Source organism: Bacillus rossius (assembly GCF_032445375.1).
Source record: "Bacillus rossius redtenbacheri isolate Brsri chromosome 9 unlocalized genomic scaffold, Brsri_v3 Brsri_v3_scf9_1, whole genome shotgun sequence".
NCBI classification, from domain to species: domain Eukaryota; kingdom Metazoa; phylum Arthropoda; class Insecta; order Phasmatodea; family Bacillidae; genus Bacillus; species Bacillus rossius.
In genome coordinates this window covers 15,908,399-16,052,577 of record NW_026962012.1, presented here as the reverse complement: position 1 = coordinate 16,052,577, position 144,179 = coordinate 15,908,399, and the positions used below count along the sequence as shown (strand labels likewise).

Sequence of the window (144,179 nt, the reverse complement as noted above, 5' to 3'; positions counted from 1 at the left end):
AGTTGGAGCTGTTGGAGCTGTTGGAGCTGTTGGAGCTGTTGGAGCTGTTGGAGCTGTTGGAGCTGTTGGAGCTGTTGGAGCTGTTGGAGCTGTTGGAGCTGTTGGAGCTGTTGGAGCTGTTGGAGCTTTTGGAGCTGTTGGAGCTGTTGGAGCTTTTGGAGCTGTTGGAGCTGTTGGAGCTGTTGGAGCTGTTGGAGCTGTTGGAGCTGTTGGAGCTGTTGGAGCTGTTGGAGCTGTTGGAGCTGTTGGAGCTGTTGGAGCTGTTGGAGCTGTTGGAGCTGTTGGAGCTGTTGGAGCTGTTGGAGCTGTTGGAGCTGTTGGAGCTGTTGGAGCTGTTGGAGCTGTTGGAGCTGTTGGAGCTGTTGGAGCTGTTGGAGCTGTTGGAGCTGTTGGAGCTGTTGGAGCTGTTGGAGCTGTTGGAGCTGTTGGAGCTGTTGGAGCTGTTGGAGCTGTTGGAGCTGTTGGAGCTGTTGGAGCTGTTGGAGCTGTTGGAGCTGTTGGAGCTGTTGGAGCTGTTGGAGCTGTTGGAGCTGTTGGAGCTGTTGGAGCTGTTGGAGCTGTTGGAGCTGTTGGAGCTGTTGGAGCTGTTGGAGCTGTTGGAGCTGTTGGAGCTGTTGGAGCTGTTGGAGCTGTTGGAGCTGTTGGAGCTGTTGGAGCTGTTGGAGCTGTTGGAGCTGTTGGAGCTGTTGGAGCTGTTGGAGCTGTTGGAGCTGTTGGAGCTGTTGGAGCTGTTGGAGCTGTTGGAGCTGTTGGAGCTGTTGGAGCTGTTGGAGCTGTTGGAGCTGTTGGAGCTGTTGGAGCTGTTGGAGCTGTTGGAGCTGTTGGAGCTGTTGGAGCTGTTGGAGCTGTTGGAGCTTTTGGAGCTGTTGGAGCTGTTGGAGCTGTTGGAGCTGTTGGAGCTGTTGGAGCTGTTGGAGCTATTGGAGCTGTTGGAGCTTTGGAGAATTTGGAGCATTTGGAACAATTTGGAGCTGTTGGAGCTGTTGGAGCTTTGGAGCTGTTGGAGCTGTTGGAGCATTTGGAGCTGTTGGAGTATTTGGAGCTGTTGGAGCTTTGGAACAATTTGGAGCTGTTGGAGCTTTGGAGCTGTTGGAGCATAGGAGCCAAATGTAGATGGATCTGATGGCGCGAATTGTAGCTCTTGAAGTCAAATGTAGACGGATATGATGGCACGAATTGAAGCTCTTGGAGTCTAGCGTATATTGGTGAGATCGAATTCATGAGACGAGAACGTACCATTCCTCATCGAATTTCTACGATCATATAATCCTCTTTTTTAAATGTCGTTTTGACTCGTGCATTACAGTAAGTGGTTCTTGATTTGACTAGCGTATTATTCCATCGGGTACATGCATATAAGCGAGTCCTAGACAGCAGGTCGCTCAGTTTGTTACTGTCGTCGACGGTGTAAGGATCAGCTTGTTTGTTTCATCTGGCGCATAAGTCGCTTAATTACTTGTTCTTGCGAACTCGATGGCATCTTTACCGACTTTAACGACGAACTTGATGGACGCTGTACCATCGACTACGGGAACCATGACGTCAGCGACGACGGTGGTGGAGCAGATCCCGTTAGCAACATCGACGTCAACACTGGAGGAGACTTCAACAGTCACGAAGAGACTTTAATGCCGGTAGTGTTGGCTGTACCGGAAACCTCGACGAACGCTGTTTTGCCCTCGATGGAGACTTCAATGGATGGAGAATCGTCAACAACTAACGAACATCGATGTCGTTACTGCGACAAGATTTTCTCAAACATTAGTAATGCATGTCGACATGAGAAGAGAGAATGTGCGTAGAATCCTCCTCACAACATGTTTGGTTGTGAGAAATGTCAAAAGCAGTTTTCCAGAAAAAATAATATGAAAACGCACATGAAGACATACAAAGGTTCTGCTGCGCGGCAGAAAGTAAAGGTTTCAATACAACAACGATGCATTGATGTTCATAAGAGTATGCCTGGAAATGGTACAACTATGGCAACGTCAGTATCTGGCTCAGGTCTGAAAGGCTCGTCTTCATCACTACGGTATCCTTGCAGCTACTGTGATATGTCGTTCGCATTTCCCCATGATGCACGAAGACATGAGCAGAGCAAATGCAAGAAGAATCCTTCTCGCATGAAGTTTCGATGTGACGAGTGTCATAAATGGTTTACTCGAATTGACAGTTTGCGAAATCATGCGAACAAATGTAAAGGTGAAGTCTGTGCGCCTACTGCTGGACTACCTGCAGAAATTTCGACTCCTCACTTTAGATTGGAGACTCGTAAGCGTACAAGCAAGAAAACCGATGTGCAGCAACCGATTGCTATGACGTCTGAACATGAAAATAAACCTAAGACTGTGTTCGGTGCATTACAAGTTAACGATAATGGCTTCTACTTGGCGCAGTCTGCATTTCGTGGAACATTGAAAGACTAATATTATCTAAATACGTTTAGTGAGCCGAAAGACATTTGTAATTTTCTTGACGATATCAGACAGAACATAATCAATCAGCTTACTGATGATGTAGCAACAAACGGACCTTTGAAATATAACTTGTAGTTGGACTGTATATATGGAAAGCTATATCCGTTCGATGACAAATTGAAGAAGTGTGCATTCAAGACATCGGCTGCAGTAATTTACAGTTCTGACGATGTGAAGCAAACTGTTAAAAACGGTATCCAGAAACTCTGTCAAGAAGAGGAGGACTATGTCTGTAAAGGTTCTGGTTGGTCTCTGTCTAGTATAAACCGATTGGAGCTAAAAATTTGCCATTTCACGCCTATGCAGGGCTAAATGTTTATAAGATTGCTGGCTTTCGCAAGTGTTCGTGTAGTAAAATATATATTATGTAATAAATATTATGTTTGTGAAAGAACGTGTGGTGTTTTATTTTCGAACATGTCATTTTTGAGGTATTTTTACAGAAAATTATATTTTTTGTATCTCCCAGGGATCAAACCAAGTTTCGAATCAATCATTTCCTTAATGAGTGAATTTTTTGATGAATTTTGGGCTTTTTCCCGAATTACTAGCATTTAAATTACAGATTTTCAATATGGCGGCCGTAACGAAAAGTGCAACGGTGTTTTTAATGAGTTTTATTATTTAATTCGGTTGATTAATTTTTTAATGATTTTTAAAAATTTTCCCGATTTCCTAACATAAAAATTACGGATTTTCAAGATGGCGGACATGACGTCATACTACCTGAATATATATATGCTATGAAACAAGTGGTGGGGGTCAGTCTGCCAGCAGCCACAGTGAAGGAAGGATCGGTCGCCATTTATATTTTTATTTTTTTTTTGCCCTCGTCGGGTTCGAACCAAGGACTCCGAGCTCCATGCCGTAAATGTATGTTTTTAAATAGTTTTTATTAAAATTTTTCTGATTAATTTTTTTTATAAATTTTAAAATTTCTCATTAAAATCTGATAATAAATAAAGATTTTCAATATGGCGGCCGTAACGGAAATTGCAACGGTGATGTCATCATCCAAGATGGCGGTCATGATATCCTTATTCCTAAAAATGGCTTATCGGAGGCTGTAGACATGGATGCTTAAGCCGTTTTTAGGATTTTGAGTTCTTTCTAAGGCAAAACGACTTTTGAGGATTTTCGTAATCCTAATTTTTGAATTGAGGAATTTTTTGAGAATTTTTGGCGGAATTTTTTTTCCAAAAAAAATATGCAAATTTTGGTGAATTTTGAGGAATTTTGGGTAAATTTTGGAAAATTTTGGCAAGTTTTGAAGGTCAAAGGTCACGGTCAAGGTCAAAGGTCACGGTCACACTCATCCAAAATGGTCGCCGTGAGGTCACAATCCAAGATGGTGGTCGGCTCCACTGGTTACACACCCAGGAACCAGTGCCAGGAGGAACTATTATATACTACTGACTAGCTGCCCGACCCGGCTTCGCACGGCTATACTAATGGGAAAAAAATAAGCCACATCTCCCATTTACAGTAATGGTAAATAAAAAAAAAATTTAGTGAAAATTTATTACAATGCTGTATAATGTACCGGAGAGAAAATGAATAGCACCGATGGTTTCCCGACTCGTGCACGCAACGTACAACTGATGTACCCGTACTTCGCTACGGCAGTCTACAGGCAGATCACTCTTGCGCCGCTCATTATACATGCCCCTCGTTGTGGGTACGCCACTGCCGCGCGATGCCCGTTGCCATGGAGACGCAGAAGGCATGAACAATGCAAAATCCTGTTCTCATGCAGACAAAGTACCCACTGTTGCCTGGTTTTAACCACCCATGAGATCTAATTTTCGGAAAATGTCATCCTGCGTAACATAAGGAACATTAGGGGCAGGCATATTTCGCGAAAAAATCTGCTCGGCGTCGGCGGTCCCTCTCCCACCCTCCCCCTACCCCTGCCCACTACCGCCACACCTCCCCCTCCCACTCCCGCCACACCTCCCCCTCCACCCCCCACTACCACCACACCTCCCCCTCCCACTCCCGCCACACCTCCCCTTCCCACTACCACCACACCTCCCCCTCCACCCCCCACCCTCACCACACCTCCCCCTCCCACTACCACCACACCTCCCCCTCCCACTACCACTTGCAAAATTTCAACGGTGATGAGGACTGCACTAACAATGAAATAGCCGTTGCCATAGAGACGAATGAAGCATCAACAAAGCAACAGCCGTTGCCATGGTGATTTCCTACCAAAAACTGGAAATAAAAAAAAAATTTAGGGGTGGACTACCCCTAACATTTAGGGGGATGAAAAATAGATGTTGGCCGATTCTCATAGATACCGGATAAGCACAAAAAATTTCATCAAAATCGGTCAAGCCGTTTCGGAGGAGTATGGCAACGAAAACTGTGACACGAGAATTTTATATATAAGATGTGTGTGGGCAGCACTAACGAAAATTACATTTCCGAGGAAGTAAATATTGTGTAGATTTTTCTAAAACTTGTTTTGGCCTGGCATCAATACTAATATTATAAATGCGAAAGTAACTCTGTCTGTCTGTCTGTCTGTCTGTCTGTCTGTCTGTCTGTATGTCTGTTTGTTTGTTACCTTTTCCCGGCTGAACGGTTGAACAGATCTTAATGAAATTTGGCAAGGATATAGATTATATCCTGGGTAAGGACATAGGCTATATTTGTCTAAACAAATAATATTTTAACAGGTTAAAAAAATATAACTTAATTTTATGTAATGTGTGTCATAGATATACAAACTGTTAGTGTCATTCCTCTATGTCTGCCGAGCAATAGCATTCAAGCCATTACGTTACGTTTTGCTATTGTAAGGAATTGAGTAGAGGGTAAGAAAAATTAAAGCTCTGCAACGCAATAACTCAATACACCATTAGATGTCACTGTTAGTTTTTTTATTAATCGTTTTATAGTTTGCACATCCTAACTAATATTATAAAATCGTGTGTTTGTTTGCTACGCCAAGAAATTTTGCATAGAGATAATTTATGGGCTGGAGAGTGACATAGGCTCATTTTTATGTACGGTTCCAATGGAATTTTGTAAATACCTCTAAAAATACGTAATTTTCTATTACATTTTGTTTGGTTGATCGCAAGGAAAATTTATTTATATATGTTTTTTTATTTAATTTCTTCTATGTATATTTTCTCCCTACCTAGGGCACCCATAATTATTTTAAATTTCACGTGTATGTTTTCAATGTCATTCGAGTAGTACAATTTTTTTTTCGTCAAATTGGTCATTATTTATACTTTCTGTTTCATTTTGTAAACATACGTTTTTTAGGTATTATGACAAATAAAATAAAAATTAGTTTCACTAACATTCTTAGGTTTTTATTGTGTGGATAGTTTCAAGTTTAATATTATGTAGTGTGCCGGAAATTAGGAATTTCGACACGATTTGTTTTAAATTTTTATTATAATTTTAAATTATTATGGAAATTTTATTTGCTCTATAATTTGGTTACTAAAGGGCGATTTACACTTTGTTAGGCTGGTGTACTCCCCTAAGTTAAACTTTGTGCCAGTAGTCTGAAGCACCTTTCCCAGAGATGTATCTGATATTTTGCAGATCTAATACTTTGTTGGCAGCTCGCTTAAAATTTCCCTCGCTTCCAGGCACGTCCCAGGCCTGTAACGTTACTTCACTTCATGACTAAAACCGCCTACAGCAGCTCTGGACGAGCTGTTACCATTTCTCAGAGACGAGCCTTTACTGTCACGAATACGTATTAGGTTCACTCCCCTGGAAGCACGTTATGGACGCTTGTTCCCAGCGTCGTTGCGTTTTCCCCCCCTCTTGAGTTCTAAGAATTCGCCTAAGACCAATGACCGGTCATACACCCCAGCAGACAGCGACCGTCTCCAAGGACGCCTTGCATAAAAAATGTGTGTGCCAAGATGGACCGCACACGATACCTAGCGGCAAACTCGCTAACCGCCCAGCCAACTTACCCTATAGGCCGCCAGAGTGTAGCACTAGACTGCGCCCTTTATTCCCTTGGTTTAAGCAGACGCCTTGGGCGAGTCGATTCTTTCTTATCTCAGACACCTCTCAACAGGTGGCGCTAAAGTCGGCCAGTGCTACCAACTTCGAGACATCAGTCAGAGTTTTTTTATGAAGACCACTCGGGGAACTTCGGGACCTTTCGGTCCGGACTCCCAGCCCCCTCCCCACCACTTTTGATTCAAGATTTACTTTTAATTACGAGTCGCGGTTCTCCGCGGGACACTTCGCGTCGCGACTGCAGACGGACCGTTTGATTATCGGCGAGTCGACGAGACACTGCAAGACTTCCGTCCGGCCACAACCGACTATGTAGTCGCCTAAATAAGGATGCTATCCCTATAATCTTTTTCAAGTAGTTTAGTCCGTCTGCGTAGTACAAAGTGTAATAGTTATTTTTCTTTTAAATTATTTCTTTTGAAATAATGAAAACGACCGCGCCAGCCGCGTATTCGCGGGATCCAGTTCCTGGCGGGCGACGCATCGGTAAATAGAAGCCAACTCCCCTGTCTGGTGAGTGACGACCCGGGACTTTCCCCAACCTCCCCTTAACTTTTCTGGGCATTTTCTGCCCCGTATACTGTCTGTGTTCTAGTTCTGATCAGTTTTGATTCAGACTGTTCCAGACAGGGTCCGAGAGCCGGACGCCGAATTGGCATTTTCATCTCCCTTCCACAACAGGACACAGGCGTCCTGGCATCATGTACCCGCGTGATCTCCGGGAAACGAAGCCCCGACCTCCGGTGCTTCTGTATCTTTTGACCCTTTTCTGAACTTTCTTTAAATTACGTCGTCAGATGCAGTTAATTAGATAAACATAATTTCTGGACTTTAAGTATATATCCTGGGATCGTTTAAACATATTTGTACTTTATTTGGTTTATGTATCTTTAGTAAATGAAACTTTTGATAATTCCATGTACGGCCGGCCAATAATTTTTTTTGAATATACCTGATAGCTGTTTAAGAATGTAATTAATATTGTACGTTAATGTTTTCTTGTATCTGTTATAAGTTTCCTCAGTATGGAGAAATTATATTTCAGACGGAATCACACCTTGTTTTTGTTCGTTTCTAATAAACTGGTGAAACCTAAAGATCCACCCAGCAAGGAAAAAATAGTAATCAGACCGTGGTTGGCTGCTACAAAAATAATAGCAGTTAGCTTGGTTTGAACCTTGCTACAGTAGGTACATAAATTCTTAAACTTATAAATTTATTCGAAATTTATTCATAGGTTGGTAGGGCCTACTAACTTTTCTATTTGTCAATATTTTAATTTTTTACAGTACCTACTTATTTGCAAGGTGTTTATTTGCAAGGGTTTGGAGTTTCGAAAATTTCAGGAATTTCAAATATCTATTCTTTCGAGATGGAGTGTTCCGAAACATTCGAGGTCCTGAACTACCTCCCCCCCCCCCCCCCCCCCCTCTTTTTTCCCAACAAAAGTGAAAGCCCCAAAAATTTCGAAAATTTCGAAAATTGTATTAAAATTAAGTCATTGTGAACTAAAGTGTCCGGGTCATGGTGGAACTATTCCCCAAAGTAGACTTCCCCATCAAATTTGAGGGGGGGGGGGGGGGGGGGGGGAGGTGATGCAAAACCACAAAATTTCAAAAAATTTCAAATATTTCTTAAATATAAGTATACTTTTTTACTATTTGAATTGTTTCCGAGCCATTCGGGGTTTTCAAACTACCCTCCCCCCACAAGGGGTCAAAGACCCAATAATTCAAAAATTTCCCAAAATTTCGAAAATCTATTCTCTTTCGATTTGGAGTGTTTACGAGCCATTCGGGGTCCTCAACATCACCCCCCTTAGGGGTCAAAGCCCAAAAATTTAGAATTTTTCAAAAATCATTCTCTTTGGATTTTTACTGTTTCCCAGCCATTCGGGGTCCTCAAAATCACCCCTCCCCCTCTCGGGATAAAGCCCAAAAATTTCGAAAATTTCAGGAATTTAAAATATTTATTCTTTCGAGATGGAGTGTTCCGTACCATTCGGGGTCCTGAACCTCCACCCCTCCCCCATCCTTCCTCAAAAGTGAAAGCCCCAAAATTTCGAAACATTGGAGGAAATTGTATTAAAATTAAGTCATTATAAACTAAAGTGTCCGGGGCATGGTGGAAAATTTACCCAAAGACGTCTTCTCCATCAAAATTTGGGAAAAGGGGGGGGGGGGGGGAGGAAAATGCAAAAACCCAAAATGTCGAAAAAATTCAATTTTTTTTTAAATACATACTTTTCTTCGATTTGGAGTGTTTCCTAGCCATTTGGGGTTCTCAAACTAACCTCCCCCCACAAGGAGTCAAAGCCTCAAAATTTTAAAGTTTCAAAAATTTCTAAAATCTATTCTCTTTAGATTTTGAGCCATTCAGGGTACTCAACATACCCCCTCATCTAGGGACAAAGCCCCAAAATTTCTAAAATTTCAGAAATTTCGAATATCTGTTCTCTTTCGAGAGATAAATAGAGATAGAGAAATGGATAGATGATTTGTATGTGTGTAACTATGTACTTCAAACATACTATTGCAAAACAAAACTTAATGAGGCATTGCAACGCATGCCGAGCATTAGCTAGATAATGGAATCTTTTCAATATTAGTAATCTCTTATTTTCCAGCTTTTTTCTGTTGTGCTTTATATAGTCTAGATTACATACAGACCACCAATTTTTATATATATACTGGTAAATAACTATACACTGGCAGATCAACGTCTGTCGGGATCTGAAAGTGATTTAAATTATTTTGCATACTTGACATTCAAATTAAGAAGACAATTACTAACTACATCTGATTTCGAAAAAGGCCCCCCTCACCCTGTGTTCAGCCCGGGAAACGCCGGGTACTGCAGCTAGTTTTAAATAATCTTTTGGAATTTCTGTTAGTATTTTCATAATTTTTCAGTTACCGACGGTATTTAAAAACGAGTGAAGCATGTGCAGTTTGAAGGTTCAAGTCACGTTTTCCCAGAATCTAACATGATAGCATGTTCATTAATCTCATGGCTGTTCACGTAATTGTAGAGATTTATATGTTTGTGTACTGCACACAATTCATTATGTTAATTTTGGAATTGTTACAATTTGGCTTTAATGCTCTCTGGGATCAAAACGTTAAATGTTCATTGGTTGGTTTCACTGCAATTTGTTTGACGGTGTATCATAGTTCTTTATTGGCATTTGACGTTTATATCGTGCGAATGTGTTCATGTGTACTGGGCCGGTAGGCTTGTACCCAGCAAATTTCGTTTCCTTTTGCAATAGTCTAAGAACTGTAAATGTAATCATTGTTTGCGATTATACGTGTCATTATTTTCCAGTAACATGATTGGTTAAGAGAATTATCTATGGTCATTTAAGGAAAAGCTTGTTAGTTGAGGAAGATTGTATTCGAAGTCAGAACGTAGCAAAAATGTGCGGCTGTACGCAGATCAGACAGGACGCGGAGTTTCGTACGTAGACGTGGGACTCCACACAGCACAGTTTCATGAAACAAATATTTAATTACATACGAATGTTAACATTCTGCAATGGTAATGTACACGTCAAGACTGCGCTATGCTATGTTTAATGTTAAAAGACATACTTTTGTGTGTACACATAATTGAGTAGATACACTGATTATATAATTAAAGTGTGTTTAAAACACTGACGTGTTGTTAAGGGTTAAAAGCATTTTTGTAATTTCATTTTTATTGCTGCATATGGAACATTTATAAACTTATTTAATAATAATTATTTTGAATTAGGTTTTATTACATTTGATTGCTTCTACATAAATTAATGTAAGGCTGCTTGCCAATACGACATGGCATGAACTCGTCACGTGCTTACATTCCTCAGGTGTCAGTATTTTCTCCCTGTCCCCGCCCACCTACCTACAATCAGCTACAACAGCACTTACCCTGTATTTTCTTTTCAACTTAGGAGATACTTCTACATCATTACACAGACAAGTATATCTCCTTTCTGACCCCCTCTCTGGTCACGAAACAGCCATGCTACTGCTAGTAGAAACCCATATGCCATCCTGTGGCACGTTTTCGAACTACTGTTCTCCCCATCCATGTGGCTACCATGTCCTCAATTTAGCCATGTTGTTCTTCCATTCTCTAGGAACAATCGGATTCGAAGCTCCCACGTGATTAAAACACGAGGAATAGTTGCTATTTCATAAAATATCGTGAGTTCTAGCACCGGCTCAACTCTCCTGGTTTTCAAGAAGTCAGCTTTCCGGACTTGCAACCTTAAAAGGGTCCAGTTATTTCCGGATGCCAACTTCTGGCTTCACTTGGCATTAGCCAGCCAACCACTCTGTGGATGGTTTCCAATATGATTGTCTTCACACTCATTCCTTAAGTGTTGTAATAATACATATATTTTTAAACAATGTTGTATCCAAGACGAGAGTTACAAATTAAGGTATTCTAAAACAAATTTTTTTATTACATAATTACAAGTTTTATTGCTATGTAACATTAAAAAAATTATAAAATAATGTAAAGGAATATTTTATTCATTCATCTAATAAGGTTTTATTTTAATGTAAAAGTGTAAGAACCTTTAGGACAAAAATAAAATATTAATGTTTTCAGATTTCTTTGAAAATATATTTAACATATCTGCTTGAACCCTTGATAACCAGTATAAAAGCATAATAATTTTTTTATTAAATAAAAAGCCTATTGTATAGCATCCTGTTCCTGAGAGAGGTTCTGGAGATCCTATATGAGAAGGAATCGCAAATAAATAATTATATTTAATGACAGTTTGGAAGACAGTAGTGCTCTGTCATCCTCTGTTTTCATAATATAATATAAATATTTCATCCCCGCACACACCAATACACAGTAGGTCATTATTATATAAAATTACAAACATAAACAAATAATAAATAGATAATCAGAGGGCATGGTCACGATAAAGCATAATGAACCTCGAATCACAGGATAAGAAGTGGAGAAATTTCATAGGAACCAAAGAAATAAGTTTGATCGCTTAGGATTTAATGGATTATTTTGGGAAGTTGAACTGAAGATTGAAGCCTGCAGAAGGTTCAGGCGCAGAACCCCCATTGGGCTGTTGTTCGTACTGTGGCTGCTGGTTGTACTGCGACTGAGAGTTGTACTGTTGCTGCGGGTTGTATTGCGACTGAGGATTGTACTGCTGCTGCGGGTTGTACTGCGACTGAGGGTTGTACTGCTGCTGAGGGTTGTACTGCTGCTGCGGGTTGTACTGCGTCTGTGGGTTGTACTGTTGCTGCGGGTTGTACTGCGACTGCGGGTTGTACTGCGACGGAGGATTGTTCTGAGGCTGCGGTGCACGAGGCAGATGGTCGCCCTCCACTTGGAAGCCGTCCTTCCCCGCGCTGTACTTGACGGTGATGGTCTTGCCACTGGGGTCCACGTAGCTGTACTGACCCTGCACATTGCCCTGCCCGTCCACACTCTCCGACCTCTGCTGACCGTCGTCCGTCTTGTAGTTGGTGGCTGTGAGTGGCTGATCGAGGGCCTGTGGCACGGAGCCCTGGTACTGTCCCTGGTGCTGGCCCTGGTACTGTCCCTGGTGCTGGCCCTGGTACTGTCCCTGGTGCTGGCCCTGGTACTGACCCGCCACGCAGGACAGCACAGCACACGCGCAGCTCAGCTGAAACACGACACACGCATGGCCGCTCACACCACCTCCTATCGCGCATTGCTTCCATCATACACATCGTTCTGAGTAACAACTAACCCAAAAAAGTGATTTGCAAAAATCAAACCTTCTAAAACTTTCTCAGCAAAGTCACAAAATACTTATGGATCATGAAAGAGAATTTATTTTATAAATATTTTGGTACTTAATATGTTACATCTTAGCAAACAAGAATAGTTTTGTCAGAAAGAGTTTGCATACCCAAAATATGTATTGGTATGTATCAGCTTGACTGCGTGGAGTATTATTTCTGACATTTTAACTGTACCATGCATTTCACTTCAGCTCTTAATTGGTTTTCTGTTTGTGGATTTCCTTGATTCTTCTTGTATTCGAGACAGCTGTTGTTTCCTATCTTACCAGTTGAACGTCAAATTGAATTTGTGTTGGATCATCATATTTGATATTGTTTTGAAGAGGCCCAGAGAACCTCTTCGTTTAAACGTCGCACCTCGCGCCTACCCTCCCCCCCCCCACCCCTCCCCACCTTCTTTTCCACTCCTGGGTCTGTGACGCAGCGCTTCTATTCCCCTTCTCCCCGCGCTGCGATGGTGGCGCCTCCAGTGGCATGTTGATGTGTGACCGAGGCTCTTCGCCTCTGGGCCTTTTTCACCTCTAGCGCTGGTTGGGGTCGGTTGTGCGTTCGGTGGTGGTTGCCCACTCTTTCGTCAGGTCGGTAATGTGTTTGGATGCTTTGAATGTCCGCGAGATGACCGTGGAACTAGCGTAAGGTAAATCGTGTGTTTCCATAATCTAACTGTAACGTTCTCTTGGCAGTCACCTACTGCAATTGTCATTCGCTCCTTTCATGGAAACACACGTCGCTGGCCGACCCCGGTGCAGCAGGATGGTTTTGCATTGCCATACTTTCTGCCTTTTTTGGGTCCGGAAATTGTTTCGCCCGAGTTTTCCCTTCGCTTGTTGGCACGACGTTCTTTGTTTCTTTTGGTAAATTCTAGGTTGTTACCCGTGCCCTTTTTTTTTTGTGTGGTTTTCATAAGCCTCCCGGCTGGCCACCCCTTCCCCTATTTGATTGTCCCACATGGGGTTTCGATAGCAGTCTCTAATGGTTCTGTCGCACGTGTATGAGACGTCTGTGTGCCCGTCTTAAAGCCCGGGTTTTCTTGTTTTCGTACAGCGTGCTTAATTACTGGGTACATTTCCTTCTCTCGACGGTCTCATATACGTTTGGGCCATGCCATGCCGGTTCCAACACTCCAGAGGAGGAATTGGCCCGTGCATAGGTGCTTACTTTAACTTTGTTTATTTATGCTTGCGTTTAACTCACTTAGTAGTAGCACTTGTGGCGTACGATGTACCTTCTTAATCAGTAACTTGTTTATTGTATTTGTGCACTTTCACTTGTATCCACTTTTCCAAAGAATATGTATATATATGCATATAAGGATATTTAAGAATATACTATTCTCATGTTCCTTGTGATCCCGTCTAATTTTATACTCTTTGATGTACACCTCTAAACTAGCTGCAACAGGTTCTACTAGAAGAACCTTCCTTTTTCTATATTGTTATTCTTGCTCCCCAATTGCCGGGTGCAGTGCTTAGCAGGTTGGCACGCCCTGCAGTTTATTAACATATTTGTCATGTCATCAGTGAAGGTACAGTCTTTTTGTAAGGTTGGACAAGATGGTACATGGTAAATAAATAATTTAGCAAGTTTTAGTATTGTTAAGAACGCGAAAGACCAGACCACGATGGCTGGTGGCCCTGCACGGCCACTAGCGTCACGCCCCGTGTCACGTGCCATCCACTGATGTAAGGCATGCCACGTGCGCCTGGCAGGATTACAAGGGTCATCGCTACCCCCTCCCCCTCCGCTCATCAAGCATCTTCCTTTCTCGGCGCTGTTATCTATCGCTGAGTGGCCTTAGGAATTCCGCGGGCGTCGGGGTGGCTCGGGATGACGCGACTCGCCACATCCGCTCTCGTCGGTTTTAGAAGGGCGCCTCGGGTACTTAAGCAGCGACGCCGGCCTCCGCGCATGTTATACATGACTGTCGCTGTTTGCTGAGTATAATTTTAGGACGTTATGAGTAACGTCTTTATTTGGACGCTTATTTGCCGAACTGAATAAATATTTTTTATGGCAATCTCGAAACCGGACATTTGCGACTATGCTGCATCTAAGATGTGTTTGGCAGTTTCTTTAGATAAACTGTGCTAGCTTATCTCATCCTTAAGAAATACTGTATTTTTGAGATTTTTGCCAAAGACTTGGATCCTCTAGTTAGGGGTGAATATTCTTATATTCTTAAAACGTAATATTTGGAGGGACTTAATAGTTAGGCAGTTAAAATTAATATCTTTTTTGCTTGTTTACAATTTTAGGAACAGAATTCAGTCAGGAAAAAAAGTTAACCCCCAAACACAAACTTTAGTTCCACAGGTGGTAAGATCAATATGCCCTACTATAGGTGCAATAGAAAGGGAAATTTGCAGTACCTGTGATGAGTTGAGACAAGGAAAGACTTTGTATTCTATTAATGAGGAAAACAGGGACTCTTTAGTGAAACTGTTGATTAATAAGAAGGTAAAGGAACTGCGTTTACGAAAGAAAAATAGTTTAGTAGTCATGAAAGATTCTCAAAATGTATGGGTTAAGGCACTGGTTGGAGAAATGATAATCATTGCCTTGGTGGTCACTGGTAAAAGTAGTTGTTTCATTCGACAATAATTATTGAGCAATCTTATTAAGGATCGATCAGCGTAAGAAACATGCAAGGAAGATGAACGTAGCAGAAGAGATTGATTATACCTCATGGGAAGATCCTAACATTGGTTGACAGGCTAAGACTTCTTCATGATTCGCTTTGTGCAGGAAACTATTCTAGCATCAAATAAATATCTTTCATACTCAAAGAACTGAGGGAAGCTGGCTACATATAATAATGGCTTAAATTAAATGCATGTGAATAAACTTGAAGAAAAATTAATATTTTTTTTTTCAAAATGGATTCTATCATTTCTCAAAATATGATTTCTAAATAAAACTTATAATTTAAAGGGGTAAAAAACCTCACCACTGACAGCCAAAATATATACTAATAAAGTCATGCAAGTAATCATGTCAAGTTAGATAAAAAAAAGTGATTGAAATCAGTTGGAGACAAATGAAGATGGTGCAGATGAAGCACTTGGAACAATTGGAACTTTGGAGCTCTTTGAGCTTTAGAGCTGTTGGAGCTTTGGACGCATTTGGAGCTGTTGGAGCTGTTGGAGATGTTGGAGCTTTGGAGCTGTTTGAGCTTTGAAGCTGTTGGATCTGTTGGAGCTTTGGAGCTGTTTGAGCTTTGAAGCTGTTGGATCTGTTGGAGCTTTGGAGCTGTTTGAGCTTTGAAGCTGTTGGATCTGTTGGAGCTTTGGAGCTGTTTGAGCTTTGAAGCTGTTGGATCTGTTGGAGCTTTGGAGCTGTTGGAGCATTTGGAGCTGATTCAGCATTTGGAGACGATTAAGCATTTTGAGCTGATTCAGCATTTGGAGCCGATTGAGCAGTTGGAGCCAAAGACATTTTTTTTCTTGAGGATATCAGGCAGAACATAATCAATCAGCTTACTGATGACGTAGCAACAAACAGACCTTTGAAATTATAACTTGTGGTTGGACTGTATATATGGAAAGCCATATCCGTTCGATGACAAAGTGAAGAAGTGTGCATTCAAGACATCGGCTGCAGTAATTTACAGTTCTGACGATGTGAAGCAAACTGTTAAACACAGTATCCAGAAACTCTGTCAAGAAGAGGACTATGTCAGTAAAGGTTCTGGTTGGTCTCTGTCTAGTATAAACCGATTGGAGCTAAGAATTAGCCATTTCACGCCTATGCAGGGCTAAATATTTATAAGATTGTTAACTTTCGCAATTGTTCCTGTAGTAGAATAGAAATTATGTCATAAATTTAATGTTTGTAAAAGAACTTTCGGTGTTTTATTCCTCGAACCTGACACTTTTCTGGTATTTTAGTTAAATTTATTTTGAGCTTCGTTCAGAGATCGAACCAAGTATCGATTTAATATGTACATTAATATTTTTTGATAAATTTTGGAATTTTTCCCGAATTTCTATTTAAATAATTACACAATTCCAAGATGACGTCCAAATTTCAAGATGGTGGGTTCTACGGTAATAATAAATGATAACTGCACTCTAGCGGGTAAACATTACATTAACATGGCGTCAGCGCACTCTAGAAGCTGAAAACAAGATGGTAGCCTCCAGCAGACGAAGACAAGATGGCGGACATGATATCATACCAGCTAATGATATATATACCTTGGTATTGGTGGGTCAGTCGGCAGGTGGCTTTCATGGAAGAAGGATCCATCGACATTTTTTTTAAATTTTTGCTCTTAGCTGGTTCGAACCGAGGACACCAAGGCGTGTGTTTTTAAATATTTTATTAAAATGTGATTAATAAAATTTTATTATATGTTTGAACTTTTTTCCAAATTTTTAGCATGAAAATTACGGATTTCCAAGATGGTGGCCGTAACGAAAAGTGCAGCGGTGGTTTTAAAGATTTTTATTAAAATTTGATTAATAATTGTTTATTAATTTTTAAATTTTTCCCCGATTTTCTAACATAAAAATCATGGATTTTCAAGATGGCGGACATGACATCATACTAGATGACGATATATATACTTTGAAATAAGTGGTGGGGGGTCAGTCGGCCAGCAGCTTCAGTGGAGGAAGGACCTTATGTAATTTTTTTAGTTTTGACCTCGTTGGCTTCGAACCGAGGACTCCGAGCTCCATGTCGTATATGTATATTTTTAAATTATATTTTATTAAAATTAATTTAATTTTTTATAAATTTTAAATTTTTTTCATTAAAATAGGATAACAAATAAAGATTTTCAAGGTGGCGGCCATAACGGAATTTGCAATGCTGACATCATAATTCAAAATGGCTGCCATGGCATTCTAATTTTCAAGGTCATGACCTCGGCGGCTTAGAGCTGCTAGCTCTTAGGACTTTTAAGCCGCTTTTAGGATTTTGAGTTCTTTCTAAGGCAAAAAGACTTTTGAGGTTTTTCGAAATCCTAACTTTGAGTTATCAAATTTTTTCCAAAAAATGGAAATTTAGGCGATTTTTAGTTAATTTTGAGATTATTGGCTAAATTTTGGCTGAATTTGGCAGATTTGAAGGTCAAAGGTCAAGGTCAATGTCAAAGTTCAAGGTCATCCAAGATGGCCGCCGTGACGTCAGAGTAATCGGTCATTGATCCGGCACAGGCACCAAGTGCCTGCGCCTGGCGCCGGAGCCCCTTTTATAGACTACTGATAGCCATCGACATCGCTGGACCATTTCCCAAGACTAAAGATGGTAACCATTATATTCTGGTAGCATCGGATTATTTCAGTAGAGGTCAGAGGCTTATACACTTCCTAACCAAGAAGCCACTACCATCGTGGAAGCAATATTGAACAACTTTATTCGCATATTTGGGGTACCGTACCTATGTATCTCCACTCTACCAATGCCGCAATTTCGAGTCAACAATATTTCAATATTGCTGGGAATAAATAAAACCAGGACTGTAGCCCTACATCCTCAGTCCGATGGCGTGATGGAGAGGTACAACAGAACTCTTGAGGAACACCTTGCCAAGGTTTTGGCCGTGCATTAACAGGATTGAGATCAACACATCCAGTTGTTCCTGATGGCATATAGGTCTGCCAACCATGACTCCACTGGGAAGACCAATGCGAGTTTTGTGTTTGGACAGGAGTTGAGGCTGCCCTGTGGCATCAAGTCCTGCTGTCTTCACAAATAGCCGACTAGCACCACTATGTCACTCGTCTGGAAGAGCGTATGGCACTCATACATGATGAAGCTCGTAAGAACCTCCGAATAGGAACAAACCGAATGAAAACGAGGTATGACCTGATGGCTTACTAGACCAGATAACAGGAATGTGATTTTGTGTGGCTGTACCACCCGCAGCGAAGGAAGAGCAGGTGCCCTAAGCTTCAAGAGGCATGGGAAGGTCCATATTAAATGTCGTCTACTGCATCCGAAAGGGAAAGAGGGGACGAATGAAAGTGGTGCATTTGAACCGACTGAGAGAATATGCCGGAAAAGATGTGTTATATGTTTGGACGAACAGGTTTAAAGAGGGGGAAGCAAGACTGCAATGCGCGCCAGGTACGTGGGTGGGCTGGCGGTCTTGCACGGCCACTATCACATGCGCATAACGTCAGTGAATATGCGGCGCACTCCCTCCTTCCTTGGCGCTGCCATCCATCCCTCAATGGCCTGGGAATTCTGCGAGCTTCCCGAGACCGCTGGGGGAGTGGTGTGAACTGGATGCTTCAAGCGTTGGGTCGGGCCGGGCCGACACGGCAAGTCACAACCACTCCCGTCTGTTAGAGAAAGACTGGCCACGGTGTATAATCATCGACACTGGCCTCCGCGGGAGTTCTGAGAGTTCCGAGAGTGCGAATTGAGTGAAGTGCGAGTTCGACGAGGAGGACGAGAGACCTACCTTTGCGAGTGGCGCGACGTGGAGCGAGTGCGACTGAGTGGCACGAGACTGTGAGTGTGGACAGGCGCGAGGTGAGGGGCGAACCACTGTCGAGCCGAGCTCTAGTGAGGACTGGACATATACCTAGTGATTAATGAAAAGACATTAAGTGTGTTGATTTAATTAGTAATGTAAATATTAGTAGTAAATAAAACTGTATATGATAAATTTGGCTATCCTTACGAACCAATTTTCCCTATATATAGCTGTTACAATGTTAGAATATAAACTTTAGAACAGCCAAGTCAGTAAGTTTCTTAGCAGGCCCATTTCATTTTTTTTTACACGCTTTATATTAGCTTCACCTGTATGTTTGTTTGTTTGTTTGTATGTTTGTAACCGACTCCTTTGTGTGCGATTTTGACCCACTTTAAAAGGCCAGATTTCATTCAAACTTTGTAGATTTATCGAGGACCGATGACAATACACTAATTTGATAAGATTATTCCATTATTCAATTTGCAAAATAAGATTTTTGTCAATTTATATAATTTCACAAATAAATAGTACTATATATTGTGACATTTAACTAAATGAAAAGTGAGAGTGGGTTATGATTATTGTGAAAAATATACTTTCTTGAAGAGAATATTCTATATTTGTAAAAATATTAAGAAAAAAAACCGGAACTAAGGGCTTTAAATGTTGTCTCTTTCGTTAAATAGAGAAACACAATTACGTCTTTGCTTCATTTTACCAACTAACCAAGAGTGAAACATTATTATAAAACAACATTTTCTGCAAATATTTCACGAAACATGGAAAAATTGAGGTTTGATTTTGCTGTGTCAATAGTTATAAATAATTTATTGACATATATGAGTAGAAGGATTATCATTTCGATATCTTAAAGAGCACCCTACGCTTTTTATTTGTTTTTCTTATATACGCTATTATTAATTTATATTTATTTTTTTTTTTACTCTATTCTTAATTAAAATTTATTAACATTTATTTTATATTTTTTAGTTTGGTTTTCTATATAAAGCGTTTTTTTTAGTTTTTTTTAACTATTATTTATTTTCTACTTTTTAGTTTGGTTTTTAAGTTTCTAGTGCCAGTTACTGAACTACTAAAGAGCAAGAGTAATGAGTTCCAAGCAAGAAATGTGAATTTGAATAATTCATAGTTTTTCATGATATGAAGAAAAATCAAATCTTCAATCATGAATGAGGATGGAAAACAGTGACAAGTCATATGTGTTTATTTGATGGCTAATGACATCGTGTGATAATCTTTTTTTTTTTGTATTTTTCTTGCTCCCACCCTCCTCTTGTCTAGCATTTTTTTACCTTTTCGCATGAATTGTATAGTTTTTTTGTTTGTTAGTTAAGCTAAGAAATGTATTAATTTTGAATGTTCGTAAGTGCCAGGTTAGCTACCGTACTTTGTTATTTAATATTGTCTTGGATTTTTTTATTAAGTTCACGTGTTCTAGTATGTTTGTAATATGGTCTTCGTTTCAGAAGTTGAACTTCATTATATTTGACTTTCCACTTCAGGCACAACACTGTGTAACTAGTGAAGCCTTCTTTTCACAGATGAGAGAGCCAAAACCCGAAGTTCCCCGAAGTTCATGTTTTTTTTTTTTTCCGTATCTTTGATGTAGCTATCCTAACCAAATCAACCGTCCACAATGTTTTAAAGTATTTAAAATGTAGTTAAAATAACCTAATTGACCATTAGTGTCCTTTTATCAACACCGCCATATTTATTTACAATGAACAAAACAAAAACGAAGATGCACGATTGGGCGTTTGGCTCTCTCGTCTGTGAAAAGAAGGATTCCCGTGTAACTAAGAGCTACTGTACTGAGTGCAGTAGAAGAGTTGTCACGTGGCTATTCATGTGTTCACCGACGAGCGGTGTCACACTGTGTCGGTAGTTGGCGACCTGCGAGGTGGTGTTTCAGAGACAGTGCTCGGCTTGTGCTTCTAGCAAACAAGATGGACGTTCATCAAAGAAGAGCCTCGCCTTCGGCTGGGGTTGAGCCTGTCGCTCTTTTAGCCGATGTTCATCGTCTGATGCTATTGCAATTCGATCGACTGGAAGTTACAAGTAGCATTACCGAAGGTACTTTTTTTCTGTTAACTCAGCGATCCGCGAATCAGCTATCATTTCAATTTTCAAGTAAAAAAATTTCAATAGGTTCTAGAAATTTGTTTAATATAGTTTGTGCACTGCTTACCTGCATGTGCAGTTACAGCTGTTTGACTTATAGGATTACGAGCCTATTTCTTAAACACCTGCCCTTCACTAACCTTTTTCATAGAATTTTATACATGACTGTCGCTGTTTGATCGGTAGTAATGTTTCGGCCGTTTGACTTGTATTTTCTTCTAAATGGGTATTTGCGGAACGTAAAAAACCTTGGAATGTGTGACATTTCAGTGTTAATACGCAATACGCAATAAACTGCACTAGCTAAACTCACCCTTCTGAAATATTGGATTTTTAATAGTGGAAATAGTTACATTTATGGTTAGTGTGCAAAAGTTGAGTTTTTCGAAAGACTTTCTTTTTAAGGTGCTCTATGAAGTGAGCATCACAGTTTTCCATCATTAATATGTCTTGTAAGATTCACTATACGCGATAAATGAAACAATTCTGGGTTTTACCTAGTACGTTTGGTCATTCCAAAGAGGATATATGAGTAGGAGGCACCATTCGTGGTTAAAGTTGTCACGGATACTTTTTATATATACTGCCAGTTTTGGAATCAAGGTTTAGTCTACTTCGTGCTAATGCATACCCTCTTTCGATAGTAGTATGCTTATGCCGATCTGGGGACAGTTGCTGGTGGCATCGGATTTCGGATACGTGACCTATAACGTCAACCCTTGCCCGAAAATTTCCCTATTTTCCCCTAATTTCCTAGAAATTTTCCGTTTTCCCTCAAATTTTTACATTTTCTCCTCAAATTTCCCGTTTTCATACATTTCCCTCATTTTATATGTAACCTCTGGCCTCCCCAAAGAGGTTTTTTATTTCCCCTACCAACCCCTCAACAAACCTCTAAGGGTAGTTAGTATGCTTTATGATTGAATAGAAAAAAATTATAGGGACATTTTTGGGAAAACGGAAAATTTTGTGGGGAAATTGGAAATTTTGAAGGAAAGCGGGAGATTTATAGGAAATTAGGGGGAAATAGGAAAAATTCCGGGAAAGCGGTGACGTCATATGTCAAATGCCACGAATCTGAAACCCGATGCCACCAGCAACTGTCTCCAGATCGGCATAAGCTATAAATTTATTATTTTCCTTAGTTCAATTTTTTTAACATTTGGATGTGATGTGATGTTTGCTAGTTTTAAAGCAAAAATCATTTCTGACTCATTATGTTTTTATTTACCGTATTTATTTTTGGCATTAGCAATAATTATAGTTTTTCCTTGGCATAAATAACTATAATAATTTAACTGCAATTTAAATTTTGTGGTTCGCCATTACTTTGTGTATAGATGTTCATCTTTTTGAATAAGCGAATGAGTGATTATTTGTTTATGATTTTTAATATATTTGGCTATAAATTTGTTTGCTCTCTATGCTTTGGCCGGCCTGTTTAATAATCCATACTCCTTTATTTCGTGATGTAAGCGACCCTTTAGACACGCAGACAGTGCTGGTGAGAGTGTTATATGGAGCAATAGTGTTATGTTAAAGTTTCTCGCAGGTGGGGATGTGTAAGGGTTACTATCGACCAGTCGGGGAGGACCACAGTAAATACAGAGCCCACAGGGAGTGGCTGCTGTAACAGTAAGCCCTGCTGCCTATGTCCAGGCTGCGCTATGCGTCTGTACATGAGCTGTAAACAAGATTACATACACAAACGTTTGGTTCAATTATCTCAAAATAATAATTCCATTTTGTAAATATACACAAATATTTCAAAAAATAAATATTGTACTGAAGGCCTCCTTATATTACAGCACTGTACATGTTTAATTGCAGTTTTTACTGAATATGAGAACAATATAACTATAATAAGTGTTAAAATGTTGTCCGTTTTATGATTTCGCCGTGTTTTCTTAGCACATCATTACAGAAGTGCACAATTTCCGTCAAAGTTGATTTACTGGGACCAACTATGTGCAAAAATACATATGCATTTAACAAAATCTCATAAAGATTTCAAATGGTTCATGTTTGCATATAATTAGCTGAACATGACGTTATGCAAGTACTAATCCGTGTAGATCGTTAACTATCAGTGAGAAGATAGCAAACAGCCATAGATAAGTAGTATGCGCGCTGTTTTCCAATTGCGAGGGTTCTGACTTAGAGTCGCGCTGAAGACACGTCTACCTCTTTGTGAAACTCTGTCACAAAGTCACTAATTTGTCCAATGGAAAAAGGTTTGACAATTTATCAATAATTGGTCATCAAAAAAAGAAGAGGGGTGCTGGGCTTGTTTATGACAAAAATTCACAGAGCCAAACATTAAATGAAAATTTAAATATAAAAAGAGTCGTTAATATGTCAGACTGGCAATCGAAACATTGTGAGTTATAAATCATCAAGGTTACTCAGGTGGAAAAAAAAAATTTTTGGTTCATCCAGTGAATAGAGATATGATTTTGAAAAAATATATTTCTAAAGTACACATACTTAAATAAAATATATACATATTTTTATTTAACAACAATTAAGACATTAATAGATTGCTATTTAATAAAAATTTAAGCTAATTACCTGGCATCAATGAAAAATTAAAACTTGCATTGCATAGATAGTTTAAAAACCGCAGACCAAACTACACCAACAGCTACCTATTGAAAATTTACCAAAATCATGGAAATTGTAGACAGCTTACACAACTGTAATAGTTTCAACTTAAACAAGAGTGGGAATACACGGAATTGTAGGTGAGAAATTTAATAAAGTTGGTGGAAACACTGCTGCCGCACAAGTTAGATATAAATAAACGCATTAATTGCTGTGGCAGTGTTGCAACACCGCAGCTAGCAATGACCAGGCAGGTTCCTCGCGGCTGTACAGCTGCGAGGGAATGTCGATCAAGGTAATGCATGTTTCGGAAACAGTCGCTAAGCGCCAAGCCGAGGCGGACTCACCGCAACCAAGACGAACATGGCGCAGATGTCGTGGCGGTGGCAGCCTCACAACACTGGACCACGTCCCGACATGTCCCGCCCTCTATATACCGCACGGGACTGAGCCCACGGCAGTTTTGGGAAGGGGAGGGGGCACCTCAGGCGAATTGAAGAGCCAGACAATACTCTCTTTTATTCCCTCCCCCCCTTCGACCAAACAAGTGTATGGTTTCGAACCCGGCAATATAAATGAAACGGCGAAAGGCTAGCCAGGGGAAGTGAAGGAGACAGAAGAAAGATATGAAACGTGCGGCGACATGTAGCCGGCACTTTCAATGTTTCGCTGCAAGAAGTGACCCCGAGCCCGTGGCGCGCAGTTCCCCGTAGCGCCGCTAGGAGCGCGCGGGCGGCGCCAGCGGAACTGTCTCCATGGCAACAGCAACCCACCTTTCCTTCCTGGATCTTATCATGTTTTCATACTGAGTGTTCGAAGGAAAGGTTCGTTAAAATATCCCCCCGGACGCTAATTTAAGTAGATAAACTCTAACAAACCTATCACACGTTAAACACAACAAGAAAGAAATTTCCACTTTATTATTTTACAGTAAACTCCAAACAAGTGAAATGTGTCCGGAAAGCATGGCGGCCAATGAAGAAGGCGGCATCAATAACTATTTCCACATGTGAAAGGGCACAATATTTTTCTTTATTTGCGCTGCGTTCTGTTGGTTCTTGCTTATGTAGTTTATGAGCGACAAGCAAAATCAGGTATGTATGTGTTCAGAGAAATGTACAAGACAGAATCTTGGAGCAATTGTTCGGTATTCAGAGTAGACCCACAGTATCCAACAACTGATGTTTGAAGTGTTTTACGTTAACATTAAAAGGCTACTAACGTATTCGCCTTACGCCAGAGAGCCAAGAAGACGGTTGCGTGAATACTTGCTAACATAAAGAACGTGTGCTAAGGCGAGACTCGAACCCATGATCCATGTTATAGCCGTCAGGAACACTGAAGCTGAGTCATCCGAGGTTGCTTGCGGTGTACACAAACCACTGCAGTGACAGCATGTAAGCCATTACAAGCATTGCGTTAACAGATAACTTTATGTTTTGGTTTGGTACAGCTCAGATAAAATAATACATAAATGTATTCTACTTTAAGTGAAAGAGAAGTGCTGTGCGCGCAATGGAACTAAACAGCATCGGAACTCGAAGGGAAGACTTCAGGGACCTTCGGCTTGGGCTACTGTAGGCTGGCAGTAGTAGCCTCGAGCGGCGCGACCTTCAACCGTCTCGGGGATTTTGGGCAGCGAGGTTTGGGACCCTCCCCCACCCTGGCTTGAAAGGTACACTCAGTTGGTTTACCCGCTTGCAGGGCTTGCTCTGCCGCCTTCTGCCGCTGTGAATATTGCCTGAACCGAGGCTGTCCTCTGGCCTAGCCGCGGCTCCGGCGCTGGGGGAAGGGAATATTCACAGCAGCCCATTTATTTTTTTACAGGTGGCTGCCTGGGCAGCTGGGCTGGGCTGATGAGTGCAGTCGCCCGCCCCTGGGTATGCCTAACCAATCAATGCGAGCCGCAAGGCCCAACCCCTGCATGGTTGAATCTTTCTGCCCCGCCCAACTCTTCTTTCCTGGACCTTTTCCCCTCTTGTCCAGTAGTTTTCTTGCTTGCTTTAATGCATGTTAATTGATCCCCGCATGACCCGGCCCAGGGTTTTCCCTGTGTCTATGCAGGTTTTACCTGGGTCACTTTAGTTAACTTTTAGGCTAGGCAACCAAAGGGGCGCCAATCGCAGCCATGGCTGGCCAATAAGCCCCAAATAAGCACACGATGCACGCGTCCTTGTTCTGCATGGTTAAAACCCCGCATGGTAGAGTGTACAGGCTTCGGCCTGAGACACACTTAGGTCCTCCCCTAACCTGCAGCCTCCCCTTACACACTCAGATTAACTTAGGCTAGGGAAAAAATCGGGAGCGTCATTTCTGCTCCTGCATCTGTATGCGTCGGGTCGAGTTCTCGAGCGACTACCCCGCTTTCCGCCTCTTTGACTCCAGCAGCTTGGTAAGTACAATTTTTTTTTTCCGAAATGTTTCCAGTCCCAGTGAGCCACAGCTGTCTTGAGGGGGAAGCCTTCATTTCACAGACGAGAGAGCCACACCTGAAGTTCCCCGAAGTTTACATGATTTCACAGTATCTATAATGTAGCTATCCTAACCAAATCAACCGCCCACAATGTTTTAAAGTATTTATAATGTAGCTAAAATAACCTAATTGACCATTAGTATCCTTTTATCAACTCCGCCATATTTATTTACAATGAACAAAAAAAAACATTTAAAAAAATTGGTTGTCTGTAAAGTTGGTTTACGGACGATAGTTTAACGTGACAACATCATAATAAAACATTGATGAAATGATTGCATACTTTTATGAATACAATTGAATCATTTTTATTGAATTATCACTATTTTGTATGGACAGGCCAATCGAGTGAAAGAGAGCGTAACGGGACACTTTTTTCGTGCGTGCAGCCGGCGTTCATCAATTTATTAGACGTTGTCACATCAAAAAAAAAAAAACCGAAGATGCACGACCGGGAGTTTGGCTCTCTCGTCTGTGAAGAGAAGGCTTCCCGGCTAGAGGCCGCTGCTGCCGCCAGCACGTGACACTCGTGACAGTGGTGGCTCGCGCTGTCGGCTGGCGCAGCTTGCGTCCTGTGCTCCAGTCAGCACGCGTGCACGTTAGTTCCGTGGCAATACAGCCACCATCTTGTTCCTGTGCAACATTTATTGTGTGATACAATCTTGTAAATTTTTTGAAGTGACAACGTCTAATAAATTGACGAACGCCGACTGCACGCGCGAAAAAGTGTCCCGTTACGCACATTGTTCCGTTACGCTGTGTCCCGTTACGCTCATTGTACGCTTGCGCCGCATCTATCTCTCTTCCACTCGATTGGCCTATGCGTCCGAGGAGAAGAAAGACAGCGGCAGCACACAACTTACATCTACACGTGAACTGTTTCGTCGACTGTTTATAAAGTGAAGTGAAAAGTTAATGTGGTTTTCATTGCTTATTACAACAACAATTTCGGCAATAAAGGTTAATTATTCTCGCATTTTAAAAATCTGATTACTAGTGTAATTTCAAGTATTTATTCTTTTATTATTTAAATAAAAATGATTCAATTTTATTCATAAAAGTATGCAATCATTTCATCAATGTTTTGTTATGACGTCGTCACGTTAAACTATCGTCCGTAAACAGACTTTACAGACAACCAATATTTTTTTGCTAGATTAAAACAGTTTGCACACTAGTTTTGACCAAGATGACTGCCGCGTGGGTGGGAGAGTGTGTTAGTGGCACATCACACTGTCAGGCCGCGCAGAGGTGGGGACCCCGCGCAGTAGCCACCCTGCACCAGAGCGGCTCTTGTCCTTGCCTGTCCTTCGACTGACTTGTGTTGCTAATCATGCGCTACCGTACTTTATTCATTATATTTTCCTAAAATACAGCTTTTAATTCTTTCTTTGTAGTACAGTTTAATATTCGTTAATTACTTTAATTAACATTTCAAGTAAAAATGCAAATGTTATTTTTCGTTAAAAAAACTCAAAATATATTATACAAATTTTAACACTCACAGTAAATTTATCCTCTGAAACTACTTCAATATCTATCTGCAGTAATAAAAAAAATCGTTAAATAAACTCTTGACAATTTTTTAAATAAAATATACCTGTACAGTAATTTTCTTTCATAGAACATTTTTAAAATAATATGATGGATGTTTCGGAGGTATTCCGTGTGTCCTCTCCCAGCGTCGAGCTAGCTTCGAGTGTGGTCCGTGGGAAGAGTGCCGGAGTCCTGGGCAGACTTGCTGCATTTCAGGTCAGTGCAGCAAATTCATTTTGCCCACCGCCAAAAACTTATGTGTGCAAGTAAGTATACTTGGCCAGCAGGTTATTTCGGCGCCAGAGGTCTGTGTGTTGTAAAACGTTCCAGCCCCTTGTGCGTGTGTGCATTACAGCCAGTGACACCCGTTTTTTCATCCGGCGAGTTTTTTATTGTTTAATCCAGACATGTATTCTTAATTGTATGTATGTTTTGTATGTTTGTGCAGTTATTATGTTTGTTTGTATGCTCGTATGTTTATTTTGTATGTGTGCGCACATATGTTGGTTTGTTGGTGTGTTTGTATGTATGTGTGTGTGTGTATTCAAATTTACTGTTATTGTATTACTATAATCTTTTTCGCTGTTGTTAAGACTTCATCATGATGAGGTCAGCTACTGGTGTTCCCGTGGCCGCACCCTCGACCCAGGGACCCACCAGCCCGCCTCGTTGTCGTCCAGAGCCCACCAGCTACTGCAGGTATGTGCTCTAACACCATCAGGGAATGGGTGTGCCTACTGTGGAAAATTATTTTCTGCCAGTCGAAATGCCAGACGGCATGAGCGCGTTTGCCCCGAAAATCCCAGCAGCAACATTAATAACCAGTGCCACCTCTGCAGCACCGAAAAGACGATTTGGCCCGCCATATTAAATCTTTTAGTGGCACCGACGGACATGCCTCAGGTTCAAGGTGCATGTTTTGCGGGCAGGTATTTGAACATAGAACAAGTGCCAGGCGCCACCAGAAAAGCCAGTGCCTGTTCAATCACTGACCGCATAATATTTACATGCGTGAAATGTCAGTGAGAATTTACACGCAAAGACAATTTAATGGCGTACGGAAAGACGTGCAATGGCCTGGCTCCACACGTCGCTAAGAGACGATGCTGGCCATCAACAACCAGACTCCAGCACTCGTCCACAACACGAGGCGAGTGTGCCTCTCCATGCACAGTACATCGTGGGGGCAGGATGCAGCAGGTTCGCTGAGGCGGAGAGTGCCGAAACATTAAGACATATATGGCAGAAAACAATGGTGATTCCATAAGATATTTGTACTAATATGGCCCACATGAAAACCAACTTGGTCAAGGAAATTACACATGAAGCACAGGTTAACGGCCCAGTCAATATCAATATCTGGCTCGAATGTGATTATGCCGAGCTGGCTCTCTTCGATGAAGGTGTGGTTAAGAGAGCGTTCAAGAGATAAATATTCCCATTTATGAGGTAAGCGATATCGAGGAAGCCATTGATGCAAGTATAGGGAAAAATAGGTAAAGAAGAGGACGATTACATCAGCAAGGGATCGCGATGGACCTTGTCTGCTGTGAAAAGAATACAACTAAGAATAACCAATCTAGCCTCTCTGCAAGTCTCCTCATACACTGATCAGCCTACCACAATCAAGAACCAGAAACCACGGATAAACCCCATGAACCTGGAAGACAACATGAGCTTCAAGTGGGCCATACTGACATGATACATCGAGGGGGAGCATACCAACCGAGTCGACCATCGCTACTTTGACCTGGAGGCAAAATTTTGATTTTACAGGGATGGAGTTTCCTACTTCCCCTCCACCAAATCAAGATGTTTGAGTAGACGAACCCTGAACTCTCTGCCAATGTACATTCCAATGAAGATCATGCCAGTGTGTGCGGGGAAGCAACTAAAATGGCACCATTACTACCTCCTTATCCTGACAAACGAAGACAAGAGCTCACATTTCTGCTACATTAAAACATTTTCAAGACTCGTCCTGCCCCAGATCACAGCCCACGATCACAAAATCAACGTCTGCAAACGCTGCTTTAGGTATTATCACGATCTGCCATGAAAAAGCGGACTGTCAGGACAGCAGTGTCTTGATGCGCACAAGAAATTCTGAAACACCCATGCTCCTGTGCGCATCGAGATGCCGAAACCCGACAAGAACAGCCAGCCACTAGTACTAAAATTCAATAAATACCAACATATGAGCAAGATGCCCATAGTAGTATACACAGACTTTGAAGCAATGTTGGTGTACATTTAGACATGCCAGCCGGACCCTCAGCAGTCACACATGCATACCAGAAGCATGAAGCCTATAATTTTTAAATTTATGTTAAGATCGACAGTGATGTGATCCCAGCAATGCTCACTTCCTCACTGCCAAAGGAGCTGATAATATACAGGGATTCCGATGCTGAAGAGAAATTCGTGATGACAATTATGGATATTGGAAAACAAGTGAAAGAAATCTATGAAACGAGCCTGTCCATGAAGCCCTCAAGCTGGAGTTGATGACCAAGCATGACATGCACATGTTCAAATGAAGCTGGGATCAGAGGCGAGGTCACTCAAGTGGTTAAACGGCACTGCAAGGCAAAAATATTTGCCTTCCTTGCACCTATGATCTCAGCCAGCCATCAACTCATGTAACGTACCTGGACGCCAGCAATTTGTATGGATGGGCCATGTCTCTGACTCTTGCAGTCAGCAGCTTCAAGTGGGTGGGCACTGACATTGATGTGATGACTGTACTGAATGAGGGGCGGATGGGCTACATCCTAAAAGTCGATGTCGAGTACCCATCCACCCTGCACGAAGCTCACAAGGACCTACCTTCCTGCCCACCAACCAATGCCTACTCGGATCATGTCAAGCCAACTTGATGACAATGCTCGAGCACAAAAATAATATTATTCGTTACAGAAACTCGAATTAAGCTCTCCAGCACAGCCTGAAAATAACAAAAATACATAGAGTTCTGGAATTCGAGCAGTGTGCCTGGATGAAGCCATACGTTGAAAAGAATACACTAAAGTTGCAAGCAGCTGCAAATGATTTTGAAAAAGAATTCATCATGTTGGCGAATTATGCAAGTTTTGGCAAATTAACGAAACAGTAAAAGGAAGAGGCAATGCATGTAAATAGTGGTAGCAAAGCCAGTATTCCATGACAGAACTGTCTTTGACGATAATCTAACAGTGCTGATAAAATTACAGCATGAAAGCATTCTTTTTTACCTTCCTATAAATGCGGGGTTCTTGGTCCTGGAGTTGTCCAAAACTCTAATGTACAGTTTCCACTAACATTATTAAGCCAAAATACATGGACAAAATATCACTGGCATATGTGGATACGGACAGCCTCATATATGAAATACAGACGCGCTATTTCTACCAGTATCTGGCCAACAATGTTGCGCTCATTAGCTTGTTCGATACTAGCAGCATGATAACCCCATATTTTGAAAACAAACAAACCTCACTCACTACCACGTTATCACCAGAACATAACCCTTGAAAAAACTTAACAAGAAAATAAACAATTTATAATGTGAAAACAAATGAATTTCTGAATACGGCGTCTTCTTTAAGTGCAATTACTCGTGTAGAAATTTGAAAGAAAATCAGACGAGATTTATACTCAAAAACACTTTTGTTACAATATTGCTAGTTAGCTCTTATTTCAATCAAATCTAAATAGGTATTGAAAAATAATACTTTCCAGGGCTAGCAAATATATATTACTATGTATATTTGTTTGTACTCAGCGGTAGATAAAATGGACGTCTGGGATGAAATTACGTTATGCTATCAAATTATCACTAAAATATTTTTTCAGGTGGAATTTAAACAAAAAACATCCATTCCTCAGTCAAAAAATATGCCTTGAGACAGCTGAGAAGCACTATCGTGCAATATGAACTTCCTTATCCTTGGTGTCTAGCGAAGCCTTCCTTCTGTTGCGACCGTTAGTGAGCATCCCACATCCCTCATAAAAGAAAGAAATAATTTTTACCTCAAAACAACACATGATGACTTGATGTAAGTTTTTGGACATATGCCATTGCTAAAAACTTTTTCTGTTGAAGAAAAACTAATAAATATAAATAAAGAAATATAAAAAAAAGTTTTTAGTCATGCACTCCCATTGCACAAATCTTTCAAAGACCACAACACATGATGCTATCTATTGGCAGGAATAGGGAATACTTGCAACAAGTTTCTTGCATGAGATCAATTCTTACTGACGAAATATCAAAAAAAATTATATTTAAGTAATGGTTCCAATTTAAAACTCTCAGTACACATTTGCTATTAGTCTCAGTAACTAATATAGATCCCTGTTCGATGTCTGCAGCTGTATCGAATGGATACAGCCGTATGTTTTGCAGCAAGGAATTTTTCTTGAGAAAAAATTGCAGAGACAACACGAGAAACAATGACTGTGTTAAAAATCCACTACGCAATATGATAAGTTGTGTTTGTTGTAGCAAGTCGTTTACACAAAGAAAGAGCTAAAAAGACACGACAGAACTTCTAACGCCAAGCCTGCTTACAAGCTAGAGGACAACGATGGAGCTACTTGTGTGTACATACAGAGTATCCCATCAATGTCAAGCCGAGATAACGTGATAGGCCAGTAAATTAAAGCTCTGAATCAAAAAGACTACAACTAAAAAGTGTTGTCATTTTCGAGTTACAGACATTTTTTTGAAAAGATTTTAAATCCTCACCCTGAAAAATTATTGGAATACTGTAACTAAAAAATTTTGATACTAAATCATAAATAATCCTTGTATTTATAACAGTTCAAATCAAAATGCTATACTTCGAGGAGAAAAAATATTTGGTTGACTTTTACGGCAAAAAATTTTTAATCACGTAAATGTGGCTAGTTATACTAAAAACATTTATTTTCTAACTTAGCAAGTTATTTAAAATATAGCTTATTAAATAAAATAACCGGATAAGTTAGAAAATTAATTTTTTTACAGTGTGAATAATCAAAGTTACCCGATTAAAAATTGTTACATCATAAGTCGCGCAAATAATTTTTTCCCAAAAGTATAGCTTGCTTGATTTTATTTTTAATTGTTTTCAATAGTAGGGTTGTTTATGATTGCGTAGCAAAAATATTTAGACACAGTATCTAATAATTTGGCTCAGGGTGGGGACTTTCAAAAAATGCCTCTAACACGAAAACTACGTCACATTCAGAATCGTGAATAAATGGCCTATCACAATTCTACTAGGAAATGTAACAATTTGAGAAACACACTCTACTTCGACTACATATTTTCAAAGAGTACATCGCAAGTTATATTACGAAAATTTCTGCTGATATTAGGTAAGATCGAGCGACCCCAACCAACTAAAATTGCAAGGCACTCAATGATTGTTTGACGCGAATTATGTATATTTCATCAAACGAAAGCACGAAGCCGAAATGTTTAATTTAACCTTAGAGAACAAATTCAGAAATATTTATTTCATCAACACAATTATCGGTATACAGTAGTCTAAAAAAAATTGTAGCTTTGCGAAGAAAAATTTTTATGAATACTATTTCGATAGTCAGCTAATTTTTATGTGTGACTTAAGCAAATTTGTATTATAATACATTTAAGTTTTGCAATATCGTGGAAAAACTTTTATTGTAAAGGTAAGTTTCGTAACCTAATATCAAGACGTTTTCCGTGCCTGGGCTATTAACAATATATCAATACGATTAACATTCAAAAATAAAGTGATCTCACCAACGCCACACCAACTCTGTAGGAAATTACTAACATTTAAGTAACTCTACTGTCAACATACACAACAATAACCATTAAATTATTCAAACCTCTGCTGCATACCAAGATACACAAATGTAGCGGAACAACAAACTCCAGACTGTAACAAAGTGTAAAAATAACAGACTGGCATACTTAACACTCAGACTAAAGCCATGTACGTAAACCTGGCCCTTATTGCCATTGTTGTGCCCTGAGCGCACCCACCTCCCTCTAGCTTTGACGTGTCATTCTGTGTCTTGTGCGTGTTCGAACCTGCGCGCCCTATCGCTCAAAGCACTCGATGCGCCTGCAAGTCCGGCTAACGGCGAGACTCCAACAAAAGAAGTGTCCCAGTGTAGCAAAAAGCTTCCACTAGAAACGGAGTCCACGTGGCCGGAAGGCGGCCATGTCACCAGCAGCTAGGAGGCTATGGTCTAGCCCTGGTAAGGCCATACCAGTGGGTATTTAAGCCCCAGCTCGGCCATCAGAGGCGTGGCCTGAGATCCACGACTCCGCCCCGCACCGTAACGCTAACTGCTGACCGCCACCAGCACCTCGGCAGAATGGCATGACAGCGATATATCACATCTTGAAATTTGGCCGCCTTCTTGAAATCATGTAATTATTTAGCTAGATGCGGGAAAAATTCCAAAAGTCTCCGAAAAAATCAATTATTAATTTACAAATTGAATCGATGGATTCGTGTCCACGGTTCGATTCTTGACCAGAGACAGTTGTAACTAATTATTAAATAAATTTTAGATTCTGTTTTCCATTACCTTTCGCGGAGTTTATTGACCATTCACTCCTAAATTCACCTAAAAAATCACTCATTCAAGTTGCAACCGCGCTGCTGCGTAACTCCCGCAACAGCGCGATTAGCAACTCTTCCCCACACTCATGCCCCAAGGCCACCCAAAGGTAAATAGCTTATTCCCTTATTCCCCGGGCAATGTGTGAGTACCATTATAAAAACACAAAAAATTAAGTGCAGTCAACATTTACTATCAGACCTACCTAGGATTACAACCCCCTCCACGTATACATTGCATGAAACACATAGATGCCCTATACAAAAAAATATATATAAAACTATAGTTAAACAAAACATCTAAAGTTTTTTTTCTTTTTGTCCTGTGCGCGCACTTTACCGTTTGCTCGCGGCTCATACGGCAGTCCTCATGATAATACGTAAACGTACTTGAACTGTGTCCGTGCACTCCATCCAAATTATGACTATGTGGGCCCGAGTGACAAGTTCATTAACTTCTTTAAGTTTATTCAAAAAATTATTGCCGGTCCTGAAGAAAGTCAAATTATGTTGCGAATCACAGTCTATTTTAGCATTTAGTATTTCACAGCCCCGACCTTCGCCTATTCTGGCCATAACAAGTATGAGCGTCGACTCCTTACTTTGAGCATGTTGAGTGGGGCCCCAGCTGGTGGTCAACGCGCCTCCGCGCCGCTGCCACACCGCGGGCCAGACGGTCGCACCGAACCATCCTCCTGCTGTCGAGTCCGGCTTGCAAGTCCCGTGCCGCACACTCGCGCGCCACCGCTGAGCGCGTCCCTCGGCTACGTCACCATCGAGCTTCTTCGGCCGTCCTCGGGTACACTCGTAACAACGACACCCACACATCACTAGGTGGCCGTTGAGCAAACGGTTTCACGTTCTTAGAGTCCTCCTAATGCAATTAAATAAAAAAAAACTAATAAACATAACTGTGAATAATGAAATAACAATAACCAAATAATTAAATTATTAATTACAAAAACAGTTACCGGAAACGGTAACAAAGTAATGATTGATTCGATACTTGATTCGATCTATGGTCGAAGCTAAAAATAAATTTAATTTAAATACCAGATAAGTGTAAGGTTCGAGAAATAAAACACCGCAAGTTCTTTCACTCACATAATATTTATTACATCATTTCTATTCTACTACAGGATCACTTGCGTAAGCCAGCAATCTTATAAACATTTAACCCTGCATAGGCGTGAAATGACTAATTCTTAGCTCCAATCGGTTTATACTAGACAGAGACCAACCAGAACCTTTACTGACACAGTCCTCCTCTTCTTGACAGAGTTTCTGAATACCGTTTTTAACAGTTTGCTTCACATCGTCAGAACTGTAAATTACTGCAGCCGACGTCTTGAATGCACATTTCTTCAATTTGTCATCTAACGGATATGGCTTTCCATATATACAGTCCAGCCACAAGTTATATTTTAATGGTCCGTTTGTTGCTACATCATCAGTAAGCTGATTGATTATGTCCTGTCTGATATCATCGAGAAATGTACAAATGTCCTTCGACTCACCGAACGTATTTAAATAATAGTAGTCTTTCAACGTTCCACGAAATGCAGACTGCGCCAAGTAGAAGCCATTCTGGCTTGTACTAGAAATATATCTTTGCTCAACAATGAGAAGTTCACAAGCTAGCAGAATCTGTTTATGTATTTTTTGTATTTTTTTGCCATTTAAAATTTTTTATTAATTTATTTGTTATTTATTAAATATTTTTTTTCCTGTAATTTTATGATATCAAAGAAAACGTGTGTCGTTTTTCTCCGTGTGCTTCTGATTATTCTTGTCAATATTTTGGTGGTTTTCTCCGTGTGCTCCTGATTATTCTTGCCAATTTTATGATGGTTTTCTCCGTGTGCTCCTGATTATTCTTATCAATATTTTGATAGTTAATCCGTGTGCTTGCGATCAATCCTGAGGTTTCGGTCAAAGGTCAAGGTCACACCCATCCAAGATGTCCGCCGTGACGTTGCATTCCAAGATGTCGGACCGTGAGAAATCTGAGAAGCACTAGCAGGAAGGATGAACTTCCTTCTCCTTGGAGACTATCGAAGCCATCCTTCTTATGCGATCGATAGTGAGCATCCCGCATCCCGCATAAAGGAAATAAATATTACTTACCTGCAAGCAACAAGTGACGTCATCTGATGTTGAAAAGCGGAACTACTTGCACCAAGTACCTTTCATGAGATAAATTAACTCTCACCACTGAATATAGCTATTGTAGTCAGTTAGAGACATGACGTTTCGTAGTCACGCGGCCAATTAGTCATGCAGTCTCGTGACCATGCGTTCTGAAAGCTTCGTAGTCCTATAGCCTCGCGATCACGTAACCTTTAAGACTTGCAATCGCATAGTCTCGTAACCTCATGGCTCGTAGTCTCGTAGTAATGATGCAATGGAGCCTCGTAGACTTGAAGCTACGTAATCAAGTAGCCTTGTAATCTTATAACATAATGCTGTTGGAGCAGATGGAGCAAAAGAGAAAATTCCGACGAAGACAGATGCGGCAATTGGAGCCTTGTAGATGAGTAGCTTCGTAGTCAAGTACTCATGCAGACTTGTAGTCCTGTATCCTCGCAGTCATTTAAACTTGAGTTCTAGAAGCTTCGTAGCTCTGTAGCCTCGCAGGCATGTATAACTCGTAACCAGCTAGATCCTTTTAGACTTGTAGCCTTGCGGCTCATAGTCTTTTAGACTCGTAGCATTCTAGCCAAATATATTTGGCGCTGACGAGACAAAAAGCAGTTGGAGCCTATGACTTTAGAAGCCAATGACTTTTGGAGCCAAAATACTGTTGGAGCCAAAAGACTGTTGGAGACAATGAATATTGGAGCCAATGACTATTGGAGTCAATGTCTATTGGAGCCAATGTCTATTGGAGCCAATGACTATTGGAGCCAATGAATATTGGAGTCAATGAATATTGGAGTCAATGAATATTGGAGCCAATGAATATTGGAGTCAATGAATAATGGAGCCCATGAATATTGGTGCCAACGAATATTGGAGCCAAAAGACTGTTGTAGCCAAAAGACTGATGGAGCCTTTTGGAGCCTGTTGGAGCATTTGGAGCAATTGGAGCCAATTGATATTGGAGCCCATGAATATTGGAGCCAATGAATATTGGAGCCAATGATTATTGGAGCCAACGAATATTGGAGTCAACGAATATTGTAGCCAACGAAAATTGGAGCCAATGAATATTGGAGACAACGAATATTGGAGCCTACGAAAATTGTAGCCAACGAATATTGGAGACAATGAATATTGGAGCCAAAAGACTGTTGAAGCCAATTACTTATGGAACTACTAACTGGTGGATTCATAGACTGATGGAGACATTATATCCTAGCTTAACACTGACGATCGCATCCTATCGAGTTTAATGTAAGTGCGAATGTACCTCCTTTTCGTTAAATGAGCTTTCGTTTTGTAGAATGTGCTTCCTTTTTATTGACGGCGCGTCCAAAATGTGCTGCCTTTTTGATGGTGCTTCTATTTTTAATGATGATTTGACTCTAGTATTATAGTAAATTGATCTTGATTTGACTAGCGTGCATGTATATAAGCGAGTCCTAGACATCGGGTCGCTCAGTTTGTTACTGACGACGTTGTAAGGATCACCTAATTTGATTCATCTGGTGCATAAGTCGCGTAATTACTTGATCTTGCGAACTCGATGGCATCTTTACCGACTTTAACGTCGAACCATCGTCTACGGGAACCTTGATGTCAGCGACGACGAAGAAGGTGCAGATCCCGTTGGCAACGAGGACGACAACATTGGAGGAGACTTCATCAGTCGTGGTACCACCATCAGAAGAGAGCTTAATGACTACAGAGCTGGATGTGCAGGAAACCACGACGAATGACGATACGACCTCGATGGAGTCTTCAATGGATGCTGATTTGACAACTAACGAACATCGGTGCTGTTACTGCGACAAGATTTTCTCAAACAGCAATGCTCGACGACACGAGAAGAGCGAATTTGCTAAGAACCTTTATCGTAAAATGATTGGTTGTGAGAAATGTCATAAGCAGTTTGCTAGAAAAGATAATATGAAAACGCACATGAAGGTATGCAAAGGTCCTGCTGTGCGGCAGGAAGTAAAGGTTTCGGTGCAACAACGATGCATTGATGTTCATAAGAGTATGCCTGGAGATGGTAAAATCGTAGTAACATCGACTTCTGGATCAGGTCTGAAAGGCTCGTCTTCATCACCACGGTATCCTTGCAGCTACTGTGATACGTCGTTCGCATTTTACCCATGATGCACGTAGACATGAGCGGAGCAAATGCATGAAGAATCCTTCTCGCATGAAGTTTCGCTGTGATGAGTGTCATGAATGGTTTACTCGAATTGATAATTTGCGACGACATGCGAAAAAATGTAAAGGTGAAGTCCGTGCACCTACTGCAGAACTACCTGCAGAAATTTCGACTCCTCGGTTTAGGTTGAAGGCTCGTGAGCGTACAGGCAAAAAAACAGATGCGCAGCAACCGATTGCTATGGTATCTGGACATGGAACTAAACCTAAGACTGTGGTCGGTGCTCTACAGGTGAATGATAATGGCTTCTACTTGGCGCAGTCTGCATTTCGTGGAACGTTGAAAGACTACTATTATTTAAATACGTTCGGTGAGTCGAAGGACATTTGTACTTTTCTCGATGATATCAGACAGGACATAATCAATCAGCTTACTGATGATGTAGCAACAAACGGACCATTAAAATATAACTTGTGGCTGGACTGTATATATGGAAAGCCATATCCGTTAGATGACAAATTGAAGAAATGTGCATTCAAGACATCGGCTGCAGTAATTTACAGTTCTGACGATGTGAAGCAAACTGTTAAAAACGTTATCCAGAAACTCTGTCAAGAAGAGGAGGACTATGTCAGTAAAGGTTCTGGTTGGTCTCTGTCTAGTATAAACCGATTGGAGCTAAGAATTAGTCATTTCACGCCTATGCAGGGTTAAATGTTTATAAGAATGCTGGCTTACGCAAGTGATCCTGTAGTAGAATAGAAATGATGTAATAAATATTATGTGAGTGAAAGAACTTGCGGTGTTTTATTTCTCGAACCTTACACTAATCTGGTATTTAAATTAAATTTATTTTTAGCTTCGACCATAGATCAAACCAAGTATCGAATCAATCATTACTTGAATGAGTGATTTTTTAGGTGAATTTAGGAGTGAATTGTCAATAAACTCCGCGAAAGGTAATGGAAAACAGAATCTAAAATGTATTTAATAATTAGTTACAACTGTCTCTGGTAAAGAATCGAACCGTGGACACGAATCCATCGATTCAATTTGTAAATTAATAATTGATTTTTTCGGAGACTTTTGGTATTTTTCCCGCATTTCTAGATAAATAGTTACATGATTTCAAGAAGGCGGCCAAATTTCAAGATGTTGGGTACCTTAGTAATAAATGATTACTGCACTGTAGTGGGTTAGAATAAAACTAGCATGATGGTAAGACGAGTACACACATGATGGTGTCCTCCAGCAGACGAAAACAAGATGGTGTCCAAGACCACTAGCAGGCGGTAGCTCCTGGTAGCATGTACTGAACATAAAATGTTGGATCCATGATGGTCGACAAGAAAAAGGTCAAGGTCAAAGTTCAAGGTCAAGGTCATAGTTCAAGGTCAAGGTCAAAGTCCAAGGTCAAAGTCCAAGGTCAAAGTCCAAGGTCAAGGTCATAGTTCAAGGTCAACAGTTGAGGACAATGGTATGGTGCCCAGAAAATTATACTAACATGGTATCGGCACACTCTAGCAGACTACAAGATGACGGTCTTCTGCGGACAAAGACAAGATGGCGGACATGACATAATACCAGATGACGATGTATACCTTGGTATTGGTGGTGTGAGGTCGGTCTGAAGGTGGCTTCTGAGAAGGAAGGATCTGTTGATTTTTTTATTTTTGCCCTCACCGGTTTCGAATCAAGGACGGGAATCGATATAATCAGAATTCTATTAAGTTAATTTTTTGATGAATTTTGAACTTTTTTTCATTAAAATCGGATAATAAATAAAGATTTCCAAGATGACGTCTAAATTTCAAGATGGTGACCATAACGATAATTGCAACATTAATAGGATCCAATATGGCGGTCGTAACGTAAAGTGTAAGGCTGGGTTCACAATTGAAAAAATAACAGTAACAGTAACAGTATGTCGTGTGCATAGGATATGAACGCCATGTTTCATAACCTAACGATTCACAATAGCAGAAAGTTGGTCGTGTGCATGGGAGCGAGGACGTGCGCATAGGAGTGAAATGAATATATTTTATTTCGGTCGCGTACGCATGGCACAACAGCCAATGGGAGAAGAGCAGGGTGCTTTTTTGGCTGGACTAGAAATATTTTTATATTTATTAACCATATTGTGGTAAGAAAATTTCGAGATGATAATAATAGTATTATCGTTATTTTGAAAGTTAATATGTTTATTTACTAACACTGCTAACAGATGTCACATATTTTGCGAAATTTCATTGGCTGAAATTAACAGTAAGAATTCAATTGTGAACCGATTTCGCAGTTCGCACAGGTCGTGTGCATGGCTTGCTATGCACTCGCTTAATTTTTTTAATTGTGAACCCAGCGTATGAATGACATGGTACTCAACCAAGATGGTGGGTGTAACGAAATATGCAACATTTATATAATCCAAGATGGCGACCGTAACGATAAGTCCAACAGTGGTTTTTAAGATTTAATTCGATTATTTAATTTTTTTAATGATTTTTAAAAATTTTTCCGATTTTCTAACTTAAAAATTGCCGATTTTCAAGATGGCGGGCGTAACGGAAACTGCAACGGAGACGTCATAATCCTAAAAGAGGCTTATCGGAGGCTTTAGACAAGGATGCTTAAGCCTATTTTAGGAATTTGTGTTCTTTCTAAGGCATAAGACATTTGTGGTTTTTAGAAATCCTAATTTTTCCTCGAAACGGGAATTTTTCCCTCGGAAACGGGAAATTTTCCCTCGATAATGGGAAATTTTGAGTCATTTTTGTGGAATTTTGAGGAATTTTGAGTAAAAAATGGCCGCCGTGACATCACAATCCAATATGGCGGACCGACAATCACAATCCACAGCCAGAAGCCAGTTTCAGGAAATAAATTTACATACTACTCACCTCCTCCATCATTTTCGAGTTTTTTTTCCACCCAACTCACCCCGTTGTCAGGTTCTTTCAACACCATAACACATGCATTGTGTCAGTTGCCGCTACACCTAAGTGCTCTCCAGCTTAGAGGCTCGCTGTCGGTGCACTTGAGACGTCTTCTTGAGCATTAGCGCTTATGAAATATGTGTTTGACATGTTGGCAGTTCTGCTATATAATACAATATGTACGGATTGTTGGACTGCCTGGCAGTTCAGGTGTATAGGTCGGCGAGAAGGGGAACTGTGTGTAGCCCAAATGCGTGCACATGGGTAATACCTGTTTCAGTTGGCCGGATGTGCTGCAGTTGGGTAGTAGCTGCGGAACCGCGGAGTCGCGCCCGGTGACCTTGACTTTCCCTCGCGGAGACCAGTCACCCGCCCGTCGCCTTGGGAACAGCGGGGTCTGGAGCGGGCCCGGCGGGCCACAGACGCCCCCTTACCAACCCCCCTCCCCCTGCTGCTGTCACCGAGGTGACCACCTCCAGTTCCGGGCTCCCAAGGACTCGGCTCTGACATGCGCACTGCGGGCAGGCGTGAGTGTTGTCTGGTGTCCCGTGCGCCGTGCGGAATAGAAGCCATCTTTTCACAGACGAAATAGCCAAACGCCCGATCGTGCATCTTCGGATTTTTTTATTTTGGACAACTCATGATAACTAGGGACCGGAAAAATTCGCGGGTTCAATTACCTCCAGGATGAACTCCATAGTTCTACGTACGCTCGGTCAAATGTCACCCACCCATTGGCTGCTGTCTTGTGAGACGTCCCAACGTAGCAACCTGTGATTCGTATAAAGCTTTGGTTGGGTGTTTCTCATTGGCCCAAAGTCCTCCATGTGAGTTGTGAGCCAATAGCAGAGGCAGCACTGAGGTATAACTATTTATATTTTAGCCTATCGCGAAATGAATTCACGAATTTTTCCGGTCTCTAATAATAACTAATGGTCAATTAGGTTAGGTTAGCTACATTATAAATACTTGAAAACATTGTGGACGATTGATTTGGTTAGGATAGCTACATTAAAGATACTGTGAAATCATGTAAACGGTTTCCTATTCCTGGACAGCTACATATTAAAAAGTTATTTGCTAAGCAACCTTCGGGGAACTTCGGGTGTGGCTCTCTCGTCTGTGAAATGAAGGCTTCCCGTGCGCCGTGATAGCCTCTAATGCTGACAAGCCACGGGCGCTCAACCCAACCCCCCCCCCTCCCTCTCCCACCAGGTGCGAGGCAAACCTCGTTAATGATTGCACCTGGGGAGGGTTCCACTTTACCAGTTCATTCGTTTGGCCTCGGGCACAGGAGCTTGGAAACTGACGATGTGTTGTCGTCAGCTGACCTGGGTCCAGCGGGAAAGGGGGTCGGGTCGTCTAGATTGTTCGCTGCACAAGGAACTGCGCCTGGCACTGTCGGGCCCTCTCCCTCTGCTGTGCCAAGGGAGCTTGGTCTTTGATCCTCCCTGCCTGGACCTCCCTGGGCAAAGTGAGGTTACATCCCTGCAACAATTCGGCAGGGGAGTGCCCTGTAACGACATTTGTCCGGCGATGTAGGCAGTAGAGGGGGGTAGGGAGGTGCAAGTCCCACTTGGTGTGGTCCTCATCTAACATGATGTGCAGCTGGGTCTTGATGTTTGGTTTCTGCATTTGGTAGGGTTCGTATGTGGGTGGTAGGTGGGTGTGGTATAGTGCTCCACCCCCTCCCCCAATTCAACACAGGCCACCTTCCTTTGTCCGTCAACAGAACCCCTGTGTACCGTATCGCGAGAAGACCTCACACTCTAGCAGCGCAATCAGCGTGCTGGCCTTCACGCTTGCCACCACGAACACCTCCACCCAGCGAGTGAAGACATACATGACCACGATGATGAAGCGCCGGCCTCGGGACACACAGGTATGGGCCCATAATGTTCATGGCGAGGGTCTGGAAGGGGATGTTGGACTGTCACTGCAACTGCTATTCTTCCCCATCAGGGCAGCGGGACTTATGTTGCTGGAAATGTTGACACACCCTGACATACCACCTAATGTTCATGGCTATGCCCGGCCAATGGAAAGTCTGCTTCACCCCCGCAGCATTTGTTCAGCACCGGGGTATCCGGCCAGTGCGTAGGGCTACAACGCTTGTCAGGAAGGACATGCTTAGAGCAACAGTGAACTATCACCCGGTTATTGTATGCAGGAGAAGTCCTTCGTGCTTGCCATAATGGGATTCTGCAAATAGGTCACACCACCCCCACCCCTCTTTCCCATCCGATAGCATGCCCAGGCATGGTTCATACCACCTCTCTACCCCATCTGGCAGCATGCCCAGGCATGGATCATATCACCCCTCTACCAAGCCCCGAAGACATGAGCCGGTGCGATCACACCCGAACCTAAGCAGGATGAAAGCAATCCATCCGAGCATAGCCGAGCAGACTCAGTCAGCTACAGCTCTGCACCTGGCTAACAAAAACCGGATGCTACAGCCAATACATGGTACATTACAGCCTGGATACGAGGGTGGAGATGGAACCTGCCTGCGACGAATGCCAAAAACTATGCCCAATAGACACTGCGGCAATTACACAACCTAAATTGTACTGTGCATGTGCAACAGCATTGATCAAAGCCAAGACAGCATATAACCGCAGTAGCAATGCAACCGAGCATTGCACAGCGAGCCGTTACATGGGATATCGAAGCTATATGGCACAGTGCAAACACTGCTGCATCATTAAGCACCGAGCATGCGCAGAGGCACAGGCGTTCCTAATGTTCCACATTGGACTTTTATTGTGTGAGTACCTTATTAACAAACTATATCGCGTCCAAATAACGTCCGCACCATGCATTTCTTTAGGGCCGATGGTTCAACCAGAGTTTTATGGGCTGGCCCATGAGGACCCAGGCCTCTTTATACGGGTATGCCACGACAAGCGGACACAGTATGGAGTAGCTACAGAGGAGTGGACCAAGCAGGTCAGAGACTAGCTGTGCAGGGAGGCGCGAACCTGGTGGGTGCAGACTGGCGACTACAACACAGACTGGAGCGGAATCACGAGCTGTTTGGAGTCATGCTTTAATGATGCACGGGCCCATGTGCGGTGCCAGAGCAAGCTTTACTGCCAAGTGCAGATGCCTAGCGAGGACGTCGAGTACTTCGTTCACGCCAAGTTCAGGTTGTACCTAGGTATTCTCACAGACAGCCGGCCTGAGAACATCTTACCCAACATCATAGAACTGATTCTGCCAGAGATCTATCCATTCCTGAGGAGCGCGACCGAGTGTGGGCTAGAGGCGTTTCTCTCTGTAGCGTGTAACGTGGAACAGGATATGAAGGTGGTGTGTGGGAATAGAATCATTGCGATATTGCGACCTAAGTTATTAAGTTAATAATTAATACTTAATAATTATACATGGGTGGTCGTCCCCTACATCTACCCACCACTCACACCGACATTGGACCGATTACGCGATGGAGCCGCACGACCGTCGCAGTCGGACCAGAACGGTCACTTGAACCTGCGGGAGGAGCTCCACAGGAACTACAGGGACGCAGCCATGTGTGGCCTGCCCCAGTGCCAGTACTAACAACCTGTACAATTCAAATGGCACAACTTGTGCCCAACATGTGAAGCAATTATTCATCCGCATGATTAGAGGGGCCCACAGATGGAAAATGTCTAAAAGGGTGCTGTGATAATAGGGTGTGTTAAGCTAATCGGCACTGTATTTAATTCGTTGGTCAGGTATATTGACTTGAGTTGTTTTTCGTAGAGTGAATGATTAATAAATTCCACGAAAGGTAATGTAAAACAGAATCTAAAATTTAATTAATATTTAGTTACACCTGTCACTGGTCAAGAATAAATAATTGATTTTTTCGGTGAATTTTGGAATTTTTCCCGCATTTCTAGCTAAATAATTACATGATTTCAAGATGGTGCACAAATTTCAAGATGGTGGGCACCTCAGTAATAATAAATGATTACTGCACTGTAGTGGGTTAGAATAAAACTAGCATGATGGTAAGACGAGTACACACACAAGATGGTGTCCTCCAGCAGACTAAAACAAGATGGTGTCAATGACCACTAGCAGGCGGTAGCTCCTGGTAGCATGTTCTAAACATAAAATGACGGATTAATGATGGTCGTCAAGGTCAAAGTCAAATTTAAAGTTCAAGGACAAATTTCAAGGTCAAAGTTCAAGGTCAATGACAAAGTTCAATGCCAAAAGATGAGGTTAAAGGTATGGTGAACAGAAAATTATACTAACATGTCGCTAGCAAACTCTAGCAGACGAAAAGATGACGGTCCAAAGCGGACGAAGACATGACGTCATACCAGCTGACGATATAGGTCAGTCTGTAGGTGGCTTCTGTGGAGGAAGGATCTGATGTTATTTTTTTTTTGCTCTTAGCGGTTTCGAACCAAGGACGGAAATCGATCTAATCAATCAGAATTATAATAAGTTAATTTTTTGATGAATTTTGCAATTTTCCCCGATTTTCTAACATAAAATTACGGATTTCCAAGATGGCATCTAGATTTCAAGATGGCGACTATAACAATAATTGCAACATTAATAGGATACAATATGGCGGTCGTAACATAAAGTGTAAGGAGGGCTTCGTACTCAACCAAGATGGCTGGACAAAATGAAACATGCATCATTTATATAATCCAAGATTACCTTATTTAATTCTCAGTCTGGTAAATGTCTCGATAGCCGTGCGGTTAAAGGCGTATGTTTTCCAACCTAGAGATCAGAGCTGAGCTGGTTCGAATCACAGCACTTCCAATGTATTTTGCATAAAAAAATTTAAATGAATATGTCGATAAGTACCATAATAGCTCTGGTAGGTAATGGAACATCGACCTTATGTGATGAGACAGAGGCTGTCGCTCTCTAGGAACAAACAGCAGAAACAAAGTTGATGGTATCCAAGATGGCGGCCTCCAGTGGAACAGAAAAAAATCAATAAGGCGACAGAGACGAAAATTTCATCATAATGAGTGGGGCACTCGATTTAAAGATGGAGGATCCAAGATGGTGGATCCAATATGGCCGCCGGGGTCAAGGTCAAGGTCACAGTAGGGTGGTTGCCCGGCTCGAACCCACCATGTACATGGTGTGCTGCTCCAATGGGCAGAAGGTGAAGGTTCGCTCAGATGACCTCCCCTAGCCAACCCACCTGACCACCAGCCATACACTGCCCCGACAGACTCGTTCTCGATGGACCTGGCAGGAACATACCTGTGCAGGGCCCTATGACCAGGGGCAGACAGACATAGATGGGCCCACACTCGGGGGGGGGGGGGGGGGGGGGGGGCAACCCAAGCACTTACCCACCTAGTACCAAAAACCAAGTTATGATAAGGAACGAGGCTTCTGCTATGCTGAGAACCCTCGCCGTGCTCGAGCAGCTCATGTACAGACTGTTTCCAGAGGACAGAATCCCGGAGCCCGACGAGGGCCTGTGTCCCGACCCGGGCATCTCGAATGCCCGATCATCGACACGAGACTAGAAATTACTGAGGTTTCGGAGAGCGAAACACAAGTACTCCAGTCGCTGGAACTGACCATTGGTGTTTCCCCCAACAACCCCACTGGGCAAGGAGGCAGGCACAGCAGCAGGTATAAACTAGGGGAAGCCGGTAGTGGTGCCAGCCACATGCCCCATCACACCCATCGTCCACCATTACATTGGTGCGTACACGACGAAGCGTGGACTTACCATAAAACTTCTCAGTTGGGAAGGGGACAAAGATCGGGTGCAGCCTGTCGATATTAGCATGTGCCGAGAGAAACAGAGTTCCGACCCACCTAGTTCCCCGATGGCGGTGCGCTGATCTTCACATCACCATGAAGCCACAGGTTATCTGCGCGACTACGAGTGGGCGGGCCAAGTCCCAGTTCTAGTCACACCGGGGAACCCTACTCGTCTGACTATCGGACCTCGTTGCTGTGTCATACAGCTCCTGAAAACCTTCACCAGACCTGGGGTCACTCAGGAGATGAACCTACAGAGTCCTCTCCAGTGGAGGCCAGAACATTGGGGGCCCCATATATAGGCGTGCGCACGGTAGGTGCCACAGGTGCCTTGGCACCACCATTAGGGTTAACGTTATTTTGTTTTTTACAAGCAGAAATAATACATACTTACACAAATCCGTATTATTTCCAAAAAAATATGTTTTCCAATCGTGTCGAGTTACAGATATGTGCTCATAACACTATCAGTATATCAATTATCAATCGAACCAACTATACACACGGAAACAAGCCAGTTGCAATTACGTGTGTTGTACATGCGGGCCGCGGCTACGAAACTTCTGAAATGTAAATACTTCTCCTAGTTCGCCTCGAATTACATAGAATGCGCGCTCGGTGTCCACTGTTCACTCAACTCGGCAGGCGCACGGAATAATAGCCGCCGTCCGCCAGGGTTTATTTAAAAAAAGAGAGAGAGTTTAGTTAGTTAAAAGGATAGGCTTACTCGATGACTTATATGCAGTCGCCGACAAATTTTTTTTGTTGTATTCCAAAAGTTAAAACTTTTGCCCACTCTTATTTGTGTATTTTTATTATTTTAATATTTTACATATTTAAGGTATGTTACAAAAACTCCCTTGATTTGTTGATTTTAAAACTTAACATTTGAGAATGTTTTTTCTAGCATTTATTTGGCATCTTCAGAAAACATATAAGTACGGTTTTTCAAAGCCACCAGCATGAATTCCGTGCAAACAATTTGTGCAATTTACTTCATGGCTCAACAAAGCTTAAAACTGTAAATAGTTTAGTAGTTTTCCTGGTGATTATAACGTTCAAAGCCATAATTTGTCATAAAAAAATTTAAAATTATTACATCTGTGTATTTAATGTTTTTGTTCGGAAACACCTTAAATAGCACCATTTTGCGCTTTCAAATCCAAATTTTTCCGGGGGAGGACCCCCGGACCCCCCTTCCCCCCCCCCCCCCCCCCCTTAGGCACGGGGTCCGTAAATGACAGGGCTGTTGTGTAATCTGGCACCACCAATACTGAAGTCCTGCGCACACCTATGGGGGACCCTGTATCACATGTGTCAGTGCATCTAAGGTGACGTCGATGAACAATGCACCACGGAGATATGGGAGGGAGGGAGGTCACTTGACGACATCCACGGTGCCTTCCTCAGTCACTAAGGTGTCGCTGTTGCAACTTTTGCTTCAATTTCTGGTGTATATGTATGTCAAAATAGAGATTGAGCACTTGCGATATGTAGCACTTAGACCAGGCTGTGCACGAAGAGCTACCAACATTTACAGGATGCCATAAGAACCGATGGTACCGTAGACCCCAACAATTTAGAGCAAATGGTAATCCTTCACTCATTTGCAAACAGCCCAAAGTACTACCTCCAAGAGTACACACAGCAACTTCGGGCGAACAGACCTGTTCATTACGTTTATGTGCAACCCTGCCTAGAAAGAAATAACTGAAGCGCTCATGACTTACCAGACAACAAACAACAGACACGATCTCATAGCTAGTGTGTTCAAAATAAAGGTTCAAAAATTAGTCGTTCTACTTACCAAAGGCCAAATATTTTAGTAAGTTTAATGCTTTTTGCACTCGATTGAGTTGCAGAAACGTGCATTGCCCCACGTACATTTGTTGCTGTGGCTAAAAGAGAGAGAAAAAAAAAACACAACCAAATTGACGACATTATACGTACCGAAATCCAAGACCCGAATGCGGACAAAAAGTTGCATGATTCACTGACCCTGCGGCGTAAAAACCAGTCGTCTCCTTGCATGGATGTTAAGTGCATGAAAAAGTATTCCCGGGCACTATTGAAGGATACACATACAAATAACAATGGATATCCCCTATACAAGTAGAGAGCCCCCGAGCATGGTGCTAGGACTAGCAAATTATAATTCGTGGTGGCCCTGTAGAAGTTGAAGTGGACAACAATTGATTGTGCCTTATTCGCCCCTATTGCCTAAAATATTTAACACATATTTAAATGTTGAATTCTGCAGTTATGTTATAGCTTTTAAATACATATATTTGCAAAGGAAATGGCCAAGCTGTTTTAAGTGTCCAACAAGGTAACAATAGTATTAATGCCAAATATGAATTGCAAATGTTTAGGGCATGTAGATATGTCAGTAGCAACATAGCAGTGTGTAGGATCTTGGGCTTACCGCTGCACGAGACACACGCCACTGTCACCCACCTGGCAGCTCACTTACTCAATGGCGAACGCATGTACTTCACTGAGCAGAATTTCCGAGACAGAGTAGCAACGCCTCCGAAAACAGCGCTGACTACATTCTTCCAACTGTGCGAAAATGACAACTTTGCAAAAACCCTGCTCTATTCTGAAGTACCGTAGAATGGGGTGAATAGAAACAGTGGGGTGAATAGAAACAAAACTTCATAATCATGGTATTGCTTTGAATATTATACATTTATATTGAATTTTAATTGAACTATTATTGCTTTTGTGTTGGCAACACTTTAGACTAACAAGAAAATTATGGTTTGATTGTGTGGCAGCACTGTAGGTTGATGTTTACCCTAGTGTGTCTCTTGAAAGTTTTAAAGATGTTTTCCGACCTACTTTGAACTTCTCTGGTAAGTAAACATATATTCTTTATGCGATATTTATTGGCATTGTAAATACTACCTATAACATCATTATAAAAAAGTAAGGTTTGGTTATTGTTTTACTTTTGACAAAATAATCTCCAAGAATTTTCAAAATTTTCAGGTTAGGTTTTTAAAGTTTGTGGGGTGAATAGAAACATAACAATTCTCTTGTTTCTATTCACCCCACAACAGCAAAATTAAAAAAAAAAATCTAGTAGGCCATATTAATACTATATAAACACCTATTATCCATTCTCTAGTTATTATATACCATCCTAAATAATATATTTCTTGTTTCAGAGTTGCTGTTTAAATATGCCACGGAAGTACAAACCCATTGTCGGAGGCGGTTACAAAAAACACAGCCCTGATCATATAAAAAATGCCCTCTCTGACATTGAATCTGGCATTAGCCTGCGGAAAGCAGCTGAAAAACATGGGATTCATTATAGTGTACTATACAGACACGTAAAAAGAGGCCCCGACATTAAACATCAGGGTGGACAAACTGCCTTGTCTTTTGAAGAAGAGAATTTGTTTGTAGATAGATTGAAAATATGCAGCGAATGGGGCTATCCTATCGACTCTACAACCTTAAGACTACTAGTAAAGGACTTTCTGGATAGTAGGGGGAAGGAAGTAAAAAGATTTAAGAATAATCTTCCCGGTCGTGATTTTGTGGTATCATTTATAAGACGACACAAAGATCAATTGGCAGTGCGAATGTGCCAAAACATTAAACGCTCCAGAGCCGGTGTAACACCAGAAACCATCAACAGTTACTTTGATGAATTGTCAAATGAAATAGAGAATGTGCCACCATCTAACATAATAAATTATGACGAGACGAACCTTACGGACGATCCAGGAAAACGAAAGATAATCACACGGAGGGGAACTAAATATCCTGAAAGGATCATGAACTCATCAAAGGCATCAACTTCTGTGATGTTTGCTGCCGCTGCAGATGGCACTATACTACCCCCTTATGTTGTGTATAAGGCTTTGCATTTATATCAAACCTGGACTGAAGGTGGGCCAAAACATGCAAGATATAATCGGACGAAATCTGGCTGGTTCGATTCGTTCTGCTTCGAGGACTGGGTCCTTACAGTTGCTATCCCATATTTGAAAAAGCTAGACGGGAAGAAATTTCTCATTGGAGACAATTTATCTTCGCATCTGTCATTAGAATCGGTTAAGCTGTGTCAAGATAATGACATAAGATTTATATTTCTACCAGCAAATTCAACACACTTAACACAGCCGCTGGACGTGGCATTTTTTCGGCCTCTTAAAACTACTTGGCGCCAAATATTAGAGGAATGGAAGAAAGGCCCAGGAAGAAATGAGGCAACAGTTCCTAAGGATAAATTTCCTCTGCTTTTGAAAAAGTTGTGTGTCTCCTTGAAGGAAAAAAATGTTATTGCAGGTTTCAGGAAATGCGGGATCGTGCCCTTAAACCGCAATAATGTGTTGTCAATGCTCCCAGGTACTGGAATAGACCAAAACCAGGCTATGATAAACCTTGAAGAATCCACTAATGCTGTTGACAAGATCTTTAAGGAACTCCTTCAAAGTCTTAGGCAAGACCAGACTCCTAAACCAAAGAAAAAAAGGACAAAAGTAAAGGTCCAGCCCGGCAGAAGTGTTACCGTTGATGACTTTGAGGAAGTGGATGGGGAGAATGTAACCCTCCATACTTCACTTCACAGTGACCCAAGCCCTTGTACATCGAAACAGGCCAAGCCAATGAAAATAAATGCCAAGAAAAACAGAAAATTTCTTGATTCATCATCAGAGGATGATTGTGCCTACTCAGTGCAGGACAGCGATGATGACCTAATTTTGATATCTTCAAATTCTTCTGATCAAGATGAAAACACTGGTATCTCCATAAGCCAAGGTGATTACATGGTGGTCAAAATATATGGAAAAACAAAAACATCGTTTAGATATTATGTCTGTAAAGTTAGTTACCTTATGGACAATGGTTTTGTTGGGACATTTTTAAAAAGAGTTCCACAAACCAAAAAGTTCACAATGACTGAAGAAGAATCTTTTGTTTCGAAAAACGATGTTTTCCGAAAACTGTCGTCACCAGTTCTCAATTCAGGTGCTCGTTTTAAAGACATGCTATGTTTTGAGGATGACCTGACTGATTTAACAGTTTATTAATGCTTCAGCCCATTGGTCATGGTAGAGAGTTTTGTTTTGTTTTGTTTGTACATATGTGACAACACCATTTTTGTTAATTTTTCTCACTTTTTACAGTAATAAACCATTATATTGTGAAATAACATTTTATCTACTTATTTCCTAAGAGAAAAATATATATTTAATTGTTTCTATTCACCCCACTTTGGTTTAAAAAGAAACAACCATGGTTTATAACTATTGTTTCTATTCACCCCTTTCTGTGGGGTGATTAGAAACACCATGTTATTATTTTTTTTAATTTTATTGAAACAAAAATATTTACTAATAATATCATACAGTGATAGGGGCACTATAGACCTGAGTTTTGTATATTATTTTTTTGTTTTCAACTAACAAAAAATAAGTAAATTTTTAATCCAAAGTTCAAATTTGTTTCTATTCACCCCGTTTTACGGTACTGTGGTACTATACATGGAATGCATCTAGGAATGAATAGAAGTGTCGTGTACAGGGAACACTGGTTGAATACTGGCTAGGTGTGAAGGCAGGAGATGCATTGGGTCTGATATATACTGTGCACGTCAGTAACTTTGAATGTTATTGATTGCAAATGCTGCTCAATGAGGTGCGGGGCCCGACAAGCTTCCAGATGCTTAAAACCGTAGATGGTCAAGAGCGGGTAACTTTCAGGGAAGCATGAGATGCCCGTGGGCTATTAGAAAATGACAACCACTGGGATGCGACTACGGCAGAAGCCGTCCTTTGTCGCTCAGCAGCCAAAGTTAGGGAACTGTGCGCAATTTCAGAGAGTAGTGAGCACTTGCGGACTATCCAACCTCCTTCAGCTTTTGAGATAAATACAAGAACGTTTTATCAGAAGATATCATGCATAGGCTGGATTTTGCTCACAATGACCTAATAATTAACGAATCTTTGGTATTGATTGAGAATAAAATGTTTTCCATATCTGGAAATTGTCTTGCTGATTTTGGCCTACCCACACCACAGCGAAGAGGGGAATTGTCAAGCGATGTTGTGAAGGAGCTAAACTACGATACCATGGTTTTAGAAGCGCAAGTCAATGAAATGGCACCACAATTGCTTCCTGAGCAGCATCAAGTCTACAAAATGATTCTATGCCTAGCAAATATTGAAGAGGGGGGATTATTCTTTATTGACGCACCAGGGGGTATGTGTAGACATTTGTGCTGAATCTTCTGCTGACACAACTAAGCAAGGACCACAATATAGCTCTAGCTGTGGCTTCCTCGGGCATTGCTGCAACTTTTCTTAACGGTGGCCGGACTGCACATTCCGTTTTCAATTCGCCGCTTAATCTTGCAAGCAAAAATACCCCAACATGCAACATTACCAAAAACAGTGGCCGGGGAGTCCTTTTGCAGCAGTGCAAGTTGATAGTATGGGACGAGAGCACAATATTGTACAAGCATGCATTAGAGGCGTTGAACCGCAGCCTGCAGGACATCCGCGGCAACCAGGCGCTGATAGACAGCGTTGTCGTTTTGCTCGCAGGCGATTTTAGACAGACACTGCCAGTTATAGAGGATGGCACACCGGTGGATGAAATAAATGCATATCTCAAGGCATTGCCACTGTGGTTCCGGATTGAAAAGCTCCATCTTACGTGCAACATGTACGTCCAACTGTGCAACGAACACGAATCACGTGTCTTTGTGAATAAACTGTTGCAAATTGGAGAGGGTTGTCTGGAATCTATTTTCCAAAGAATTTTCCCATCCAGTGGCTACAGAGGATGAACTTATAATGCACGTTTTTCCCAATTTGGAGGTTAATATAAATAATGAAGAGTGGTTTTGTGAGAGAGCAGTGCTGACGCCAAAGAACGAGTGGGTCAATAAAATAAACAAAATTTTTTAGACATGATCATCGGCAATTGAAAAGTATACACTTCCATAAACACTGTGATGGCTAATGATGATAGTACTGCCTACCCCGTTGAATTTCTCAACTCCCTGGAGTTAACGAGTGTGCTGTCCCATAAGCTGGAGCTTAAAGTTGGTGTTCCAGTTCTGCTGATGCAAAACCTTGATGGACCCAGACTGTGTATTGGCACCAGGCTTCCTATCACAGAGCTGGGCAGTAATATTATAAAAGCCACCATTATTACAGGAGTTGCTAAAAGAGTGTTTTTTAATTCCCCGCATACCCATTATTCCGAATAACTTGCCATTTCAATTTTAGAGGTTGCAATTTCCCTTAAAATTGGCTTTTACGATGATCAACAAATCCCAGGGCCAAACTTTAAAAACAGGCAGGCATTCTTTTGAGCACTCCATGCTTCTCACAGTCAATTATATGTTGGTTGTTCACGTGTTTCAAGTGCCCAAAACTTGCAAGTGCTGACAAATAATAATAAGTTATTTAATGTTCTATTCAGAATGGTATTGGAATCAGGGGCGTAGCCAGGGGGGGGTTTTAGGGGTTCAAACCCCCCCCTTAGCACCAAATCTTTAATTAATTTCTTATTCATCACTCAAACAAATTTCATATTAAATTAATAAAAAAAAATTACCATTACAATATTTAAATTTAAGTACCGAAAACTGCTAAAATAGCACTATTTTACACCTTAAAATCCAAATTTTCCCGGTGGAGGACCCCCGGACCCCCCGCTTTGATACGGGGGGGGGGGGGGGGGTGAGGCCATGCTTCTTAACACCCCCCATACACAAATCCTGGCTACGCCACTGATTGGAATAAATAAATTAATAAATAACACCCAACAAGGTGTTTGATTGTTCACTTTGAAAAAGAACGTTGAATGCTTTAGCCTCCAACTGCCAGAAATGATAAAATTTTTGACATTCTTCCGTAGACCTTCAATGAGTTACAAGTTCCTTTATTATATCATTCAGACTCTGTTTTGCACAGCACCTTAATGATAAGGTTTTTTAAACTGTAGCTGTGTCATCACAGTTTAATTTATCGCTTACTTTGAAAAAGACCGTTGTATATAGGTAGTTGTGTCCAGCCCAGAATTGACAAAGTATCTACCACCCAGAAATCAGCCCCCACAAAAGGGGTTTTGATTGCTCATTTTGAAAAAAAAAAATTGTATGTCTACATAATATTCCGGTTGTTAAGCCATCGCCTCAACACTGTTTAATTTTGTTTTGTACTTCCCCCCAAAATTGTAGCACCCAAAAGTAAGAGTATGTAGTGTATCTGACTTGTAAGACTTCAGTAGGTAGGTATCCTTAAAGAGTAAACAAATATGTGGAATCTGAATGTCAACAAAAAAAAATTTATAATTAGATTTGAAATATCTCAGTAACATGCTACAATGTATAATTTATTGTATAATTAAAAAAAAAATAAGTAGATGAGGAGTCAATCTCAATTTAGGGTGGTGTTATTTATTGTTAACTTTGAAACAATATAATTTTAGTGTTCTATCAAAATACCCTTATCAGAGAAAGTCATAAAATTATTACTTACATGACTCAATGCAACAATAATGTCCTTAATCCTATTTGTAGATTCACAATGTTAATAAAAGAATATAATCTTATTTATGAATGTTAGGGAACATAAACTGAGTCTACCTAAGTTAACCTAGCACCAATGTCAAAATACAACACACAAACTAATCACTGCAGATCTACTGATTAGAGATTTCACGACCCACTTTACATAACTGCTTTTATAAAACTGAAAGAATAAACTTAGAATTATTTTGTTCCAAGTGATGTTCCACTTGGGAGTCTTAATTTCACAGTAAATTGTGATCAAATCATTATTACGGGGATAAAATGTTGGTTTTTAAAGTTTTAATAGTAACTTAATTCACAGATTGTTTATAACACATGTTGAATGAAGTTTAAATAATTTTGATTTGTTTATCATAACTTTATGATGGAAACTTCATTACATGTAACATTTTAATGTAACTGTATATAAAGCTAGTTCGTAATGGTATATTGCAACACAATGTCCTATTTCTCAGAATTTGTGCCTCAAGCAATCAGATTCTCTCCCCACAACCACCCACTGTAGGCCATGTTTCATGGCTGGCATGTTGCAGGACTGATGTCAGAGTGGTTGGAGGGTTTTCACTTCTCATCTCACTGACAGCCCAGCCAGTTGAGGCTCTCGTCATTACAATTACGGACTGCTTTTCCTATACATTATCACAATAGCTCTCTTGCATTTTGTGTTTCCTCTAAATAGTTTTTAACAGATGTTCACATGTTATCTAACAGTAGTAAGAATTTGTTTAAGTGTTCCTAATTGCGTTCTCCTACTCGACATTTTAGAGCTCAAAAATGATGTGCTTCAGGCCCCTTCTACACCCTCTATAGCACCGACGTAATTCAAACCTCTCACCAACAAGTGTCTGCCCTGCAAGAGGTGTACACAGAATCTGTGCCAAGTACTCCTAATCTTAATTACCTAACAACCATAATTGTCTTTTTCTGTTAATTTCAATCCCCCAAGTGTATGTTTTTCCAGGTTATAACACAAGGACGGAGCAGGCCCATGCACACCCCTGTCGGAATGCACCCTCCTTCGAACGGTTTACATTTTAACTCATGTACTAAATACGTAACTGATTAAGTACAGGTTAAATACTTGTACATTAGTATTAACAGATTGTTACTTTGTTCCTTCAAGTAATTATGAACAACCTAACAGCGATTCTGGTAATTCCTGGCGCCATGACACCCTGGTATCTCCCCAGTCTCCACCACAGCCCAGATTAGAAGGCAACCATCGCACCTCGAGGACTTCACCGTTTGTATTTTCTGATACAGTAGCACCCGCCGTTCTTAATTAATATTTAAACCTTTACTTTATCTTTGAGGCCCACCCCAGGTAATTGACTGCTTCACCTAATAGTTTAAGTTCGGTAATGGATATTAAACATACTGACGAGAGCAGGCCATGAGGTGTTATTGTCCGCACCTAAGCCGGGTGAACTGCTGCTGGGGACGCCTGGAGAGCCACCCACGACTACGTGTAATATCGTCGCAGCTGCTCAGAACGGGTTGAGGGAGTGGAATTAATAAGACCACAAGGGGAATCGAGCCTGCTCACACGGCTCACGTTATGGCCTAGGACAGAGCCACACGCCGGGTCCACGTGCCCATCCAAGCGGTGGTGCTCAAGTCCCCCACCAGCAATACGTATAAACAATTAAGCTTCAAATCCTCACATCAAAGTTTATTAAATACCTAGTGAGAAAATTTGTGATCCAACAACAAATGCAAAAGAGGTATTGGAGTAAATTTATAAGAATATCCTTTTATTAACAGCAATAAGAAAATGGAATAACCAACTCAGCATGAAAGACTGAGCACTAAGTGTGACGGTTTACGAAAAATTCCTATTTCAATACCTTGAACAGCACAGAGTAGGTATCCGTAAATATTTTCCCAAACTAAAAATTCAGCATTTGCTCAAAATTTTCCGCATTGCAATAACATAAAGTTAGAAATTGTATTATCTTTACAGTGGCAGGTATTGCCACGACCTTCTGCTCGGAATGGTGGCGGTGCGGTAAACAACACTAAACTCTGCTCACTGCTCAATCACAGCAACTAGGAATCAATGATGTTACTTCTACTTGTGTATGCACAGAGCTCACAGTACCTATATACGAATTTATTTACTATGCACATGGCATGTTTAATACATTCACTGGTATAAAATTCTTAAAATAAAATACAATATAATAGCATCGTATTCACAGACAACACACAGACTATGCTTTACATGTCCACACACACACACCCATAGATGTATAAAATCAATAATATACGGTACATACAATATAATAGCATAAATATACTCTCCCTTCCTCAAAAAACTGAGGGCAGCAACAAAATGCAGAAAAATTTAGTGTGTTTAGCAATACAGTGTCTCTCAACCACCAGCCTTCGAAACAAAGATGTTCACAAACATTCACATACATAATAATTTACACAAAGTACAAAACATAATCATACAATAACATAGGTCAAGCTTTAAAATATTACTAGTAAACATATTAATAAAATTCCTTACAGTAAAAATGAATTGAATAGAGATTAACACGGGTTCATTAAAGATGGGAATGGGAAATGAGGATTCACAGAATGAGTGGTGGGGGTTGACAACAGTACCCAGAGGAAACCACCTACACATGGCAATGTCTGCGAGGCACATTCCTCACTCGCCAATAATTCAGGCCTGGCTCCGTATACTGCAGTTACGGCAAACAGTGTTATGCACCTCAGTAAAATGTGAAAATTAAACGAGAACAGATTTTAGTTTAATGTCATCACAAAACACTATGCCAGTACAATTTGCATAGAGAACCTTTGATAAACAATCCTTATATACAATATCAAAACAATAAATTAATTGATTGAATACAATAAAAGAAACCAATACATTTGTAGGAACTTTTAAACCATTAATTAAAAAAAATTATTTGCTGGAATAAATTATTGATTATAGAATAAACTTATGTCTAAAATGTAAAAATGAAAGAAATTATATTTCTTTGAAAAATGTTAAATTATTATAAACCAGTTATTATGCTTTCCAAGTACTAATTGTATTTACAATCATTTAGCTTTATTTTTTAACAGAAAAACTGAGCCAATGATACTCTGTAATGAGACCACTTTCCACTACTTACAAAAGACAAAGCAAGCAATACCACACACAGTCAAACCAAGAGCATACAATGTTCACAGTCCTAGCACAGCACTGGAACAACTTGAGCAACTGCTCCAAACTCTACACAAAATAACAGCTTCAAGTCATGCATACAAATATTCATAAAATCTACCCCCAGATAGGATAACTCCGTGGCCAGTTACACAATCATGACACAAGGCAAAATAAAACATTACTCCATTTCATTCCCTGCAAAGCTTTTGCTTAGAATTTCCTACTAAACTGCTCTCATTTTGTATAGTTTCAGTTACAAACTTTAGCGAAACTCCGTGAACGTTCTAAAATAAAATCACCAACAACATTAGTGAGCTGCAGGCTGGACTAAATCACTCACAGCTCATGCATTAACGTTAGTGAGATGCAGGCTGGACTAGATCACTCACAGCTCATGCACTAACATTAGTGAGCTGCAGGCTTATCTGGATCACTCACAGCTCATGCACTAACATGAGTTGGCTAGAAGTTGGACAGAACTACTGCTTGTTTTGATCAAAGTTGCTGCGGATTCATGCTAGTATTCAGGTGGAATATGACTAGTTTAATGCTTCTGTTATGCATCTTCCAGCACCAAAGAACTCTATGCACAACACACCATGGAGCTGCATTACGAAACAGATCCTGTGAGATGCCAATGCATTTTTTTTTTTAATTTTCACAAGAAGTTGTCATCTTTTAAGATAAAGAGTAGGTTCATGTTTGAGTCGATGCAGAGTTCTACAAACTTTTTTAATGTCTTTAAATGGAGCTTGGTGTTAAATAATAAGCATTTTGGGTGAAAACATGCCACCATTTATCCCCTTCAGCAGTATTAAAATATTCTAAACACAAAATGTTTCTCTTTCTCTGTCTTCAGCACCATACTTGCTGCTTGGTTCAAAAAGTGTACGAGGGAATGGAAGCTTCACTTTAAACCAGAGATAGAGAAGTTCTAACCTGAAAATATGGTAAAATGTTTATTTTACTTAAAAATAACCGAGACCTTTTTATACCCCTAGCTAAGTATCTAATAAAATTGGCATTTAAAATTTGTTCTATCAGAAAACATAAACCAGAAAAAACATTTATTTTGTAATAAAGGTAAATAAAAATGTACAAAGTACCTGCGTTATTCATGTATGTTGTATTTATGACATTTTAAAAACTAGTCAATGCCTTAAAATCCTGCTTATAAAACTTAGATAGTGAGAATTTATTAAAATAAGGCAAACATTTTGTGACATTTAACATAGTCTTCGATGGCAGGACATCTTTATTATAACAATGAACTTCCTCCAAGATTAGACATCACTTCTTATTTGTGTTTTTACATGTAGGTGGATGTTAAGATGTGTGCGCAGGAACATAATGAAATAAAATCTCTTTGTTATTTAGTCTTGCTCGTTACGGACGGACACACTGCAGGAAATTCGAGGAAGGAATGGTCACAGCCACCCCAGCATTTAGCGAGATCAGGAACCATAGGAAACTGCATTTCGGATAGCTGGCTCGGAATTTTGACTGGGGTCTTATGATGTGAGTCCAACATTTCATCACAGCAACAACTATCATCATTGTAGGTATATTCATTCATGCACGTAGTGTAAAATTCAAGTCTACATCATAAAAACAAACTTCAGTCCCTGGGAAACAAATACCTTGGCAACCACACTGCTTGCAGCCCTAGTTTACAAACGATTGAAATACAAAAAAGAGCAATCCCTCTCCATTCATTTCTTCTCCCTTCTCCCTCCCCTCTTCGCGATAATGCACGTCTACCCCCTCCCTTCCTGCCCGACCTCGTCCCACCTTGTGTCTCACTGGTAGGTTTCGGCCCGCTACGAGGCCTCAACACGCACTCGTGCGTTGTCTGACTTCTCGCAAAGAATATATGTGAGGGAGGTATATTATCACACAATATGGAGACCAACGCTGTGAACTCATTACCTATTACTGTATTTGGACCATTCATCCTGTGTGAATGCAAAGACCAGCTGTATTTACAATGTTTTTTTTAGCCATTTTGCATTTCTTCCTTTGAAATTTGATAAATTACAACAAATATAAACAATGCAGGTACTGGTGAATTTTCTTTATCATTAACTAACACAAAGTTTTCCAAGTAATATTATTTGCTGAGAAAACCGGCAAGACTGAAATGCAGATTTTACCATGTCCCCTTCAGTTTAGAAAGCAAATAGGCCTGTGGATTCAACAAGTGCATAGTTTTCACTCAGAACTATGACTGGATGGTAATTGTTATCGCAAATCAGAAACATGTTTGGTCAAAACTTGTCTACTGTGAAGATTTAGGGTGTACAAAACATTGAAAATGTGAACTTTCATAAATGTGGTGGTACATGCTGAATGAAGCTTTGGTTTTAAAAGCAACACACATGCTAGTTCCAGGAAAAAAAATACTATTTTGATGCTTATCATCTTAATCAGCTTTTTACAATACAGACAGCTCTCTATTTTCCGTGGCCCCAATAGGATAACAGCATAAGCTTATTTGAATCCCAAGAATCCCCATAAAAAAATTGAAAAAATATTAATGAAAATTTATTGAACATATTTTTCCTACATAACAAGAATTAAATAAAGTAGTTGTACAGTCACTACCTTTAATTGATACAGGATGTAAAACAAAACCAATTTTAAAATATCACTCAAAACCTGCAGTCGCTGTGGTTAAGAATGCTGTTAAGGCAAGTCCAAGGGTGACATCGCGGAACAATGCATGTCTTTGTTCCTCCTGATAGCATAGCAGACTGGCATATCTGCAGTCTCCTACTTGCTATCCCCGTGTATCTCCATCCTACATGCAAGGCTGCCTGAGATGTAGACAATCGAGAGAAGCACACTCACTTATCACTGCCGTGTAACACACTGAATTGGTCCAGCACAAGTCTGCATTTGCGCTTATTGTTTTAACACCTGAGTAGGTCTTATTTGCTCTTTAAAAGTTTGATTTTTTTATTCCAGAGTTGTCCAAACACAAAAACCAATTTAAATTTTGATATAATATTCTTCAATTTTACTGCAGTGGAAAATGAACTTCATATGTGGACTGCTAAAACCAATGCACTATTTGGTGATGAAACCCAAAGGCATTTTGCAATAACAAGAAGTCAAATATTTTTGTCTGGGGCAAAATTTTGTTTGGAAGACCAGTTACAGACAAAATAGTTCTATGTTTTTATAAAAAAAAAATTCTTATTTTCTTGCAATTAGTCACTAAAAATGGGCGTATGCTGGCTGCTTACTAAAAATTAGGCATACCTTCTTTATGCTATATGGCCGCAACTAGAGGTCAGGTTTTCCAACATAATGTATGCTTTTATTCAGGATAATTCTACCTGCTTAAACATATTCACAATTCAATAAAAATAAGATTACCATTCTCATAATAAATCACAGAAAAAGACTTTGAGTACTTTTAGCTCAACCTTAAGTCACTCAGTACTTATGCTTTGTTTCCTTGGTATCATTTTGTTGGGGAAATATTTTTTAACAATGAAACAAATTATAATTTTGAAAGGAAAATAATTCATTTTCTGCAACAAGCCACTCAAAATGGACCTTTACAAGTTGGGCATGACTATAGCTATGCGTTTTTTTTTGGTCCGTAAAAAATTTGTATATGCCTTCTAAATCATAGATTTATTCAAAAGGCATCTTGTATCTAAATATATAAAGTTTTTCATTAACAAATCGTGCAAGGCTTTTGCAAGAAGCTACTAAAAAACGAAATTAAACATTACGTACAACAGAATGAATTTAAATGCAATATTAGGCCTATATTAACATGTTTGTTAACATTTTATGTTGGATTATCCACGAAATTGCTTCTCTTAATTAAGACAGATAATTGTGTGTCTACGTATGTATATTTAAGTTTTATAAAAACTATAAATATAGTATGAGCCACTTCAGTAGCCTAAGTAAGCTAATGAAGGTGTAATACATATAAAGGTGCATCATATAAGACTTACATATGCCGAGACAAGTATTATAATTTTAAGTCTAATATCTAAATCAATATTCTATGGTTTGTCCTTGTTTTCTTTTTGTGGATTATTATAAGAAAAATGAAAAACACAATATTTTAATAGGCAACTGTTTTTACCTGATTTCAGTATATGATTTAACGTTCTGTTTTGCTAAACGGTTAAAGAATATCCATTCTTTTAAGCAAAACACTTAAAGCAAAAGCATTATTTTCATAAAATCCTTCACATTTTATATTCTAAGCATATTAATGATTTATAGCCTCGTTCTCATCTAAAACTGAAAAAAATGCATCAATGCTTACTTAATTAATTATTAGTTACACAAAACTGTCTTACGAGGATGCTATGTTCATAACTGGTACTACTTTACAGGAAACAAAACTTATTAAAATAACACAGGCAAACAAGAAACATTTTTTTTGGTGCCTAGGATTTTAGAACTAATTTTAGCTATATTTGGGGCACTGAATTTAAATATAAAATTAGTTTATTTCTATCAGCTATACTTTTTGAGATAAGTGTGAAAAAAGAAGTAATCCGCCTGCTTGACTCAAGCCACTTCCTCACTGGGATACCCCAGGGTGGGAATCCCATCCTTCATTTATTTCAACGCTTCAACAAAATTTAAGGTCAGTTTGTGAGTTTTAGCCATGCAGGATAGATCGAAGTTGATAAAAAATGAGTTCCAGTAGAAGAAGTTGTGTAAATTATCCTGATGCAGAGAATACCGTATTTACTCGCATATAGGTCGCCATCGCAGATAGGTCGCACCCATAATTTGAGGTCTTGAATTTGGTATTTAAGATTCCCCCTATATAGGTCGCACCGGTAATTCATTACCGCGCCGTGCGCGGAGAAAGGTCATTGTACTCGATCAGCTGCTGCCTGCTGTAATGACGTGGCATGGCCGCCGGCTGGCTCTCTTTGTTCAGTGAGCTGCGCATGCGCAGTATAACTCACTCAACGCTCCGCCCAGACTCGTGACCTTGCATCAGCAGCCAGCCAATAGATGCGAGCTTAGTGGAAAAAAATAGAAGCTCCACCTCCCGTGTACCAATTTTGTCCAGTTCTAATACCTGTTTATTGGTATACGCACCAGTTTTCTCGCTGCCGTGACATGTTCAAGTTTACGTCCATCTTGATGACTTGATACCAATAATTAATTAATTACGATCCCCAGAAATAAATTGTTAGTTTAAAAAATATGCGTCAACTGTACAATACTTCCGAAATTATAAAATACGTATAAAACAGTTAACACGACTCCGCTCATTTTATCTTGTGAAGTGTGTCTCGTACCAGTATTTCGGCTAAGTTGTGACATAAATACAGTATCAGAAATTAACAATCAGCCACGTTCATACATTCGTGAGTTTACGTTTTTCCCTCGTGCATTTTAGATTGTCTCCTGCTATAATTACTCGGACTTTTACACACCTAGGCTTAAATTATTACATGTTTAGAAATAAAAGCAACTTTTCATGTTATAAAATATGTATATTTTGCGATTTAAAATGTTCATTGCCGACTATAAACGTTACGTTTTTCACGTTGTTTTTAGGCCTACTAGCTAATCTTATTTACTCTTAAAGAACCCACGGTATTTTCTGGTTGTTTATGGTTGTTATGTGACGTAAATAGCGGGATGGATTCGATTTTTGAGTCGTAATTTGCGTGAAAGTATTGTATTGGACTAAATGGGAACTAAACGGGACCTGAAGAATATAGTGCAAATAACGGGAAAACGTAAATAACGGTAACGTAAATAAGGCTTTCGCTGTATGTGTACATTGTAAATAAATTTTCCTATACCTATATAAACTTCTTTTTCGCATTTTAAAGCAAAATATTGCAAAAAAAAATTCCTCAAAAATTTTTTAAAATTTTTTCTTCACATATAGGTCGCACTTCACTTTTTCCCCATCAAATCTGGTAAAATTTCCGCGACCTATATGCGAGTAAATACGGTACACATTAAAAGATAACAGAAAAACTGTTAGTGACCTTGTAAAGAGAGCTTATAATGGATACTTTGGTCTTAAGCTTGGTGATCAGAATAAAACCTGGGCACCGTATCAGGTTTGTAAAACTTGTACAGAATATTTACGCCAGGGAACTAGCGGGAAAAGAAAAAGTTTGAAATTCGGCATACCAATGGTTTGAAGAGCATCCAAAAACCACATCGATAACTGTTATTTCTGTCTAGTAAATATTACTGGAATCAATCTAAACAACCGTAGCAAGTGGACTCATCCAGATTTAGTCCCTACAAGACGCCTGGTCCCTCATTCAGAGGAAGTACTGATCCTAGCATTTCACCAGCTTCCAAAGCTTTCCGAGGACGACTGTTGTCCTCATAACCACCCTTCTGATCCTAATGAAGGTGACAGTGATTATGAGGGGATGTCAACAATTCTTCAATGTTTCAACCAGGATGAGTTAAATGACCTCGTCAGAGATCTTAACCTGTCAAATGAAGCTTCTAAATTACTAGCTTCCAGGTTGAAGGAAAAAAATTTCCTGGAACAAGGAACCAAAATTACTTTTTACCGTACACGAGAAAAGGGTCTGCTACCATTCTTCTCTCAAGAAGAAAATCTTCTATTTTGTCACGACATTAGAGGACTCCTGGAAAAAAATGAGTCTTCCTAAATATTTTACAGAGGATTGGCACCTACTTACTGATAGCTCAAAGCGAAGTTTGAAATGTGTTCTTCTACACAATGGGAACAAATATGGTTCAATACCAATTGTTCACTCAACGACAATAAAAGAAACATATAGCACCACAGCTTTGGTCTTGGAGAAGATAAGGTATCGTGAACATCAATGGGTGATTTGTGTGGACTTAAAAATGGTAAACTTTCTCCTCGGACAGTAAAGTGGCAACACCAAATATCCTTGTATTTGTGTCTCTGGGATAGCAGAGACAAAACACACTGCTGGGTTAGATAAGAGTGGCCTAAGAGAGAAGACATGGTCGTTGGAGAAAAAAACTTTATTAACCAACCCTTAGTTGAACGAGAGAAAATAGTCGTTCTTCCACTGCACATCAAGTTTGGCCTTATGAATCAGTTTGTAAAGGCTATTGATAAGGACGGATCATGCTTTGAATTTATAGGGGGGGAAATGCCTCACTTGAGCAAGGAAAAAAATTAAAGCAGGAATATTTAACGGCCCAGAAATAAGGACCAAGCCTTCATAAATTCTAAGAATGAGGCTGATCACAAATCCTGGACTTCAATTGTTTCAGTTGTTGGAAATTTTCTGGGCCAAATAAAAGCAGAAAACCATGTTGAACTGGTAAACGATATGCTTAAAAATTTCAAATCCCTTGGGTGCAACATGAGTATTAATTAAGGTGCACTATTTACACAGCACCCTGGACTGTTTTCCTGAAAATTTAGGAGACAGCAGTGAGGAGCAAGGTGAAAGGTATCATCAAGATATTAAAATGGAGGACCGCTATCAAGGATGATGGGATACGCACATGATGGCAGATTATTGCTGGAGTTTAAAAAGGGACTGTTCCAAGATATATTCAAGAAATTCACGAAAAAGAAGCTTCCAAAGTGTTGAATGACTAGTTGGTTCCATCGATAACTTGGTACTATCTTTGTATACATAGTAATATTAGTTTATACTAATAATATGTGTATAATTTATTTGTATAATATAATAATTTTTGTAATATAATAAAAAGGATATTCATGTTTAATTTTTAGATTTTATTAGTGGATTTAACCTAAAATAACAAAAAAATTACATTTAATTAAAATGTGATATCTTAGAAAAGGCAAAAACTAATGCCATATTTGAATTCAGGGCACCAAATTCATATGAAATCAGCTCCAAATACCCCCGCCACCAAAACTACTGTTGACCTGTGTAATTAAAACTAAAAAGAAAAAGAAATATTAAGTTTGCTGTTTATGCTGGACAAACCCTATGAAACTTAGATTTTAGACTATACAATCAATAGAACTAAATTTATCTTTTCAGTAAATTCCACTGATGAGAAATTTAAATTCAGTAAACAAATCACTACATTAATCTTTTGCTTTAAAAATTATTAATTATGGTAGTAAAAATATTTTGTACTTTACAGCACTGACTTTTCTGAGTACACAGGAAATGAGAAAACCAAAATAACATTTAAAGGTACTAAAATGTTTGGAAGTAAAATAAACAGTGATAAAATGCCACATCACTTGAATAGCTATAAAATAACATTAAGCTGAAAAGAATTAAACAGAACAAGAAAATGTATACATATTTTGTAACAGCCTAAATACTACAACCTTTTTCATAAAATATTCAGTATTATGTAGTTTTATTACTATAGTATAATAAGATAGTGATTATGGTAAATAAGTATTAAAACAAAACAAAAAAGGTGTGGTCATCAATAATGTATTAACTTTTTGTACACTAATGAGCAATGATGCATTTTTTATAAATAAAGTTAAAATTACATACTTCTTATTATTTATAATTTGAAGTGTAACAATTATCAAAAACCTTTACAAAAAATGAGAATGAATACTTATCATCCAAAAAAAAAAAAGCATTTAACAAAATAAAAAACAATACCATAATATTATCTGTCTAAAAAAATTGGTATTACAACTGGTTTAAAAATCATTATTTCATACCAAAAAAATAGGAACTTGATCTAAAAAAAAATAACATCTGAACATGTTAATTTCCATCAGCACAGTTAAACCAAAATACAACCTAATACAAGAATCTCACAATATGAAACACAAAGAGCTGCAGAACTATGTTACATAGACTGCACTATTGGCAAGTTCAATACACACAACAATCAAGTTTAATAACACATTTCTTCAGCGACCTTAAAATCGTAACTCAATCTTAAGATAAAATATTTTCCTTAATTTCTTGGTTTTTGACCCAACTGTTGAGTTGATAAAGAGTATAAAATTGAATAATGTACATAGTCATTTACACAAATTGAATACTGTACATAATTATTATTTCACACAAAGCATAATACCAACACAATAATGCATTTGGATATAAAACGCCTAGTATAGCCACAAACACTTTGTGCAAAAAAAAAGAAACTTAGCTCTGGAATGCATGTATTTTTGTTACCCCATCTTACCAATTCTGTTTTTACAATCGCCTCACACTGCTCACAACGTGCAAAAAATAATAATTTAAAATAACTTATTTTTAGTAAACGTCGGTGCTATTTCAAAATACTTTTTCACTAATTTTCTATGTACAAACTGCCAATGAGTGGGTGTCGTCGGAAAGAAGTAATGGTTGCACAGGTACGCTGGAGGACTTGAGTAGCTTGGCTACTCCATGTGGTGGCAGCCCTTGGACTGACAAGTCAGCTTGGTACTTGGCATGAGCCTACGGCCAGGAACACCACCCGTTCCTGCTGTCCTGTGGTCGCTACATTCCGCTTATATCACTTCCCAGTTGCCATTGGCACGCAGAGCAACCAGAAAATAAAATACAAGCTCTTTGTCTAATTAAAGAAATAAGTATGATAACTTGCTAAAAGGAAAACAAAATGTCTGTCCAAGAAAATCACAGAGTGCATTTAATGAACCAATATTTATTTTATTATTTTAATCAGGATTATTAACTCTTCGTTTCATGTCATAGGCTAATTTTGGGGCAGCTTAGAAGCTGCTGTATAACAATATTACATTTTGAATTTCCACACACATACACACCTTACCCAGGACTTGAAAAAAAATCCTTTGTACCAAAGTTAGCACTTCAACAAAATCCACAGCAGAGTTCGAAGGAACAACAAGAAAGCAATACCAACTATGAAACCTTCGCATACTCTAAACCAGCCAAGAGAGACATGTACTATGCCTGAAATATCAGACTGAGAAGCATTCCAAACTTCTAGGAACCAAATAGTGCTATTTAAGAGTACTTATAACTCAAGAAAAATGCCAAAGAACTTAAAAAAAAATTATTACATTATGACAGCGTAGTCAAATTAGATGAAAAATTACAACAGAAAAACCATAACATGAGGCTGAATGTGGCAAGGGGCAAGGGACAAGAGACAAGTAGCAAGGGGCAAGGGATAAGGGGCAAGAGGCAATAAGCAAGAGATAAGAGGCAAGGGACAAGGGACAAGAGGCAAGGGGCAAGGGACAATTGGCAAGAGGCAAGGGACAAGGGACAAGTGGCAATTGGCAAGAGGTAAGGGCAAGAGACAAGTGGCAATTGGAAAGAGGTAAGGGCAAGAGACAAGTGGCTAGAGGCAAGGGACAAAGTACAAAGGGAAGGGACAAGAGGCAAGAGGCAAGAGGCAAGGGACAAGGGACAAGTGGCAATTGGCAAGAGGTAAGGGCAAGAGACAAGTGGCAAGAGGCAAGGGACAAGGGACAAGTGGCAATTGGCAAGAGGTAAGGGCAAGAGACAAGTGGCAAGAGGCAAGGGACAAGGGACAAGTGGCAATTGGCAAGAGGTAAGGGCAAGAGACAAGTGGCAAGAGGCAAGGGACAAGGGACAAGTGGCAATTGGCAAGAGGTAAGGGCAAGAGACAAGTGGCAAGAGGCAAGGGACAAGGGACAAGTGGCAATTGGCAAGAGGTAAGGGCAAGAGACAAGTGGCAAGAGGCAAGGGACAAGGGACAAGTGGCAATTGGCAAGAGGTAAGGGCAAGAGACAAGTGGCAAGAGGCAAGGGACAAGTGGCAATTGGCAAGAGGTAAGGGCAAGAGACAAGTGGCAAGGGACAAGGGACAAGTGGCAATTGGCAAGAGGTAAGGGCAAGAGACAAGTGGCTAGAGGCAAGGGACAAAGTACAAAGGGAAGGGACAAGAGGCAAGAGGCAAGAGACAAGGGAAAAGGTGCAAGAGGTAGGGTGTATACTAGCAGGCCAGGGGGAGGCCGCTCCCTCCTTCCCAAGTGGAACAACAAGAAGTAGCTGTAGTTACGACATTTCCAACTTATCCCACAAACTTTTGTTTAATAATAGTTTTAAATAAATTAAGTTCTATATTTTGTTAATGTTTATTATAAAAGGCACCATTAAAAAGGTTGAATTCTGAAAGATACCTCCTGTTCTGTTTTGAGTTGGATATGCTCTTGACAGTTTGCTGAACACTTTGAACTTTCTCATGGTCACATTCTTGTCTTTTAGGCCTCTTCACATTTCTTTTTTTCTTATGATATGATGCAAGAGTCCTGCTATCTCAAGGTAATCTCAAATTATAGAGAAGACATCAAGACACTTGTTGATGCAGTACATATCTGAAAAAAGATCCTTCAAAGAAAAATAAGAAAAATACATTAAGTCAAAAGGTTACTTGAATACAGTTAAACTTATTTTGGCTTTACTAAAATTGAACAATAAAAAATATAATAACTCTCCCCAATGTATATGCACCCTTTATGCATATTCCAATGGTATCTAACAAAGTTGCGTTATGACAACATTTTGCATTACATGCAACAAAAAAATTTTACCTCTTTTAATATTGATAGTGTATGCAACTTCAGTATTTACACTTAGTTAAAACATTACGGTTTTATAATTACACTCTTTTCTTGTTCATAAGAAATAAAAAAACAGGACGTGTGTTGCATGCAAGGTATTGGTGGTAGAGCAACATTAACTAACTTTGAGGAATGCCTTACCTTTATCCCCACATACTACGTATCACTGTTTCAAATGCATCTCAGTAGAGAAATATCAACATTTCATAGCTAAAAATTGTTTTCATTGTGAACAGTACACTTTCCAGTCATGTGAGGTGAGTTTTCCCCCCCCAAATTTTGACTTTTCTCATGCAAGGTTTTTCCCTAATCTTGATTTTTTCATTTATTTTTATGCTGAATATTAATCTTAAATTTACTTCCATGACATAATTTTAACCTAACACACTCAACTGTAAACACATATATTAGTGTTTCATTATGAACAACAGAATTTTCTAGAAAACAGTGAAAATACTTTCAAAGTAAGTGCCAATGTAAGGTGAGTTCCAGTGGAGCTTTTCAGTATTTCAAACTCACTTCGCCTAATGCATAGCTGGCTATCATTTTATTCAGAACATGTTACCTATTATATCCAATATTTTGGTATAAAAGACTTTTAAACATTTTGAATGGTTATGTAGTCATGAGTCACTAGTGTTCTGATTCTGGCTCTTGACATAGACCACCAGGTCAAGTAACTGCATTGCCATTGTTTAGTTCACTCTAAGTTTATCATAACATTTGCTTAAGTTTTGCAGAAGACATCAGAATTACATACCTGTGACATCCGAGCCATTTTTTAAAACAGTAACGCTCATTCTGTATTTTCTCTTTACATACAGCAGGCTTATTACAATTTGTTCTCAATACCGTTAAACTGTCAATAACTTTTCTTTGGTTTTCTCATTAAAAGTACACTTGCCCCTCGAAGTAACACTCAAATTAATTACAGGAAAACAAGCACTGATCAAATATGTTTTTTTCTATAAGTGTGCGTGTGTTTATCAAAATAATTTGTTTTCCAATCAGGTAAATGTGCCTGCTCACTACCATTTTAATACAGACACTGCTCCCGTTAAAATTATTTTACACTACAAATATATGTCTAAATACTTTTGAAGTACATTTAAATAAATGTTGAATAACATTTTGAGACTAAATAACCTAAAATTAAATTTTAAAAATTCAGGTACCACATTGTTTACATAATACGACTTTGGAATAACATTCCTAAGAAGGTACTAACAACATTTCCGAGTTGTAAAATAATAATGTTAATAATATAGGATATGTATATATTTCAGTTTTAACAATATATTTCAAAAAATTAAACTTTACATTTTCTATTATTAGAAAGATTACATATTTAACCTGTTAACTCTCTTGTTTACTAAATACGTGTCTGCCATGATTTGTCACTAGCGCATCCTAGTAGGAGCGAGGTAAACTAGCCTTACAGCCTCTCCAGAGCTGCTGCTGACATGCGGGATGCGTAGAGTAAACAATGGCTGAACACACGGGCATCGCAGATAAATATGCATTGAAGCAAAGAGTAAAATATTGCTTGTTGATTCATACCATTATTAATTTGTTGCATTGAATTTAATGCTAAACAAGTTCCATTGCCGTTGAGCGCACACAGAAATAAAAATTCACGCGAGAGAAAACAGTTCTACTTCGAATCTGTGACTTCACTACTTCAAATCATGCCATAATTTATCGGCATTGTTACTTAAAAAACCACACAAATCTAACAGTGTTACTTCGAGGGGTGGGTGTATATTGACATTGGATGAGGCAAAATCACTAATCTGGCATGGCCTTGTTCCCAAAGTATTAGCTAAAATAAGCAACCTTTACATAATTTAAGGGTCCAACTGGTATAAATTTTAACCAAGCAAATAAAAAAAATTGATTTAATGAAACTTGCCTTCAAATGCATTCCTTACATTAACTGGTGGCTTACTGTTTATTCAACCACAATGGGGATGCTCAATTTTTTCTGGTAGTGAACTATTTCCATTGTTTGAAAATTTAATTCTATGAATTAGGTAAAATAAATAATAACTAATAATATTGCAGAAAATTAGGAGATGTTTTGCCTGTTTCCCAATCCAATATTGAGTGATATTGGCAGGTTATCATAATCAATAATCATAACTGGCTCAGCTCTTCAATAAAGTTCATTACTAGGGTTTATGCATGTGTAGATTGTGTTTCACTTGCATGATGAAACAAAAATAAATTAAACAAAATTAATACAAAAAAAATTACAAGTTTAATAATTAACATAATATATCCAAGATTGCTACAAGCTTTAAATATTGCAATCCCAAGACATTTCTGGGTTTTCTAAGCCTGAAGCCTACAAATTTACCTGACTCTCAGAACTATTGGTTACTCCCAAAACTGTGTTTATGCTTTTTCTGATGGCCAAAAAGTTTATGTATTACATTAAAATAAGTCACTCTAATGATAAAATGTATAAGAAAAAATCAACTATTGTTTCTATAGTAAAAATTTTTTCCTCACATAAAAACACAGAAAATAAATATTACCTTTTGGTTTCCATAATATTTAGACTTGTTTTTGATGACAATCATAGATTGGGATGTTTTTGTAAGAAAAGTTTTTGATTGAATGTTTATGTTTTGATATAACATTGTTTTACAGATTTACTCCATAATCAAGTTATTGTTTTGAAAATACCAATAAAAGTTGTCTTGTCCCCAAGTTTTCTGGTAACCACTTTACTAGAAGGGATCCCACTGTTCAACTTGCTATGTGTGTGTGTTTTCATTAGTGGGCTTGAAACCTCCTCTGACAAAGATACTGTAACCATACGTTTCAAGACTGCAGGAAGAAATGTATACAAAAATATTTTGACGATAGTTGAGTTCCAGCTTATGCTCTAAATAGAAATGAATTTTTAATTATATGTTGCTAGTTTTAATAAATATAGAAAGAGTTTTCTGTTTCCCTTAAAAAGGCACCTTCTGGCTCAATACTTGGCATCAGCCATAGGCGTGCGCACGGTAGGTGCCACAGGTGCCTTGGCACCACCATTAGGGTTAACGTTATTTTGTTTTTTACAAGCAGAAATAATACATACTTACAAAAATCCATATTATTTCCAAAAAAATATGTTTTCCAATCGTGTCGAGTTACAGATATGTGCTCATAACACTATGAATTATCAATCGAACCAACTATACACACGGAAACAAGCCGCCAGTTGCAATTACTTGTGTTGTACACGCGGGCCGCGGCTACGAAACTTCTGAAATGTAAATACTTCTCATAGTTCTCCTCGAATTACATAGAATGCGCGCTCGGTGTCCACTGTTCACTCCACTCGGCAGGCGCACGGAATAATAGCCGCCGTCCGCCAGGGTTTATTTAAAAAAAGAGAGAGAGTTTAGATAGTTAAAAGGATAGGCTTACTCGATGACTTATATGCAGTCGCCGACAAAACATTTTTGTTGTATTACAAAAGTTAAAACTTTTGCCCACTCTCATTTGTGTATTTTTATTATTTTAATATTTTACATATTTAAGGTATCTTACAAAAACTCCCTTGATTTGTTGATTTTAAAACTTAACATTTGAGAATGTTTTTTCTAGCATTGATTTGGCGTCTTCAGAAAACATGTAAGTACGGTTTTTCAAAGCCACCAGCATGAATTCCGTGCAAACAATTTGTGCAATTTACTTCATGGCTCAACAAAGCTTAAAACTGTAAATAGTTTAGTAGTTTTCCTGGTGATTATAACGTTCAAAGCCATAATTTGTCATAAAAAATGTTAAAATTTTTACATCTGTGTATTTAATGTTTTTGTTCGGAAACACCTTAAATAGCACCATTTTGCGCTTTCAAATCCAAATTTTTCCGGGGGAGGACCCCGCCACCCCCCGCTTTAGGCTCGGGGTCCGTGAATGACAGGGCTGTTGTGTAATCTGGCACCACCAATACTTAAGTCCTGCGCACGCCTATGGCATCAGCTTATATTTTTTCAGTCCAGTTCTTCAACAAAGAGTATCTGATTCATGTCTGGATACTGAATGTTTGTTTTATGAGCCTCGACATTTTCTGGCACAATAGAATATTTACAGGTAACGGTCTTTCCATACTCAAATTTGTTTTTGTTTTGATTTTTGTCATAATCCCCTATGCCATTATATTATAAGGCATATAAACAAGAGTACTTTTTTGTTTCCATTCCACAAATTTGTTTAATACACTAAGTTTACGCATACAGTCAACCCTAACACTTCACATATTGTAAATAAATATTTTCTGATTGAAAATAAATCAGTCTTAATCTCCTCCCATTGTAATAAGTTAAAATTTTGTAACACACAAGTGGATTTTCTTCTCTGTACAAATTATATCTTCAATAAAATCAAACACAAAAAACACCATAGTCAATTGGCACTTGTTTGTGTTTGAATGCAATACATGCATTAAATGCATAAAATAAATGGCTGGAGAGCAAATTCAAAACCACTGTACAATGATACATGCGTTTGTAAAAATAAAAAAGGTAGGTACTGATTTTACCAAGCCTATCCAGTGTAGACATCTGAATCTGTACGTACATGCGAAAATATATTTGCTTGTAGAAAAGGTCTTAGAGTAAAAAGGCAGCAATTTCATTAAAAGAAGAATAATCCATATAAAACTCGTGACATTTTATTCCCCCCTTTTTTTTCTGTAGCTATTAATCAGTGAGAGTGACATTTCCCATTTCCCTTTTAATATTCCAAGAAATTTTTTTTGAATGAATTGTAGGGATGGGACAATTCCAAAATTTTCGATTCCGATACCCGATTATCGATTCCTTAAAAAATCCTTCGATTCTCGATACTCACCTAGTTAACTTAATATTAAATAATTCAAATTCTATTTGCAACATTTTTTTTCAGCTTTCAATACATATATGATGTAGCATACATCATAAATTCATATTTATCAAACTAAATGTTTACATCATTAGAAGTTAATGGCTCATATGTCAAAGGGGTCAAACTAATCTAAAATTTGTTTTGTAATACGGAATAAACTATAAAAAAAAATTTAAGCTTTCCTTGAGCAGTATAAATTATTTTCGTTCATACAACTTGCCTAACTCAGAGAAGGGTACAAATTAACTAAAAAAATTTGTGAAATGAAACAGTAACAAAATTAAGCAACTAGAGAACTTGCAAATGAAAGTGTTGTACTTGATTGTGGTATTTCGGCGTTAAGTTACATTTAAGAAATACAAATGCATTCGTTGTTATTTCGGCGTTGTGGTAACGACCCAAGAAAATCTATAAAACACTGACCAACTAATCATCATCGTCACACCATTCGAAAATGAATGTTTGTTTACATTTTTCCGCTTTTTGGCGCGATTTAAAATGCTTGTGCTGCCCCGTACGGCTGGGTGATGAAGTAGCATGGTTCGCCCGATAATCTGCTTGATACTACGACGCTGTTCCAACTATATGCCAGCGCCCCCGGCTGACGTGGTATGGCCACTCACGTAAGGCTGTTCCAAACACCGTTCGCCCAATCATCTGCTTGCTTTTGTATTTAGTATTTGGTGTCGCTGTTCCAAGCTGACGTCAGTGCCCCGAGCGGTGTGCGTAGACTTTAAAACTTCGCCTGTTTGTCTTATCTATCCAAACATTATGCCAGAAAGGAAAATAAACGCCGTAGTTTTGCGTATTTTTACAGTATATTTTTGGGTTTAACATTATAACGTGAACGTGTGTAAGCTTTTGTTTGCTTTAGTGCATTTATGATTAATTTTCAGTGGTGGCCATGTTGCGGTGGTTGTTTACCAGTGACGAGACAAGTCTTTTACCCAGTATTTAAATTTCCCGTGATAACATTGCGATTTCGCGTTTTAATACTAAATTATGTGGAAAAACGCCGTGTTGTGGCGATTTCACGTAAAAACTGTATTTTACTGTGATTTCGTGTTTATCGTCGTTTAATCGCGATCGCGAAAAGAACAGGCCCCTACTAATACGCAGTGATAATTTTTGTACTTTGACTTGTGTATAACATCGACCCAAGTTTTAGATATTGTTTATTTGGGGAAATATGACTGTTATATATGCGTCTAGTCAGTCATAACCCCACTCAAAGAGTCGTTAAATAATTGTATCTGACAGATTTGCAATGTTGTGAAATGATTTTTTTTTGCTACATGCCGGGATCAACTTTTATCACCGATTCTCGATTATTTAAGTAGAATCGGTAGGTATCGATGAAATTGGGAATCGGTTTTCCCATCCCTAATGAATTGTAATTTCTGAGAATTTTCCTGGTATTGCTGGACTTTTCCTGGTTTTCACGATTATTTTTACTTGTAGCAACCCTGTTCCAACATGTGCATCAATTTAGGAAAATATTAAATGCTCTTAATTCATGATCTGAGATGGTCACACATGTAAGTTAGCATCAAATATGCATATAAATCAGTAAGTTAATGCACTAGATTTAACTTATATATGTAATTCATAAGTATGTAAAATATAAGACTCATTACAGCAACAACACTATGTCATTATTTTTAAACTTGACAATTGGTGCAGCAAGGAAAAAAATTAAACTGTAAAAAATATATATATAAAATAAAAAAAGGAAAGCACTAGGAGTCCGGCAAAGACGCTGCAGTGGATGTGCATGCTTCTGCCGCCACTGAAGACTTGAGAAATCAGTATCAGATCTGTCACAGAGCAGACGAGTGACTAGCACGGAGGTAAGGCGTAGGAACTGTGTCGAAGGAGGGGGCAGGGGCAGGGGCCTACGTGCAGAGGCCCGAGGCGTCGACGCAGCCCCGGGCCAGCACGTCCAGGTCGGCCGCCTTGCCCTCGAAGTGGCTGCGCACGTGGAACATGAAGTCAGTCTTGTTGGAGAAGTGCTGGCGACACACCAGGCAGAGGTGGCGCTCCGCGGCGTAGGGCTGAGCGTGCTGGTGGAAGTAGGCCGGCGCGGGCGGCGCGCACACCGCCGCCTGGTGCTGGTGCTGGTGATGCACGCCCGCCATGCCCATCATCTTGTCCTCCAGGTGGCCCTTGGCGTGCGCCGTCCAGTCCTCCCGGCTGTGGAACATCTTCCCGCACAGCTCGCAGTTCCACGTGACGGGCTGCGGCACCGGCCGAGAGGGGCCCTCCTTCTCCTCCTCCCCCTCCGCCCGCTTGCCGGCCGCCGCCTTCTCCGCGTTGCTGCCGCGCTTCCCCAGCGGCGCGATGTTGGTGGGCGTGCGGTGCTTCATCTTGTTCATGTGTATCACCAGCTTGTCGCGCCGCGCGAACGCCTTGCTGCACACCTCGCAGACGTACGGCTTCTCCCCCGTGTGGATGCGCATGTGGATCACCAGCTTGTCCTTGCGCGCCAGTCCCTTCCCGCACACGGTGCAGGCGAAGCTCTTGTTGGCGGGGTTGCCGTTCTCCATCGGCGACGTGCTCTTGTTGCTCTTGCCCCTGGCCGCCGGGCCGTGCTGCGGCGCGGGCTTCCTCTGCACGGCCGGCGCGCCGTTCTGCAGGCCGTCAGAGTACAGGTGCTCGGGGATGGGCACCGTGCTGGGCCGCGCCGCGCTCCCCGCGTAGTCGGGCGACCTGTGACACCACACACGTGCTGCTGTTCTTCACCAACAACAAACAAACATATATACTAGGCACTGTGTTATCCACTAAAAGGCTGTCGCTCCTCAGTTAACTTCCCGTAGCACTGTGACATTGTGACATTGCAGGCCACTGCCCTCCCCAACTCCACAGAGTACTTTTCCAATAATAGAGTACACCTTGGAATTGTATTTTATTGGCTTGAATATTTTTGTAATAATTTTTGATATTTAATCATTTTTATTTAGATCATCCTTTTAAATACCATTTTTTTACTCTGTCTCCAATTGTTTGCTGGGTTACAATTATTTTTAATGTATTTTTTTTTTAGTATTTTATTTACTTGAAATGTGGTTTTTATGCTCGTATTTTATGTTGGTTTCAGCAAAAGATATAACGAGACAGGTGCACTGTTCGGCAGTGCCAGATTTACAGACTTTTTCTGCTGCTGAGATGTTCTGACACTTTAGGCATGTTATGGTGGAAAAATCGGCAGTGTTCGCTCCCCAACGAGACGATAAAGTTATCAGTGTATTGTACCAGCTAATTAGAAAGGACTTAAGTGTTTTATATCTTTCAATGTGAAGGTAAGGTAATTTGTATCACACCTGTTTTCGAACCATGTGCGTCTCTGCCTGAGGACGGGAGAAGATAGCAGTTCCTGAAACGTCGCTTGTTTCTGTTTTGGAAAACTATTGTGTTTGTTTCGTCTTTTCGTTTTGTTGTGTTTTTGTCTCATTTCAACTGTTGTGCTGAATTTATCGCATTCAATTCATCATTTGTGGGGGTTTTTTTTCCGTTCTCTTTGTTTTTCTTTGTTTGTGGAACATATTCCTGTTATGGAATATTATAGGTGCATATATCCCGTTGAAACAGCATTTTTTGCTTGGTTTGTGATTTTTGTCTTTTGGTTTTTTGCAGTTTTCTTCTACAGACATACATGTGCTTAGCAATGGCGTATGTCCAAAAGCTTACATCAAGTCATGCACTCCCATTGCACAAATCTTTCAAAGATAATATTTTGTATCGCACTGTGACTTGTATGCAAAAGCTGAATTGGGATTGGTCGGAGAGGTCACATGGCTGCAATTTCCCTGCATGGTTGTAGGTAGTTGTGTAGCCTAGTCAGTCATCATTCAGCTGTAGCCAAAAATATTTGTGTGGTCGGTAGCTCAAGAAATATTTTGTAGAATACATTAGAGTCAATTTAATGTCTGTGGTCCAAGCACAGCCCAAGTAACTTTTTTTCGGATAAATATTTTCATATTTCTTGACCACTGGTGTTGGTGTTGGTGTTGGTGTTAAGGGTTAATGGCGTGGTCTTGTTGTGCCTCGGCTGTCGCCTCAAAAAATGTTTTTCTCTTCTTTGCAGTATCGTGAGTTATAGTGTGACAGTTAAGAATAGTATATTTCTGGCACCGAACGATGAGCCAATCGTCTGTGCTGAGGTGTGAAGAAGCATCCTGAACTGTATTTGAATTTTGGTAATCTTTTTTGAGTAAAGAATAAAAACAAAAAATGAGTTAAGAAATTTTTTTTGTTTTCAATCAGCAACTTAAGGCGATTGGTGCATGGAAAATATTACGACAAAACTAATTTAACTGTACATATTTATTTTTGATGCTTCTTTTTAAGACATAATATACCTAGGATATTTTTTAATAAACTTTTTTTACTGAGTTATGTCATTTTAAATGCATTTATCTTTATTCCAAGCCAGAATTATTTAGAAAACATATAATTATGTTAAACTTAAGTATAGTTCAAGAAACGAGTGTACGAATAGCTTTCTGCACCTATAAAAGTAAGAAAAATTTTTTTTCATTGTCAAAATTACAGTTTAATATTGACAATTTCCATTGATCACTGCTGGACTACTTCAGGAGTGATTTAAAGAATAAATTTAAATGAAAATGAAAACATAATTGGCAGAACACTATTGAGTTATGTATATATTTTCATATCCTTTTGTTTTTGATACGATCCGACTCAAAACATGCCCTCTGGAGTGGCAGTTCTAGTGCTGCGTGTAAAACTCTCGCCGCCGGGAAGAAATTCCCCGCAACGTGGCGCTGAGGGCGGCGCTTGTCGGAACCAGGTAGTCCGGTGGAGCTCCGGCCGGCGGGCCGCTGCCTGCGGGAGGGGAGGGGGAAGAATGGGGTGTAGAGGGAGGACGAGAGAGGAGGCCGAAGAAACGAAGGGTCTGTCACGGTCACGCTTCAGAGTGGAGTCTATCTTCGCTCAAGCAAGGAAATTGTCTTTGTACAGAAAAATTCGTACAGCGAAATTCTTTTTAGCGGTTATGTTTTGAATTGAAGTTGAATATTGACACTGTGATTATTTATATGGTGGTTGTTTACACATATGAATAAATTTTTACCTTCCAGATTAATATGTTTTGACAGCATAGAACATTCCGGTTAGTTAGGTTATGCTATATGCACACTAGAATGACAGATCTAAATTTAACCAAAAAAATAGATTTTATATTTATTAAAATTTATTTAGAACATCAAATCAACACTAGGCTATTCCAGTTATATGAAATAAAAAAAATTGGAAATGTTAGCTAGTGATGCCAGAATGTCGGGCACACTAATTACAAATGTCCTTTTGTAATATTACATTGCACAGAACACTGAAACCCTAATACTTCAAGTGTTTGTTTACAGTTTTATTATTCTGTGCTACGTTATTTAAATTTATATGTTTAATTTATTTTGGGTTTTGACCTATATTTCTGACATTGTTACAGACGTTTGGGCTTTTCTTTATGTAATTATTAAGTAATTGCGGCTTTTGGAATTACGTTTTTCACAGCCAGAAATTGCCCGAGGTTTCGGCGGAACTATCAAAAAGTGCCTCAAGCCTATTGTAAAAGTTACGCTACTAAAAAGAAGCTTGGTTTTGGCCATTTTGGTGCGTGCAGCTCCGCGTCAGGACGTTCTAGACGCGGGCCTACCATAAGTTATGTTACGTGTGCGGTAATAATAGTATGTATAAAAAGGTTATCATCAGACTGCTGATTGTATGTTAAGTTGCGAACGGGAATACGCGATTTTAAAGTTATTAACGTCAGGAGATATCATTAGTCCAGGTATGGCCATTTTGTTATTACTCTATCACTAACGCTGTACTGACGCCCTGCAACTTTTTAACATTGCCGATTGATATTATGACTTTGTTTATGTTGCTGGGATAAACTAAAACCAGCCGCTATTAAATATTATATTTACTAAATTAATTAGCCTCTCAGTATTATTAATGGCACGATCATATGAACATACAATGCACAACTATCTTAGTGGTCTTCAGTCTATAGGTCTTATGTTTTATCGGACAATTGATTTAATTTATGAGTTAGTGAATTTTTCGAACCGTAAATCCATTTTTGAACTCTACGTGAAACATTGACATTTACGAAGTCGTGCCCATGTACCTGGCAACGATAGTTAAAAAAAATCGGAGTGATATTTTGGTCAAATGGGATTACTGTATTGAGGGATACGTGGTATTTGTTTATTCGTGAGTAAGTAATAAATCAGTCTTAAAATCAGTTAATTATTTTGTCTTCCTATTTCATATTCTAATTGAGATAAATATCAGATAAGCATGTGTTACTTGTATCATGACATCTAGGTATTATTTATCAGTAATTAATATTTTATGTTATTTTTTTGTTAACTAATGTGCATAGGGCAGTGCACTAGACATCACTACCTGTGTGTAGTGTTGCGTTACACGTTTTAACGCATTAGAGTTCACATAAAATGATAAATCCAAAATTTTGTTTAAAAGTATAAATATCAGCGATCAATTTAATTAATGTCCAGTATAACTCAGTCAGTAAAACACTCGGAAATATGTATAGGACCTGTTAACCTAAATATTTGTTAACAGTTAAACTGAACTAAGATGTGTTAGTGTTTTTTTTTCTTTCGTATATTAGAGGTATGGGACATCAAAATACGCATCTGTCGCCCATTGACTTTAAATACAGAATTATAAACTACATATTGTGAAAACATTCTGCAGCAGTTTTTGCTGAACGGAAATACACGGATGAGAAGACAGACGAAATGTGTTTGGTAAGTGATTTTTCGTCAAATGAAATGGAACAGGGCAGTGCTTATCAGAATGAAAGTACAGAACTACTTTTGTGCAAGGAAATGTATTTTACAAAGACATTTCAAGAGAAATCACCTTTAAATTAAATAGATCTTGCTGACATGGAAGAAATAGACTTAGATTTAGAGGCCAGGCCCCTTTAAAGTGACGAAATTTCTCTTGAAGGGCTGAAATATGTTTCTGGCTATATAGCTCACTGTTTCAGAAATAAATATCCTGACCTTGGCACTACGGATTTCAATTCGGAGGACGATAGCTGGATACATGTACAATCAAAGGGTAACTTAAAATGTCCCGCTAATGAGTTTTTTGAATTAACAAAGATCACTGAAATGTGTTTTGATAATGTTCATGGCAACAATTTGTGCAAAAAAGAGCGGATTTTTGAATCACTGACTAAAATTATTTGCGGAACTAGTGAAAATAAATATCCAGAAGAATTATATGTATACTGTTTTGTCAGGACACGAACGTATATGCGTATCAAGTATTTGAACATGAAATATTTTAACGAACAAGACCAAAAACGCAAAGAAAGAAATAAGATGAGAAAAACTACCCTCTAAGATTTTTCAGTGTGATAGTGTCCACTTTCCTTCACCATAATATGTATGTTCATAATTTATTTACGATGTTTTTAACTACTATATTTAAGAAAAGCATTTATTGTGAATATCGCAGCAATTATGTAGGGCTTAAGGTATTTATTGTATTCCAAATATTGAGTATGTCATTTTTATTGCCTTTATTAAAAATAATATATACGTTAACAATGTAACAAAATTGTGATATATATGTATTCCTATTGCAATTTCGTTTCTTGTAAACATTATTGTAGACTTTTTCATATTGAAATTAAATATGCTATAGGGTTGTTTGTATTTTAATTTTACAGTTATAAGATTTTTTATATGTTGTTTACTGTTTACAAACATTTGAAAAATATTTCCTTAACCATATTTCCATTTCCATGGCAATAGTCTTGTTAGCTTTTCGGGTAACTCTTCTACATGGATGATAAGATGGTGCGACATCTAAAACATATCACACCACCTTTACATAACTATAAAACTAAGAGGTGTTTTCTTTACATAATATTAAAGCACAATGTTTCCTTGTGGCGTAGGTGATTTAGAATTTCCATTTATCTAGAAAAATGGGCTTTCAGAATGTTTTTTAACACACACTGTTTCGAAAGGTTTTTGAAGAAAAAAAATGACTACCCGTTTTATTTTTTGCAGCTGAATTCGGGCACGTGCATGAAATATAATTAATCCGTAGGAAGCGCAATGGTTTAAAGTATTGATGTTGAAGATTTGAAAAGATTTATTGAAATAATATGAGAGAACAAGCAAGTTGAGTGAGAAGATGTGCGGGAGTGGCAGAGGTTAGCTTTCAGCCACATGCACGCAGTTGCGGACAAAAAAATAATCCATTCTGCCTCCCTATGGCGAAGGATGAGTGAAAGAGAAACCTGCTAAACCTTCCCCTCCTCCGGGCACGATAGAACCGTATCGGCTGTGTGTTAGAGGGAGAGTGAGATATAACCTTCGAGGTTCTGTTAGTTCCCGCTAGATGGCAGGCCGCAGAGCGACCGCCAGCAACACCCTTCCCGTCTGAAGGCCATCTCGCCACTGACGAGCTGGAACTAAGCTCCTGACCTCCCTACATAGTAACGGTCACCCACATAGGCATCTAGACTCTTTAGTGATCATATGATACAAAATTCATTGTTTTCAGGCCTGTGACCATTTTTTACCGTGCACCAATCGCCTTAACCTAGAAATCAATGAACTAACTTTTAAAATTTCGAAGCATCTTTCCAATAGAACGGCCAACTGCACATCAATAGTCGTTTCAAGTGTTTTTTCGGACTTATTACTTTTGGAATGCCTTGCCAGGCCAGTCTGAAACGTAATAACTTTCAACAATAAATGCATTGCGCACCTAATCCCCCATAAAGGGTATTTACAATGTTTCAGAAAAAAATTTATTTCATTTCCGTACTTTTATATACAATTCATTCAAAATTCTCATTCAGCTGTACTTTACTAATTTTAATTTTGATGCATGCAATAATGCAATGAATGCCAGGGGTGCAATATTAATATACAAATTATTCAAATAATAATTTGTTAACATTTTGAGTCTGTTGGAAAGTGTATCATTATTTTGAATAAAATATTAATTTTAGCACTGAGCCAATATTGTTCGGCACCTGATTCTGATATTGTTCATAAATTGCCATCAGTACAACAGATCTGCAGGTACTGATTCAGATACGAGAGTTGTCTGAAAAGTTTCCCACCTCAACATGAAAATGGCAGCATTCGTCAACAAGAATGTGTTTGCAGATGCTTTGGAATGTACTCTCTGAAATTTCAGCCATTTTAGACGTGCAGTTGTTTTTTAATAAATGTTTGAGTTGAGTCTCTGGAAAATAATTGTTAAAGAAGGTGATGATAGCCTCCTCATTCAACAAATATCTCTGTCCTCCAAGCGCCTAGGGGAAATAAAAGTAAATTGAGTTTAGATCTGGTGACTAAGGAGGGTGATCAAGCAGTTCAAACCGCAATTCGTATATTTTCGTCATGGCAACCGCTGAAGCATGAGCTGGTGCATTGTCTTGGTGAAACAAAATGTTTTGTTTAGGCAAATGTGATCTTTTTCTTCGCAATTTCAGCTTTCAGCTTGTCAAGTAATGATGCATAAAATGCTCCTATCATGCTTTTCTTTTTCAAGACAATTCCGTGGCTATCCTAGGAAAGTCACTATCACTTTCCGGCCAAAGGTACAGTCTTTGCCTTTTTTAGGATTTTATTTTTCCGTCACACATTTTGATGTTGCAAACGTTCATCATCATCATCCAAGCTGGTATGGCCATGTTTGAATTCAGCTGCTCAAAATATTACTGAGATAAATGATGGTGTAGAGTCCTCAAGCACACTGTCCAACTCGTCTTTAATTTGCATAGGCGTGTTGCCTTTCAAAAACAATTATTTAATGACAGCTCGATACTAAATTTTCCATTCTCACCATAACATGCGCATCAACTCGCGCAAACGATTGTTAAAAAACAACTGTGCGTCCAAAATGGCTCAACTTTCATAGAGTACATTCCAAAGCATGAGCAAATGCATTCCCCAATTTTTGTTGACGAGTGCTGCCATATTCATGTTGAGGTCGGAAACTTTTCACACAACCATCGTATTACCTCAGCACCAACACAAAAACAGTAGTTTCATGTTTAAAAAATTATATTCTATGATAGATTTAAATTAAAAAAATTCTGATAACGTATTAATAAAAGAAGGTAATTAATTTTTCTATGCCCTTTCATATATCATTATGTTAATTTTTCCCATTTAAAACATTTGTGTTTATAGATGCTTCCTGCATATAACATTCATCATTTAAGGAATAAAATGGTAATAAAGTTTATCTTTACACTCTTAAAATATATTATTCGTTAAACTTTTAAACAATTGTTTCAAAACAATAACAAAAACGCCAAAACCTTTGCTGTACTCTGCACGCTATTAAGATATCTTTTTGACCAATTACCGCTTGCAATCTTCTCCTTTGTGAGGCTATTTCATTTTAACACCATTTACCTCAATCAAGATATAATGTCTGATGAATACACACAACAAAACACTAGCCATTCATTGACCAGTTTGCGTGATATGTGACACAATTCGTACAGCAATTTGAGGAACTAATCACAGTTTCATTGTTTGTTGAGCACTGTAGTAAAAATTTTTATATGGTGGACGTAATGACGAACATTTTAGTTTACTCATCTTTTTATGATTTATGTTTTTTGCCAGACTTATATTATTATACTTACCTGTAAAATGTACACAATTTTTCATAAAATGTGTGTTGAAAAATCATGGTATCAGGCTTGTTCAAAACTTGACAATGCGGCATGGCAACGCTGCATAGTGCACAGGTTCCTTTAAGCTCCAAGATTGGTTGAATTGCTACTGCTTAAATGAACAACTGATATCTTGGTTTGTGCTTTGTGATTTTGTTTTTCCGTGAGAAGATGTTGCAATAATCGCTGAAGGTTTGCGGTACCAATCATTTATGCTAACTGAAAAAAACCTAATATGATTAAAAAATCTCAGGGTAGAAAAAAACATTGTCATGGAAAATCACTGGAGGAAAAAAAATTGTTTTTGAGTTTATAAAAAGTTTATTTGAAAAGTGAGAATTTGTAGCATATGCTTCTTCAGCAATTTTCAATATATTTTGTTTAAAATCTTTCCAACATGGCATTAATTTTGGTCGTCTATGACCAAGATGGCTATAGCGCTTCACTGCTATAAACAAAATAGCTGCATTCAGTAGCCATTACATTCATCATGTTTTTTTTTTCCATCCCATCGCAGTGATTCACAGATAAGCCATGTATTAACGACAAATAATATTACTGAAAATATTTATAAACTGTGCTGAAGTTAGCTTATCCTCTGGATATATTTGACCACCCGTGTGTGTCATGTACAGAGAGCTTGGGACAACAGCCTACGTGATTCCACGCAACTAAGACAAATTCTGTCGCTGTTTTTATTTTTTTACATCAAAATGTGCAATGATGCCGACAGAAGTGATACATTAAGGGCCTTCCTACAGTTGTCTACAAAAATTAAAAATTAAAATTTACGAGGCAACCACCATACAGGTTGCATCAGAGTCTCTGAGGGCCTACAATGTATGGTTTTCATGGTATCTGTCACAAACATTATTTTTTCCCACTCACTTTTGCCATTTTGGCAATTATAGGTAAAGTTAATACCTAAGGGCCTTCCTACAGGTGTCTTCTACCAATAATAAATAAAATTGGAGAGGCAACCACAGTACCGGTTGCACCAGGGCCTCTGAGGGTTTCCAATGTGTGCTTTTCATGGTAACTTAAGAATAACTTTAAGTAATTACTTATGTCCATAATAAATATTATAAGTTTGATGCGAGGATTTTTCTAACCAACAAATATTTGTGGCAATGGAATCTCCAAAAATGGCCCAATGGTAAAAGAGAAAGCTGAGAAAACAGTGCAATACCTAAGTACGTCATTTGAGTGTTTTTTTATGTAGCAACTGATGGGTAGTATTTCCCTTTTAAGAAGTTTTCCCTGTTAATATGTTTTCATCATCTAGTCCCATGACAAACTTCTTGACAGGGTTTTACTGTATTACTCTTGTGATGCAGTGGGTTTATGAATACCAGTTCAAGAGTACCATCTGTAATTTCAGTGTACCTCACGGGGTGGTGTTCTATCTTCATTAACTTCTATCGAGCCCTTGGAATGAGCTGCCGTGTCTCCTACGCACTGTTCCGAGATGTCTTGAATTCCAACAACAGCTAAGGAAATAATATACATTACTTCATAAATTGACAGCATTACGAGCAATGAAAATTACCAGGCAAAACGATATAACATATAAACTGTAATCAAATGAAATATAATTATGTTATGTTGATAAAACGACCTTTCTTTTATTAACTATTATCATCATTTTCTTCGGATTTGTTTTCATAATTATATGTTTCTGTAACAATTATAAAGTAATGTCGCTAAATTAAATTTCATAACCAGTAAAAGTATAGTATTAAAGGATGTTTTATTATTTCATTGAAAACCTCATTTATGTAAACTAATTCGATCTACTCATAGTTTCAAAAGAAAACTTAAATATTTAACGTAGGATTGTAAACTCCCTCTTAATCTCTGATTTTGTAATAATGGTTGTTGTTTTCCCAGTACACATCCAAGCTATTGTAATTAATAATACATAATTAATTAACCAAAAAGGGATGGTTAAAAACTGGTTTACTGTAAAGTTGTCTACCCAATGAATGTTTCATAAACGAAAGCCTAGTGCCTTAGTGTGTACAACCGGTAATTTTTCCCAAGTTGTCTTTTTAGTTTCACCAACACACACCAAAACACTCTCAGGAATAATGGAACGTCTTACCATCATGGGTAAATTACTGATTTAAAGTTGTGCATATATGCATGGCTATACAAAATAACATAAAAGAGTACTAATATTACGTGCATACGTTCTGATGTTTAAAATGTTTTGGTATTTTTTTTTTTGAAAAAGCAGATGCTTTCAGGAAAGGCAATTCTCTCAGTCAGTGAGTGACAAATCAGGGACTCACTAGAATAGGATGTTTTCTTCCCATGCTACAGAGATACTTAAACTTAATGATTTCCAGCCATGTCTGATGCTGCTCATTATTACCAAGTCACCAGTGTTCCAGATACAACTGAATACTGACTATTATTATCCACTAATTTCTAAGCTAATGTGTGAATAATGAATAACTGAAGTGAATTTCAGATGATGGTTAGATAATTCTCTAGGTTCCCAGTATGAACAGTTTAGCTCATTAATGAGATTATGTTAAATGTCAGTTTTAATAATTCATATTCAACGTAGGAGATGCTTACATTTTATTGTGGTGGTTAAGACTCTTAAGAATGGAAACAAAAATTAGAGACACTGACTACTGTATATAAGTTTAAATAATTTAAACAAAATAAATTATCATTTTATGCTACAGCAAAATGTCCGTAAAAATACCTTCCAACATGAGACAAGACTTTGGTATCAAAAACACATCTGTACGCATCAAATTATATTTAATTTTAATCCCGTAAATATTTGCCAAATATGTATGTTTCTGTTTGCATGAATGTTGTGATACATCTTTTCTCTGCAATGAGAATGATTTCAGTCAGCTACAACATATTAACAAAATAATTGAATAAAAACTGTTTTGTTGTTAAATGTATGATCTGAACGTGCTGAAAACAACATAAACACAGCAGCGAAACATTTTAACTTTCAATACTCAGTTCATTTTATGAACCTTTAAAACGACTTGATACAAGTATAGGGAAAATGTGAATTGCTTGTAATCATAACACAAACACAGGCATTTCACACTTAACACTTTACAAAACTTTAAATTTTATATCTGAAACTTATTTTGTTTCCATTAACACACAAACTCCTAGGATGTAAATACTTCCTGCAACACGCAAAACAACAGGTAGACTAAAATCTGTGCTGAGGAGACTCGCAAGAGCCGAGCTCATATGGCACAGTGATGTCACAGCTTTCATGAGTTTCTCGTGTTTGTCAGATAACAGCTGCAAGAAACAGCACAAAATTATTAATACACTTCACTACCAGAACTGTCGCAACGGCTATTTTCGTATTAACGACGTTTTCGTGCTCCTTTAACCAAAATGATACATATGTACTTCCAAAACTATATCACAATAGTATTTTCATAGAATAATTACATATTGCTGAAATATTTTTGTTGATAACTTAATTCAGTTACTAACTTGATATGACCTGTTCAAGAACGTCCAACTTCCTCCAACTCACCATAAGTATTGCTGTGACAAATTTCCACCAAAATTATCACCATTGATCACTCCATGTTTACTGTAACAAACCAGAGTTCCAAAATTGCTTACCTAGTGGTAGAAGAGTAAACTGGGCCATACAAAAATTGATACATCAATTCAGTGGGGTGTTAGACAAATTTACAATGAGACAATAAAATAGCTCTATTGGCATCAATGTGCCCAGAAATGCAAGCATAAATATTAGAGTCAAACATGTACAAAAAAAACACTTTTTTACAATGAAAATGTATACATTAGAACAGTGGTATTCAACTCTTGGCCCAAAGGCCACTTGCAGCTGCAAAGTGATTTCTTGGTCCAGTAAAAAAGATTTTGTGAGCTTTATTTTTTCTTACAACCTTCACTCAATTCCCTATTAATTCCAGTGTAAAGCTAAAATTACCATAAATACAGAAGAACACTTTTGATCCAAGGTCTAATTTATTTTTGCCTTTTCAGTATTTCTAACCGAACAAAAATTTGTTCAGTATATTTTTCATTCCATTTAGTGTAAATGTTGAAGATACACGCAATAATATGCTAATGATGCTTTTGAACTACAAGAACACATTTGAAATCTATTTTACTTGTTGAATATATAAAAAATATTTCAATCTTCCAAAATTATGCACCGTAAAAAGTTTTTGTAACTATATACAGTAAAACAGCTGATTATTTAAGTTATAATTCATGGTACCTTAGTTTAATAGGTATAAAGGCCTATTTTATTTTTAAATGTTTTAAGTTATTCTTATGGTTGCTTCAGTATTTTATTTCTATAAATTAATTTTAAGTAATATTTTTTCATGTTTAAATCTACTTTGTGACTAATTTATTATTTGCACAAGGACGTTTTCAATTTCTCATTTTATATAAATATTTTTTTAATGCAACAATTTTCATGTTTGGAATCATTTGTAATCTATGGTATTGTTTCTAAAACTTAGAATGGTTTTATCAATTAAAGAAAGACAAGTGTGTGTCACCAAACATGTAAACCGTTTTCACTAACAAAAAATTCTGGCAAGTTCCATGTGTATGCTATTGGATAGTGAATTTGTGTTTCAAGATCTAAAAAATAATTTTTTGATGAACTTTTGTCTAATATTTTTCTTCACCAAACAAGTCATCTTAAATTCGTTTAAAGTCTAAACCTCTAAATTTATTACTTTCTCAGATACTTTTTATAACCCTAAAATATTATTAAAGTGTTCTGTATTGTTTGAATCAGATAATAGCTGGGGCAAAGTGATTCTTAACAGATTTTCAAGATGCAGGATTGTGAGAGTAAATATACAATGGTTTGGGTGTTTGGACATTTGTTAATCATACTTCTACTAGAGAACTAATTTTGATGAAGTTTGAAACACTGGTCAACTGAATTCATATATATATATATATAAAATAATTCCACCCCTAAAAATGGTGAAAACAAAGTAAACATAACCTTTTTTTCACCTGTGAAGTTAGGTAGTTCACCATTTCATTACACTGTACCCTAAATTGGTTTCTAATCCACTGTTTTTAAAGCTTAATACAAAAATAAATAATCTCCTTTAGCATAATTTTAAAAGAAATTTTTTTTTTGGGCTAATCAGAACTCAATTATTCTTTTAAGATCAATTGTGCACAGCAGAACAGCATAAAATCCATCTTTAATAACCAATGGTTTGTCATATTTAGATACGTAAGAAACATGTTCATTTAAAAAACCTAATCTAGTATCATCGCAGATTTATTAAATGCAATAAACGTATTCATACTGATTCAGTATATTAATTGAACTTGAAGCAACCCAGGCTACTGCCCTCCATGCTTTTAAATAACTTTATTAAAGACTATCTAATAAACCACTGCTTCTATCACACAATTTCAGGGTATTACTCATATTTGACCATTGTAAGTAAAATATGTGATTCATTAGGAGAATTTTTACTAAAGAAATAGCCACAATAAATTGTCAGACATAAAAAACTGTTTAACAATGATATTTTCTCAATGCATAAGCCTTTATAATTTGTAATATATGTACTTCAGGTGATTTTATAACTCTCGTTATGGTGTGTTCTAGAATTCATTTTACCCTGCCTGATGAAATCACACCTCTTAATGCATTTCATGAGGTAGACAATTTAAAACAATGTTAAACACATGCCTATTTCATTTTAATTAAGATTATGCCAACATTTACACTTTCATTTATTTTGTTTGAAGTTATCCTTAAAATAATTAAATAATTATTATTACAGATTCCTACGCTGTTTTACAATTTTTCAAACTACATCCTTTAACATAAAGTACAGGCATCAAATTTATTTTCAGACATATTGGTTGATTCTTGGTTATGCTTAGCATTACTTACACAAAATTCACAAAATTTTCACCTGTCTCCTCTTTTCCCACATGAATGCGTATGTGAGAATTTAGAACTACAGATTTTGTGAATATTTTAATATCCGTTAACCAATAAAACCAAACTCATCTCCTTTTTTGTTTACCGCAGATGTAAAATCCAAAATAATTTTAATAGCTTATTTTTATAGTGAATTAAAATTTATCTTGCTAATACTGATTTAGTGAATCTATTTTTTTTTAAATAACGTTTACACTTGTTACAACTTAAGAGGTGATATTTCGGAGTAGGTTGAATAAGAGAAGGTAGGTTATGGTGTGTTTATTAACTGCCCGTTTTTAATGTTAAAATCATAACTACAAATCTCCACCCCTTAAAAAATATAATTTCAGCGAGTAGTAAAAAAAAAGTTGTTAGATTTTGTAGGATTATAAATAATACCACATAAGTTACATATTTACAATAAAACAAAACTGAGCGCCTTTTCACCCCTTTTGGGGTTGAATATAGAAAAATAGTAAAGGTATAAACATGCTATTAAATCATATAACTGATGTTATACTTGCTCAATTTCTTACTCCAGCTAAATTTGTTTGGGTAAATGATTTATGACTATAAAAACTAATGTACACCCATTTCACTCCTTTTGGGGTAGAATTACTAAACATGGAAAATACACCCTACGTAATTAATTATTAAAGTTATTTATGCTCAGTTACTTACTTCAAGCTTTATTTGCTAAGGTATTTAGTATGATACAACTTTTATTATTTTTTTGATATGATTAAATTTCAATTAAGAAAAATTTAAAAATTAACAAATACCTAGTAACTCTAAGTGCTTGTTGATCATTCTTAATTTCTAACCCTTAGATCTAGTAGATTTGAAAGCATGCATTTTTTTTTGTAAAAACCAACCTTACCCCTTTTACACCCCTTAAGGGTGGAAGCTTCCAAAGTTTTTAATTAATAATGTGTTTTATTATTCTTACCATATATTGTCATATTTTATTAGTTTTGGGCATATGATTTCTTAACAAAAATCTAAACTCACCCCCTTTTTACACCCTTAAAAAAATTTATAATAATTAAAAATATAAAATATTGAACTCTACATGCAAGTTGTTCCTTTTTAGTTTCTTGCCTCTAGTTATAATCAATTTTCAGTGTTCATTTTTCATTTTAAAACCACACTTACACCTTTTACACTCCTTAAGGGTTACATTTCACAAATTGATCAAATTGTGGTTGGTAGTTTTCATATGTTTATTATTGGTACTCAATATATATTCTTACACTGGACTATATTCATTGATACAACAGTTTACTTAAACCATATTTACCCCATATTAACCCATTAGAGGTAGAATTTCAAAAAATGTTAAAATTATGGTTTGTAGTTTTTGTCTTTTCGTATGTTTATTTTTGGTACCCAATAATTTATTAAAGCTAAATTAGCTTTGGAGATATAATCAATTATTTTACAAATAATATTGACTTCTTTTTCACCCCTTGGATGTCAATTTTGGAAAATGGGAAAATTATGGTTTGGTATTTTTCTTGTATATTAATGGTACTTAATGAATTTTCATACGCTTGATTACAATCAGATGATTATTTATCTTAAAACCATATTTATTCTTTTTTTCACCCCTTAGGGAATGAATTTTGCAAATTGGTAAAATTGTGGTTGGCAGTATTCGTAAGTTTATTATTGGCTCCCAATATCCTTTTTTATGCTTGATTAGATTACATTAAAACCATATTTACCCCTTTTCACCCCTTAGGGGTTGAATCTTTCAAAATGTTAAAATTGTTTTTAGTGGTTTTGGTATTTTTATTATTAGTACTCAGTATAGTTATATACTTTATTAACTTCGGAGATATAATTATTTATCTTCAAATCATATTTACCTTTTTTTCACCCCCCTTAGGAGTGGATTTATTTAACTATATATTGCTTAGTTTTTAAGTCAGCCAAAGACCTTATTTACAAAAAAATTATCAAAATCCATTAAAAGTAATTTTTGAGATACAGGAACAGATAGATAGATAGACAGTTAGACAAACAAACAAACAAACTTTTTAAAACTATATTTTTGAGTTCTTAAAAATGTTAATAGCAATTTTCAATAGTTTTATTTTTCTTCCAAATTTCAGCAATTTACCTCAAACAGTTCTATTATTTGTTTTGATTTATTACTGTATGTATTATAATCAGAGATGATATTTGGTTAGGATTTTCTGGTATGATGTAAATAACAAGTGTGTATTCTTTTGAGAAGTATTTGTGCATTTGTTGTTTTTTACGAACATATTATACCATATTTCATGTTTGCAAGTATTTCTGATTTTGCTTGCTTGATTGTGAATAAAATAAGCCTTCTGACGTTCTTTTAACCTATATTTTTCTTGCTTATTAATGTTCTTATGTTTCTTATATATCTTTATATCTTTATTTTTAATGCTTCGACATAGGGATTGTTCTAGAAGGTACTAAACATTTAGGCTGATGCCACGGTTTTGCCAGTTATATAAGTGTTGGAGAGAAACAGGTGTGCTGAAGCATGTGAAAAGGGACTCATGATTCGTTGCCTTGTGCCAGGATTGTTTGCTATTTTACTTTGCATTTTTGTGATTTGTTTAGAAATTTCATCACATGGGCACCCTTGTTCTTCTTGAAGAAGGGCAGTTACATTATTCAGTATCTGGTCAAGGTAGGTACCGAAATGTCGCGTGTCAGACGGTGGCTCAAAATTCACCATATGAAGTAGAGTCAGCCAAATAATGGCTATAGTCTGGGCTACGCAGAGTATAATCAATCTTTTTATTGTCTTTTCGGAACTTTTAAATATAAATTTTGGTCACGGTCATTAGTAGCAGCCCACAACGATGATCAGGTGAAGTCGTCATTCCGAGGACGGAGTCCTTCAGTGTGTCCCGTGAGTTGCGAGCAACAACTGGATATTCTCACGAAAAGTCAGAATATTTTTTTAAACTTTCAATACCAACAAACAGTGAAATTTCATATCAACCCAGTAAAGTAGTTTTGTGTGACAGTTTGAATTTTCTATCAAGTACATGTTTTTAGTGGCCACAGTGAACTGTGGATTTTTGTCAAGGAAAAATAAAAAGCAGTTAAAATCAGTAAGATGTACGCGAGACTTTATTCCAGTCATCAGTCTTCACTAGTAATATTTTTTTTTTATTTGAACTTAAACATTCTTCAACACCCAAGGAAATTCTTCAAGTTGTCATGTATGTAACAGTCAGACCAAGTAGAGCTAGCTGGAGGTCTCAACTGTTGCAAACTAAGTAATATGGTAGGTACCTTCAAGTCTGTTGTAATAGTACATAACACTTTGACTGAGATTGTAAGGCAAGACAATGGATATGATATCAAATAAGGGTTTCCACCCTCTTCCTTCAGAAAATTTCCCTGAGTTTTCCCTGTGTGTCTTACCTAACATATGTTCCTTTTCTGAGATGATTACAAGACAAGTTGAGAAACAGAAAACAATACTATTGCTAGGGACAAGATTATATGGTGAACTGCAATAAAACCGAAATAACACAGCAAGCATGTAATACACCAAACAACGCCAAAATGCAACTAAAATTATGAAATTCATCAGCATTTAAAATCAAAAATTAACTCAAATCACAAAAACTTATATTTTAGTACAGTAAGTTAAATCATTGCAATTTATTTAGCAGGAAATTTGTACCCAAATGCATGTACTAAAAAGATTGGTAACATTTTTACTTTTATCTTGCAGCTGTTACTAGTAACTCAGTTTTACATTATGCTGGTACATTTTCCAAACACACATATAATTGCCAAGTTATTTTATATTAGTCAAAATCATTTAAGTGCCATTTTTGTTTAATAATATGCTATAGTTATAAATAAACAGAATAATTCATTCAAAATAAAAACAATAGCACCAAATTCTCTTGTATTAAAAAGGTATTAGCTTAAAAATAGAACCATTATAATCTTATCCCTACACATTGCCATTAAAACATATTCAAACTAACACACATAAAATACAGAATAGACCAGGGGTTCCCAAAGTGTGCGTCGCGGCGCCCTGGTGCGCCGTAGAAAGTTAAGAAGGGCGCCGTGAAGCGATTCTCTTTACCATTCTCCGAAACCTCAACTTAAGTGTTCACGGGTACAAAATAAACAATTTAATTTCTAGCGCTCGCGTAGTGCTTCGCTTACCTGCGCACTCGCCGATACTTACCTACTACAAGCCCGAGACAACTGTGGTCCCAGTAAACATGTGAACTACCCAAGGTCAGACGGACCCCTCCCACCGTCGTCATCCCTTCCGCCACACTGTCCCCTCCCTTCCCCTAGTCCGCCTCAATGGTCGAAGCGCGTCATGTCGCGGGTGGGACGGCAAGTACAGCTGTTACCACAAGTCACGACACAATGCGAGGACACGGGCGTATCGGTGTTCAAGTATTTCACGGATCCTTTGAAAGCGGGACCAATGTTTCGAAGCGTGCGTGACTGTAATATAACATGTATTGACAAATGGCATCGGACAGTTCAACAAATCACAAAACTATATATAACCAGTGCAGGCAAGTGATTAGCAATTGTTACATGTCAGGAGTTAAAGAACTAAGTGGCTGAGTGGGAGTTTGTTACATGCAATTAGCAAAAAACTGTTCTGAAACGTTTCTTGCATATGCTACATCAATTTATCGCAAAAAAAAATTCTTTGATTATAGGCGAATGTATACCGACATGTACATTCAGTTTGGTGCTGAGTGAAATATAATAATTATTATAATGCAAACGGTACAGTGTGATGCTGTGACGACTGTTTGGTACACATTCTGACATCTTCATAGACACCTTGTTTCGCTGTTTCATACAAATATACCTTCAGTTTATCACAACATTTCTTACGTACTGCACGACTGCGCTACATGGTCTTCCTTTCATCCATATACTCTTGCTTACATGTTGCGTACACTAATGAACACACGTGTATACCCCTTGCTTCCGCAGCAAACGGTATCCCCTTATTGCCAACCCCTCCTCATTCACCACCCCTCTCTCACAGCGAGACTGGCGCTCCCGTAATTCCCCTCCACAGGACCACAGTAGCTTGGGCGGGTAGTACTCTCCTCCCCCTGCCGTGAACCGCCCGCGATGGTCATTTGTTTATGTAGTTACAAGCGAGCAGCGAGACGAGATGACGTCGTCGTCTCCCGTTTTGTTTTGATTGTGTCGTTTCGTTTTGTTTTCGTCATAAGTCTTTTGTTTTGTCAAAATGGATAGATTTGTATTAAATAAACAAGTCGGTAGTACAAGGGACACTGATAATGCATCTACCAGTGGTGGGGAAGTAAAAAAACGGAAATATCGCAAATACGATGATAGCTATTTGGACTTCGGCTTTACGTCAACAGAAGTAAACAATGAAGAAAGACCGCAGTGTGTGCTCTGTTTGAAAATTTTATCAACCGAAAGTATGCTTCCAAGTAAGTTAAAGCGACATCTCGAAACCATTCACCCGGCTATGGTTGAAAAATCGTGTGATTTTTTTAATAGGAAATTACAAAATTTAAAAAAAACACAAAATGTGTTTACTCAACAAGCCTCAGTACCTAACAACACGCTGTTAGTATCCTTCAAGGTAGCATACAGGATGGCGAAATGCAAAAAAACTCATACTATTGCAGAAGAGCTTGTTCTACCGGCTGCTCTCGACATGGTGAATATTATGGTGGGAGAATCGGCGGGAAAATTAATTTCTAAGGTACCCTTATCTAACAACACTATCAGTCGAAGAATCCATGACATAGCTGAGGATCTAAATAGCCAGTTAATATAAAAAATTAAAGGGAAGGAATTTGGTCTGCAACTTGACGAGGCTACTGACAGTAATAATGATGCACATCTGATTTGTTACGTATGCTTTGTGGCTGACAATATTATTGTCGAAGAACCCTTATTCTGCAAAAACATTACCGAAAGTGCAAAGGCTCATGACTTGTTTGAAATTCTTGACAAGTTTATTACAGAAAATGGTTTGAACTGGGAAAAATGTATTGGTGTATGTACAGATGGTGCTCGATCAATGTCTGGCAGGTACGGAGGATTACAAGCGCTTATTTGCAAAAAAGCCTCGCATGCTGTGTGGACCCATTGCATCATCCATAGAGAAGCGCTTGCGTCAAAGTCAATGAGTTCTGAATTAAACCAAGTATTAGAACATGTCATTGGTACTGTAAACTTCATTAAAACTAGACCACTAAAAGCCAGACTTTTCAAAAAACTATGCATAGATATGGGAGCTGAACATACGGCACTGATATATTACTGCAATTCACGATGGCTTTCCTGTGGAAATGTCTTAATTCGTGTGTTCGAATTACATGAAGAAATTCACAGTTTTTTACAACAAGAGCATCATGCAAACTCCAGATACTTTGCTGTACCAGATTTTTTGCTAAAACTAGCATATTTGTGTGAAATATTTGAAAAACTTAACAAACTGAATCTGTCTTTGCAAGGCAACAACATGCACATTCTGAAACTACTGGAGAAGATCGCTGTGTTTAAGAAAAATCTGCAGTTTTGGATTAAAAAAATTAATGAAAATCGCGGTCAAGATTGTTTCCCGCAGTTGTATGAATATGCGACATCAAATGAGCTTGTTGTCTCACAAGACCTGATGACCCTTTTCACGGAACACCTTTCGAAGCTCATTGAATGGTTTTCAAAATACTTTGCCGAAGACGATGTCGATAAATATTCGTGGATTCAAGACCGATTCCATGCACAAGCTCCGCCAGAATTTACATCGGAAGAAGAAGAAAGTCTCATTGAACTCTCTTGCGACAGCAGCCTTAGAACTAGATTCACATGTTCCGATTTGGTCGAGTTTTGGATATCACTTCAAAATGAATATCACACTTTAGCTTCAAAAGCTATAAGAATTTTCATTCCTTTTGCAACATCTTATTTGTGCGAAGCTGGATTTTCAGCTGTAGCTGTAATCAAGGGCAAATATCGCTCAAAGATCAATGTGGAGCAAAAAATGCGAGTAGCAGTGTCAAACCTTATTCCACGTTTTGAAAAAATGTGTGAAGATCACCAAGCTCACCCATCACATTGACTAGCTAGGTAGCTATTGTATTTTATTTTTGTTGTTCTTAAGTCTCTCTTGAATGTTTTTGTGTTAATTTTATATTCTTATAAATATAAATATACAGTTCAGATTTATAATGTGGATATTTTAATTTTTGTGCTTATCTACCTAACAACCTAACTACGTAGTATCATTGTACCTATATATTTCGACGAGCCAAATAGGTTAGGGCGCCGAGACAATATATTAAACATGTATGTGCGCCGCGGACTGAAACAGATTGGGAAACCCTGGAATAGACTATAAAATATTGTCCTACATAATACTGTATATACATTTTGCAGTGTTATGTTCATCAACACTAAGTAACTCTCACAGCCAGTCTGAAAAAAAATCAAATATTTTTTTGATCAAAATTTTAAACAATTATTAATTGGGATCAGACTAAAAATACATACTAATTGTGATTTAAATTTAAAAAAAAGTTTTTTCTATTACTAACGTTTGATTAAGGTTAGTAAGAATATACAGATTTTTACAAACCAGTTTAACCCTTTCACTGCTGTGGACGAGATATCTCGTTTGTTTTATTGGCTGTCAGTGCTATTGACGAGATAACTCGTCTTTTACTTTATGTACCACCAGTGCTGAAGGACGAGATATCTCGTTCAGTCCCTCTTCCTTCATCTATCTATAAATAGCCTGCCAAGTTCTCTCCACAGCAGCACAGACACCCTGCACGGCGCCGGCAGCACACGACACATTCTCTGCTGCTGCTCCCCCCCCCCCCCCCCCCCCCAGGCAGTAACTCATTGACATTAAAGCAGTAACATTCCAAGACTCAGCACTCCACAGGTTTTATTCATTCCAAGATATCAGCTGATTATACAGTTACAAGTTTATAATGAACTAGTTGTTATATTTGTATTTTATAATTATTAATATTCTTGAAATAATTTTTGTGTTGAGATTTGTTATTTAGAAAAGCCATTTTAAACTATAAATTTACTGGTTCTCACATTGTTAAGTGGGTAAATGTATTTTTTCAGTATGTTATTTACATTAAGTTTTGCTTTAAAGCCTATATTTTGTGTTTGAAGTTATTCGCAAGCTTTAATAATGATTCTAGAACATTTGATGTTGTTTTAGTAAAAGAAAATACGACAAGTGCGTGAATCGGTGGTGCCATGGTTTTAACACACTTTTTTCAGTGCCGAGGCTTTCTGGCAATTTCTGTACGTATTCTTAAGATGGGAAAGTTGAATTCATGCGTTTCACATGGAGCTTATTGTTTAACTAGAGAAAACAGTAAAACATGCACGGGCTTCTTTAAGTTTTTCTGTAGTGAAATGTGTTGGATTGGTTGCTTTGTGAAAGCTGTGTTGTGATTGGACAGTGGTCACGTGACTCCCTCCTCCCGGAGTGGCTGGAGGCAGTGGTATCATTACGGCAATTCTCTGCTCAGTATCACCTGAATAAGTCGCGTTTGGCAGTGGCTCAAGCCAAAATTAAATAATATGTGCTAAGTAACCAACTTCACGACTGCACAGGTAATTAACTTTGTTTCGAACATTTAAGTTAGAATTTCAGTGACCACAGTCGTCTGCACTCCGTCCACAATGAGGCTTCAGTGATATTTTGTTGCCACCTCAAGGACACTTTGGTCTTTAGCTTGTACTGGCAACGCCAAGCAATTTCAGGACTTATCTGCGAGACTGGAAACGTGTACGAGTTATAAGAGCGCTTTTCGGAATCATCATAGTTAACCAACATGTATTTTGTTGAGTCGAGCAGGGACAAATCATTGATGTTACTAAGAGAACTGTGAGGAACTTTTGTAAACATTGTATAATGGCAATCTATGTTTTGTTTGTGCATATCTAAAAACAAATTAGTCTACATAAAAGTTCTATTAATTTTTTTTCTCTAGTAAAGACTGACAAACTAAATTCATATCATACTTAACCTGGAAATTCAAAACATCATGGAACTATAACGTTTGTTCACGTCATGATAATTTATTTTGATGTCAAATAATGTGCTATTGCACATACGTGGCGCTTCGAACCTGCATAATGCTAAAAAAATCCCTGTCAAGGGGTTGATGCTTGCATTTGAATGCCCAACAAGGAATGAGATAATCTTTTTTATTATTTGCATTAAATTGCATTACAATACCCAAATCAAAAATATCCACAATCTTATGCAACGCAATTAAAGCACATCATGGCAACGACCACTTCACTGCATAGGCTATACAATGTGACCTACGAACTGTACTTTCTCAAAAACCCATATGAATTAAAAAAGGGCTGTTTCCAGGGTCAATACAGGAATGTCTTTATTGTTCAAGTAAGTATTTTCATAATTGTATTATTAATTTATAGAGACCGGAAAAATTCGCGGGTTCAACGACCTTCAGGATGGACTCCAATATCCTCTATAAACTCGGGCAAATGCCCACTGTTCATTGGCTGTTGATTTGTGAGTCGTCTCGACTGGGTGGCCTGTGATTCGACACTTCTATGAGTGAGGGTCTCTAACTGGCCCTCAGTCCTCCATATTAACAGTGAACCAAATGGCAGAAGCAGCACTAAGGTATAATTATTTGAAATTTAGCGTAACACGAAATGAATCTGTGAATTGTTAAGGTCTCTATTAATTGCCAGAGAGCCACGATGTAAGAACACAGGATCCGGGACTCACCACGTGCCGAGCGCACGCAACACCCTGACCCCGTCGTCGAACCCCATGCCGTCGTCAGGGATCACGAATGTGGACTCGGGGCCGGACTTGAGGTAGTGGTCGGCGGCCGGCTGGCCGATCTGCGGCACTTTCAGCGTGGTGGGGTACTCGCCCGGCCCCAAGCGCTGGCACTCCGCTTCCTTGACAAGCCCCCGCTCCACGGCCGCCGCCCCCGCCATGTGCTGCTGCATCGCCTCGGCGTACGCCCCCTTCTGCGCCTCACTCATCTTCTCCATCTTCACCACGTCCTGGCAACCACCAACACATCACCACCGCTTAACCGTCTGTACCTCGCAGCGCGAAACGCAATAAAACATGGCGTTCAGGCGACGGCAAAAATAGTTGCCGGCACCGACTATTGACAACAACGACCACGACCGGTAAAACGCCGTTTACTCGGTGTGTGGCGAGTCTAATTATATTTATAACATACAACCACGCTTTAAAAACACATAATCATACCTGTTTAAGAAACATTCACTCACAATCTTTAAATACACTTACAAAATATTGGTGATAAACATAAAATGTTACCCAAATGACGGCTAACGCTGGTTCCCACACGATCAATACTTTCGATGTTTAGAATAAAATCGATATAATCGATCACGCACTTATCGAATTCGAGAACAAGAACTTTGCAGAAATATTTTAATTAAAAATGCAGAAAACTTAAGAAATAATAAATAAATGTTTTAATTTCTTGAATTCCTAACCGATAAGCGAAACAGGCTCATTAAAATCGTTTTGGAGTATTATGACGCAAACATACACAACCACGCAAAATGCGGAATTCAATTTGTAAGGTAAAATGTACAGCTAAACAAAAGTAAAACAGTTCATTAATAATGAAAACAATCGTCTATTAATTATATTCAGTCCTCAGTCACACAAAAAAAAACACAAAAACATGTCATACAATGAAGTATCGATACCACCGATTTCGATATAACCCCAACCAATGTTTACTACTTACATGGCCATTAGCAGAAGCACCTGCTCTTAAAGAGTGGAGTTTCAACATATTTTCGGAATGTAAACAACTCAATCTAAATTCATAAAACATGTCCAACTTAAATACACATCTACTGCATATTTTCTGTGGCAACGTATCTTCTTTAGATACCTGGAAAAAAATTGCCGTCATCAGAACATAGTACAACAAAAAAAAAAAAAACGTATTGTAAAATTAATTTTACAACCCTACTTACAATAATAGGGAGACATGACCGTATCTTAAAAAGTAATTGTCTCTGCTCCCCCTCCTTATCAAATATATCCATTTTTGAACCAGATTTCACAGTGCACAAACGACACATTTCTGTATCACATTCCACCTCACTCATTTTAGTCACTATAATTGAATTCAAGCGATTAAACCAGTATCGCTATATATGAATTTCACATTTGTTAAAAATCAAAAATTATCTAGAGAAATGAAATATTGACATTCTTTTACTAATTAAAAAATGCAAATTTTTTCTGAATATCTTACATGACACCATTATTTCCACCGCCTTCTGTACGTACGGACAAATTACCTTGTTAGGGAAAAGAATTACACAAAAATAAGTTTAGAAACACCTATATCACTAAAATTATTAAGGAGAATTTTTTTACATAAATTAATTTTGTTGTAATTTGTATAACCAATAAATTAAAAAACTATATCACTAGAACTTTTATTTTGCTAGGTGGCCTACAGCTTGTCGCCAACAGCCAAAGAGTCAATTTGTTCTAGTTCAAACTTCGTTATCAAATCGTAATCAAATATCAGTATGTATATTTTACACTCATTACTTACCCGGCACTCAAAACCAGAATCCTTCACACCGTATCGGTGTGCATCCGACTATGCTATGGAGGTCGGCCACTACAAAATTTTTGTGTGCACATTCATGAGGACCATATAACAAGAAGAGATATATAAAATGTAAGACTTAGTGGAAACTGATACCATCTTTTGTGTAACCTGCTACTCTGTCTATTGGGTGGGCCCATAAGAACTGAAGGCACGTCTATAAATTAATATCCTAAACAGTGTCCGATGGACACTTATCACTGATTGGTCCACATGACTATCCGATGTCATGCATGGCATGGGCGATAGTCCGAATCAACATAATCCAAATACCTTGGTCAACTTGAAATTTTTGTCCCAACTAGTGTCCTTTGCTAGTGTAAAAGAATTAACTCTCGTTTAATTGAAAAGGCAAACAGAAAATAACAGACATTTATTAGCATTTAATTTTACTTTACATAACATTAAAAATATATACAAATATTACAGAACACCCACAAATTTTACAATTCAAAACATGAAAATAGTAAACAAAAACAATCGAAGACAATTTTTTTGGTGCTCTATGTTTACTGCACTCTGTAACTACCACATCGGACATCGCAATATTGTAGTCTGAACTATTTCCGTGCGGCAATGTAGCAACGTTCACATTAGAATAAGGAAACGGATCGCTCACAGGCCTAGAATATTGTAGTGACGCCGCCGTCAGTGCTGCCTCTGAGAGCACAGGCCGTTATGTGTCCTCAACACCTGATAAGTGCCGCGCCCCGAACGCGCCCGCGCGCGCAACGTAGTGCAGTGCCCCGAACGGCGTGACGTCAGTCACGGCCTCCTACGTGTGCAAAGCGCCCGGCCGGGTGTGGCACTGCGCAAGGGTATTGTTTCTCAGGCATTTTATAATATAAACAAAAACTAAGAAATCTAAACCATTCAATAATTAATGTTAATTAAATGATCATATGTTACAAGGGTATAATTCACAAAACTGGCCGAAGTCATCTTCCCGCGCTCCGCAGTTTTCCCGCGGAATTTCCCCCCTCCCTGGCCCCGGCGGCCAGAGAGGTTAGTCAGTCGCCATCCAGCACTCGCCCGGGCCGGCAGCCCACGCACGGGGAGCCTTCAATTTTCGCGCCAACACCATGTAACTGCAATAGGTAAATATAGTCCAAACGTTTTATATCAGCTCCCCGGTCGGCCCAAATCGGCCGTTAGCAACCTCGCGCGGTCTTTTAATAACATGTGTATCCCATCAGGGATTTTTATATTTTACGTAAGCAATTAGGTGACCCGTCGTGGCACCTGCGCCTCACGCTATTACGTCCCACCTCGGGACATAGGTCTTGGCCCACGCAGGGCGGCACTGCGCCAAACGCGACCACAAACATTCGGACGAGTCATCAACTGGGACTTGCCACGGCCACGTGTACGATATCGTTCCAGATTCTCACGTGTCCGTACCCAGCTTAACGTGGCCTTCGCCACCCCGCGGACTATCCGCTCATGCATATTCTCCTGTGCGGGACTAATCGCAGTAATTCAGTGTAACGTGTTTCAATAAGTAAATATTCTCCTGTGCGGGACTAATCGCAGTAATTCAGTGTAACGTGTTTTAATAAGTAAATATTCTCCTGTGCGGGACTAATCGCAGTAATTCAGTGTAACGTGTTTTAATAAGTAATCATTCTCCTGTGCGGGACTAATCGCAATCACTCAGTGTCATATGTTTTCTTAATTAATCTGCGGGACCGATCGTCCTCACGCTTCACGCCACGTCCGTATACTCTCGCAGAGACCCTAGCAGGTTCAGGTGCGCGGAGCTTAGGTCGACGATGAAGCGGCCAGTCACGTGAAGGTGTGACCTGTAGAGTGTGCGACGTAATAAATAACCAAAAGAACTCGTGTGTTTCATTAATAAGGCGTCCTGGGAGGCCATAACAGCCCGGGGAGTCCTTTGTCGCCGCATCCCTGCCTACCGCCACGAGGCCAGGAACCCCCCCCCCCCCGCCCCTTGAGATTCAAAATTAACCTACCAGCTTAAATTTACGTAAATTCAGATTAGGCAACGGGGACGGCGTCAGTAGACAGGACTGAACCAAAACAAGATCCTTTAAGGGAAACTTGTATGAGATAAGACAATGCTGGGTAAACTAAAATGATAAGGCTTTACTGTATAAAATAAGCTTGTCGATATGTGATCAAGCCTGTGCGTATCAAGCAAATTTTGCTATGAACAGATATAAAATAATCTTTACATGTGGGGTGTATATTATGCCGGAAATTTGGTATTTCGACACACGTATTTTTTCCTAATTTTATTATAATTTTAAATTATTTTTGGAAATTTTATTTTTCTTTATAATTTGGTTACTTTGTTAGGCTGGTGTACCCCCCTTAGTTAAACTTTGTGCCAGTAGACTGAAGCACCTTTCCCAAAGACATAACTGATCTTTTAAATATCTAAGACTTCGTTGGCAGCCCGTTTGACATTTCCCTCGCTTGCAGGCATGTCCCAGGTCTGTAACATTACTTCACTTCATGACTAAAACTGCATACAACAGCTCTGGACGAGTTGTTACCATTTATCAGAGACGAGCTGACAGTAGCCTTTACCGTCACGCATACGTCTTAGGTTCACTCCCCGAAAGTCACGGCTAGGAGGCCCGTTCCCAGCCTGGTTGCATTTTCTGCCCCCCCCCCCCCTTACTCAACCTACACCCCACCTGGATTCTAAGAATTTCGCTCCGGAGAATTAACCTGATGTGAACTCTCGCCAAGAGTTGGCCTACTCCAAGGACATTCCCCCTTGTCCTACAGGACCGCCTACGACTTCTAGCGGCAGAAACTGTAACGTCTTCTCTTGGCGCCAGGTCGTGGAGCTGACGCCCGCGACACCTGTGGGCGAGCTTGCTAACCCCCCCTTTTAGTCCCCTGTAGGCCGCCAGAGTTCTGCACCAGACTGCACCCTTTATCCCCTTGTTATAGCAGACGTCTTGGGCGAGTCGATTCTTTTTTATTTCAGACACCCCTCAACAGTTAGCGCTAAAGTCGACCAGTGCTACCAACTTCGAGACATCAAAGTCAGAGTTTTTTATGATGCCCACTCGGGGAACTTCGGAACCTTTCGGTCCGGACGTCCCAGTCCTCCCCTCCACTTTTGGTTGAACATTTACTTTTAATTACGAGACGCGGTTCTTCGCGAGACACTTAGCGTCGCGACTGCAGACGGACCGTTTGCGATTATCGGCGAGTTGGCGAGACACTGCAAGACTTCCATCCGGCCGCAACCGACGATGTAGTCCATTACATAAGGGATGCTATCCCTGTGATCTGCTTTAAGTAGTTTAGTCCGTCTGCATAGTACAAAGTGTAATAGTTAGTTTTCTTTTGAATTATTTCTTTTGAAATGGTGGAAACGTCCGCACTCAGCCGCGTATTCGCGGGATCCAGTTCCTGGCTGGCGGCGCATCGGAAAATAGAAGCCAACTTCCCTGTCTGACAGGGTCCAAGAGCCGTATGCCGAATTGTCATTTTCATCTCCCTTCCTCAACAGCACACAGGCGCCCTGGCATCATGATCTCGATTTATCTCCAGGAAACGCAGCCCCAACCTCCGGTGCTACTATATGTTTTAACTTTTTCTGAACTTTCTTAAACTACACCGTCAGACGAAGTTCATCAGATAAACATCATTTCTGGACTTTAATAATATATACTGGGATGGTTTAAATATATTTGCATTTTTTTTATTGAATTGTGTATTATTTTTTTTAATGAAACCTTTTTATAATTTAATTTCGGGTCGACCCATATTTTTTCTTTCTGAATATACCTGAGATCTGTTTAAGTACATAATTGATATTGTATGTTTATATTTTTTTAATACCTGTTATAAATTTTCCTTTATAAATTTGACGTAATTATATTCAGACGGAATCACACCTTGTTTCTGTTCAATTTATTTTAACATTGTGAAACCTTAAAGATCCCCAGCTCAAAATACAAGTGCATATCATTTTATTTGATATTGCCTTTAACAACAATAAATTAAGAAGTGAAAAATATTTGTCAGTTTGTCCTCAAGTTATGTTTTATTTAATCACGTTCACAGAATGTACCAAGTTTTTTAAACAAGTCATTTCATTAACAACAAACGTCCATTTGTTTAAATAGTTTAATTAGACCTTTTTAGTACATTTTATTTTTAAAAAATCAGTTTGTTACGAAAGTGCTGACCATCTTACATTGATTACTTAAAAAATAAAATATAAAGAACACCAACTGAAATAAAACAAAAACTTTGGTAATTATTTTAGCAAATTACTTGGAGAAAATTTTTGACACAAAAAATTATTTTATATACAACGCAGCTGTAGATAGGCCAATGGAAGATCATTACTTTTCTTATTAATTAATGTATGGGTAAGTATGTTCAGAAGTTTCGAATGTGTTGTACATAGTTGAACTGACGACTACATTTTATATTTCGGCTGTATGATTTAGCTGCTCCCTGTCATTTGATTGTGGGAATCAGTCTCTGATGAAAGATATCACTGGGACCGAGGAAATGTGCGAAGATATGAGTCCATCGGGTGAGGTAGATGGGACAGGAGACTGAATTCTAATTATGGGCCAGGAACTGGGACCCACTTCGCAAAAGAGACAAAAGTGCTCAAAGATAAAAAAAAATGTAAAAAGGTGAAAATGAGGAGAACAATATGCACCACAAAAACAAGAAATAATATATAAGAGAGGACAAATGGATGTCACTTACAGAAGGGGTGGGTAGAGAAGCGAAATTAGTGCATCTTGCCGACAACAGAGAACAACACCATGCCGTCGTCCGGGGTCTCGGGCTCGAGTCCCGGTGTGGCTCCTAGTGGGAAAAGGCGGTTCTTGATCTGTGTTGTCCGGGTGGGCGCCAGACTAGCTCGTTTCTAGTCGTGAATTTGGGGTCGTGGATGTATGTGCCCCTGCGTGGCCCACTAGGGCCGGCGGCGGTGTTGCGTGAGATGATTTTAAATAAGAGGCGTGGAGTTGAGGTGGTGGTGTCGTACCTTTTATTCATAGGAACGAGTCGTACACAATACAACACTCTACAGAGGTCCCCCGGGGGGGGGGGGGTTTACTCGTTATTCCGTGGCGCCGTATTGTTTGTGTTCCGCGTTACGTGGCCTCGGACGCTGTTACGTCTCAGACGTATCACTGGGTACGCGGGTAACGTAATTTCGTAACATAAAGGCAGGACACAAAATACACTGAATTAAGGGGGCGCGCACAGGTTACGTGGCACTCGTTACTCGGGTAACGTAAGTTAGCAATACAAAGTACGGGATACAAAAATACACTGAATTAAGGGGGTGTGCACAAGTTACGTGGCACTCGTTACTCGGGTAACGTAAGTTAGCAATACAAATTACGGGATACAAAAATACACTGGATTAAGGGGGCGCGCACAAGTTACGTGGCACTCGTTACTCGGGTAACGTAAGTTAGCAATGCAAAATACGGGATACAAAAATACACTGAATTAAGGGGGCGGGTGATTGGAGACGGCCAATCCCGTATGCAAATGTCTCGGCGCGGGTGTTGTGCCCACTGTGGTGAAACACGCACCGCAATTAAGTTTGTCCAAGTTCCCTTGCGGGTTTGTGGTCAGCGCCGTGCGCGTGACCTTAAATAAAGTTCTGTAAGTTGCGGGAGACGGCCCGTGCCGTATACTGAAGAACAGCCCCGCTGACCAAGTGTGGTGCGGGGTGTCTTTAAATTGATGCGGCCGGATTAGGTCCTAGACCGAAAAAAGGGACCGGGTACTCACGGAGAGGTTAAGTAATAAAAGGGGTTCTGTTAATTAGTGACTATATTTACCGAACGTTACTTTCGCTGTAGACAAAGGATGTTGCCTCTCCGTGGGACGTAGGTCCGCCCCGGTCCGTGAGCTGCGCTGAACTGCCGAACTGGCATGGCGTCCGAGGGAGGCTCGGCCTCTCTCGCGCCAGGCGTGACCTCATTACGCTAGACTCCAAACGGGTGTGTCTAGAAGAGATTTTATTGTCGCTAAAATCCTAATTTAATGTTTCAGGAGGAATGGGTACGGTTCTTCTCTTGTCTACTCAGGTTTCCGCGGTTTTGCCTTTAATTGCTGTTCGGCTCGCCTGACTCGGGTGGGCCATGGCCAGGGGTGTGTTCCGTTAGCGGGAGCGTATACTGGCGGGTGCAGGTTGGGCTCTGGGGTGGTCGTCGGCCAGACGACGTCAACCAGAAACCAAAGAATACCACAAGAGTCTTGTTCACTACATCATGCTCTGAAGTATAATTTAAATTAAAATGATGATGGAAAACTAATCCCTTCGGTCGGAATTACATCGTTCTGACGAAAGCCTTTATAGACTTGAGTGCTAAAGAAACTGCAAGCCTGGTGGAAACTGTAAGCCTGGCGACTAGGCAACGACTCGTCCACTTGCACCTCAAAAACTGCTCTCGACGGAGAGTGACTTGCTAACATAAACCATATTCAAACGGGTACCTGGTGGGTGGTGGGGGTGGGTGCGGAGGGATTATCTGCACAGGATTTGGCACTCTATTTGAGGAGTCCTGGAACTGAAGTTCTTAAGTATTATGAGTTACTGACCACACTGGCAGATGGCATCGGGGGCTCAGGAGTAGTCTTAGGGATGGAGGGTTTAGATCAAACTGTCCCACCACACGTACAAAGGAGGTGCAATGGGCACAGGCATATACTTTGGGCTTCCCGGGGGAGAGTTGTGTGCTGGATGCTCACTTGAGGGGGCAAGGGCAGAAAATGGGGGGGATCGGTATTCCCCTGGGTTGTTAGAAAAAATCGAATGAGGGGGGTATGTGGAAAATTATAGCACCATGTGAAGCCTGCTGCACTAAAAGGCATACATAGCAACTATCGGTTATGCGTGCTCCGAGGAGTGTGAACATGAGATAATTTCAAGACAAATATGAAATGTGCAGCAGTGATACGATAGCCAGTGCACCTGAGGCGAGACATGCTGGAAGGCACATGCAATGTGTAAACCTGTACATAACGAGTGGTGTTGGTAAAAGGACAGATTTTGCTAGCATCACTCGTAGACAGTAGTAGGGAAGCCAATTGTCAAGCTTGAGGCCCGAGAAAATCAAAAGAAAATATTCTGAGAAATAATAAAATTACTGATTACCCTCCAAATGAACTGTAGCCTAAAATTAACAAAACCTCAAATAATAATTCTTTAAAAAATTTGGCCATGAAAACTAAAGAAGTAGCACATACTACCTCATTGAAATTTGAAAACTAGGTTCAGTCACCTGAATCTTAAATGCCAGGTTAGATACATAATGTTTTATACTATATACAAGATAACACTAATATTATATATATATATATTGACGTCGTCTGGCCGACGACCACCCCAGAGCCCGACCTGCACCCGCCAGTATACGCTCCCGCTAACGGAACACACCCCTGGCCATGGCCCACCCGAGTCAGGCGACCCGAACAGCAATTAAAGACAAAGCCGCGGAAACCTGAGTAGACAAGAGAAGAACCGTACCCATTCCTCCTGAAACATTAAATGAGGATTTTAGCGACAATAAAATCTCTTCCAGACACACCCGTTTGGAGTCTAGCGTAATGAGGTCACGCCTGGCGCGAGAGAGGCCGAGCCTCCCTCGGACGCCATGCCAGTTCGGCAGTTCAGCGCAGCTCATGGACCGGGGCGGACCTACGTCCCACGGAGAGGCAACATCCTTTGTCTACATTGAAAGTAACGTCCGGTAACTATAGCCATTAATTAACCAAACCCCTTTTATTATTTAACCTCTCCGTGAGTACCCGGTCCCTTTTTTCGGTCCCGGACCTAATCCGGCCGCATCAACTTAAGGACACCCCGCACCACACTTGGTCAACGGGGCTGCTCTTCAGCATACGGCACGGGCCGTCTCCCGCAACGTACGGAACTTTGTTTAAGGTCACGCGCACGGCGCTGACCACAAACCCGCAAGGGAACTTGGACAAACTTAATTGCGGTGCGTGTTTCACCACAGTGGGCACAACACCCGCGCCGAGACATTTGCATACGGGATTGGCCGTCTCCAATCGCCCGCCCCTTAATTCAGTGTATTTTTGTATCCCGTATTTTGTACTGCTAACTTACGTTACCCGAGTAACGAGTGCCACGTAACTTGTGCGCGCCCCCTTAATCCAGTGTATTTTTGTATCCCGTGTTTTGTATTGCTAACGTACGTTACCCGAATAACGAGTGCCACGTAACTTGTGCGCACCACCTTAATTCAGTGTATTTTTGTATCCCGTATTTTGTATTGCTAACTTACGTTACCCGAGTAACGAGTGCCACGTAACCTGTACGCGCCCCCTTAATTCAGTGTATTTTGTGTCCCGCCTTTGTGTTACGAAATTACGTTACCTACGTACCCAGTGAGACGTCTGAGACATAACAGCATCCGAGGCCACGTAACGCGGAACACAAACAATAAGGCGCCACGGAATAACAAGTAAAAACCCCCCGGGGACCTCTGTAGAGTGTTGTATCGTGTACGACTCGCTCCTCTGAATAAAAGGTACGACACCACCACCTCAACTCCACGTCTCTTATTTAAAATCATCTCACGCAACACCGCCGCCGGCCCTAGTGGGCCACGCAGGGGCACATACATCCACGACCCCAAATTCACGACTAGAAACGAGCTAGTCTGGCACCCACCCGGACAACACAGATCAAGAACCGCCTTTTCCCACTAGGAGCCACACCGGGACTCGAGCCCGAGACCCCGGACGACGGCAATATATATATATATATATAAATATAAATATATATATATATATATATATATATATATATATATATATATATATATATATATATATAGTAAAACAAACTCGTGTATACAAACTTAAAAACTAGAATAGCCCCACTTAAAACAAATTAATAACCTTTAATAGTATCATACTAGTACCATTGGATTTGCAAGAACTTAAGATAATGACCTACGATTGTTGGATCTAAACATCCTTGTGAATTTGAGGCATGCCATAGCTTATAATGACTCGTGTGGGAAGTTTATTAAAAAGTGCACCTACTTTATTTCAGGTTGTGTTTTCTTTAAGTGGGAGATGTGAACTCGAGACGCATATGTGCCAAACCTTGGGTCTGCAAATGCCACTTCCACTAGCAGGAAAATAATCCAGGTTGTGTATCAGCAATACGAGAGCTTTGCAGACTTTTTGTCTATTGCATTTATCTAAGGATGTGCCTTGCACATTACAAAATCATTTACCTTGTAAGGGTTAGATGAATGGTAATTATCATACCTTTTCTTATTTGCATTATGTGAGAGTTTGAGGTTGTTATGTGCTCTTTTCCAAATCTCCCAGATGTCATTTGGATCATCAGGCAGAAGATCGTGCAAAGGCCAGAGACATAAAAGAGGTGTGTTCGGCCAATAATATAACATGATTTTGAATGAGTATGTCATGTGTTCTTCTAGGTGGGCATAATCAAATGCCATCTGTAACCTCACCACATTGGTATTTCATATAGGTATCTTGTGTATGTGCATAATACACTATGAGCGAAGAACAGAGATTTCTGTTGGAACGCTCAACATGCGTCGGCTTCGGGTAATAGAGGGATGTGGTAAAATGCTGGATGCAATGAATGACTTGGAGGTAAATTCAGGACCATTATCAGAGACGATCATGGATGGTAGACCAGAAATCTTTAAGATACTGTATGTTAAAAAAAAAAAAAAAAAAAAAACAGAAATAGTGGTGACAACTGCTCCTCTTGTTAGAGGAAAGAGAGAAAATAAATTTGAGAAGACAAAAATGTAAACCATAAGCATGGTATGTCCCGTTTTGGAATGTGGAAATGGTCTTACAAAATCATAATAAATTTTCTGCATTTGAATGATTTGCTACATCAGACAACAAAACACCAAACTAGGTGTTTTGGGCGGGCAAGCTGAGGGCTCAGAGTTTGCACAGCTTAACATGTTCAGCAATATCGCGAGCATGCCTTCCCAAATGAAATTAAGATGTATACCATGAATCATTTGGTAGTTGCCCAAATGGAGAACCTAAGGGAGACATTTGGTAATACTGGAAAATCATTCTCTTAAATTTTGGGGTAAGAATTTTTAAAAGATTTTGACTGTTGTTTCTGATGATAAAGTCGGTTTATGGACGATAGTTTAACGTAACAACATCATAACAAATGATTGATGAAATGATTGATCCAGAAGAAAAGGAAATATCATATCAGGCCTGAGACTGAGCTGTAATAGGTTTTTGCAACCAAACCATTTAGGCATTAAAAATATTATATTTTTTGAGGAAGAAATTTTTTTTTAAATTTTTCTATCTTTTGTATGATAAAAACTACCTCTGCATACTTTTATGAATAAAATTGAATCAATTTTATTGAAATTTACAATTTAATTAATAAATTTACTATTATATGCATTCATTAATTCAAATATATTTATTATTTTGAAATGTTGCGTGCGCTGTATTTATTTTTACAAGTACAAAAAAAATTCGCAGCTGCCGAGATTCGAATTGATAACCTTTGGATTGGAAGTAATCCATTCTAACCACACGGCCACGAGACCATATTGAGAATAACTGTTTCAGATGGTATAAATTAATATTATTCCACGCACGATATTTGTTTGAATTTCTTTTAACTAGCATATTCTCTGTTGGACTCGAAATATTTACACGCTCGTGGGCTCATAACTATAATACGGTGTGTGATTTAGTTGATCAAATAATAACTCATGACAAATAATTACCAATTTCAAACTAAAGCGTGAAAAGTATCATACCAGAAATAAATATTTAGTTATACAGCTAAAACAAGATCATACAACATTGTGACGCCGACCGCCGGTGCTCCCTCTGGTTCGCACAGGCCGTTATGTCACAACAACACTTACTCTTAAGTGCGCCGAACACGCCCGAGCGTGATGTCCGCCGAGTGTGTGAAAGTGCGCCGCAACGAACACCAAAGCGACGTTAGCGCCCGGACGGGTGTGGCAATGCGCCTAATGAATTGTATAATTATTTGGTCAAATTGAAACAACTAAATTAATAAAAATTTAAAAGAAGATTCATGTAAGGAAAATTATGTCTAATTGTCTTATAAGCATATATTGTGTAACTTGTCTTTAAGTCCAGAACTGGCCGGGTCGGTTTTCCCGCGTTCCACGTGGTTAGGCGCGAGGCCGCAGGGCAGTCTCGCGCTCAGTTACTGTCGGGAGCTCGAAGGGGTCGGGCGCTCCGCGAACGTCGGGCCTTCAACTTTTGCGCTTCATCTCCATATCAGCAATAGCATAAGTCTTTTAAAATCCTTTAACTAGCTCGGCGCCGACCCCACCCCAGTCGCACGATATTTCGTGCGACTCGTAACTTATTAATTTTTATCCCGACAGGGAGTTTTCTCATATTCTACGTAATTCCATGTCCAGTTTAAGGACAGCGTATAGTGGTACGCAGTTTCGGCTTCACCGCCAGCTAATTGTTATTACTGTAGGCTCGTTGTAACGAGTGTTGAATGCTACTGACTAACTTTCGCCTTTTAATTTTCATCATCTTAAATGTGTAATTTGTAACGTGTGATTTAACTGAATAACTTTCAATTTCAAGAGACTTTAACGTAGACGTCTCCAGCTGGCGTATCTATGTAATTTTAGAGACAGTAATATTTCGTCGCAGGCTAGATTGCAAACAATCCTGAACATAGGGATTTCTCTTCGTGTTCCCGTGTCAGCCTAAGTCGTAGCAACATAAGTTCCGCGACTATCCGCCAAATCCTTCATAGGGACGTGTACCCACCGTTTAAGTTTGTCGATATTACTTTGCAACCTATCCTGGTCGCGCGCGCCATTTACATTCAGAGAAACGCGTGTCACAGCGGTCCGACAATGGACGCGGCCAGTACCGGGACCAATAAGTGTATCAATACTGAATAAAGTGCAGTGTCCTGTAACTCGTTTACCAATCATTTACAAGGCGTCCTGGGTGGCCTGAACAGCCCAGGTAGGTTCCGAACCACGACGCGCTCCTGCCTGCAGCCACGAGGCCGAACCCCCGTTAAAACCCCTGAGATCCTTTCCAACGCTAATATTTAATTAAAAACTTAAACAGGCAGCGGGAGTGGCGTCAATTGTTTAAATATACTGATTTACACTAGTAATTAAAATAATATGTACTTGTAAGAATGCCATTTCCTTGCGAATATACTCCCGTGGCGCGGTGCACAACAATAACCTCGAACCAGTACGCCGCCATGTGCCGGACGAATTCTCTGTACCGTCCGCAACATACCAGAGAGATGCCACGCATGCGTAAACACATCCGTAGTGGGACATCCGTAGTGGGACAATTTTTCGTGCGTGCAGCCAGCGTTCATCGATTTATTAGATGTTGTCACGTCAAAAAAGTTCTTCGGAGAATTTGTAAAGTATTGGAGGAAAATCTGATTTGAGTTTATCTACAATATTGGAAATGTATGGGTCTGATTGCTGGTGAGACTGAAGGTCTTGAAATGCTTAGGGAAAATGACACAATTTTTGAGGATCGTCAGGAAGAGTTTTAGAATATTAGAGTAAGTGTGTCAGCTTGTATATTTTGGGAACCTCTTACATTCTGAATTTGAAATTTGAGGGAGAAAATTTTGAAAATCTCAAATCCCAAATGTTATAATTGCTTGGAATGTACTAAAAGCCAAAGAACTTGGTTATCAGTTTCCGAAAGAGATTCATTATGTTCTAAAGATTACCATAATTTATCCATGTCAGAAACTACTGCCAAGCATTCCAACTCGTATAGCGATAAGACTTTTCTTTCTTGATAGGTGAGAGTTCATGAGGCGAATGCTATGGGTTGTCGGAAAACATAAAAGTCCTGGGACAATACTGCTCCAACAACTATACTAGATGCATCTTTTATAGGATAAATGGGTTAGTGAAAAAATGCCATCCGAAGAACTGGAGGACTGGCTATGGCCTATTTTAAAAATTCGAGAGCTTTTATTTTGTTTAGCTCCTCAGTGAAATTGTGAATTTTTCTTACTCAAAGCATTTGGTAGAGTTGCATGTTCAGCAAAATTATGTATCTCTGAAGAATAAACATTTATCATTCTGATAGCATGGGCAATTCATTTAGCATCCTTTGAAGGCTTGACACCAAGAATGACAGTGTAAGTTCGGAAACAATGGTTACTTCTTTGTTGGAGACTAAGAGACCTAAAAATGAAATATCATGAACAGCCAATTTTACTTTCTTGGTATTCACTGTTAGGTCTACAGTGCGCAGATTTGATGACTCAAATAGCACCTCAAGTTATGATAGAAGTCACCCCAATATTCTCCTACCAATGTTCACCAATCTAGCGTGCTTCCCCTCAACTGGCCACCGACACTCTCTAACCATTCCTCCAAGGGCATATGGTATCGAACGAGTCTATCTTGGCAGACCTGTGTTAATATGCCTGGTTCTTTCTGGGCTAATCCTCAAATTCAGGCAATGGTACTGGACTGCTTGCCGTGAGGGTAAGACTCTCTGATTGAACATGTGCTGATCTAGTCACCCGTTCCTTGCAGGCTATAAAAATGAAAAATCCATTTATGAACTTCAGGCATTCCCATGCCTCCGTGCATATGTGGTACATAATCACTCCCGTGGCAGTGCTGTCTCCAATATCTTGTCATGCTGCACTTCCGAGCCATCTACTCTCTCGAACTGTCCTCATACAGATTCAAATATATGTCAGTTTCCACATGCACCATACATCTACCTCGCTGACTGTATTGGAATTGCCTGCGTGAGGTCGGAGACACTCTTTACAAAGTTCGTCCATATCAATGGCTATGTGCGTGTTGTTCTGTATTTTGCTCACGACTGTGCGACTCGAGTGGCAGATCAGGATGTCGGTGATGAGGATGGCAAGTTGGAGGGACTACCTCTGCGGGGCTCCCGAAAGTTCCCCCTGTCGCACAGTGTCTACAATTGACTGGCCTCGGCTACATTCGGCACACCTCGGCATCGCACTGCTTTTACCCGGCCGAAGTTGGCTCGCGCGCACTCGCCAGCTCTTGGCTCGCGGGTGGGAAGAGGTAGTTCCACAGCTGCTGGCCCCGAGCTTGAGATGCAACTTAAAAAAAACGAATGATAACAAAATCGGGGGACCTTTCTGTTGTGCCATTTTCCTTGTACCTGCCCCTGCTTGAGGTCCGTATTACGCTAACATAGGTGACTTTTGGAGGTTTCATTTTTGGTCCACGTTGGGTGTTATCTTGACTTGGGTCCCTATGACTCCCTGGATGATTATTGCATAAAGCACAAGGGTCCTCATAAGTTGGCATCACTGTCATTCGTATTCACTTTATTATGAAGGGTAAAAGTTACACTTTAATAGTAATGAGTATTCCAGAACAAAATTATTAATGTTGCTTCCTCCATGTCAGATGATAATTCATAGTTTAGTATTTTATTCTCTACCTTTCGTGTACTGCTGCAATAAGCATGAATCATGGTGTGAAAAGGATTAACATTTACAACTACCAATGAAAAATTTTGTTTAAAAATTGAAAGAACTCAAAAATTTAATAGTTTTATTATTTTGATCAATATTTTTATAAAGTGAACCTTCTTTAATTGTATTCTCAAAATGTCTGCAAATATACATTATGTTTAAATATTACGGAAATATTGTTTATAAAGTACAGTTAAATATTGTAAATTGATGCGAATTTGTACTGAAACTTGTGATTGGTCATTATATTTTGTTAGTTCCGATTAGGATTGCTCAGCAAAAATATAAAATAGAAACAGAATTCGCTTGTTAAAAACAAAAAAAAAAAAAGTCGAGAAATAATTTAGCATTAATCTCAATGAGGTGAGCAATAGAGTTTTTTTACTACTGACATAGTACCAAATGCTCCCTTCGTTTGCACTGCCCGTTACATACCCTCGTTGCCTCGCTGGGGTGAGTGTGTGACAGCGCAAGTGCCATGAACGAGGGCAGTGCTGCAAACGTCAGCTGCCACCTATAGATCGATTGTCACCCGAGCGGCAATCGACCAGAGCATAACTGTGCTTGTTATTTATTGCATTAGGTAATCAGGAATAAGTAGAAACTGTCTTCATTGCAGTTATTAAATACCTAATAAATTATCACTATTTCCTGGATAGGCGCAACAAGGCGAAACACACAGCACATGCACATTTTGCGGGAATTGGGCTTATGTTCGAGTGCGGAAGCCATAGAAGAGTTAGTTTTTAATCACATCTCGAGATGCTTAGTCACGTGCCGCTCCAAGGAGTCCTTCACCCAAACATTCCCTCCCCTCAAGGGAAATGTTTGGTCCAAACCCTCCACCGTCGTCAATTAACCTACCCCTCTACCAAGAAATGCCCCCCTTCCACAAACAACCTCCCAGCCACCAACACAGCCACCTCTCTCACCGACACCTTTCACGAAATAATTTCCTGGAACAAGAACTACGTACCCATAATCCGCCGCACCATGACAGCCCTCTCCCAAGCTTCCACCAAGACAGAAAAAATTTTGATATCTTAATGCAGGAGTTAGTGTCCTTCTTCGAATGAATCCTCCCCCTCCACTACAGATCCTCATTTGGAAATCCTCTCTCCTCCCCAAGCTCCCTGACCTCCTTCATCTCCTCCCCACCCACTCCCCTGATGCTGTGTTCATATCAGAAACCTGGCTCTTCCCCACAGACCAACTCCAGATCCCCAGCTATGCCTCCGAACCTCCCACATCTCCTTCCATGCCCCCCTACCCCCACATTCTACCCAGCCCAACATAACAGGCACCCGAGCATCATAGACTTTGCTCTGTCCTCGGCCCTTCCCCTCCTCACTAACCTTCGTACCATCACCTCTGGGACCTCAGACCACATTCCAGTCATTGGCTCACTGCACTACCTCCCCCACTTAAACCCTTACCTCCCCTGCTTCGATTTCCCGAAAGCAGACTGGTTTGCCTTCCAGAACTCCCTCTCGGACTCACTTGACCCCTCAGTCTCCTTCAACTCCCCCGCCGATATTGACACCAACACCCTCGCACTCACCCATGCAATATCTGCTGCAGCCCACTCCCACATTCCTATACCCCCCTCTCTCACTTATTACCCCCTTTCCACAAGCTATCAGAGACGCATTCTCCCTCCGAAACTGCTTCCGTGCTCGCTGGCAAGAGGGCCGGTCCCTGTAGAGCAGAAGAATCTACCTCCTGCTGCGGGGATGGTGTCGCCGGCTGGCGGCGGGGTGGGGAGCTTGGCAAAAGACACAGCGCCTCGCCTCCATCTCCGCAACCACTGGATCCCTATGGTCTTACCTGAGACACTTGAAAGCCACCCCCACCACCATCCCACCAATCACCACGCCCACAGGTGCAGCAGAAACTGCCAAGGAGAAATCTGAAGCGGTGGCGGCCTACCTCCAAACCACCTTCACACCAACCACAAGCACTTCCCTGTCCTCAGACTCTTTAGACAATGAGGGCTCCCGCCTCTCCCAGAACACCACCCTCCCACTCCTTGCAGATGCACCACCCTTACGCTAGGCCTGTGCGAATACCAGTTTTTCAATGCGAAGCGAAGTGCGAAGCGAATACTTACTATTCGTGCGAAGCCAAATCGAATAGTAAATATTTTTTTCTGCTGTAATTTTAAATACTGAATTTTGTTACTCTAAAAATTTTTTAACTGCACATATGTAGTCAAACAAGTGAAAACAAAATGCAAGTTGCATATTGGTAGGTAATTTTATTAAAATTAGTAATAGATTCAATATACTGACTATTCACAAATCCACATATTGCTACTGAAAGTAAAGGTAATCCTGTATTGCTTTTGCTTATAAAAATTACTGAATAGAAATTACAGATTCTTAAGCAACATTGAGTATAATAATAATATAAGAAGCCAACATAATCCTCTAAAAATTTTTTTCACTTCCAAACTAAACAATACAACTGAAAATTTCAACATACTAATTTCTCACTGCAATTATTTATAGTGAAACACATGTACCTAACCTCATTACTTTTTGTATATTAGGAATAAAATTTAAATAGCATAAATAAATAAAACTCAAATGGAACAATAATAAATTAACTTGTAGCCTTGCAGTCACAATTTAACAATTTTAAAAAAATACATTACATATTAAAAATTATAGCCATACATTACTCAGCTAATACTAGTTTTACATTGCCAAAATACACACGAGTATATTTTTAAAGGACATTACACAGTTTTCTTATGCTTCAAATTAGCATGTAAAAATACTAGCTGTTCCACATGTTCGGGCAAGAGACTTTCCCTACGACTGCTGACCACATTTCCTGCAGAAGAAAAAAGTCTCTCTGACGATACCTGAGTTGCAGGAATACCCAGGTATTTAACAGCAATCTGTGCTAGGTGAGGATATTTGTTTCTGCCTTCAATTTTCCACCAGTGAAGGGAATCATCACCTCTGTTAAGACGTGGTTCTTTGAGGTATCTTCTCACTTCCTCCGATTCATCTATGTCGACTTGATTAGGAATAGAATCTAGGACACACCACAAACTTGATGCTGGACTCTGAGAGGATGTAGGTACATCTTGGGGTAACTTCGTCGGTCTAATTAGCAAACCTCGTAACTCCCTGAACACAAATTTTACAAGAGAAGCAAAAAACTGAATAACTTTCTTGTTTGTATTTAATATGTGTTTAAATCATCACATAAAAGTTAAAACACCCTCTGACGTATGTCAATAAACTCTGCTTCAGTTTTTAATTATTAAACCTTTTTTTAATGGAGTTACGAGGTTTTACAATCATAAATTCAAACTAAATATGGAGATACGAGGTTTGATAAGAAATAAATCTTCTTATTGGCGTAAACTTAATATTAATATTAGAACAATTTTGAAAATAATAGTTATAGCATTAAATTTATTCGTGTATTATAAAAAGTAAACAATACAAGGGTTAGTTCCGAAATTGAACAGTAAGGACAGTATACAATACAAAACAGCAATATTGTATAGTACATAAATCAACATTGACTATTAATTCGTTTGAAAAAAAACATCAAGATAAAACTAGCTTTTAATACTGATAAATCAGGCAATATTACTCCAACAAATTCGAAAAAGAAAAAAAAATACCCCTCAGAAAATCTATGCTTCAGTTTTGAAAAGGAAGGCTATCATAAAATAAGCGATAGTCTGACTCCATAGTTGTTTTCAGGGACTGCAAATGGTCGTATTTAGTTTTCTTTATCTTCAGCCTCTCAGTGTAAAGTTCTGGCAAACTATCAAATAGCTTAGCAGTAATGTTCTTTTTGCGAATAGGCAAGTTCTTACACTCTTCTGTGAAACCCAACTTGTATGAAATAACCCCATCTGCAGTGTACTTCAAGGCTCTGATGTCGGTAACACATGGATCCCCAGTTATTCTGCCTGGTCTGATAGAGCTATACACTTGAGCATGATCAAAAAAAAAAAAAAAAGTGAGTCAAATAATGAACATATGGACGTGCATTTCTGCGTGCTTCCCTGCAAGTTGCAATATAGTCAGCTGGAACATTAATCTTCTTGTTTTTCAGCTTATTTTCTATCTTAGAGTGCATTGAGACTGCTTCCATTTGTTGGTGTCCGACCTTCAGAAACTTTTGCTCTATCGTTACACACTTTGTCACCGATATCTGTAAGAGTGCATTGGCGAGAGTCACATTTCTGTTCTGATAGAAGCAACCATCACTATACAGTATCAATTTGTCGGCATCGTTCCTCAAAAGTAGTTGCGACAAGAAGAAGTTGCAAATCATTGTAGCAAACTCATTTGAACCAAGGCCCCCCTCAGTCTCGTTCCACAGATAACAGAAGCCATCTTTGGTTATCAAATCAAAAACAGTAAAATTATGTAATGCTAAATTGGTTTTATAGTACCAACTAGACACATTTGATTTTGGGCACAAAAGTACTGATTGCAAGTCCATTGTATACACATGCTCTTCCTTGGCTTTATCAGATTCTTTCTCCAGTCTTGCTTCCATCTTTTTTGTAGATGGTGTTTGTGGTTTTTTTCATTAAGATTGCCTGTATAAAAGGCTGCATATATGCTGCACTGATCTTTCTTGGGCTTAAATAGACTTAAATTGATGTCCTCAAAAACTTGCGTGAATATGCAAGAATAGAGAGGTTGGATAGCTAAATCGTATGAAATAGTTTAGAATTTACCTCCAAAAACATTTGATATTATGGCCTGTATTACAAAAGTTTGAAAAGTATAATTTATTGCAATAAGTGTTTTGTATGCATAAATAACCGATGGACAATACTTAAAGTGTGAGATAATAAAAAAAAATTTACCTGTTCCATACGTACAAACAATATCGAAACAACCAGAATAATATTTTAAAAACAATTAATAGAAAGTCCAACAATAACACTGTGTTTGTTTACTAACAAATGGAGTTACGAGGTATTCTAATATGCAGGAAATCGACAGCTGGAGATAAGAGGTTTTCTGAAAATAGAATTGTAGCCCATAGGGATTGTTTATTGTTATGATCTTTGGAATGGTTATAGAACACATAACTGAGTATATAGTAGTACCAAAAACCAATTTTTGACAAAAAGTGGAGTTACGAGGTTTGCTAATTAGACCGACGACTTATTTTCTTTTGGCAATAGTCTGAGGGCCGATATTATGACCTCCGGCTAAATCCTCAGGTTAGCTAGCCTCCAGGTAAGGCTAGCCTCCGGTTAACGAACGAGGGGTGTATCATAGACCCATACTTAGCCTGCGGTTGGCTAACCGGAACCTGACTAAGCGTGTGGTGTAATAATGGGTGTGTTGGTAATGAAATAAACCAGAATTTGGTAACTTTTGTTGCAAGACAGTTTGTTTTTCTGGTAGAATGTTAGTCAGCTGTTTGTTTGTATTGTGATTCGGAATGTTTACAGCTGTAGTAAAGAAATATGCCGCGAACTTTATCTTGCAACAGATATAATTAAATTAACCAAAAACTACTTTGACGTCAAACCTGCTTTGTATTAAACCATAAAATTACAATTTACGATTCAAAACCGTGTTTTTTCAACTTTACTCTTGTATTGAAACTCATGATTTTGTTAGGTTATATATTAAGCCAAAACTAACGAAGTAATTCTATACCAACAAATAAATAGGGATGACATTTTTGCTAGAGAACACTTAATTCTTTCATAAATTTCTTTCATAATCAAATAATATAGACCCCGTTTCGGGAAAATACTTGTCGATTTTCATTTCACTGGTGTAGGTTTCATTTTTGTACTAATAGTTTCGTATCACGTATCCAAATTAATCCGATCCTGATGGAATTAGTTTGTGGTATAGGATGCTTGCTGTTTTAATTTAATAGGTCGAGAGATCCTAGATATATTCACTGGGGAAATAATTATGATTGTAAAATGTATACGAAAGAAATATATTTTTACAAGACCTGACATAATTTGTTTGCATTGTGATATGTTAGGTATTTTGTGTTGTGTACAGGATTTTTCAACATTCTAAATTAAAACAGCAAGTATAATGTAAAACAAGACCAACATATAAAGGGTCATGCCGATAGGATCAAGGGATAAACTTGGATACGGTAAACAGAATAATTCCAGTGCTGTTTTCGTTTTGCACTTGCGTGGCAGGTAGATAATAAGTACCTAATGGTTTGTAAGATAGGGAAGGGATGATTGGGTAACATTTATTTTCACATTCAATTGTATTCATTGAATTATAACCACGTCTGAAGTCGTATGAAGTGCATTTCATTCCCGGCATATGTCCACTGTATTACGAATAAAAATTCACAGATACAACTTCCACGAAAACACGCATTTTATAGGTACCTACCGGTAATAATAACTCTAGTTTTGCAATTTTAAAATTCACTTATTTGCACATATTCTTAAGCAGGAACATTTAAGTTTATATACATAGCATACGTTTATGTACTTCGTGATCAATTAAAGTCAAATAATAATACACGACTCGACGAGAATAGAAAAGCGTGACTACACGTTCATGCCATGTAATTTTTAATAAAACTTTGACGAATGCGAAGCATTTTACATTTAGTAATAAATTATTCCATCGCATCCTGCAAATATTCAATAGAATTCCTCAAATAGTCATCATCACTAACAACAACTAACCTCGCCTGATACATCGCCATTTTATTTTCTGTTGCTTAGCCTCCGGTTAAGCAGCTAGCGGCCGGTTCATCCACCCGCTAGGTTAGCCGGAACTTTAACTGCAAGGTAGACGTTAACAGGGAGTCATAAAACCGAAATAAGAGCTAGCCTGAAGTTAAATTTTAGCCGGAACTTTAGCCTGAGGTCATAAAACCGGCCCTGAGAGTGCAGAAATCAGTGTAGCCTGTGCTTCTGTGTCAGAAATTAACACACCCTTGAACCTTGGATCTATTAACATTGAAATGCGATTCACTGACTCCATAATAAAATTTTGGAATCTGGATTTCAAAAATTTTATTAACGCTCTTGCAAATGTTACTCCATCTTTCTTCTGGCGAATATGCAGCTCAAGGTTAGCCAACAAGCAGTGCAAAATTGGGATTACCATTGATGATGTAGCATATTTTTCCCCACTCATTTCATCAGTGGCCTCTGCAAGTGGTTTTAAAATCTCAACAATACCTTCTGCTTGCTTCCACTCTGACACAGAGAGCATTTCTGTACTGTTTGAATCTGCATGTTCGGCCACCATAGCAGGTCTTATCTGAATCAGCTGCTTCAGCATAGCAAACTCAGAATTCCAACGTGTGTCCACATTTTGGATAACCTCCAGTTTTTGTATGTTCATCTGTTCTTGAAGTTTGTGCAGTCGTTTCCTTGCAGAACTACTGCGTCGGTAATGACCAACAATAGCTCTTGCTTTGGAAAGGAGTGTTTGTGTACCTGCACATTCTTTATTTGCATCTTCAATGGCTAATTGAAGCGAATGGGCAAAACAATTTCGGGCATTTTCATGAAATAGTGAAGAACATGCTAATTTATAGTTTGCAGCATTCTCAGTGATGCAAAAAATGGGTATAGTGGCATTTTCAACAGAAATACCCCAGTCACATAATACTGATTTAATTGCTGTAGCAATGTTGACACTTGTGTGAGATTCCTGAACTACAATATTGCTCATGGCAAATGAAACCAGGGAAAAATCGGGCCTGAGGTAGTAGCACGTCAGACTGATGTAACTGTCATTGGAACGAGAAGTCCAGCCATCTGATGTTAATGATATGGCTGACAGTGATGGAAGGTCTGCAACAAGCATTGACTGAAGTGCCTGTTTAGTTTCTTTGTAGAGGGCCGGGACATAGTGTTCGGAAAATGTGGTCCGAGAAGGTACTTGGTAAGTTGGTGCTACGTGCCGGTTGGCCATCAGTTCTTTGAAACCTTGACCTTCTACGAAATCGTATGGCAACAACTCTGTTGCCAACATTTTTGTATTTTGTTTCGTAATGGACTGAGCTCTGGGGTCACTTGGTGGCATTTTTGTGGATTTCATTAATACTTGTGAAATGGTTGGCTGCTGCAAGCTTGTTTTAGTAGCTTGTTCGGGATTTGGTTTTAATGTTGAGGTCTCTTTCTTATCTTGCATCATGCGATGGTATAATGCTGCATGTTTAGCCTGCAAGTGATTTTGCAATGTAGTGGTTGTACCTGGAACCGAACCACAACATAAAGGTACTTACATGTGTGGTGTGTGTATTAAAAAATAAATAATATATAGAGAAATTATTTTCTAAATATTTTGTTAATATGGTAGATAACATGGTAGTTAACATGGTAGATAGTTAAACTTTAAGACGTTAAGAATAAATATGGACTTGTATAATTCGCTGCCATTTTCACTAAGCATATAAAATAATACTCAAATTGAAATTAAAACAAAGAATGTTGTAATGTTATTCCAATATTGATTTAAAAATGCTCTTTACCATTAACAGCCTAGTCTGGATAGTCCATCGAGTCTCAAACCTTCACCCAGCTTCCCCATAAAGTCTCAGCTTGTTTTATTTAAATACAGGCCTACACGTCCCTTTTCCTAACCTCTAAATCCATTCAAATTGTAAGTCAATTAATTTCCCATACATTATTTCTCCTTTTGAAATAATTGTATAAAGGCATTGGTTTGTAACTCCAGTCCACCTCGGCGAATTATATCCTATGTTAGGGTGACCAAATCATAAACTTGAAAAAACGGGACACATCCAAGGAGGGTTTGGGGGCGATACAATCCAGCTACAGGGGGGTGCGAGGGACCTCCATCGAGACGTAATCAATGAAACATGCTCTTTTTTGCTAATGTGAGACCTACAAATCTTTTTCAATTTACCTATGAATATGTAATTAAAATTAAATTGTGAGGCGTATAATAAATAAAAACAACAATTTTGCAGTGAATACTTATTTATTATAAGTATTATGACATACTTCAAAACATAATTAAATAAGATAACTAAAATTGTTAGTCAAAGTTATGTTAAAAATCTTTAGGATTTCAATTGGGGATATTTTTCTTTCGTTCCAGCCAATTTTTAAACCTCTTTCTTTTACAATATAAAGTTGTAAAAACTAGAACAGTCCATTTTTTAATTGTAGAGTACCTGCAAGATTGCAGAAGGGGTATCCACTCCCATCTTGTTCCTTTCATTAGTCCATTGAATGTTCATAAGCGAAAAGATTCTTTCAGTATTACCATTATGGGCAGGGATCGCAAACACATACTGGCATATCTTCAAAAATTCAGAGTGCTGTTCTGGCCTGGTATGGGCGAGTTCAACTGTCGTGGAGAGGGGAAGACGGCCCGAGGAGAGGCGCGTCAAAAGTGTATCATCACCCAACGTAAATACGGGACATTTAGGCGTCCCGGGATACTTTTTCGGGACCCCGTTTACGATCGTTAAAAAATGGGATAATCCCGTTTTTACGGGATGTTTGGTCACTCTATCCTATTTACACGCGTTTCAATTTCTCCGTTTCAATTTCTCCAGACATTGTTTACAATAGGTTAGAGTAACTAAAACGGGACATCTAGGTTACAGTAATTAAAACTGTATATTTCCGTCAAGTTTGAATTAATAAACTTTCGGTTTGGACAGGTAGCACAATTTTTATTTAAAACAAATTTAGCATCGCAAAGTAATTTACCTCGTAGCGTTTTTAGTTTCACATTACAGGAGTTGCACTTCGCAACGTCGTCGTTCCCTTTCGTGAAATAATGCCATACTTCACTCTTTCTTCTTTTGGGCGTATTTTCTGAGTTTAAATCAGACATAATCTCCGGTCCGCTAATTACCAGTATCTTTTCGTGGTTTTTAAAAACTTAACAAGCGAAGACCTCTCCCACGTTCTCAAAAACAAAAGCAAGTGAGAGCAAGTGTTCTGTTATTTAACGTTCAAAGGAACAAAGAAACGATTGTGTCAAGAAGCAATATCGATTGTTACAAAGTAAGGATCGATTGTCGACTCGCGCACGCTATTAGTCGATACATAGTGGTTCGGCTACGAATTATTCTAAACATGCGAATATTTAAAATGTATTCGAATTGAAGCGAATATTAAATTATGATTCGAATCGATTCACATTTGCGAAGTTTCGCACAGGCCTACCCGTAAGCGACGCTGCCACACTTAGCTCATTGCTCTGTTGTCAGTAACACCATCGGGCTGGTTATTGTTTTACAGAACGACTGCCTTCAAAATTCTTTTCGAGATAAGATTTTTCATACCAGTGCATTGAGACTTGATTTCATGGTTTTGAAACGGTGTCTCTGTCTCGTATAATTCACGGTGTTTTTATCCTCCTTATTTATATGAATTTTGAATGTTAGATTTTTTATTTTTAGCTTGTTGAACGTGGACTTAGTGCAAAAACGACCTATTATGACTTAGTTTTGCAGATGGGTCGGAAATCTTATATGGACAGTACCACTCGCTTTATTTTCTGTTCATTTGATGACATGATGAAATGTTGCGCTCAACACTTTCGCACAACACAAAGGTATAATCCGTCGGAATGCAGATCACTGTTACAATACATAAAATTATCACCACCTTCACGCTTCAACAACGTACACTAATGGAATGGACTGTCTCCATGCACCGGGTAATCTCTGTGGCACGGCGCCGTGCTGCGCGCGGGAGTGTACAGTCCGGTCATGCGGACGTGGAATCGCGCACCAGTGTATAATCTATTCACGTAACATGGAACACAAAAATATTATGTACATACGTATGTATGTACTAGTATTTTTTTTAAAACTTTCTGTGTATATAAACGTAACTGAGTCAAAGTACTTTGACCAACATACATTTTGCAAAGTATTTTAACATTTACATACATTTTGAATCATTGGTTATATGTAACTAAAAAATTGGACTTTATGGACATAAATCGCGGTTAATCCGCGAATCGGATGATCGAGTCGCGGATAATCGGGGTTCTACTGTAACCGATTTAAAAACTTAGATATTTTTAATCTTTAATATTATAATTTGTAACATTTTAACAAGATTGTGTAAAATAACATGGCAACATTAGGTTTACTAAGAGTGTACCTGTGTTAATACGTTAATAGGAAACATTTTAATGGACCGCTGTTAGATTCCATCATCTAAGACTTAACTGAGTGTTTTCTGTGTGACAAGTGGTTTACGGCTGTAAATTTTTGATATCTTATTAAGTATAGTTGACTAACACAGAAAATTCAGCTTCGCCACTTTTTTTTACAAGTTTGTGATTATATTTCCAACTTCGATTCCCGGACTACAATTTCTTGACAACTGTATGAGAGCTTCTTACTATGAGCCTTTCTGGCAGAGTGGATGGAACATGAATTAAAAATTGAGTGATCTACCCTTCACACATCAATCTACATTAACATGTGCAATTTACGAGCAAATATCTGCCACGAAACTATTTCTGGTTCAATTAGTGCATGAAATAAATATTAAAATAACATTTTCGTAAGTTTTTTTATCAAAACATGTTGAAAATGACGTAGATACATTTATTACAACCAAATATTGTGTCAAGAATGTTCGTTAACTACAGAATCAAACAATTTGACTTAATGTTGCCTTACTTGTACTAGATGACTGTCCAATGTATATTATTTGATATTTATCACATTTTTGTAGTTTCCTCACCTTCCTTATTCAAACACTAACATGCCAGAGAGATGCATACTAATAAGACATGATGTATAAGTTTGTACAGTGTATGTGCATATGATGTATAAGTTAAGTTCTTACAGAGTATGTGCACGCCTCAATAATTATTTTAGGAAAAAATTTCATCTAGAATGTTTAGGTATAAATATTTTTATGATGCTTTAAATCAAAGTATTGTGTACAAACCAAGTCCACATTAAATCTTTTTGATATTTTATATTGATTTATTTCTTTATCTCCATGGAAACATGCTACAATGAACAAACCATTGTATAAGTACGCTTTCCTTTTAACATTTACTGTCGCACATTGACAGCCGCCTGTGACAGTTGCTTAGTAACAATATTTTTATTTAATTTGCTCCAAAAATGCCACCACCCATACAACACAATCTGTTTCAGATACATTTATGAAATGTAACTTTAACTTACTTGAACACAAATTCTCTCAAAATTTGTAGCTTATTTGACTCTGGCATAAGAAAAGCATTCCATTAACAAGAACTATATTATTACCATTAAAAAATACATCAGTAAATATACCACTATGGATGACAGAACATATGTGCGCACTTTTTACAAAACATGAAAAGAATAAAAACTATGTATGTAACTATATAACATGTGTTACAATTCAGACTAACAAACCATACATAACTGTTAAACAATACAAATAGCATAATTTAAAAACAATTAATATAAAAAGACAAAATGCTATTGTGTAAAAAATGTAATAAAAACATAAAAAAAACTTATAAAAACTTTGTAAAATGAACTGTACCAAATATGAAAACATTCGTTAAGTACTAACTAAGTATGTAATACAAGACAGTATTAATGTATCAAGAGCATTTACACTAACAATACAACCCTCACATTATGAATTTCAATAACCTTTAACAATTTATAATTTCATAATCTTAAAATTTATAAATTTAATTTTGCTAATTTTTAGCATGTTCACACACAATTTGGTTATCTGGAAAGTCAGTAATTAAAAATAAATCACATTGAAAGTAGATAACTAAAAACATCCAAAATGAACTAAAATAACATAACATTCTAAAAATGTCAGGAGAAATGCTGACCCACCTTACAGTCAAGGTCGTAAAATGCAGTACTGGGTATTTACATGGTCAATTGCCAGGCAAACTGAGAATTTGCATACAGTGCTAAACAGAATGACTGCGTTTGGTCAAAGCTTTTCTAATAACATAAGGCAGTTTTACTACCCAGCAATATATTGGTTTCTCAATGCCATAAAAACTCTTATCTAATAAAAACTTAGAACATACACTCGTATTTAACAATCTTTCAACTTTCTCTCCTTTAATTTATTTTTGATTTTATAAATAAAATTATTTTAAATATTTCCTTTTCAGACTCAACCAATAAGAGTTACAATGCTTTATTAATTTTTTGTTATAAAATATTTATATTTATAAAATTAAACTATAAAGTTCATTTTAGAAATTTAGTCTGTTTTTTCCAGTATCTATCGAAAACTACTGAATGGATTTCAATGAAAGTTTTTTTTAGTTAAATCTCTGGATAAACACTAGGCAATGTATCATTATGGAATTTCACCCCTAAGGGGGTAAAAAGAGAAGTAAATATTGTTTCATAATAAATAGTCATATAACTTCATACAATTTCATGAAAATCCATCTTAAGAATTCATATTCCTAAATTTACTGCAGCACAAAGTATTAAATTATGTAACAGCAATATGCATACAAAGTTAAGTGCTGTTTTTTAAATTTTAAACTGATCTAATTTCAACCATTTAACAAAAGGTATTTTACTTCATAGAAATAAGATATAACCATAACATAACCAAGTATTATTACAATTTTTTTTTCATTTCAACACAACAAAAAATAAACCATATCTCTAAGGCTACTTAAATGTGAGGCAAGATATCAGGTATAACAAACACACACAAACCAAAAATTCTGCACCTTATGTTTCATAGTTTTCCCAATTCTACTGCTACATGGGTAAAACTTGGGTAAGCATATTTTTTTTACAAACAAAATATCAGGGATGCTATACCATTGTGAGATAGGATAATGGGTAACTACAAACTCAGTGTTACAAATTGTTGAAATGTTCCCCTAAGGGGGTTTTATATGGTGTTGAGTGTGGTTAGGTAGACATGCTGTGAAGACGACCAGCATCAGAGGAAGAATGCAAGTACTATAGCCACACCTCTAAGGGGGCAAAGTTGCTGTAGCTTTAAAAATTCACAGACACTCACCTTGGTGTCGAGTGCTAACTCTACCATAAACATGCACTAACTGCGAAGTCAAGCCCTCTGTAGCTTCCAGGCTTAAGTGCAATGTTTTTAAGTATTTGAGTTGAATACACTTTGCAAATGTCATTTCATAGTAAAAGTTTTAAGTAGTTTGGTAAATTCCAAGTAAGCAGAATTTTGTGCACATTTAAGGCTAGGTGCCATAGTGTTCAGGCTTAAATGCTATTTATTAATGCGTAGGCTCAAGTGTAAAAACTCAGCTCAGCTTAAGATAGTCGATCTATAAACTTTTGTAAACAATTTGTCAATAATAAATGTTAAAATAAGACCTTGTGTGTGTCAAAGGTAGGATACGCCTGCATCCCCCAAGTCCTTGTTGTTCAAACCACAACAATGCTGATCATATGTTGAAAGATCGTGCTTTTACAAATGTAATATGATGCATGCTCAAATGTGCCATGGATCATTACATACTGCAAGACTCCTACCTGGGTATGCAGAACTTAGCAGAGGAATTCACACCACCATTTACCGAAACAGATTATAGCTAATTAAGAGGTGCTTACTGAGGTAACAATACAACTTATTGGAATAAAATGTCCTAAATGGTACTTTACAATATCAAATTATGTTAGTTCTCGATTTCATTAAAACACTGAATAGTTTTTGCATGATGGTATACCAAATTAACAGATAGACAAAAGTTAATACTTTTAATTTTAGTATCTGTATCAGTAATGAAATTGAATGATACAAATTATAGGTCTCCCCCACTATTTTATAAATATATTTTTCACACAGATATGAAAATACTGGTTGTATATAGACATAATGAATGCTACAACTAATGTGCTTCTCTCCTCAGTACCGGTACACAAAAAAAAACGTAGTTGTAGAATATTTAGCACACGTATGCTGAATTATTTTTTACACATCTATGCATGTAACATTCAGACTAAGCGGATTTTATTTAAAGTTAAATAATGCCTTCCATTAGTGAAATGTCAGAAAATGGTAAAAAGTAATAGGTAGGTTTGTATGTTTATTTTAATATTCAAACTATTAAATAGTATTTGAAAAGATATAAAGATTTAATTTCTTACTGGCATAAAAAATTTTTTCAGATTACATTCCCAAAGAGGTAGAAATTATATGTAATATTTTCTTGGTTCACCTTCAATTATATTATATTCGGCGATATAAACTATATCTTATAACACAAAATTATCCCCTTTTTTTCACCCTCTAATTGGTGTAATTTCCGAAAATGGTTAAGAACCGTTTGTAGTGTTGGTGTGTGTATATGATTCATACTTAAAAAGCTGGGCTAAAAGAAGAATGTGCTGGCGTATGCTCTTGTGGCACTGCCTGCGTGGTGTTTGGTCCAAGTGCTAGAATCATTTTCTCGTTTGTTGCAGAGCAGTGTACATTGAGTCCAGTTTACACCTCTAGTATGGAGCATTGGGTCTTGTGTTGTAGTTCTTGCTAAATAGTGAAGTGGCCACAATTCAGATGGAGTGGCTGTAAATTGCGGGACAGTGAACTGCACTCAGTGCATGCTTGTGACGAGTGTGGCACGGAGTGAGTGCACGGATAACGAACCACTGGACAGCACCTACACGTGAAAGTTTTTTACCTTCATCGGATTTGGTTGAATTGGGCCGAGACAAAAATTTCAAACATCGCCTCCGTCAGCCACAGCCAACCTTCACTTGATTGGCCAGCTCCAAATGCCAATCACAGGCTTTTCTCCCCTCACACAGCCAATTGCACGGCTCCTCAGCGTAAATGGCTGATCCACTCCAGGCAATCACAGAAAACCTGCTTCTGATTATCTATGCAGTCGGAGCACTTACCCAAGTGGACAGGTGAATCGACCAATTGGAGACAAGTTTATGCCATGATCGCAATATAATTTAACGGTCATCTGCACATTCCAGAGGATGATCCTACGCTATGGGAAGCACACCCTGGAGGAATATGAAGAGTATATCACCCTGGAGAAGGGGGGAGGATGCTTGAGTTGTGTGCAAAGGCACTGACCAGTCGCCATATTGAGCCAAGGCAGATCACGCTGTGAGCACCCAAGAACTTAAATCACCTGGTATCATTGATCTGCAACTTATATATGTGCAGTATCATTGATCTGCAACTTATGTGCAATTTTATAATTTAATAACTTTTCTTATCCTCAGTATCTGTTTTGAGTCAAAGACTTTTTAGATAAATAATTTCTTCAGTTTTGCAGAGCTTTGAAAATATGAGATTATATTCTGTTCAGCAACAAGGGTGATCAATCTCTATCTACACCAATTTGTGCCGTGGGGAGTTTTATCCCTAATCTAAGGATTTTTCTGTAGTAAGAACGTATAATTGACCAATTTTCGAATGGCATTCCGGAGAAAATTTTCATTTACGTGCCAATAGCAAACTAGTACTCGCTATAAGGAAAAAAAACAGGCAGCCATCATGGGCTCCCAAAAGCCGTAGGGAAAAATACATGCCATTTTAACACGAATTTGAGGCAAAAATAGAAAGATTTTACTGGGAGGTCAACGCAAACCATCCCAGCATCAGCACCACACGTAAGGTAAACAGTAGGTGACTAAATGAGTATTATTATAATCTAACTATAATTATAATTTAGTATCGACTGGCACTTATCCAAATCTATCACTTTCAACTTGCGACCCCGCAATCACCCCGACTACAGTGATCCGGCCGAGGAAGTAGCTAGAGCTGTTTCGGCGCTCGTCAACAGGATCAGCTGCACAACGTAGGCTGCTCAGACTGTAGCTTCAGACTAGTGACACCGTGACAAGGCTCGCAGAGCATGCCACGGAGTTCCCACCGTCTTCCAGTACCAGAGCCCAGGGAGGTAACAGCCCATTAAGGCCTGTTAGGTCGCAGTTCAGTGCAGCAGGATGGTACCCGATCCTTACTATTACCATTTCTTGGACCCCCTGAGACACAACGACCTCGATCAGTAGTCGAACCCCCCCCCCCCCCCCCCCTCACACACAACACATTCTGAAAATGTAAAAAATTCTGAAGGTTTTTTTTCTGTATGTTATTACTTAAACCTAATAATTTACCTCCCAAATAAGTCGCTTCAGAGATATGATTTTTTTCTATCATAAATCCAGTCACCCTTTTTTCATTCCATTAGGTATAAATATCATGAAAATTGTGAATGTGCTGATAATTATAGTATGGTTATTACTCGAATATCTTTCCTTCCACTTCATCAGCTTTATTACTGAAAACTAAACCTAGCCCGCGTTTCATCCTTTTAGGGATAAAATCTCTTAGATACTTATATTGGATGTTGATTCAGTATATGGGGTACCTAAGTTTTAAATTAAATTTAATCAAGTTAACAATTTTTGAATATTGATTTAACATTTTAACTGACAAACACACAACAATATTTAAATGGTTGTACAAGCCTTTGTATTACTAATAATCAAATGTACTATTTTTTTTGGAAATATATTGATTTTACACACGCAATTTCAATTCAAAAAATAAAACTATTACAAGTAAAGAAAAAAGCACAAAAACAAATGAGAATTCTTACAATGGCTCCTCTGTGCTATATCTGCGAAACCACGCACTCAGGATCAGCCCTTGTACTAATGGTAGATAATCACAGTTTACCGCAAATTACAATGAGAACATTGGGAATACACAAAATGTACTTAAATATTTGCAAAAATATTGCCCCACTGCCTTGTACAGTAAACTCTCGATTATCCGTGTTAATTGGGACCTTCCGATGCCCGGATAATTGAATGCCCATAAAAAAACCCCGATAATCCGTTTCACCACTTAAAAATGGTGTATTTACTGGCAAAAGAGTGTCTGTTCAGTAGAATTCTATGAGTACAAGCAAAGGCTTTGTATACCGTGTCCCAGCTTATTGGACCGTAAACAATACTGGCACTGTGTTGCCACCATCCTTCTCCTGTCCCCTTTATTGCTACGGGAGGGAGAGCGGAGGCAGTCCCAACTCAGCATCTCCCTCCACCCTTTTAACGACCTAAACCAAACATACACAGCATTGTCAACATCTGCGTGGGTAGATGTTTTCATGCTTTTACGTTTAGAAGGCCCTGCCACACTGTCTGATCTACTAGCAAACTGCAAAAGTTTTTCTTCACTTTTATTAATGTCTCGCACGGTTTGGATTCCTATTTCATATTCCTGTGCTAATTTCGCGGCAGTTTCTCCTTTTTTTAACCTGTCCACAACTTCTAACTTCTCTGCTATTGTCAGCTACGTTTCCTTTTACCGGACATGATTACAAAAACAAATGTGCCTGGGAGAACTGATGTAAATAACTGCGTGAAAAATGCCTCTTCCAGCCGTCAGGAGTGCGGGAAGGTAAAAGAGGTAGAGGGACCTTTTTTTTTTTTAGCGTAGCGGGGCGCTGTAAAAAGAACACTTGAAAAGAAAAAGAAAAGGGTCGGGGGTGGGGGGGCTAGTTGAGCCGGAAGCAGCAGTCAAGGCATTCCTTTTTGGTTTAAAGTGTGACAAATTGACGGGTGATGGTGGCGGGGAATGAGGGTCTGAAGGGTCAGGTAAATAGCTTTCTGACACGGCAGTAAAAAAAAAAAAAAAAGCGCAGCCCAGTCGCGGCGTAGCTACACCGTCATTTTTTTTTACTTCATAAAAAAATCAAGCACGGATAACCCGAAAACCGGATAATCCAGGCCCGGATAATCGAGAGTTTACTGTATTTAAGAAAACTGTGGAAAATGTAGTGATAATTGTAAATGCAAACTGGGCATATGATGAGCATGTTCAGAGGCCCCATATATACTTTTCTTTCAAACATAACTACCTATTTATAAGAATAAACAAACTAAGTACGGTGGCTGGCTTGGCTTAAATAATGCTCTCAAAGAGAATGATCTTTCTTAAAGTTACAATATTTAGGATTTTACCTCACTTAAGGTATGACCTTATGAACCCTAAGGGTATTAATCAGCTGATCTCTTGCTGGCAGTCTTGAAAATGAAGATATCAATTGGGAAATAATTTACAAGTGACAACATTAACTGACCCGGACTGGGACTTGCTCAATACAAAATGCTCTGGGTTGAACATCTGGGACAGTAAGTCTGCAACAGAGTCCCCACTAACCTTAACGTGATTTGTTATAAAATGGAACCGTGGCAACCTGCATAACAACGCCATTAATACTAAACGACAGATAGATGTTATAGCATAAGAAAACTTCTGAAACAAATATGATATTTTTCAATACCTATCACTCCCCCCTTAAATCCTGAATATGCATAATAATGAAAATGTTACATAATTAGCACTCAGTTTTACATGGTAATAAATTAACCATTATTCTCTTAGCCACTATGAAAACTGGTGCTGATGTACAAGGAACAATTAACTACAGTAAAACCTTGTTAAGTCATTCAAGGTACTGGATAATAAAAACTTACTAACAGGGATAACTTCTTAAGGAGGAAATAGTTAAAAGAAAAAAAAAAACAGTTGCTTCATAAAAACCAATTTCACTCAATTGACATAATGAATTAACTCAAAAACTACACTTGCCTATTCTCATTATTGTCGGCGGGCTAGAAAAAATATACAATTACACCAGCAAACTGAATTATTTGTACTGAATTTAAATTAATAACCAAAAATAAAAAGGATTATCCAATCAAAACAACTCTAGCAAAAAAAAAAAAAAATGATGATTCCATTCAAAGTAAACAGTGGCATTCTAGTTTTTTTTTGCCATAGTCACTCTTGGTAACAAAGTATTCGCATCAACTTCAGATATTATTTTCAGTTTTTCTTCAAATGATAACACCTTATATATAATAGGTCGTCCACTACTTGTAGAAGCCATTATGCACTGTTTTTCACAACACTAAACATTTTATTATGCTTGATAACCTTAAAATCATCCTTAATAAGAACGCAAACATAGTACAGTTAAAGCAAAACCCCTTATTTGTGGGCTATGAAATACAGTTCACTCAGAATGAGACAAAATGTGCACCAATGTTGCCAGACATAGTATGTAGGTACACCTCTTCATTTGAGTACTTCTGAGTACAAGAGGTTCTTAGTTCGGGTGTCATTCAGGTACACTCGCACAAAAATTTTTTTTATTTAAAATAAAATATTGCTATCTTTTTTAATACAAATATCTAGTGACTAGAAAAATTTGCAGTTTCAATTACCTCTAGGATAAACTACATGATTCTCTGAGTACTATGGAAATTACACCATTTTATTGGCTACTGACTCGTGTCACCTGTTAACTGAGATGCATGTGATTCGATACTTCTATCGTTGAGGGTTTTTCATTGGCTCAAGAGTCCTTCAGATAAACTGAAGCACAATTACTGAAGCATCAAAAAGGTACCTAAATGTATTTGTATTCTAATACATCACGAAATGAAACCGTGAATTTTTACCGTCTACAAATATCATATACCGTGCTCTTAAATCTCATGATAGTGTTCAAACTAAAAATTTTATTTTTTAAATGTAATATTGGCTGTACTGCTAAGGCCCGTTGGGGAAAATTAAGGAGGGGGGGGGGGGGATATAATGTAAACCTAAAGACTACTATTCCAGCCACATGCAAAAAATTGTATTTTCAGGTTAAAGGTTTGTGTAAATTTATTGTAAATATTAATATGGCGACTTAAAATTGTGTTGTGCTTTAATAGTGTAGCCGAGACTGTTTTCAATGAGATATATGCATGGTCCTGTTGTCACCGCCCAACTGTTTACTTGATACTACTTTCAACTTGATCCTGTGGTTCTCCAGAGATCCTCAGAAATCCAGCACAGCCAAGGCTGTTCTAAAAATGCCAGGGATGTTTAATTTCAGTGTGTTACAGCCAGGGCAAAGACCGTTTTCCATCTTAGCTGGTTTTCCATTCCAGGTGAATATTGTTCAATATTATTTACTATTAATTTATTTTCCCTTAAATTTTGGTACATTTGCGTACCTGAATGAATCTTCTCGGGTACCGGGTACAGATATGGTAGTAGTGTACCCTAGTTCAGGTACGTCTGGCAACACTGATGTGTGCGCTCTGCGCTGCTTGCAATTGGCAAGCTATCGATATTGACATTCGACTACGTGCATCCACTCTATATAGAAATTAACTGAACTAAATATGATGCCAACTAGTGTTGCTGATATTTCCTTACGTACTACACACCGGCAAGGAGAATTTACACATTAGACAAATTTGTATTTCTGTTTGTTAAATAATTAAACAGTAATTTCCTGGTGGGAATGAAACAGTTCACTATTTAATGGGAAATTATATTGTGCAAAAAAAACAAATGGGTTCCACGTAAATAAAAAACCAGTTTTTTTACATCGTTTAGGAGGCATGAAAAGCAGGAAGAAATAAATTTTCACGGTGTCATTTGAGGGAAAGTATTGCATTACAGTTATAACACGTAAATGGGACCTAAAGAAAATGTTAACTGCGGGAAAATGTTAATACCGAGAACACATAAACGGGTATCACTGAATACCTTATCCTACAAAAGAAAGTGACACGCCAACATGGCAACGAATGGCTGGTGGTGTGCTGCATAGATAAAGTTCAGTGGTTTGCTAAGTATTCATCAGATGTTATGACTCAAATGAGGGAAATGATGTACAGATGAAACAGCCTCACAAATTCTATACCAATGCAAGCACACAAATTGTTGAAAAATACAACTTGTAACAGCAAGTAGCAAAGTTTTTGATGGTCATGTGCTGTTATCAACTTCTTTGTTTTTGTTTGGGAATACGTAAATTTTTATCGATTAACGATAAATATAATTTGAAAGTTTAAAGATAATTATTATTTAATTTTTTTTCCCATAAATGCTGAGAGTTATATGTTGGAAGCATCTATAAACTTAAACGATTTAAATGGGAAGAATTAACATCAGAATATTTGAAAGTGATCAAAGGAATAATTTTGTGAATGAAATATGCGGGAAAAAATATCATGCAGAAATGTCTTAAGCGAGTTTTACTGCATAACTTAACGAAAAATGTGCAAGATAACCCGAGGGGGGCCAGCTATCTGTGTTATTTATAGCAGTGAAGCATACAGTTGCAAAATACCCTTACAGATAGCTTTGCAATGGATGGACATCCCTCTGAACTCCTGTGTATATCAACTACTCCCCTTAAACTGACAAGTCCCACAAGAAGTACACTGATGTCAAATCAGTTACTTGTTCCATTGCAAGCCTTTCATCTCAAACAGAAATCCACAAGACAAATGAATCATACTAAACAAAGACATATGTCTAAATTGTCAAAACTAATAAAAAATTTCACTTTGATTACTACTTAAGTGTTTCTGGCTTAAAGTGCCTATGTTTCGGTATTGATAATGTTGCAGTAGATGTGAATATCCTGACAATATATAATATATAATATATATATATATACGAACCAAGCATTACCACGAAATAGTTACTCATTAAAAAAAATAATACTGTCAAAGAAGATTAACCAAATACTTAAAAAAAAAAAAAAATACACTACAGTATGAAAAAGTAATTAAACTACCTCAAAATAACCTATGGTAATATCACAGAACAGTTGGACCAAACCCAACCTACAACTGTTTCAATGAATACATACAACATGTAAAGGCATTTTCTTTTCCACTCAATCATATCTATACATTCTAGTACATCACAGATGGCTTTCTGTGATGCAATTTAAGAATATGCTCTATAACTATTTTATCAATATTAACACGTTATGTTCTCCTGTAACATACCTAACAACAAGACAAAAATAAACTATATCTACCAGCTGAACTGGGCATTCAGAGAAAATAGAGCCCATTTGTGAAGTTCACATAACAACATAGAGGATCAGTAGTAAATGTCTTGTACGAGAAACTTAACAGCAGTAACTGGAATGGAGACGTAGGGGAGGTGAGTGGCTAAATGCAGAGGTGACTGCTACACGCGACTAGGGCTAGGGCTAGGGCTAGGGCTCGGGACAGCTAAAGGCACTTGAGTGGCCGCGGGGCACTGCGGGGCTACTTCTCGGGGTCCTCTGGTGCCCTGAGCGGAGTGCTCGCGCTCTCGGCGGCCCCCGGCATCTTCTGGTCGGGGTAGTTCCACGGCTGAATGTCGGCCGTGCCAAACACCTGGTACGCCAAGTACGTGACGCACGCCACTGCGGCCGCCACCCAGAACACGTACCGCCACTGCTCCAGCGTTTGCTGCAACACGTGCGTGCCCACTCGTTACGGATGGTAAGCCGTCATCCTACAGTAGGGCTGCTATCTTCATTTTCATCCCTCTTCGACATTTGTGTTGAAGTCACCCCGAGCCTCAAGGTTAGCAGTTGGCAGGTCTTAAGTACTACAAATGATAACCAGTTAACTGTTCATTTGATGAAGACCTATTGAACTCTTTTGTCACAGAAAACTACAGCACTGTAGCATTAAATTGCTTTCAAAAATATTTCATATAATAGTTAGTCTAGTTTGCGCTGAAGCAACCACAGGCCCCACCCACATGCAGCGAGGATAGGAGGGAGTCTGTCGGTGGTAAAGATTCCGAGTCAAGATGGCCGCCTGGCTGGGCCGTCCAACCGCACACAGAGCTCCAAGTGTCAGCGTGTCATTTCAGAACCATTCTAGATTTTTCAAATATTCCTTTTATTAAAAACATTTCAAAAACATATTTTTTTAAAGGTGAAAAAAGACCAAAACTGGTGTTTTTATGGATGAATGAAAAATTTACAAAAGATATTGTAACTAAGCATCAGACCATGTTGATGACAATGTTTGACCATAAAATTGGGATGTCACTGCTGGAAGCCCCATAGTTCAGCCTAGTGCGATAGATGAGTCCCGTAGATCAGTGCGGTAGAGGAGAATATGCGAGTGAAGCATGAGCCAGTGTCGTCCTTAGCACTTCTGAGCTTTTAGAGCTTGTGCTCACAGCCAGACAGCCGCTTGGAACAAGAGAAACTACATTGTAGCAACACTACACACAATCATCATGCATCAGACATCAAAAATGATTTCATCTATACCAACTACAACATTAAAAACAAATCCCAACTATTGAAGAGTGTAGTGTTATTTATTTCAGTTATGTTAGATATGTACTATCCAATCTCTAAAATGGTATCACTCTGGATGTTATTGCAGTACGTACTTATCTATCTCTGTATATCCATCAAAATATACTTTGGACTATTATGTAGTGTATAGGTAGGGGTATGCACTTTTCGTGTTTATTTGTTCACAGAATTCGAGGTTATTTTTCTGGAAAATCGGTGTTATTTTTCTCTGAAACAGAGGTTATTTTGACTACCAAAATGGATAACAGTAATACCAATTTCATATCTCAAGTGTCATGAAAATTGTTTTAACACTTAATACACACCAAATACTAATTACTTAATATTAAAAAAGATGACATTAAAAAGGTATAATTGAAATTGAATGTCCTGTATTTGGAGAAGTATGAAGTCATTTCTCAATTCTTATTTAAATACTTACTGTAGCAGGTTTCGGCATTTTTGTCAACAAAAGTAATTACGGTAAATTAACGCATTTTTGTTAAAAATATTTATTACTTCGGATAAGTATGTAGGCCTACACCACGTAAGTATTAGAGCACAACTACCACGCCACGCAAGTTCAATTCATACCGTTTACAAGTTTGTCGTATTCAACCACGCGCGGGCACGGCCGTAAACAGCTTTGTTTTGTTGTGACTTCGTGTGAGTGTGCGTGAGCGTGACTGCGCGCGCAGCTTACCGGCTGCCAGCTGCACTGCTGCTGCTGATTGCATCATTGTGTGAGCTCAGCGAGTAACGACGTGTTGTGTAGCTACTGCGTATTTGTGTGATGTTTTGTGTACAAGTGTATCAAACTATACTCACGTCTTTGTTTACATCGTTCAAGTTATTCAAAACATTCAATTTCGCCTCTATACATGTTTACACCGTTTTTCTTACCATAAATACTAAAAACATCGTCACATGTTCGCGTGTGAGAGGAAGCAGTGCGTCGTACTCTAGTTGAATTATGACGGCTGTGTTGATTTACTAATTCTGCACCAGGTTAGGCCTACGTTACGGACTTCGTTAGAAGTACGTATTTTTTAGCATAGTTTAATCAAATAGTTATAGATATCGAGTTTATTTGTTTTCAAACGTTAAATTTCGCGTAAAAATAGTATCCTATAATGTGGATATCGGGTTTATTAGTTTTAAACTGTTAAAATTCGCGTAAAAAATTGTTTTATCGCAAATGCGAATTTTGCATACCCCTATGTATAGGTATATTGTCAAGGTTCAAAATTTTCCAGGGTTTTTGAAATTAAATTTGGGAACTTTACTGATGGGACTCTGGGCTGGCTGCTCTGTTCACTCGTCAGCGTAAGTGTTGTGACTGGGGCACGGGGACGGCGCGGCACGCTGCTGGCTTGCAGATTGCACAGTTTTTTGTAGTTTGTCCGGCCGCGCGCTGGTACAGCCACTGGGGCGTGCTGTCGCAACAGGCCGTGCTGTGTGGCCGCACGTCTGGGTGGAGGAGGTAGCCTGCTCAGCTGTCCTGGTCAGCGTTTGTTATGGTAGGCGCGGCAGGGCGCGGAGATTTAAGCACAAGTTAGAGAGAGGTCGAAGCTCACTCGGGCGGAGGCTATGCCTCTCGTCAGTGGTAACGAGTACCTTAGTTCCAGATGTAATTGTGTTAGGCTCACTCAGGGAGAGGCTATGCCCCTGTGGCAATGAGTTGGTAGATACCATGTAGAGTTCAAGTTTCAAGGGAAGGAGAGTGAAAGATATATGTAAAGTGTTATAGTGCTTCTGCTTCTGTAGAAATGTGAGTACCAAACTATATTTTCTTAGTTGTAAAAATAAATTATGGTTTTAGAGATTCTAAAGTTAATGCGTCAAAAAGGGGATTAGGGTAGAGTTTGGTGAAGCTCTCACTCTCTCCCTTGTTTGATCGTTGAGTCATTACTGAAAGATAATTGTTGTGAATTTTAATTGTAATTTATATCATACCTGTAAGGACTACCTGTTGCTAGATACTGGTTTTGAACATTAGAAATTTGATAATTAATGTAAGTTGATTTTGAATTAGTGTTAAGTTATTTTTAAGTATCTCCATTTATTTATCTCTCTCTAGACATCTCGTATGGAGTGCTGATCCTAGAT

The 144,179-nt window shown here is 38.8% G+C and overlaps 3 protein-coding genes across 12 annotated transcripts in view; 1 reads left to right on the top strand and 2 right to left on the bottom strand.

Annotated features, from left to right (window-relative positions):
* The first annotated feature begins 49,632 nt into the window (after window positions 1-49,632).
* Window positions 49,633-121,098, top strand: LOC134542682 (uncharacterized). Its single transcript, XM_063387132.1, has 3 exons — window positions 49,633-49,873; window positions 50,189-52,502; window positions 121,087-121,098. The coding sequence occupies exon 2, from the start codon at window positions 50,204-50,206 to the stop codon at window positions 52,064-52,066; it is 1,863 nt and encodes a 620-aa protein (XP_063243202.1). The 5' UTR covers window positions 49,633-49,873; window positions 50,189-50,203; the 3' UTR covers window positions 52,067-52,502; window positions 121,087-121,098.
* LOC134542749 (oocyte zinc finger protein XlCOF20-like) lies at window positions 74,368-103,207 on the bottom strand. Of its 7 annotated transcripts, none has more exons than XM_063387251.1 (5): window positions 103,128-103,207; window positions 102,609-102,758; window positions 101,594-101,880; window positions 89,395-89,454; window positions 74,368-77,845 (listed from the first exon to the last, which is right to left on the bottom strand). In XM_063387251.1, the coding sequence occupies exons 2-5, from the start codon at window positions 102,696-102,698 to the stop codon at window positions 77,032-77,034; spliced, it is 1,251 nt and encodes a 416-aa protein (XP_063243321.1). In that variant the 5' UTR covers window positions 102,699-102,758; window positions 103,128-103,207; the 3' UTR covers window positions 74,368-77,031. The 7 variants fall into 7 exon arrangements, with proteins under 7 accessions (XP_063243321.1, XP_063243322.1, XP_063243319.1 ...); XM_063387252.1 differs by having other exon boundaries at window positions 102,844-103,161; XM_063387249.1 differs by lacking the exon at window positions 89,395-89,454 and having other exon boundaries at window positions 102,844-103,145.
* An 8,820-nt stretch (window positions 121,099-129,918) lies between the features above and the next one.
* Window positions 129,919-144,179, bottom strand: part of LOC134542683 (vesicular glutamate transporter 2) — a 130,617-nt gene continuing 116,356 nt past the window's right edge. For all 4 annotated transcript variants that reach the window (XM_063387134.1, XM_063387135.1, XM_063387136.1 and 1 more), the window contains one exon: window positions 129,919-141,219. In XM_063387134.1, the coding sequence (XP_063243204.1) occupies window positions 141,034-141,219 (186 nt within the window). In that variant the 3' untranslated portion in view covers window positions 129,919-141,033. The remainder of the gene's footprint in view (window positions 141,220-144,179) is intronic.

Coding starts and splice junctions, on each gene's coding strand:
- LOC134542682 (XM_063387132.1), top strand. CDS start 50,204: ATGCCACGGAAGTACAAACCCATTGTCGGAGGCGGTTACAAAAAACAC.
- LOC134542749 (XM_063387252.1), bottom strand. CDS start 102,978: ATGAGTGAGGTGGAATGTGATACAGAAATGTGTCGTTTGTGCACTGTG. Junction 101,881..102,608: donor GTGCTTCTGCTAATGGCCAT/GTAAGTAGTAAA, acceptor GGTGGTTGCCAG/GACGTGGTGAAGATGGAGAA. Junction 89,455..101,593: donor TTGCGTGCGCTCGGCACGTG/GTGAGTCCCGGA, acceptor GGTTTGTTACAG/TAAACATGGAGTGATCAATG.